This window comes from Garra rufa, chromosome 21 (assembly GCF_049309525.1).
Source record: "Garra rufa chromosome 21, GarRuf1.0, whole genome shotgun sequence".
Lineage (NCBI taxonomy): Eukaryota > Metazoa > Chordata > Actinopteri > Cypriniformes > Cyprinidae > Garra > Garra rufa.
Window position 1 is genome coordinate 16,758,869 of NC_133381.1, and position 144,179 is coordinate 16,903,047.

Sequence of the window (144,179 nt, forward strand, 5' to 3'; positions counted from 1 at the left end):
AGAGTTTTGTATACATAAATTGTTTGTAATTCCATGATTATTACATTTCTTGATCACATAAATTTTTGTCAGTCAGAATGAATCGAATCTGATTTCATTTTCAGAAAACTGTTACTTTAACCCTAAATTTTGTAGATTTTTCTTTTATGCCAAAAATCATATTAAGTAAAGATCATGTTCCGTGAAAATATTTTGCAAATTTCCTAACGTAAATATATCAAAACTGAATTTTTGATTAGTAATATACATTGCTACGCACTTCATTTGGACAACTTTAAAGGTGATTTTCTCCATATTAAAATGTTTTTTTGCCCTCTCAGATTCCAGATTTTCAAATGGTTGTCTTGGCCAAATATTGTCCTATCCTAACAAACCATACACCAATGCAACGAAAAACTTTGTATTTTTTATTTACTTTTTAATTACTATTTTAGTAAATATTCAATCTCATCCACTGACCAATTCATGACACACCTAAATAAACATATGCATGTTCATATCACGTTTTTTCTTTTCTTTTTATGATTCTGACAGTTTAATGGTTTATTATGGATTGTTCTGTGTCTTTATATAAATCAGAATGCATGAAACAGTTGCAGAACCACTGCATTTTAATCACGATTACAAGTTTTTGATATAAATTAGATTATTTCAGAATTAAAAGAAAAACCGAATAGTCTGTCTTTAGCTTTGTGAAATTATGCTACATAAAATATATCTGCACAAAACAGAAACAGCAGATGGGCTGAATGAGATGCAAATTTACTCTCTGACAGCAGGTGGCGCTTATGGAACAGAAGCAATAGAACGTTTTCTTGGTCACTGCTGGTTACAGAATCAAAACCTTAATTTTTGATTAGTAATATGCATTGCTAAGAACTTAATTTGGACAACTTTAAATGTGATTTTCTCAATATTTTCTCCAATATTTTCCTATCCTAACAAACCATACATCAATCTCATCCACTGACAAGTAAATAAGACACCTAAATAAACATATGCATGTTCATGTCATGTTTTTTTATAGGATTCTGATGGTTTCATGGTTTATCATGGTTTGTCCCTGACAGTTCCTCTGAATCAGATTGCATGAAAGAGTTGCAGAACCACTGCATTTTAATCACGATCCAAACAAACATGCTACATTATAGTATAAGCGTTTATTAGATTGTATAATTTCAAAATTTGAAGCAAAAACAGAATAGTGTAACCTTAGCTATGTGAAATTATGCTAAATAACACTTATCTGCATGAGACAGAAACAGCAGATGGGCTGAATGTGACGCAAAATTCACTCTCGGACAGCAGGTGGCGCTTATGGAACAGCAGCGATACAGCATTTCCGTGGTTACTGTTGTAAACAAAGCAAACTTTGTTTTTAAAGGTCCACTTAAGTACTTTGAAACATGCAGCGTTATTCTATGTGTTGTCAAAATTTTAACTAAAACAAGAAGACTCTGTAAAACCACATTTGACACAGTATCAAAGCCAAAATCTCATCCATATCGCTATAAAATATAGCATTCTGTGTAGAATTTAAATGGATCTGATATGTTTTGTGGTCTGATTTGCGCATATGATCCGCTCTGTGGTTTTGTGTCTCTGGACCAGAGCAGGCTGTGTTCATGCTGTGGCGATTCATGTGAATCACAGTGCGAAACCAGTGTAAACATATTTACCCTGTCTTAATCATTCCCTATTCCCTATAAAGTTCACTACGTGCCATTCACTTTACAGAAAATACTATTTCTGTGGACAAGTGACTGATTTCAGCTTCAGCATTTATAGAGTAGGGGGAGGGATGCTTCGGATTCTAAAGAGCATTTGATTGGACATGAAAAGTTGATGAGAAGCTAAAGTGCAGTGTGATGTCATCAAAATCGTTGATTCATATTGGTTGAAGTTAGAGACTGTAAGTTTTTAACGCTTATATATTCTAAATGCAAATTTTGTCACTGTTTTGAAAGATAACCTTAAGGCATATTCATACTATGCCTCATACTATCCATATTCATATTTAACATATTCATACTAAAAAACTTTCATTTTGATTTCATGGGGACTATGACTTTTCATGAGGTTTTTTAGTCCAAATAAGAATTGTTGCCTATTGTTGCCTTTTGTATTTTCTAATCTAATTTTCAACTGGTATAGGGCGTCTTGAAATGTAAAGGCCCAGGCAAGTCCATGTGCCAAAGCTACTGACGTGTATCTGCTCCGCTTTTCGAAATCCTCTGATTGGTTTATTGGATCAGTTAGTTCGAAAAGCCTGTCAGCATGTATGACACTTCAGGGAAAAACTGGGAGAGCCGTGATGGGATTTAGCGCTCCCCGGGAACATCGGGGTCACGAGTCCACTCCACGCTCGTACAAGGTTCTTTCACAGCGTGCGTTTACGCTCTGATCACCATATGCAAGCGCAAATAAAAGAGGAAGTGAGGGATGCACAAAGAGCACAAAACACCCACAGGATGCTGTGTTTCCTCCCGCCGTAGGCCGGGGTTTAAGGGCTAGTCATGTGATTCGGGGAACGTGTTGGTGGTCTCACTCAACCCCCCCCCTTCCCTCTTTCACACTCTCCCCCATCGTCTCCACCCGTTCCCTCACCCCCAGCCACAATGCAGCTCGACCTTCAGCCTAATTGGGCTGTGAGGGAGGAGAGATGGAGTGGGCCGGGGAGGGAGAGAGGAGGCCAAGACCGTTGTTTTTTTTTAGGAAGATTCCCAAGAAGATTCTCAGAAGGGCAGAGACTGCTCAAACACTCTGAGTAGCAAAGTGACAAAGGCGTTTAGTTGGAAGCCTCCAATCAGTGCATATATATAAGCACGCACACATACATGGGATGGTTCAAAACTTAAAGCTAAAACTGGCATATGATCAAATACAAAATGTGACCCTGGACCACTAAACCAGTCATAAGTGTCAATTTTTCAAAATTAAGATTTATAGATCATCTGAAATCTGAATAAATAAGCTGTCCATTGGTGCATGGTTTGTTAGGACAGGATAATATGGAATCTGGAGTGCAAAAAAAATCTAAATATTGAGAAAATCGCCTTTAAAGTTGTTCAAATGAAGTTCTTAGCAATGCAGATTACCAATTAAATATTACGTTTTGATATATTTATGGCAGGAAATTTACAAAATATCTTCATGAACATGATCTTTAATTAATATCCTAATGCTTTTTGGCATAAAAGTAAAAAAATCAATAATTTTGACCCATACAATGTATTTTTGGCAATTGCTACAAATATACCTGTGCTACCTGAGACTGTTTTTTGTGGCCAAGGGTCACAAATGTAGGCAACATTTTAAAGTTGCAATAAGAGTTTGATTTTTTCATGCATTTTTTAAGTAATTTTTTGAAAGCTGTATTACCAGCACATCAAATTAATTGAGGAAAAAAACTATTTAAACTATTTAAAACTAATTAATTACAGGATTTATCAAAATTTGAAGTCTATTTTGAATAAAAAATTAACAGAATTTAAAATTCAGAATTTTGTGAACCCCAGAAAGTGAACCTATTAAGTATAATGCTTAAAATAAAATGTTATTTTAGTTTTTTGAAATGACAGGAATTGGTAACCCATCAGGGGCCCTTGAGGGAGTGATGCAGATAGGAAAGGAACTCAGTGTTGCAAAACTCTGTCTGCACCATGAAGTTCTGCTTTCATTTGGCTAGTCATTGCCATTCTTCAACCTTCAGAATTTGCTCTACATACATTTATAAAAACATTTCACACACAAAAAACTTTTCACTCTGCCCGCCTTGATTCTCCCAACTTTTGTCTCTTTCTCTTTTATAAAATGCAACTGTACAGTGCAACAAAATCATAATGTTCATCCAATTACAAGGACAGAATATTGTTCCTCCTTTTCTGTAAAAAAGCTAAACCGTTCTATATTAAATTCACATCTTATATCATTCACTGTATCTCACTGATCAACCATATAGATCATTTAAAAACTGCCTTGTAAAGCTATAGAAAAGGAATAATATATACCACATAAACCAAACAGTTCAAATAAATCTTTGAACTGATGAACAAACCAAGACAATGAGTAACTCTAGGAGACATTTCTGTCTAAATGAAACCCTGGTACTCCATGGAGGTTGAATACCTCAAGAGTAGGAGTATTTGTCATTCCATGATGTTCAGAGACAATCATTCATGCAAGGCTGTGTGTCTCTCAAACATCAGCACAGCAGACAAGGTCAGCCAGCACTGTGACAGAACTGGCAGTGTTAAGTGACCTTGGACGATTTACACAGACGCTGAGAACGTCAGATGAAGAAACCATTATTTCGGATTTACACACAGAATGAAAGACTGAAGAGATTTGTTTTGTTTTGATTTTTTTAGTTATATATAATATATATCCACACTCATACCACGGTTCACAAACTTCAAGATATTTAACAACAACACCACCAGAGCTTTGATTGGCTGTTCAATCCGAAACCCCGCCCCCCAATACATTCATTCTTTCATTATTTGCAGATATACTAATGATCTATTTATTACAGACGTGAATAATTTACAATAAAATAACAATTTTAGTTATTCAATCTTCTTGCTTTTATACTACAGTAATCATACCCTGTTCGTCCCTCAGAGATCCGCCTCGTCTCAGCTCTGATCATAGAAAGGGCTTCAAATTCTTCTGGAAAACTTTGCCGTGTTGGTAGAGGGGTTGCCACACATTAAGTCCGATAATGCGAGGGTCTTGTCGATGCTCCAGAGATTAATCCCAGGCAATGACATCTCAAGTTTCTCGAAAGATTTGCAGTTAAACACGCACCTAAACATGGAAACCAGGACTACAACTTCAGTACCAGCACACGCACGCACACACACACACACACACACACACACACACACACACACGCACACACACACACACACACACACACAGGAGAAAAACTGCATATTTAAGACATACAAACTCACAAATTGAGACTGCCTTCAAAACTCGGTTTGGGGAGCACCCTCACAGAAACCATTTAGAGAACAATGAACACAGGACTATTGGACTATTAACGGTGTGACAGCGTATTCCTTCCATTTAGTCAGAACATGTTTAACCAAACGAATACAAAATGGTATAGACATCTGATCTTATAGCTTCATATGGCAAATTCATGACCTCTGTAAGCAAATTGTGTATATAAAGCCACAGTATGACTGTACCTTTGGAAATGAATCCCGATATAATATATATATTTCATTTTTGAGACTTGGCAAACGCCACTATGTAAAAATCACACATTTAGATCGCTCTTCAAACTGAAAACATGAAAGATGTTGCTGTGAGTTCAGTTTTTATCAGGGGCTTATGTTCTGTACTGTTTTTTTTTTCTATTTTGTTTTTACCCAGCAGCTTTCAGATTAGTGTTTAATCTGAATACAACTGTCCAGCTTCAAAAAAGGAGTACGGGACAAAAAAGTGCCCCGAAAATATTGCCTCAGCAAACATTTTCATCTCTCTTCCCCTTTATAATCTCTTGCTACATTCCTTCCTCAAGCTTTCGTTTGTGTCAAATTGGAGAATCTTGTTTAGTGATTTAGTGCAAAATGCTCCGAAAATCCTCGTTTTTGAAGTATGAGTCCGCCTTTTTACAATTCTGAGAGGCATCAAGTGTGCAGGTTGACGAAACGCAAGATTGAAAACACAACAGCACTGATGAGACAAAAGGGGGTGAAAGTGATTAAAAAGAGCTCAAACTAATCTCAAAACAACAACAACAACAATAAAAATAATCAAAGGACAACCCCTAGTAATCATTCCAAAACTTTCTTGTCTAACGCTTCTTTGCCATTGGTCCGCGAGTAGGGCTCAAAGGCGGACGAGCTCAGGTAGCGGGCGGAAAGTTCCTGCAAGTTCCCCGCCAGGGATCCGGCCATCCCGAGCGGGGTGGAGGAGATGCGTGAGGCGACTGACCCAAGCAGAGAGGGCATAGGGAAGCTAAACAGCCCGTGGGCAGACGGAGATCCCTGCAGCCCCGCGACTGTCCCCGAACTGGTCACCGTTGGCAGTGGCGGGCTCCCCCCGGCTGTGCCTGAACTGGCCGCGCTGCTGCTACTGCTGCTGGAGGAGCCTCCATTAGCCGTGATGCCCAGGGACGGCCCACGCAGGGCTGAGCCAAGCGATGAGCTCCCACAGTGGGGTAGCAACCCTGGCAGGCCTGGGGGAGTGAGGAGCCGGCCCTGCTCCAGTAAACGTAGGACGCTGCAGGTTGCTGCTGTTTCAGAAACCACAGAGCGCAGCTCTGAATCCTTCCCCTGATCCTTTTTCTGCTTAGTGCGACGATTCTGGAACCACACCTTCACCTGCAAAAGAAACAATATTAGAAATGAGCTTAAAATAGAACACAAATCAATGTAATATGTGACCCTAAACCAAAAACCCAGTCATAAAGGGTACATTTTTGGAAACTGAAATTTATACATCATCTGAATGATTAAATAAGCTTTCCATTGAGGTATGATTTGTTAGGATAGGACAATTTTTGGCTGAGATGCAACTATTTGAAAATCTGGAATCTGAGGTTGCACAAAAAAAAAACCCCTCAAAATATTGAGAAATCGCTTTTAAAGTTGTGCAAATGCATATTACTAATCAAAAATTACGTGATGATATGTTTATGGTAGGAATTTTACAAAATATCTTCATGGAACATGATCTTCACTTAATATACTAATGTTTTTGTCATAAAAGAAAAATTTATAATTTTGACCTATACAATGTATTTTTGGCTATAATATGGAAAATACCATAAGCATACATAATGCTGCTATGTTAATGCTACTTTAAATTGGGTTAAATGTAAAATATAATTAAATAAAAATAAAGATCTTTTTTTCGATACCTTGAATTACAGCAGTTTATTTATAAAAACCATATAAGTTAAAAAATAATTAGATTATGTATGTATAAGTTTAATCCAATTAAATAAGCAGTATTTAATTGTATTTTGGAGAAGTAAAAACATAAAAAATGGCTAAAGTGGGTGAGCTAAAATTAAAATGAATTTTCATTTTAAGGGTAACTGTAAATACAAACCTATTTAATGAACAAAAACATGAGCCTATTCTTTTGAAAAACACCACAACACAAGCTCCTTTTGCAAGGATTGCTGGATCAATACTGTTTTGAACCACATAATTGTACTGTATCCATTTAATTTAGTATTACAAAGAAAGAGGAATAGCGATTTCCAGATAATACGTGTTTAGATCAAGTTCCAACGGCAGAACAAAATCATAATATATATTTATTTTCTATAGAGAAAAGGAAGCCCGCTGTATATTTGCTGCACTTCAAATGATCGATAATAGCTTCAGAGGAATAAGAACAATGAAGTATGACTAACATCTCAGAATTGTGTCACGCAGTTTAACTGTCACATTTAAACAAAAACACCACTAAAATAACCAGCTTAAATGTATCACAATAAAAATCGTAATCCTGCTTAAATGTTTCGTGACATAAGTGCATACCTTAACAGTTTCATCAGTTGTAATGGAATGCAAAATATTGAGTTCGAATATTAAACCTGCTAAAATGCACATTTGTTGTTTGCATTTGTTTAATCTCACAATGTTTTGCAAATACCATGAACCGGAGGGTCACGAAAGACATTAAATTATCAGCAATTCCACCACGCAAAAACAAACAGTAATATTTTCCCTCTCGTTCTCGATGCATTCTTGACTCTACCTTCGAGAATAACGAAATACATTGCTGGTGCACGTTCACAAATGGATGATGTTCCTTGCTTGAACATTTCGTATTTCAGAACACAATGTTAATTTCGTGAAGCCGTCATTAAGGAGCACTTCACCCTCCTCATCAGGCGTCCAAGAAGAGACACGGGAAGCTTTAATGTAATCAAGGCATGGATTTGAACTGTTCTGCAGCACGGGGCATTAGAGAGGGCATTAGTGAAGCTAACTCTATTGTGCTCCCTGTGCTAGCAGCACCGATCTGCCTCAGGGCTTTAAATGTCTTAATTTCACCCCACAGGAGAGCAGAAGAATTTTAAAGTCGTTAGTGGGGTGATGATGTGATAGAATGTGACATAGTTCAAATGGCCAATAGAATTAGAAACGTTGAGACAGCATTGTCGGCTTGCAGGTGTTCAGGGTGTTTAATTAGGGGAGCCCCGATCAATATATGACTAAAAAATTAAGTGTATTAAAATGACAAAAAACAGCTATTTATTTAGTCCTTTAAAGGCAGTACTTGCTCATCCAAGCATGTGGTGGATGTAAGCAATGAACGTTCACTAATGATTAAGCAAAAAAAAACATGGGTTCCAAAATTAGCCTTACTATTGCAGTCAGTTTCCCCGCACTGCAGATTATCCAGGGAGACACGTAGAGAGAGAGAGAGATAAACGAGGCATAGAGAGAGAGAGTGCATGTACAGTTCAGTCATGTAATCTCAGGCTCGTGACCTCTTGCTGACCCCTGCGCAAAGCATGTGTGGCAAATGCATCGCTGGACTTATTTTTGTAAAGCAGGCCAAACCATCAAACTATTGCACTGATGGGCAGAAAAAGGGAATTATGTGGGAAAATGTCAGGAAGAGGTGATCGGATCACAGATTTTTTTTTTTTAAGTCTGAAGGAATGCCATGGGATGATCAAAATGCAGATTAAATAAAAATTATAATTCTATAGTCAGAACTAGCTCTGGTAGTTTTTGCAACAATACATTTTAATTACGTTAAATAATAATTATGATTATGCGTCACAAGGATAAATATGTTTGAGAGAAATTTATGTGCTATGTGTTTGTAATTATTGTGATTTTAGTATTATTTATAATGATTGTTTTGTGTATCTGGAATCGCATTAATGTGTATCAATATGTGCATCTAAGTGTGTACCTGAGTTTCAGACAGGTTAAGTTGTCGGGCAAGTTCGGTTCGTTCTCGTCCCACAACATACTGGCACCGCTGAAACTCCATCTCCAGTCTGTAAAGCTGTTCCGCTGTGAACGAGGTTCTAGTACGCTTTGGTCGGTCTAGATCCAAACCCTTGGGGAGAATAATCTCTCGGATCGAACCTTTGGCATCTAAATAGGATAAGAAAAATGTTTTTAGCAAATTGTCATACCTGCTATAAGAATAGCATTAAAATATCAGTACATTCAATTAAAGGAAATCAGTATATAATAAAAACCTTTCGAGAAATTAACAAAGAAACCATTTATTTATTTACATATTTTTTGTGGCTAAATAACTAACAAACACATGACATTTTTAATCAAGAAAAGTCTTTGTCTTCAACAAGCTGTTAAAAATGTCACGGTTTTGCACATGAATGGCAAACAAATGCACACTCTTATTATTTTAGTAATTAAAAAAAAAAGATTATGACAGTTATTTTAAATACTAACAATTCATCATGTAGGCAGTAGTGTTTGCTAAAATAAAAAAAGTTAAATCAAAACTCAAAGCATTTCAAATTAGTATTTAAAAACTTGCATAAAATGCAAATACGCAAAAAAGTCTGTCAAATCATATTGCAAATCAATTTTACTTTTTGTTTTGCGTATTAGTTATAAATATTTCAAATGGGTCTTCAGTCTCTGAATACTAAAATGTTTAATAATCAAGTGTTTAATAAAGTAAATGCATAAAAGCAGGGAGATAAATGCATGATTAAAAGCAAAAGAAATAAAATATTTAAAAAATATGCTAAACATGTAAGCTCATGAGTTAGGATTTAAAAATCAAAGTCATTATTTTTGAAAGTCATATTATTTGTGTCTTTGGTAAGTTCAAAACCATGCTCCAGTATTCTTAGCAAAAATGTAAGCAATAAATACATTCTTTAAAAATTTAGTTAAGTTTTGTGACAACTTTAAAATAATTTAACAAACACACACTCACACACTCACTCACACACACACACACACACACACACACACACTGGTCTCCATAATTATTCAAATCTAGATACTGAATAATTGTATTGGCTGCTGAATTGTGACTGAAGAAATTACACAATAATTTCATCAGGTTAATTTCCTCATATTTCAGCGGGCTTCCGAGACTGACCTAGATTTAGCTTCACAACCTAAATAAATTAATGGAGCTGATTGCTCTCCAGAATTTCACAATCAGATGACACGAGCAGGAGGGGCTTCACAACTATTAGTAATTTAACACAACTATAGACTAACAGCTTTTAGCTAAATTATCGCAAAAATGTTATAACAGCTTCTCTGAAAAATAAATGTGAAAAATTATGAATTTACAGACAAATTTCTGTACATGCTTCACAATTTCAATTACTGCTTAAGGGGAAAAAGAAACATCTCCATTTAAATACTTTAGTAAAAGGACAGAGTTTGTTTTAAATGCGTATATAAAAAAGCACATCATCAATAAATGATAACCAACATTATCAGCTATGCAAGTCAAAAATTAAAATTGTCAATGTTATGTATAAAAAGAATTACATTTCTTAAATCTCACAGTCACAGAAACTGTACTGTAAATAAATAAAACTTTCAATCTAACAAGTACTAAATAGTTCAGTGCTAAAGTATTTTCCAGATTTGATAATTATAAAAGTAATAATTATTCTATTTGTTTTAGCGTTTATGTCTATAATAGTAATAAATATTTGAAATTATTCTAAATAGTATTTGCAAATATTTAAGATAATAAAGCAATGAGACACACCAAAAGAGCTGATCAAATAACAATCATAATTTCTTTCTTCAATACAGTACAAATTTTGTCCTTTAAATCAATTTGCATCATGTACACTTTGTGCATGCTTAAATCTATACACTCTCACTCACAAAGAAAAAAACAAAACAAAAAAGAAAACAAACCAAGCACAACAAGCAAATTTTAAAAGTTCCCGTTAAGTCGATTTCCTGTTTTTTTGTAGAGTACAAAATATACAGAAACCCCACAGGAGTTTTTTTTAAACTTACCCCGAACTAGAATCCTCCGGCAGTAATCAGGATCTCCTGAGCTCGTCCGGCTCTTTTCGCAGTTTTCCACCGCTCCGGATGGAGAGAAGGACTCCTGCTGGTCCTTCAGGAACGTTTTTGAAATGTTCCCCTGGGAATCCTTTCCCTCTTTCCCCTCTTTTAGTCCATTCTTCAGCAACATTCCGGACTCCGAGTCTTGGCTGTAGCGGACTTCCATAGTCTCTTATCCTCTACGAAGATTTCTCCTTCTTTTCTCCTTGTTGGGAAGAAACAACTATTCGGGTACGGACACACACACTGCTTATTCTGGGTAATATAGGTTTGGTCTTTCTGTAAAACAGCAGCTTGGAGTCGAAGTCAGATAGCTAATGTGCCACCAGCACTTGCCCGGTCCACTGATCTGCCCTATTATCTCTGTGCAGACTCACTTGCCCAATGATCATAGACTTCTCACCCAAATTCAACAGCAATTTAACAGCTCCTCTCCTTGTAACATTCACATCAGGCTGATCTCCGGGTAATCAGAGCTGTGGACAGACGCATGCTCGCCGCTTCAATTGATTACGGTAATTTCGCTGCCTCCACATTTGCGTAACCTCATGAATACTCTAAACTGTTTGGGAAATACACATTGTCCTGATAGAGGGGTCCACTCGCTCCGACCCCCCTCTCCGCCCTCGTTCGCACAGGATCAAGGGAGATGATTTGCCTCGAATCGCCACCACGCGCAATCAGGGAGCCAAAGGACCGCCAGAAAAGTTCCACTTCATTCCTTGATGCCCCGGCACTGGCCGTTCCTCCGCTCTCGGGCTGTGGGTGTTCGCTCGGGCTAACTTTACGAGCAGGCTGGCGAATCTCCCCCCGGATGGCGGCCCGATACCACACGCTGCACCTTCGGAGCTAATACAAGCCAAGAGCGAAAAGAGAGAGAGGGAAAGATCGGTAGAGAGCAAAGAGAGAGAGAGAGAGAAAAAGAATGAGGGAGGCGGAGAGACCTGGAATACGAAAAAAATGGAATCCACTTCGCTCGGAATCTGTAGTGGTAATGAACACAGATTGACAAAAGAAAGAGATGAACACAAGGGAACTCTATCAAGCGGGGGACAGTGTGCAAGAACCACCCCGAGTTACCCAGCAGACCCAAAGCGAATGCTGCGATCACTCAGCCACCTTACCCTACAAGAAACCTGTTAAAGCACCGCTAAAAAACTCAACCTGCCCGAGATCCCAACGCTAACACCCAAAGCGACCCCCCCTCCTCCTCCCCTCTCCCACTCCTTCCACACCACTACACACCCACCCACTCAGTCTCGCCTATTTTCATTGTCAACGCAACAATATCTGGGGGAACAGCAGTGGTCTGTAATCCAATAAGACCATTGATTAGGCTACAATGATTCAATTCAAGCCAATGGTTGCGAGCAGGGAACAGGCTCGGACCCTTCTTGTCACCTTGCAGGGCCAGAGGCCCTCTTCATGCTGAACTCCCCCCCTCCCGAAGCCATTCAGTCCTTTATGGGAAACGGAGAGCAAAAGGAGTGAAAGATGGCAATTATCTAATTGGACTATTAACAAACAATTCTGTGAGTGTGTCTGGTAGGGAGCAGAAGAGGATGGGGAGGGGGGTGCTGGACTAACTTCATTTAGCGAGTGTGTGGGGCAGCCTGTTGGAGAGAGGGAAAGGTTGTTTAAAGAAAAGATGAGAGGGAGGGATTGTTTAAAGAAAAGGTAAGAGGAGGCTACGAAAGGGGGACGCAGGGGCAGCGGGGCGATTCTGCGCCGAGCTTGGGAAAAAGAGTTTGGTGGGACGCGCACCAGCTGTGGTCTGAGACGCTCCAGGTCAACAAAAGATGAAGATGTCCTGCATGGAGACTGTGGGACACTAAAGTGTCTTGGTACAGAGGCATCTTCAAATATCTGTTGGTTTTCAAGGCTGTTGGTCCTGTAGAATACCTGTTGAAAAGAACAACATATGTCAGGTTTGGGATGAGGGTTTCCTACCTCGTCTTAAGACACCAATATGCTCTCTTAAGTTACTGTCATCTCTTAAGGCACTAACATGTACCACTAATTAATGAATACTGTATCATCCTTTTAAGTTAAAAATATCAAATCTTAAGGTACTAATATGCTCTCTTAAGTTACTAATATCAACTCTTGAGGTAGTAATGAATGTATTTTCTCTTACATTATAAATATTGACCCTTAAGATACAAATGTGAACTCTTTAGTTCTAAAAATCAAACATTAAGGTACTAGATATCTAAGTTTATAAATATCTTTAGATATCTTTCGTTTATAAATTTCAACTCTTAAGATAATAATATATACTTTCAAATTAGTCATTTAAACCCTTAAGATACTAATCTTAACCCTTAAGATACTAAAACAAACCCTTAAGGTACTGAAATATACCCTTAAGTTACTAATAACAACTCTTAGGATAGCAATGCATGTATTTACTCTAAAATTATGAACATTGGCCCTTACGATACACATATGAACTCTTTAGTTCTGAAAGTCATCTGTTAAGGTACTACAGTTGCAATCACAATTATTCAACCCCCCCAGAGACTGCAGTACTTTCCAAATGATTTTGGCTCTTTCTGAAGATCCAGGACTAAATTGCATCTAAATCAGTTTTCTGGCATATTAAAAGTGATAATGTCAATATATAATGTAATGTTTTTGAGTTATAGGATTTTTTAATAACACAGCTATGTCAGAATTATTCAACCCCTATTCAACATTGCTGTTTTAAGACTCTTGTCTTAAGTCTTTACAAACTTATTAAAAATGGAATTAGCTTAGGGCAGGGGTTTTCAAACCTGTCCTGGAGCCTCCCCTGCCCTGCACATTTTGCTTGTCTCTCTCATCTAATACACCTGATTCAAATCATCAGCTCATTAGTAGAGACTGCAAGACCTGAATTGGGTGTGCCTAATAAGGGAGACATACAAAATGTGCAGGGCAGGGGAGGCTCCAGGACAGGTTTGAAAACCCCTGGCTTAGGGTGTTACACATAGTATACTCTTAGCCCATACATGTGCTGATAGGGAGTAGCAAATATGGTAAAGTCAACAAAGCTCACACAAAATCAATAGAGAAGAAATAGTTTGTTAAATATAAAATAGTATATTAGAAAGTCTAAAACTACATGAATATTTATAAGACATTACAAGTCCCTAGAGACACAGCTGGCAGCCGTATTCCTTAGATTAAAGTGTGTTGAACCAGAAAACCTTTGAGGCTGTTGAACAAAAAAGCACAATATCATAAAATGTTTGATCAGATCAACTGAGAAAATCTTGCAATGTACAGCCAAAGACTTGCAAGATGACCCGACAAAAGGAGGAAAAATATTTCAATGCTGTGAATAAGATAAACACTAGAAAAGTGTAGTCTTCATGTTGAGGAATCTTGCCGAATACCACTCTTGACCAAGAAGAACAAAAAGGCTGCCTTGAACATGCCAAAATTCATTTGGATAGACCTGTGAGGTTATGGAAGAATGTTTTATGGAGTGATGTGTCCAAACTGGAACTTTTTGGATATATGGATCAGAGGTACATCTGGTGCAAAAAAGACAAAGCTTATAAGCAGAAGAACACCATCTCCATCATCAAACATGGAGGTGGACCAGTCCTGTTATGGGGTTGTTTTACTGTAGAAGGAAGTGGAAAACATGACCATACAAAGGATATCATGGATTTATTAGAGTATCAGACCATTTTGGGAAACATTGTGATGCATTTTGTGCAAAGTCTGAAGCTAATAATCAATGGACTTTCCTGCAGGACAATCATCCCAAAGTATAAGCTTAAATCTACTTAAGCTTGGTTCAGGGATCAGTCATAGAATGTTTTTAAGTGGCCTGTTCAGTTTCCAGATGTAATTCTCATTGAAAATACATGGTTGAATTTGAAGCAAGCAGTGGCAAAGTAAAAACCAAAGATTATCAGTGATCTGAAAGCTTTTTCAGGGGAGGAATAGCCCAAGATTTGCAGCAGAAAGGTGACAGAATCATCTAAGCACTTCCAGGCAGTGTTTATTGGTGGTTTTAAAAGAATAAAAGATTCTACACCAAATTTACTTTCAGGGGTTGAATAATTTTGAACATAAATGTTTAGAGCCAATTCGATTTTTTTTCTTTATTCATCAACTTACGTTCTCAGAATTACTCAAATGTGTATTAATAAACTTTCTTTAATAGTTTACTTATGCCTTTGTTGAATTGTTTTCACAAAATGTTGTTCTCTGCAGCAAAATGTCTTGCAGGTCAAGGGGGTTGAATAATTTTGATTGCAACTGTAGGTACTAGATATCCAACCTTAGTTTTTAAATGTAAACCCTTAAGATAAGAATAATTACTTTCAAGTTAGTCATTTCAATCTTTAAGTTACTACTCTAAACCCTTAAGGTACTAATATGTTCTCTTAAATTACTATTTTCAACTCTTAAGTTAGTAATACATGTATTTACTCTAATTATGAATATTGACACTTAAGATACAAATATAAACTCCTTGGTTCTTAAAATCAACCGTTAAGGTAGAAGGTACTAGATATATACCCTTAATTTATAAATATCAACCATGAAGATTACAATACATACCTTTGAGTTACTAATTTCCATCTTTAAAATACTAATTTAAACCCTTTAGTTACTAATATCAACCCTTAAGGTACTGATATTGGTACTGATGTTCTCCTAAATTACTAATATCAACTTTTAAGGTAATAATACATGCATTTACTCTTAAATTATGAATATCGACCCTTAAGATACAAATAATAGCTCTGAAACACCACAGTTAAGGTACTAGGTATTAGATATGTACCGTTCATTTATAAATTTCCACCCCCCAAGATAATAATACATATACCTTCAAATTACTAATTTTAATCCCTAAAATACTAATCTAAAACCTTAAGTTACTAATATCAACCCTTAAGGTACTAATATGTTCTCTTACGTTACCAATATCAACTCTGAAGTTAGTAACACTTGCATTTACTCTTAAATTAAGAATATTGACCCTTAAGATACAAATATAAACCCTTTCATTCTGAAAATCAATTGTTAAGGTACTAGGGTACTACATCTGTACACTTTATAAATATCAACCCTAGTAATACATACTTTCAAGTTAATAATTGCAATCATTAAGCTACTAATCTAAACCCTTAAGTTACTAATATCGACCATTAAAGTACTAGTAGTACTATGCTTGATAGTGCAGTCATTTCAACTAGTCTTAACCACTTGGTCAACCAGTTTCCAACATGAATAAACTGCCTATGCGGGTACAATAACTAGATGGGCAACAAACCAGCCAGCTTAGACTATTCTAGGTTAACTAGACATCCAGATACTACAAATGTAGGAAAAGGTTTCTACTTGATTTTGTTTTGGCGAGTGCAGTGGTGGGTGGGAGAATAGAACTAGACTTGAACCTGGGAACCTGGGTGGCATTTGTTCTGAGCACATACATAGTCCTCTAAACCTGACGTGTCAGGAAATGTTTGACCCTGCAGTCTTGCAAATTACAATTACATACAAATATTGCAAATATTTGAATACAAATACAAATTCCACTGTATTTTCATTATAACAATGTGAGCGGTATGAGGGACACATTATCTGAAATCAAACATTGACTCTGTCTAAAACCTCACTAGACAACAATTTAGTGTTGTGTGTTGAAAATTAATGTCCTGACCTTCAGTTTAGTCCCTTCTGTCGTTAACAAAAGCAGTCATGACATTGTAAAATGCTAATATTTTTGATATGGCATTTTTTTGGCCTTTCATCAAATTTTTTGAACATGTCTGTGTGAAGGTTATTCAGATATCCCCCTAATGAACTAGCTGTGAAGATCCCAGAACAATATGAGTGCTGTTTCCTCTTCCTCTGTGTTTGTCTCTATTGTGTCACTGCTGGTAAAGCCTCCCATCAGATGGTAAGTAAAGCCCACAGTGTCAGAATGGCAAAACTCACCCACCTCATTTATTTAGAGACAACAAAACACTTCAGCGTCAAAAGAGAAGAGGGACAAAGCCGAGATGGGCGGAAACACACATACACAGAGACAAAAAGACAGATGGTGAGACATATCAGACAAGACATGACATGACAATACCTGAAGATGGGGAAGGCACATTTTGTTCAGCTCCTTTGAGTCTGGGTGATGCAGCATGTGGGTTACACAGCTATTAGAACTTCAAGATTTTACAAACCTCCTGTGGATTTTGGGAAAAACAAAACAAGGGTGCATAAGAATGATGGCAAAGGTCAAGACTATTGATCACTACTTTCATTTTAAATATAGAATACCTACTTCATAGAATGTCTATGTTATGAATGTATGAAACTATTCAGACTCCTATAATTCAATATTCATTCAATTTCAGAATTACTTAATGTCATAATTGAGACAAAAACAACAGATGAACAGTGACATAAATAAATAAACCTGTATATATTTATAAATAAATATAAAAAACAATAAACAAGGCATTTTAAATACATTACAAAGAAAAGACCTCGTTCAAAAGTTTACATACACTTGATTCTTAATACTGTGTTGTTACCTGAATGATCCACAGCGTTTTCTTTTTTGTTTTTTGTTTTTGTTTAGTGATAGTCCCTGATTGTCCTGAACAGTTAAACTGCCCGCTGTTCTTCTGTAAAATCCTTCAGGTCCCACAAATTCTTAGTTTTTTAGCATTTTTGTGTATTTGAACCCTTTCCAATAATGTCTATGATTTTGAAATTCATCTTTTCACACTGAGAACAACTGAGGGACTCATATGCAACTATTACAGAAGGTTCAAACACTCACTGATGCTTCAGAAGGAACACTATTCATTAAGAGCCAGGGGGTGAAAACTTTTGAACAGAATGAAGATGTGTACATTTGTTCTTATTTTGCCTAAGTATCATATTTTTTCATTTAGTACTGCCCTTCAGATACTTACATGTTTCATAGAAGACAAAATAATAATACATTTACCCTGATCTTCAAATTCAAAAAGTTTTCACCCCCCTGGATCTTACAGTTTTTTTCTGATGGCCTAAGCACATTTTTGTAACTATTGGCTATTTTTGCAAAACTCTACACACAAATAAGAAAACCCTTCACCAAATCAGCAAAACATTGTAGTTTTCTTTCAAAAGCTAATAAACCTTGCTTAACTCTTCAAACCTTTGTAAAAATGGTATTTTTTTGTATCGTATTTTCGTAACACAAGCCATCACATTAATAAGCACACAATGCACCAACTACACACTGATGGTATGAATAAAACACACATTTTGCTTTTGCTTTCTCTGTGCACAAGGTAGGCTATGTCAGTTTGAAGTCATACTTTTGTCATAGTTCTGAAAAAATAGAGGGATCCAAACTTCAAGTACTGGTGTTTATTTACACACATCAAAACAAACACAAGTGATTTTTCCAACAAAACAAAATACTGTAAATAATAGCCATAAATGTGTATAGTTTTGCTAGGAGTGTGTTGATCATTTGGAAATTGAGAGTAAAGCAGTGAGTTGTATTTACAGTTCCGCAAAAAGAGTGCAGTGGATTGTACCTACAGTTTTGCAAAGTGTGTGTTACAAAATTGAAAACTGAGTGCAAAGCAGTGTTTGTGCTTTTAGTTTTGCAAACTCAGTGAGTGGTTTTGCTGTAAGTATTAATAGTTTTAGAAATTGTGCTATAAGAATCATAGTTAGGGTTTAAGCCATCAGAAAAAACTGTAATGCATCGTGTTTGCTTCTGAAGCATCAGTGAGCGTAAAATCATACAGTCATTGTTGGAAAAGGGTTCAAATACACAAAAATGCTGAAAAACCAAAGAATTTGTGAGACCTGAAGCACTTTTCTGAAGAACAGCGGGCAGTTTCACTGTTCAGGACAAACAAGAGACTCAAGAATCAACTGTATGTAAAAACTTTTGAACAAGGCCATTTTTATAAATTCAACTGTTATTTTCTCTTGTGGACACATTTAAATGTCCTTTATGTGAGTTCAGGTCAGTACTAAATAAAAAATAACATGCATTTTGTATGATCCCTCTTATTTTGGTAAAATAATTAACATTTAACAGATTCTACAAGCCGGTGTATGTAAACTTTTGACTTCAACTGTACTATACATAAAAAGTGGCATATACTAGTGTTATCAAATTATTTGTGTTTTAAACATTCACTTTAAGCAAACATTACAAATTAGACTGGACAGCTAAATATCAATATTGATCAATAAAAAACAAAATAAAATTCTAAAATAGACTGATATGCTTCCCTAACTACAAATTGTTCATTGGTTTGTTAAACTAAATCACAAAACTGACTGTTCAGTTTCTAATATAAAAATACAAGCACAAAAGTCTAGGTGGTACTCATTCCTAATACAGTAAATGTATTCCCTTGTTTCAACAAAAAAACCTTTTATTATATTACTGTAACAGAGTAAAACCTACATCACACACACAGATCCCACTCGCCACCCCCAACTAACACCATTGCATTCTTACTCCGCTAATACACCCATTACCAGACAAAGTGTGTTTTGGCTGCAAAAGAGGCCGAGGGGGAGAGACTTGAGTCCTATCTTGCTCTTAATAGCTCATTAGTAGAGCTAAGCAGGCTCTCTTCTGTATCGCTAGCACCTTTATTCTATTAATGTTCCTCGTACCTCTTTCTGCCATCTACGACGTGTCAAATGTACATGGAGTACAAGTAGAGCCAAAACCTGGGAACAGATTCAAAACATACCATGCTACTACCAGAGAGGGGTTGCTCTGAAATGATATTTCTGAAAGGTTTATACTCACACACAAAGGTGGATTGTTCCTTGTGTTTAGGGGGGGAGGGGGGGGGGGTAAAACAGGCAGCTGCTTCTGTCTAGTAAAAGTAAGAAAGTTCAGGAGTTTGAACCTTCACGTGATACGTAAAAGCAGACATGGCCTGTACTTAAACGCAATACCAAGAGGCACAACGTAATATCCAATGAATCCATGCGCCTTTTTTTTTTACAAAAAGGTAGAATGTATAGAAACATCTATCAACAGATGAAGTCAAAAGAGGGATAATACAAATGCATGTTACTTTTTTAAGTTAAACTGCCAGCTGTTCTTCAGAAAAATCCTTCAGGTCCCACAAATACTTCGGTTTTTCAGCATTTTTGTGTACTTGAACCCTTTCCAACAATGACTGTATGATTTTGAGATCCATATTTTCACACTGAGGACAACTGAGGGACTCAAATGCAACTATTACAGAAGGTTCAAACGCTCACTGCAAACTTTCTGAATTTGAAGATTATTTATTTTGTCTTCTGGGAAACATGTAAGTATCTTCTGTAGTTTCTGAAGGGCAGTACTAAATGAAAAAAATATGAGATTTATGCAAAATAAGAAAAATGTACACATCTTCATTCTGTTCAAAAGTTTTCACCCCTGGCTCTTAATGCATTTTTTTTCTTATGACGCAACAGTGAGCATTTGAACCTTCTGTAATTGTTGCATATGAATCTCTCAGTTGTCCTCAGTGTGAAAAACCAAAGAATTTGTGTGACCTGAAGGACATTTCTTAAGAACAGCAGGCAGTTTAACTGTTTAGGACAAACAAGGGACTCATACACAACTATCACTAAACAAAAACAAAAACAAAACAAAAAGCTATGGATCATTCAGGTAACAAAACAGTACTAGGAATCAAGCATATGCAAACTTTTGAACGGGGTCATTTTTATAAATTGAACTATTATTTTCTCTTGTGGACTATATGTAAATGTCTTTTATTTGAAATATCTCATTCAGGTCAGTACTAAATCAAAAATATGCATTTTGTATGATCCCTCTTATTTTGGTAAAACAAATAATTAAAAATATGGGTAAAAACCTGTGAAAAATCATATTAACACAGTACATTGGACCAGTTTTCACAGACTTTATCTACAAAGTATATACAAAATTGAAGTGGAATTTACTAGAAAATGTTATATATAAAACAATATTCATATAAATTACATTATGCAGTATAATATTTTCCTTATCAGGATACTACATACATTTCAAAAAATAATGTTTCATAAAATATGCTATAGCTGATTGTGTATGTGTATTATAAAGTGTGTATTTGTTGACAATGAACTAAAAATGATTTTAAGTCTGGTACTTTCAGGCAGGTCATATATTCATTGTTTTCCATTCAATGGCTCAAAATCGCAGGAGGTTAGTATATTCGCAAGGATTGAACACAGACCTGGCTGTTTTCAAACGGAAGTGATTTTTAGATAATTGTTTTGTAGGGCACGTTGTTAATGTTTCCTCTCTTTCTCTTCCATCCTGTTACCTAAAGCCTCTCATTCAGATTTAACAAATCAATACCAGCCTCTGCTCTCCTGTTCAAAACAGTACTAGGAACCATCTTCAAATCATAATAGACCATTTAATACCAGCGGGGAAAAAAACACAGCTTCATCAAAGTGTGTCAGCCTGACCTGGAGTCTGTGTGAGTGTGTGTATAAGAACACAGACTGCGGTTTCTCATCAGGGCACATTTTGTGAGGGTCTAATGTGGGGTTTCAGAGCCATTACAGGTGGAGCAGGAGGGGTGTTTGTAGCCATGGCGCTCATCTTTGAGATGAAATCTCAGACAATCACTCCAATTTCAATTAAGTGAGCTGGGCTGCGAAGAGATGAGGAATTTGTCTTTTTAGTTTTCTTTTATGTGCAACAAAAGCCTGAACAAAAGCAAACATGGTCTTGTAAAATTAAAAAGTACAGTCATTTAAAGTTTTTAAAGAATTCAAAAGGCATACGAAAGCATTGTCATTAATGAAAAAAATCATTTGAAAGGAAATCATCTAAACAAAGAAACTGTAAACATTTTCTTGAACATTCAATCATTTTCTTTTCTCTTCACACAAAGAAAATAAACTAAGATATTTGCACTGATAAATGCATGTTATTTATAATAAAAATAACAGATTTAAAAGACACATCCTGACTAATGAAGAAATATTATGTTCCCAGTGGGACAATCTGCAGATATAAAATGTCATGCAGCATTTATGCTATTTAGAATGAAGATCTCCCTTCCTCCTCCACTGTCCCACTTTAGCTTGGTTTCAGGATTTCATCCACAAAGCTCTACTTATAGGAGCATCCTAAAGAGCTCAATCTGTTACAGCACCGCTATGGGCGGCATTTTGGGAGGAGAGGATCTGTATGTGAATGAATGGGACTATGTTAGAGTGATAGAATCAGTCTGGTTAGGACACCTTTACTGCACATACACTAAAATAAAGGTGTTTCCTAAAACTTCTTTTAGCGAAGAACGTGAGGAAAAACTGGGAACACATACCGTCAGTAGTACACAATTCAACAGGTGGTTACTGGATAAGTTTAAGAAGGCTATCTATAATCGAAAGTCGCCAAGGAAGAAAAAAACGTAGGATAAATTGGTTTACAAAAATGCGCAAACTGAAAACAGACCTTCTTGCCCCTGTGTTTCAGTGTTTGTGGCGATGTTTCCTCAGTCCCTTACAGTTTAGCTACTGACGCCATCTTCTGGTGGCATAACGACATCGCATGATAGTACCACGCTATTTGTAAATTCCTGTATAGCGAATACTTTTACAGTTGTGAATGCAAAAAAATTTTGAACATTTTCACGATTTTGGCCCAGCAAATTCGACAATTCGACAGCAATTCGACAGCTGGCAACGAGAACAACGCTTTGACAACAAATGGCGCGAAAGGGGGTAAATTGTCACAATGGTCTATTATAGACATTTTAAAGCTAAATTTAATCTGCAAAACAGTTATAAAACACAAAAGAAATCATGAAACTGCATAAATGTTAAAGGTAACATCAATAAATTGTCAGGGCCAAATTTCCAAAAGTAATAATATATTAAAATAATCATGACCAACCTGTGTGTTCAACTAGTGTGTTCTCACTAGTTAAAATGCTCATAAACCGCCAAATCATGCTTATAGTCAAAAGTTTAGTGAATCTGCAAAATGTTAATTATTTTACTAAAATAAGAGAGATCATACAAAACGCATGCTGTTTATTTATTTATTTATTTCATTTAGTACTGACCTGAGTAAGATATTTTACATAAAATACGTTTACATATAGTCCAAAAGAGAAAATAATTGAATTTATAAAAATGACCGCATTCAAAAGTTGATTCTTAATACTGTGTTGTTACCTGAATGACCACAGCTGTTTTTTTTGTTTTTTGTTTAGTGATAGGTGTTTATGAGTCCCTTGTTTGTCCTGAACAGTTAAACTGCCTGCTGTTCTTCCGAAAAATCTTTTTCAGCATTTTTGTGTATTAAACTCTTTCCAACATTGACTGTATGATTTTGAGATCCATCTTTTCGCACTGAAGACAACTGAGGGACTATTACAGAAGGTTCAAACCCTCAATGATGCCTTAGAAGGAAACACAATGTAATAAGAGCCAGGGGTGTAAACTTTTGAACAAATGTGTATATTTTTCTTATTTTGCCTTAATGCATGATGTTTCCTTCTTTAAAGCATCAGTGAGCATTTGAACCTTATGTAATAGCTGCATATGAGTCCCTCAGTTGTCCTCAGTGTGAAAAGATTAATCTCAAAATCATACAGTCATTGTTGGAAAGGGTCCAAATACACAAAAATCCTGAAAAACCAAGGGATTTGTGGGATATAAAGGATTTTTCTGAAGAACAGCAGGCAGTTCAGGACAAGTATCACTAAGAAAAACAGCTGTGGATCGTTCACGTAACAACAGTATTGAACAGGGTAATTTAAACTATTAAACTATTATTTTCTCTTGTGGAATGTGTAAATGTCTTTTACGTGAAATATCTTATTCAGTCAGTACTAAATAAAATAACATGCAATTTGTATGATCCCTTTTATTTTGGTAAAATAATGAACATTTTGCAGATTCTGCAAGGTGTATGTAAACTTTTGACTTCAACTGTAGATTTAAGTATAGTGATGTGTGAAGTTTAGAACATAGAAAATACCATTAAACTAATATAAACAATGGAAGTATGTCCTCACTAATGTAGTCAAACAGGTCTCTGTGTTTGTCAGTGGAAGTTGTTTGTGGCTTTTGTACAGAAAAACTCTGTTAACATTTTGGTGGATATTGATGAGTAGTTTGAAATCTATGCTTAAACTTCTGTTTTTTACAGTGTTTGCTAAATGTATTTGTACAAAGACAGCAAAATAACAAAAACATATATTTGACACGGCATTAGAAAAAAGAGACGTGTTGTTGCAAATAATCTTATTGACTCACAATGTGACTCATAATGTGACAAATACAATTCTCAAAGAACAAATATTCCTTTTAATATGGAGTCAAAGTCAGCATGTATATTAATTATAAAAGAATCATAAAAATGTCACACAACACATGATAATGCTTGACTTTTAATCTCAACTACTCAGAAACAAACAAATTCCACAGTGTTAGAGATTTGATACTTAATTCTCAAATTTGACTATGCTTATTGTTGTCTTTGAAGTTTGAAGACAACATAGTGATGACATCAAGTATTTATGAAGGGCGAGTATGTGGTCATATGTTCAAAATGCAGGTGGAGACAAACTGTACTATAAGTGTTCTTAAAGAAAGACAGGAATTACTTATTGCACAACTGGCAGAGTCAGTATTGGTTGACTGAAACAGCACTTCTTTTGTAAAGTACAATGAATGATATCAAGGTGTACTTGCCCCACCCAAGGTGATGTACTTGTTTTTAGACACCTTGGGCAACACCAGCACGTGCACAAAAAACAGTGCCAGTATTGCCAGTATAACATGTTGACACTGTTATATAATTTGTAGGTAAGTTATAGTCTTTTTACGGTATTAGAAAAAGAAAAGCTATTGTTCTTCCTATCAAATGCTAAAAAGAACAAAATAATAAGTGTAATGGTTTTCATTCATCATTCTCATTTTATTTTCTGCATGTTACAGAAACACTTAAAAATGGGATGTGAACTTTAACAAGTCTGAAAATGTTTTTGCTGAATAGGCTGACAGGAATGACTTCTCTCTCTGGGATATACGCTTAAAAAGGAGGAACAGCACTCAGACAGACTGAAAATATTCTTCTGAAGCAACCTTGCAGTCATTGACCTGGGTGAGTATCCACTTAAAATCCATTGAAAAAAAAAAGTCAGCAATTGCATGTACCAGACTGAAATAATGCAACCTAATATACTGTAAGCAGAATATCAGACATCATTAGAAAATTAAAGAAGAGAGGTGACAAAACTTTGCAATGTGAACATTTACATAAGTTTAGAAATAAAACTGGGTGAAAGAGATTTACAATGTTTTGTAGAAACAAAAAACACTTGTCATTGAAGAAGAATGTTCATGTTGAATTCACCTTCAAAGTGAATGTATGCTCTGGTGTTACTTACATGGATTTAGTTCACTCTCATTTTGTCTTGTTCTAGCATGTCTTAATTAATATTTATGTGTTCTTATGAACACCTGGCATTACCATATGGATGACTTGTGACTTTCTAAGAAGCAATATGTAACTTTGCACTAGTTCTTGGAATGTATACTGAATTAGCAGGAAAACTAGCTTTTCAAGCTGTGCTTGCACCACCTTCGGTATTCACATGCGTTCTCATTTAAGTTTCACAGGCAGCTGGGTCTAGATCTCTCCGCAACATTCAACAATGCTCAAGGTTAGCTAGTATTTCCTTTTTAGATTTCTTTAATTGTAAAGTGTAATTGAGATTTTTTAATTAGTAAGAAACAGTATAGTTCTACAGCTGTAATGTTTGACTTTGTTTTAACGGTCTCTGTCAGTAAACGGTGTATATCTTGTGATCATAGATCATTTGTTGTACATACGCTTTTGAAATCAAATGATTACAAAATTATTATTTCGCAACCACTTCATTTTCTGTTTCTGTTTGTTTGCTTTTAACAGAGAGAAGTCAAACCATACTTGAATCTGTCAGTCAAAGTTTTACATGCGAACCTCCATAAGAGCTATGACTACTGTAAGACAATTTAACTTCTTAACAGCAGCCAAATGTATTAGTTTACCAATTTTAATTTTCTTTTTAGCAGAAGTGTAAAGCTTAAAGCAGACATGTCTAAACCGGTTTATAGTTTTGATAAGAAAAAGTGTGTTGTTGTTTGAACTTGCCCTCCTAGTTACACATGCCATGTATAGTTCTCTAATCTAGATATTAGTACAATCCTTTACCACTTTGGCAGATTTTTAAAGGTGTTTCAAGGCGGTCAAAAGCCTTTAGCACAACAGTTTGATTCCTAACACAATAGTAACCTCTCTTTATGAGTATACAGTTAAAGTCAAAAGTTTATATATTTATTAAAAGGGCTATGTTTAAAAGTTTACACACACTTGATTCTTAATACAGTGTTACCTGAATGATCCACAGCTTTTTTTTTTTTTTTGTATAGTGATAGTTGTTTGAGTTCTCAGTTTGTGCTGAACAGTTAAACTACCCCTGTTCTTCAGAAAAATCCCAGTCATTGTTGGAAAGGGTTCAAATACACAAAAATTGAACTAAAGTTCTGAAGAACAGTGGACAGTTTAACTGATCTGGAAAAAAACCAGCTGTGAACCATTTAGATAACAACACAGTATTAAGAATCAAGTGTATGTAAACGGGGCAATTTTTATAATTTCAACTATTATTTTCTTTTGTGGACTATATGTAAATATATTTTATGTGAAATATCTTATTCAGGTCAGTACTAAATAAAAAATAGCATGCATTTTGTATGATCCTTCTTATTTCGGTAAAATAATTAACATTTTGCAGATTCTGCAAGGTGTATGTAGATTTTGACTTCAACTGTAAATGCATAAAAATAGATCAACGTTTAACTCTCTTCTTTTTAGGGTCTTCGTCTGACTGCTATGTCATCCTGAATTTACCCACGGCATCTGCCTGTACAAATCGCACTAAGACTATCTCAAATTGTGAGAAACCTGTATGGAATGAAACTTTCACCTTCAGGGTGCACAGCAATATCAAGGTAAACCACTAAATTAATTGTCTGATCATAGAATGTTTTCTCACGCAATAACCTATTTTTAACTTCAGTTATTTATCTCTCCACTAAAATGTGTTGTTATTATATCAAGTTATGTCATTAGATACCTCAGTAGAACTAAAAAATAGTACACTACACTTTTGCTCATTTCTTCTGTTTCTTTCTCCTAAACAGAACATTCTGGAGATTATGATCTACGATGAGGATCCATTAATGAGGGACGACCAATGTGCCACTATCCTTTTTGACATCAATAACCTCACACATGGGAAAAAAGAGACCAAATGCTTTAAAATAAATGATGAGGTCAGTGCCAGAGAGAGATCTCATATCTAAACGGTTAAAAAGATGTTAATAAAATGGACACTTTGATGACAGAGCACTTGAGATTTGATTTGTGACTATAGTACTTTCATTCTCAGACCGAAGATGAATTGTGGGTTGAGTTTGAGCTCACTAAAAGGTGAGTGAGACTGCCTTTAGCAGTTGTGGTGAATATCTGCAAAACATATGTACAAGTTAGAACCTGTTGTACATGATCCTACACATCATAAATTTAATTTAAGTGTCTGTTTTGTGTTTGTCTATGTGTTGCAGCTCTGAGACACCAAGGCCTTGTTTCTCTAATGGAGTTTTGGTGGTATGAACCTTTCTTAAAGCTTTCTTAACTGCATCACTGGTTATGGTCAGAAAGTTTAAAAGAATATTTTTTTTTACCTACAGTATAAGAATGTGTTTTCTAAAAAGCTTCAGCTTTAATATAGGTTACATACACTCTTACAACTGTAACTAAACCCTCAAAAATACTAGATAACCTTTATCAGATGAGCTTAATGCTTTCTCTTAAACAGGCAGGTCCTTTTTGTGAGCTGAATGTGGACATAGACAAGCTTCTGAATAAGTCTGACGGTAAATTAAGACAACGTCATCTAAATTTCCCATGCAAATGCTTAGATATTAAAGGTATAGCTCTCCCAAAAATGAAAATTCAGTCATTAATTACTCACCCTCAAGTTGTTCCAAACCCGTAAGACTCTGTTCATCTTCGGAACACAAATTAAGAGATTTGATGACATCCGAGAGCTCTCAGAACCTCCTTAGACAATAACAACTTTATTCAAAAATTCTTCTCCTCCAAAAATATCTTAATTTGTCTTCTGAAGAGGAACGAAGGTCTTATGGGTTTGGAACAACTTGTGGGTGAGTAATTAATGAAAGAATTTTCCTATCCCTTTATATGGCTACTGGAAACTCAACGTTATTCTGAAATAAATGTAATGGAAAATAAAACGGTAAATTGCTTTATTCTATAAATTAATTTTGAAAACACACCACAGAAAATGATATAATCCCAGATTCATTTTTTTTTTTTTACATATTTTCTTTGTGTTCCAGCTATGCAGAACATGGTGTTAAAACTGAAAGGGGCGTACAAAGAGGATTTTGTGATCTCAAACTCTAAGGAAAGCCCCAGCTTCCTGAAAACCTTACGTTACTACATCAACCGAGACCTGGAAACTGAACTCAATCTGACCTCCGAGAATGTTGTCAGCCCATCAAATGTAGGTCATCGATGCCAACTGTCATTACTGACCTACCATGTTTACTGAAAATTGCTGTAAAAACTACCACATAAATTATTGTACTACTTATTCATTTTTTTTATGGTGGCGTTTTAGTACCATGGTCAAAAATAAACAAATCTAAAATTATGAGATTAAAGTTGTAATATTTTGAGAATAAAGTCAAAATATTTTGAAAATAAAGTTGAAATTGCGAGAATAAAGTTTAAACATTCCAAAAATAAAGTTGAAATGTTTCGAGAATAAAGTAAAATATTTTGAGAATAAAGTAAAATAGAGGGAGCCCTTGCCCAGTACTTCCTGTTTGGCAGTCATATAAAGAGGGCCATGCCAAACAGGCCTTTGCGAAGTATTGTTTTGCTCATGTGGACTCTACCAAGCATTATCCCTATTTTCATTGCCTTATTTCTTCCTTTGCCATTGGCACTGTCTTAGTCATTGCCATAGGTTTACCTTGTTTCATTGTCTTGTTTCATTTGTTACTTTGGACTGCCTTTCGGATTTTGACCCTTGCCTGTGTTTTTGGATTACGTTTTGTCTTGCTCTTGGACATTACTGTTTGCTGGTATTCGACCATGCCTGTTTTTGACCACAATCTGTTTGCAATTGGATCTATCAATGCTGTTGTCGAGTCCCCGTTACAGAATACTTCGCCATACCACAGATCCAGTAGCTTTGTGTACACAAATCACCATGAACAAAACAGATCGTCTTTTCGCCTCCGTCAAGGTAATCACTCCATTGACCAGTATGTGACTGACTTCTGCGAACTGTATTATCAGGTGGACTTTAAGGACTCTTTCCTAAAAGAGATTTTTGCTTTGGTTTAAACAAAGACATATCACATTGTATGCCCCACAATACCCCACATTGGTCACTAGAACATTTTATTAACTTTGCACTCTCTTTATGTGGCTCTGCTTTTACTGCCAGGATTGTAGATGAGGGGTCACACAATACCGCAGTACCCACACCACCAGAACATTTTCACGTCCCATTCGTCACGTCTGTAATTGTTCATGCCATGTCTACCAAGCCAAAGCTTTCTCGCATCACGTCTGCAAAGCCACAGCCTGCTCCCGTCACATCTGCCAAGCCACAGCCTGCTCACTTCACGTCTGCCAAGCCACAGCCTGCTCCCGTCACGTCTGCCAAGCCACAGCCTGCTCCCGTCACGTCTGCCAAGCTACAGCCTGCTCCCGTCACGTCTGCCATGCCACAGCCTGCTCACGTCACATCTGCCAAGCCAAAGCCTGCTCCCATCACGTCTGCCAAGCCACAAACTGCTCCCGTCACATCTGCCAAGCTACAGCCTGCTCCCGTCACGTCTGCCAAGCCACAGCCTGCTCCCGTCACGTCTGCCAAGCTACAGCCTGCTCCCGTCATGTCTGCCATGCCACAGCCTGTTCACGTCACATCTTCCAAGCCAAAGCCTGCTCCCATCACGTCTGCCAAGCCACAGCCTGCTCCCATCACGTCTGCCAAGCTACAGCCTGCTCCCGTCACGTCTGCCAAGCTACAGCCTGCTCACGTCACATCTGCCAAGCCAAAGCCTGCTCCCATCACGTCTGCCAAGCCACAGCCTGCTCCCGTCACGTCTGCCAAGCCAAAGCCTGCTCCCATCACGTCTGCCAAACTACAGCCTGCTCACGTCACGTCTGCCAAGCCACAGCCTGCTCACGTCACGTCTGCCAAGCCACAGCCTGTTCACGTCAAGTCTGCCAAGCCACAGCCTGCTCACGTCACATCTGCCAAGCCACAGCCTGCTCCTATCACGTCTGCCAAGCCACAGCCTGCTCCCGTCACGTCTGCCAAACTACAGCCTGCTCACGTCACGTCTGCCAAGCCACAGCCTGCTCACGTCAAGTCTGCCAAGCCACAGCACTGCTCACGTCACGTCTGCCAAGCCACAGCCTGCTCACGTCACATCTGCCAAGCCAAAGCCTGCTCCCGTCATGTCTGCCAAGCCACAGCCTGCTCCCGTCACGTCTGCCAAGCTACAGCCTACTCACGTCACATCTGCCAAGCCACAGCACTGCTCACGTCACGTCTGCCAAGCCACAGCACTGCTCACGTCACATCTGCCAAGCCACAGCACTGCTCACGTCACATCTGCCAAGCCACAGCACTGCTCACGTCACGTCTGCCAAGCCACAGCCTGCTCATGTCACGTCTGCCAAGCCACAGCCTGCTCCAGTCACTTCTGTCAAGCCACAGCCAGCTCACGTCATGTCTGCCAAGCCACAGCCTGCTCATGTCACGTCTGCCAAGCCACAGCCTGCTCCAGTCACTTCTGCCAAGCCACAGCCTTCTCACGTCACGTCTGCCAAGCCACAGCCTGCTCATGTCACGTCTGCCAAGCCACAGCCTGCTCCAGTCACTTCTGCCAAGCCACAGCAGTGCTCACGTCACGTCTGCCAAGCCACAGCCTGCTCATGTCACGTCTGCCAAGCCACAGCCTGCTCCAGTCACTTCTGCCAAGCCACAGCCTGCTCACGTCATGTCTGCCAAGCCACAGCCTGCTCACGTCACGTCTGCCAAGCCAAAGCCTGCCAAGCCACAGCCTGCTCCCGTCACATCTGCCAAGCCACAGCCTGCTCACATTGTGACTGCCACTCCACAGCCTGCTTACTCTATGCCTGCTGCTCCAAGGGCCGTTCACGTCATGTCTGCTGCTCCAAGGCCCGCTTCAGAGCCTGTTCACGCAATGCCTGCCACTCCAGGGCCTGCTCACGCCATGCGTGCTGCTCCAGAGCCAGCTCACAAGATGGCCACCACACCAGCGTCCCCAGCCAAGATGGCCACCACGCCAGAGCCTCGCCAAGCCACAGTCCCTATGCCAGAGCCTAATCCTCCAGGGCCACACCATGTCTAGTCTAATCCTCCAGAGCCTCGTCATGTCTTGATTGCCAGTGTGATGGACCCTCCTCTGATCTCAGTGCAGGCTGCAGGCATCCCAATGACACCTTTGGTCCCAAGCCTCACAGCCTCCACACCCTCAAGCCTGGTTGACATCCCACTGTCTACTGTGCTGCCTGTTATGGCGGTGGCCATTTTGGGGGTGCGGGCTGCACAATGCATCCGGGAGGCCTCATCTGTCCACAAGTCTGCTCCGGAGGCCTCTCCTGTCCACGAGTCTGCTCCGGAGGCTTATCTGGACCATGAACTTGTGCCTATGCCTCTTGTGGAGGCGGCGTCTCCTGCAGAACCCCCTGAGGTGGCAGCTCCCGCTGCAGATCCTCAAAAGGGGAAGATGCCAAAACATGAACTCACTGCCTGCTCTACCACTGTCAATGTTCCTGCTCTCCCTGCACCACCATGGCTTCCTGCTCTGTCGTGGGGATTCCTGCTCTCCTCTGCTCTGCTGTGGTGGTCGTCTGCTTTATATTCTGAGAGCTAGAATATACTCTCAGAATATTATAACTTTATTCTCGTAATTGGTACGAATTAATTCTTGTAATTTATTCTCAAAATATTTTGACTTTATTCTCGAAACGCTTCAACTTTATTCTTGTAATTTTGACTTTATTCATGAAATATTTCAACATTATTCTCATAATTTTGATTTTATTGTCGAAATATTTAGACTTTATTATCGAAATATTACAAATATTTTTTGTTAAAACAAATATGAATTTATTCTCTCCAGGTTGGGACAGTAGTAGTGGATGGTGTAGTTTCAGAGCCTGGAAACAATGAATTGACTTCTGTACCTTTAAAACCACTACCAGCCAAACAACAGATGACTGTGTCTTTGCCTCTTGGAGAGGTGAGTAGTTTAAAAGAAAATCTATTAAATAGAAAGTTTATTGATTAATTAATTGATTACAGGGAACATTGGATACAAAATTTGCTTTTACATGTTTGACTATAAATGTGTCTTAGCACTGTGTGGATACAACCACCCTACAGTGGTAAAAAAGACCACCCTTTTTTACACCCCCCAAAACCTTACCAGTCTCAATTATCAAGCCGTTTTGAGCAGTATGCACTGCAAAAATGGCTTATCTTACTTAGTATTTTTGTTGTTTCTAGTCAAAATATCTACAAATTCTTAAATTAAGATGCATTTACTAGATAAGCAAAATGACATAAGATATTTAGTCTTGTTTTTAGCAAAATGCACTTAATTTAGTTTTTTATTTTTCCTGTTTCAGTTGAAATTGCGTCACCACATAGAATAATGCTGTGTGGTTCAAGGCAATTCAGTGGGCCTTTAAAACAAGAGTATTATACTTACCTCACTGGCAGATAATTTTACTTATTTTAAGGAAAATGCACTTAATATAGTTCTTGGAAACAAGACTAAAACTAATAAGCCATTTTGCTTATCTAGTAAATGCATCCTAATTTAAGATTCTTTAGATATTTTGACAAGACAAGTATACTAAATAAGATAACCCACAATGATGGACTGTCCCGTATTAGCATTTCAGTCCTCAGCAGTTGGCTGAAATAAGCAAAATAGGTGTTTTGTCGTTGGATGTAAAAGTGAACATAATTTTTTTATTTTCTCCTGACACGAGAGCCACCAATGACACAGTGGATTAGCTTTGTTTTTGATGGTAATGCACCACTGAATACACAAAAAACGGAAGAGAGGGGTGGGGTGAGCAGTAGCTCATTATCATTTAAAGAGCCATGCACCAAAACTGTTGCTGTGAACAGAGCTGCTTTTGAAAGAGTAAAAAGGGTATTGTTTTACACTACCATTAAGGAATTTTAACCAAAGTATGTTACATTTCATGAAGACCCTAAAGAATAATACCAACTTGTGGAAAATGGCCATGCGATATCCCTTTAAAGATAATACAGGAATTTGACTATATTAAACAATACTGTATTTATAGTCATACTTTGTGTGGTTTATGTAAAAGGACCATTCTTTTTTCTCCGCAGAAAAAAGTTGATCTGCATTTGAAAACTGATGATCGGTAACAAATCATAAATTAATTCACATCTATGCTCAGTAGTAGTTTAATAGTAAATTACATGTGAATGTATAAACAAAACAAAACATTGTAAGTTAATCTCTGAATAATTTGGTGTGTGTGTGTGTGTGTGTGTGTGTGTGTGTGTGTGTGTGTGTGTGTGTGTGTGTTCTGAAGCTCTGACGAAGATCTGGATATGCGTTTGGATTTTGATATCCCAGAGGAAGAAAAGACTTTTCTGGTGAAGAGAAAAAAAGTTGTGTCACAGGCTCTACAGAAAGCTCTGAATCTCAGCTCTGCACCTGATCCCAACAAGGTACTTTAGACACAAGCACAAATAACCCAGATATTCAACAAGGAAGGAACCAACAAGGTTTTTTTACAATATAGACCAAAATTTGAATCTGTGATTGATGTGACTCCTCAGGTCCCAGTGATGGCTGTGGTGTGTTCTGGTGGTGGGAGCAGAGCATTAACAGCCACATATGGTAGCCTTAAAGGTCTGCAGAAGATTCAGCTTCTTGATGCAGTCAGCTACATCACAGGGGTTTCAGGTGCCACATGGTGAGAATGACGAGTCTTAATGTATTTTTAAACATTAGTTTGTTTCTAGACAGACTGATAAAACCACACATGCCATTTCTCATGTAAGTCAGCCGATATGGTTAGACTCCTTGGCTTACTTTTATATGGCAATAGAATTGCTTATATTTTTGTTTGATATTTGTATTTCAGGGCTCTAGGCTCCATTTATGAAGATCCTAACTGGTCAAAAGGGGAAATTGATAAGTCTATGGATTCTGTAAAGATGGAGCTCAATAAAAAGGTGTTCAGTATGTTTTCCTCAGAGCAGCTACAGAAATACAAACAGAGGATAGAAGAAAGAGAGAAAGAAGGACACCTCGTGTCTCTCATTGACATGTGGGGTCTGGCTTTAGAGCATCTTTTCCACGGGAAGGTAAATAAAAAAAAGCACAAATTGCATTTGACGATGTGAAAATTTGGTACATGATATAACTTTTCTTTTATAGAAACGCATGGGTACACTATCTGAAATGCAGAGGACAGTGTCTGAAGGCCAGAACCCTCTACCTATATTCACAGCTGTCAACATGAAGCCTGGCAAAACAGATAGTATGACAGATGCAGGTATGTACTAATTAAAATGTAATGGCCATTCAGTTTATAGTTTCAGACTAAGACACAGTATTAATTATGTCAAACAAATAATGCTTAAGTACGCTTTCTGTTAAGAACATCATTGGGTTAGGATCCAAATATTGCTCGCTATACTAGTCACACACATTATTTGAGTCAAGGTGACATGATGGTGTCAAGGTGACACCATTAGGTGTAACAGTATATTCTGTTTTGTTTTAAGAGTTATAGTATGTTCGTGGAATAATATGCCCTTATACAGTTAAAGTCAAAAGTTTACATACACCTTGCAGAATCTGCTAAATTTTAATTTACCTTAATTTACTTTTTCTGAATGATCCACAGCTGTGTTTTCTTTCTTTTTCTTTTTTTTTTTGTTTAGTGATAGTTGTTAATAATCCCTGGTTTGTCCTGAACAGTTAAACTGCCCGCTATTCTTCAGAAAAATCCTTCAGGTCCCACAAATTCTTTGGTTTTTCTGCATTTTTGTGTTTTTGAACCCTTTCCAACAATGCCAGTATGATTTTAAGATTCCTTCTAAAGCATCAGTGAGTGTTTGAACCTTCTGTAATAGTTGCATATGAGTCCCTCAGTTGTCCTCAGTGTGAAAAGATGAATCTCAAAATCATACAGTAATTGCTGGGAAAGGTTCAAATACACAAAAATGCTGAAAACCCAAAGAATTTGTAGGACCTGAAGGATTTTTATTGTCAAAAGTCTGTTTGTGTTGAAGTTCACACCACTCAACAAAATGGGTTCATTTGGAACAATCTGCAAAATCATTAAACAAGACTTGATGCAGACCTGAGTCATGCATTTTAGAGAAGCTTGAGGTATGATGAAAAAATTTAGTTCTGTAAATAAATATAAATTACCACACCTTTGTGTAATAAACTTGTGAAAGTTGAGTCATAAATGCCCGATGCAATATTTAATATGAAAATAAACGTAATTTGGCTGTGTCAGATGTGTAATCAAAAGTAACTGTAACTGTTGCGTCTACTGTAGTTTATTTAATGAACATTTGAGTAAAGATCCTTTTCACTGCGTTTATTTTGTACAAACTTCTTTAAGTGCTGGGGTGATATGCAATGACTATTGGGTAAGTTTCCCTACAGCTTCATGTGAAGTGCTGTATCAATAGACTATTCAGCGACTGCTTCTGAAGATACTGTATAAACAAAATGCAAATGATTGTCTTATCTAAAAAGTTACAGAAGAATAGGTTCACTATGGTTAAAAAAGGAGTTTATAAAAAACCACTAGCTTGTAGCTTGATAATAAAAGTGCAATAATCGCATGTTTTTTCTGTTTTCTATTTAGAATGGTGTGAATTCACCCCATATGAGGTTGGATTTCCCAAATACGGTGCCTTTATATCTGCACAGAACTTTGGGAGTGAATATTACCTCGGTCACATGGTCAAGAAACTCCCTGAAACAGGGTTGTCTTTTCTTGTGGGTGAGTTTGAGTGTATGTGTTTGAGTTCATACACATTATAAAGACATGGAATAGAAGAAAAACTGAAGGCAATTAAGTAAGAAAGGAAGTTATGAAAGTTGTGGCCAGTAGGGAGAGCCTACATTTGCATCTGAACCTGATCCTGTGCTGTACTGTATATAAATTATGTAAAGTGTAACTAACTAGACACCATTAATGAGTCCAAACTCTGTGCGTATTTTTGAAGGAATGTGGAGCAGCATTTTTTCTATAAATCTGACGGAAATCTGGAGTATTGCCACAGGAGTCACCCCTTCCTGGACGCCTTGGGTCGGAGGAGAAGTGAGAAACACAGGTGAGAATTTGTGATGAAATTTAAACACTATGTGTTTACTCAACAGTTTCATATGATTAGATTTTAATTATAATAACACTAGCACATTTAAAAGTTTAGGTCAGTAAGATTTTGTTAAAGAAATTACAACTTTTATTCTGCAAGGATGCATTAAATTAAAACTTACAGTGAAGAAAAGGAATCTTCTCCTTTGTGTTTCCACAAAAATAAAACCTCTTTTCAGTGTTGATAATTCAGAAAATTCTAGAAATGTTTCTTGAGCAGCAAATCAGCATTAGAATGATTGTGAATGACTGAAGTAATAACTGCTGAAAATTCACAGGAACAGGAAGTTACATTTAAAAATATTTAAAAAAATTAAAACTATTTTCAAATATAATGTTAAAGATGAAATTCTAAACTTATTTCACAACATTAGTGTTTTTACTGTATTTCTGATACATTAATGCATTAGCTTATCATCAGACTTACCCCAAACATTTGAACAAGTTACCTTTGTGTCTTTCATCATTATACTCTGAAATGATGCAGTTGTCTTCTTGTCTCCTTCTGTAAAGAGACTGATAGTAAACCAACAGCACTTGGCACGTATCTGATCAGCCCTGTGACTGACTTTGCTAAAATGCTGTGTGGTTTTATGACCAGCCGCCCCATTGTCAGTCAGGTGTACAACTTCCTGAGAGGCTTCAATCTGCACAACAGCTACAATGAGAACAAAAGCTTCATTGCATGGAAAGGTATAGAGCTCTCATTATACCACTGACCATTAAATATTTACCATTTCAAGTGCTTATTCTATTTATTCTTCAGATGGACTATGTCTTATAATGTCTTATATTGGTTTTATTTCATGTCTGTAGACATAATTTGGTGATGTCTGTCATTGCATTAAATGTATATACAGTTGAAGCCAAAGGTATATATACACCTTGCAGAATCTGCAGAATGTGAATTATTTTACCAAACTAAGAGAGTTCATATAAAATACATGATAGTTTTTATTTATTACTGACCTGAATAATATAGTTTGCATAAAAGACGTTTACATACAGTCTACTTTGAAGAGCATGGAAAATTTCACTTATTTTGTCTTCTGGGAAACATGTAAGTATCTTCTGTAGTCTCTGAAGGGCAGTACTAAATGAAAGAAACATGATATTAAGGGAAAATAATAATAATGTATACCTCTTCTTCTGTTCAAAAGTTTACACCCCTGGATCTTAACACATCGATTTTCCTTCCGGAATGATTGAACCTTCTATAGTTGCATAACATAGTCCCTCAGTTGTCCATAGTGTGAATAGATGAATCCCAAAATCATACAGTCATTATTGGAAAAGATTCAGATACACAAAAATTCTGAAAAACCAAAGAAGGATTTTTTCTGAAGAACAGCAGGCAGTTTAACTATTCAGGACAAACAAAGGACTTATAAATAACTAAGCAAAAAACACAGGTGTGGATTATTCAGGGAACAACAAGGAATTAAGAAACAAGTGCATGTAAACTTTTGAACCGGGTAATTTTTGTAAATTTAACTATTATTTTCTCTTGTGGACAATATGTAAACATCTTTTATGTGAAATATCTTTATCAGGTCAGTACTAAATAAAAAATAACATGGATTTTGTACAATGTAAAATAATTAACATTCGGTGTATGTAAACTTTTGACTTAAACTGTATCAGGGCTTTACACAACTAAATACCTAATTGGGTTTCCAGTCCAATAATATGCATGCTCTGTCTACAGACACACACCCAGATGCCTTTCCTAACACAATGACTCCAGCTGATCCTGTGCTGAGCTTAGTAGATGCTGGATTTGCTGTAAACGCAGGATTCCCTCCTTTACTTCGCTCTCACAGACATGTGGATGTTATTCTGTCCCTAAACTACTCCTGGGAACCAGATCATCTTAAGGTGAGGGAGACCTGAAAGATTATGAAATGACTGAAATAAGAACAAATATCAGGAACTGTTTTTGTCTAACAGATCATAAAGCAAACTCAGGAGTACTGTGCTGATCGCAAGATTCCATTTCCCAAGATCGATTTCAAAAAGGTGGAGTCAGAGCCGCTGAAGGAAGTTTACGTGTTTGAGGATAAAGACAATCCGAAAGCTCCCATAGTGCTTCACTTTCCCATGGTCAATGTCTCATTCAAACAGTTCAAAGCTCCTGGTAGGCACCGCTGTTTTTTAATGTTTTTTTAAAGAAGTCCTTTTTGTTCACAAAGGCTTCATTTAAATACAATAAAAAATACAATAAATACAATAAAAACTGTAATACTAAGAAATATTATAAAAATTTAAAGTACCTGTTTATATATATATATATATATAGTAGGGATGCTCATATTGACCGTTTAACCGTTAACCGCCAGTAAGAATTTTAACCGATTATTACTATCAGTTAAACGGTTTAAATTTTTTTTTTTTTTTTTTTTTTTTACGTTTGCTCCATGGTGAAAGAAAAAATGTATTACTCACGGGCGCGTGTCCGTGCAGTACGGCTGTTCAGACATATTTTGCTGAGTAAGCACCTGCTTTACCTTTTCTTAGTTTATGTTACTGATGTAGTAGCCTATATGCAACACGTTGGCAATGGCAATATTGGGTTATCAAAGAGTGAATCCATAAATAAATGTAACGTTATTTAATTTCTAAATTAATTATAGTCTAAAGAGTGCGCGCTCCCCTTACTATCACTGGAAAGTTGTCACTCATACATTACTGTAGTTCATCGCAATCTCACAAAGTTAATAAAAAGTAATAAAATAACCTTTACACTGTACAATTAATCTCTTATTTTCATCATGTCTACACTTTCTTGTTTTAATGAGAGAGTTCGCAGAGGTGTAGAAGCAGAACAGAAACCGGCACTTTGAGTGGTGAGTGGATCGTAACATAGCCGCCTCTGATTGGCCACAGCGATAATGTAATCAACAGAAATGTCTGTGATTGGCTATTGAACGCTGTGAAAACACGTTTCTCCACATATGACCAGTGGATGAAAAGACCCGAACCGCAAATTGAAAGGATCTTTGTGAAGTGTTTTTGTCGCGGATCTAAGAGTTAACAGACAACGTCCCAGTCTATCCGTGTAGCATGTCCACATGTTAAAAACTAGGTACACTGAGGTATAGGCTGGCCTGCTATATGTTTTTATGTCCAACGAGAAGAATAAGACCGGTACCTTTCTTCAAAGCGCATAGAAGGATTCAGTGTGTTTTAGTTTTGTCATATTAATTAGGTAGTTATTTAATTTATACACATTTAGTATAGGCCTATTTATTTTATTCTTTTTTTTTTTTTCATTCTGATTTTCTCTGTTCTCAGAAGCGCTGCTGATGCGTGATAATTTGAGTAACGTTATATGTGAATGCAGTTTTTGTTGTTGCTCTGTATGCTGCTGTTTGCACATTAAAATAAAACATTTGCTTGTATTTTTTATGTATATCATCACAGATACTCGTGCATTCTATTTTTATTTTAAACGAATTTATTATTCTAATTTTATCAGTTAACGGTTAATGTTCGGATAACGAGCAGCGGTTGTCGGTCAGGAGAATTAACCGAAATGAGCATCCCTAATATATATATATATATACAGTCAAGCTGACATTATTCATACAACTGGCAAATTCTGACTTAAAGTTACTTTTATTCAACCAGCAAGTTTTTTTTGACCGGAAATGACACAGGCTTCTCCCAAAAGATAATAAGACGATGCACAAAAGGTATCATTGTGGAAAAAAATATTTCTCAGCATTTATAAACACTAACAAAAAGTGGCATGTACAAAATTATTCATACCCTTTGCAAACTGTCACAGTCTATGGGAAAATCCAAAGTTCTATACCATTCCAAATAGACCAAGCTGTTCTAAAGCATCCTAATTACCCTGATTCATTGGGAACAGCTGTTTTAATCAACTCAAAAGGTGAAAAACAGAAGCTCTCTGCTGTTGGTTTGTGGACAGTCATTGTGGACAGTCATGGCTAAGACAAAGGAGCTCACTGAGGACCTGCGGCTGCGCATTGTGGCTGCTCACAAGTCAGGAAAGGGCTATAAGACCAGATCTAAATGTTTTGTAGTTCCAGTGGCTACAGTGCAAAGTATTACTAATAAATACAAGACGTTCCGTGAAAAATCTAGTCGGAAGCCAAAAGTGACACCTGTGCTGGCCAGGAGGATAGTGAGAGAGGTAAAAAAGAATCCAAGGATCAACACCAAGGCCAACCTGATGAATCTTGGCTCTGCTGGTGGCAACATTTCAAGGCAGACAGTCCAACGGACACTGCACACCGCTGGGTTCCACAGACGCAGACCAAGGAGGACACCACTTCTCCAGATAAGGCACACAAAAGCCCACTTGGCCTTTGCAAATGCTCATCTGGACAAAGAAGACTTCTGTTCTTCTGTTTTAGGGTCAGATAAAACAAAAATTTAACTGTTTGGCCACAATGATGTAGGCTTCATTTGGCATAAAAAAGGAGAAGCCTTCAACCCTAAGAACACCATCCCCACTGTCAAACATGGTGGTGGGAACCTAATGTTTTGGGGTGTTTTTTTAGCCGGTGGACCAGGGAACCTAATCACAGTAAATGGCACCATGAAAAAAGGAGCAATATATCAAACTTCTCAACAACAACATCAGGCAGTCTGCAGAGAAACTTGGCCTTGGGCACCAGTTGACATTTCAGCACGACAACGACCCAAAACACACAGCAAAAGTGGTAAAGAAATGGTTAGTAGACAAAAACACTAACGTTTTGCAGTGGCCCAGCCAGAGTCCTGACTTAAATCTAATAGAGAATCTGTGGAGGAAGCTAAAGATCGGGGTGATGTCAGGGAAATCCTCCAATCTGAAAGAGTTGGAGCTCATTGCTAAAGATGAATGGGCAAAAATACCAGTGGAGACATGCAAAACGCTGGTCAGCAATTATAGGAAAGGAAAGGAGGTGAAGTGAGGCGAATTTGTGCTCTGCATTTAACCCATCTAAGTGCACACACACAGTAGTGTGAACACACAGAGCAGTGGGCAGCCATTGCTGCAGCGCCCAGGGAGCACCTCAGTCGTGGTATTGAGGGTGAAGAGGGTGCTGGTTATTCACTCTACCCCACCTACTCGAACCCGCAACCTTTGGGTTACAAGTCCGACTCTCTAACCATTAGGCTACGGCTGCCCCAAAAATATAGGAAGCGTTGATTGCTATAATAGCCAATAGAGGCTTTTCTATTGATTACTGAGAAGAGTATGAATAATTTTGGACATGCCACTTTTTGTTCAAATGTAAATAAAAGATGAGCAATATTTTTTTTCCACAATGATGCCTTTTGTACATCATCTCATTATCTTTTGGGAGAAGCCTGTGTCATGTCCGCTCAAAAAATACTTGCTGGTTAAATATTTGCCAGGGGTATGAATAAAATCGGGCTTGACTGTATATAATGTATTATTCCTGTGATGACAAAGCTGAATTTTCAGCAACCATTACACCAGTCTTCAGTGTCACATGATCCTTTAGAAATCATTTTAATTTGCTGATTTGGTGCTTAAATTACATTCATTATTTGTACTAATGTTAAAAGCAGTTGTGCTGCTTAGTACTAAGCCAAAACTAACCAAAATCACTTTTAATGGTTTACTTGCAGTATATTGTAATTAGATATTTCCTTTTTTTATTTTCAACGCTAATGTAAAATAATGTGTATGTGTGTGGTGTAGGAGTGAAGAGAGAGGGCGAGAAGGAGCAGAAGGAGGGAGCGGTTGATGTTGAAATGAACAGTAGCACCTCTCCATATCTAACTCACAAACTGACTTACACACCAGAAGACTTCCAGAGGCTCATCAACCTCACTTCCTACAACATTCAAAACAACAAAAACGTCATTTTGAATGCGCTTAACAGAACATTAAGCCGAAAAAAAGAAAGGCAGACAGGTGATGATAGCCATGCCAAAAAGGATAAGGCGACAGTACCAAAGAGCAGTTCAGCGTCTAAACCAAAACCAGGATCACAAAAAACAAGAAAGACTGAAAGACGGTGATCTGGAGCACCATTACTGTGAATAAAACCTCAGAAGAGGAAATCTATGTTCTGCATCTTTAATTAAAAACTGAAATTTTGAAAGTGAAATCATATTATGAAATTGATTTTCAAAAATGAAAATTCTGTCATTAATTACTCACCCTCATGTCGTTTCAAACCTGTAAGACCTTTGTTCATCTTCAGAGCACAAATAAAGAGATTTTTGATGAAATCTGAGAGCTTTTTGACCATGCATTGACAACAATGCAACTGACACGTTCAAGGCCCAGAAACATAGTAAGGACATTGTTAATATACCTTAATTTTATAAAGCTCAGAGAATTCATGTCAGTTGCATTGCTGTCTATGCAGGGTTAGAAAGCTCTCGGATTTCATCAAAAATATCTTAATTTGTGTTACAATGATGAACGAAAGTCTTACGGGTTTGGAACTGGTTTTGAGTAATTAATGACAAAATATACATTTTTGGGTAAATATCCTTTTAAGTAAAAAAAAAATGTTTACGGTGATATTCAATATTAACATAATGTTATTTATTTTTAAATGTGGACAATGAAATCTTTGTTTCAGTTCATTTAACTAGTCATTTCTGTCATTTCAAATCACTTTTCTTCATTAGCAATTAAATTCAAAGTGTTCAAAAAAGTGCAATAAACTTCATCACTTTGTTGTAACTTTGATACTGTCACACGTGCAGAGACGAGGAACCAGGGAAAACAAACGAGGGAACCAGGAGATGCAAACGAAACACTGTTTATTAGAAACAAACAAAAAGCCAGGAGTAGACAAACACTTTTTTTTTTCTTCAAATATAGACTTAAGCAATGAACATTCTGTCAGAACCACTAGTAAATTACGTAATATTGTTTAGATTTCAAATTCTTTTTTTCTTCAGAATGGAGATCTCCAATTTATAAAAGAAAATTGCTTTAGTTTACATGGTTATTACTGCATATAATTCATTAAAATAGAAGTTTAATTTCATAAAATACAAGTTCATATCAAAATGCACCTATATTTTTTGCATTTTTTTTTTGTTGTTGAATAAAATACTATTTTCCCCTGTACAGTCATGGCCAAAAGTTTTGAGAATTACATAAATATTGGAAATTGGAAAAGTTGCTGCTTAAGTTTTTATAATAGCAATTTGCATATACTCCAGAATGTTATGAAGAGTGATCAGATGAATTGCATAGTCCTTCTTTGCCATGAAAATTAACTCAATCCAGAAAAAAAAAAAACTTTCCTCTGCATTGTTAAGAAGGCTTCAGGGCGTCCAAGAAAGTTCAGCAAGCGCCAGGATCGTCTCCTAAAGAGGATTCAGCTGCAGGATCGGAGTGCCACCAGTGCAGAGCTTGCTCAGGAATGTCAGCAGGCAGGTGTGAGCGCATCTGCACGCACAGTAAGGCCAAGACTTTTGGAAGATGGCCTGGTGTCAAGAAGGGCAGCAAAGAAGACACTTCTCTCCAAAAAAAAAAACCTGCAGGGACAGATTGATCTTCTGCAAAAAGTATGGTGAATGGACTGCTGAGGACTGGGGCAAAGTCATATTCTCTGATGAAGCCTCTTTCCAATTGTTTGGGGCATCTGGAAAAAGGCTTGTCCGGAGAAGAAAAGGTGAGCGCTACCATCAGTCCTGTGTCATGCCAACAGTAAAGCATCCTGAGACCATTCATGTGTGGGGTTGCTTCTCATCCAAGGGAGTGGCCTCACTCACAATTTTGCCCAAAAACACAGCCATGAATAAAGAATGGTACCAAAACACCCCCCAACAGCAACTTCTTCCAACAATCCAACAACAGTTTGGTCAAGAACAATGCATTTTCCAGCATGATGGAGCACCGTGCCATAAGGCAAAAATGATAACTAAGTGGCTCGGGGACCAAAACGTTGACATTCTTGGTCCATGGCCTGGAAACTCCCCAGATCTTAAAACTTGTGGTCAGTCCTCAAGAGGCGGGTGGAAAAACAAAAACCCACTAATTCTGACAAACTCCAAGAAGTGATTATGACTGAATGGGTTGCTATCAGTCAGGATTTGGCCCAGAAGTTGATTGAGAGCATGCCCAGTTGAATTGCAGAGGTCCTGAAAAAGAAGGGCCAACACTACAAATACTGACTCTTTGCATAAATGGCATGTAATTGTCGATAAAAGCCTTTGAAACGTATGAAGTGCTTGTAATTATATTTCAGTACATCACAGAAACAACTGAAACAAAGATTTAAAAGCAGTTTAGCAGCAAACTTTGTGAAAACTAATTTGTGTCATTCTCAAAACTTTTGGCCACGACTGTATATTTCATCATTGAGGATTTCTAAAAATCTCGTCTCGTCTCGTTCTCGTGAACCCAATCACGTGTCTCGTCTCGTGAGATAAGTGTCTCGTCAAACCCCTACTCATTTGACAACACAATTAAACCTTATTTATTAATTAAAAGACATTTTATTTAACTTTTTTGACAGACATCACTACTGTAGATATTCTCTGTCCAAAGACATGCCAGCCAGTCTGATGTCAGCAATCCAAAGTGTACAAAATTATTCATTTCTAATTGGCTAATTAAGCACAGAAGTCTTTTTTCCTATGTACATGAACAGTCATGACCAGGGTGCGATTTGTGAAAAAAACAGGGGGGGGGGGGTGCTTTTGAAAACTTTTTTCCGATCTCCATAGGCACACTGTAAAAAATTACTGTGAATTTAAATAATTTAATAAAATTATTAGTTTAATAAAACCTGTGAAATGGTTAACGGTAAGTTCCCCTTCTATATATGGTGAAAAACTGTGTTGAACATTGCATGTAATTTTACAGTAGTGTACCGTTTTTTGAAGTGAAAACAAATATAAATTGACATTCCCTGAATTCCCTGAGTTTTTTTTTTATTTAATGTTTTTTGTTGAAATAACTTTTTCTTCTTAGATTTTTCTTGGCAGTTTTGTACATTAGGGTTGTATGTTACATCTAATGTTGTTAAATCAATGTTTTTTGCATTATTTCAGTTTTATGTGTGTTAGGGTTAGGGTTAGGTTAGGGTTAGGGTGTTAACATGATGGCGTTAAGTGTTTGTGTAAATGACACTGTGCACCTTCTATATATGTTTTATTTAAAACCTCCTTGTGGTGGGCTTTGGTTCATCATGTGATGTTGTCATCACCACCTGCTTTTGGTGGTTATCAGTGTATTAAAAAAGGTTAAAAACAGATTTCAGTACTTCAAAAGGTTGGTACATCACCATTATATCAGTTAAAAATTCAAAAATTACGGTATTTACCTGTATACTTAAGTGAAAACCGTAAAAAGTAAAACATTGCTACTGTATTTTTTACAGTAAAACTCTGGTAACCACAGCTGGCAGGTTTTTACCGTAAATTTTACGGCTTTTTTTTTTACAGTGCAGAGGTTGACCAAACTGTTAGTGTAATCTGTTAACAACGCGCATTATATACCCGTCTTTTTAGGCAAGAACCAGATAATGAGTGTCATGAAATGTTTTTAAAATGACAGAAGCTGTATGTGATCACAATTTAATAAAAACATAGTAAGTTAGGCCTATTAATAGTAATTATTTAATTTCAAACAACGAATACATTTTATAGAGAAGGTGAGCTTTCAACGGAGCTTTTTTGAAACTCTGAATCAGTAAACCACTGCGTCGCAAAAAGATTCACTGTTTCGAAGCGCTCCAATCGGATCACAAATCATTTGATTCAGATCGTTCAACTTCAAAGCGCCTATGGCGAATCATTTAATTCAGATGACTTTAAAGCACGTATCGCGTTTCATATGATTTAGATCGGGACGTAGGAGCGGCTTCACGGGATATTTCATCCCCACCGTGGATAAAAATCAGCAGAGGCAGAGATGCATAGACCAGAGGGAGGAAATTCCCCCATCCCCCCGGCAAATCGCACCCTGGTCATGACAATATTTAAATATCAGGTAGTAACAACATATTATGAGTGGTGTTCCAAACTTAAATATGTGGCAGTTTCTTCTGACCAGAATGACTCATTTACTCGGGAAGTGTTTTTTTTTTTTGCTGTGATTCCCTATTGTTATGTTGTTGTCATCGGGGTGTGTGCCATATGACATCGCTAAATAGTTTTACTATAACACTGTAGGATAGAGTCTCAAGGCTATAGTCTCCCCTGGATTAGAAGCAGGCCTTGCAAGGGCATGAATAAATGGAAACTGTACAAACAAGACACACTAATGAACACATCAATGACCAATAAATAAAAGTGTTGCATTAGATTGAGAAAAAGAGCATTTTTATGAGGTTAAAAGATAAGGCAATGATTTTAGGATAAGCAGATTGTTGGATAATTAGTCTTTGTATGGAAGGATTTCACACACATAAATAAAATGAGCAAACAAACAAACAATGCAACGTTAATGTGTATAATGGCTTAAATTTTCTCCGATTAGACTTTGAACGAGAAGGAGTGTGATGATTACAGTGCATTTGAATGAATGAGGGTTAGACTGGTATTCCTGGCCATGGAGGGGATTTCATTAACACAAAACTTCCTTATAACATAACAGAAATCTTAGGTTTTTAAAAGCATTATGAGCCTTTAGTATACGCGTCAGCTTTGTTTTAATAATCAAAGACAGTCCATCACTAAACAAAGTTTGTAATAATGCCAAAAAGCCATTGATAACTTATCTTTTTTCAGCATACTAACAATGACGTATTCTAGAGGTGGACAATGAAAGCAAACAGAGGGAGGAGAAATGAGTCTTGCTATACATAAGAGTTTTATCAGGGTGCGAAGAACTGCAAACAAACAAGTTTCTCAGGTTATCTGTATCATATCTCAGTTTAAATAGCAAGATGCTCATTTCATTTTATGGTTAAGAGACTTCACTGAAGGCCTGCTGAGGAGTAAACAACAATGCTGAAGGTATATTTGCTTACAAATATTTGACTCTAATTAATTTAGCAATTCATTTGGACACTAATTGTAATTTTATGTTTATACCAAATTATTTGGATGAGAATTTTAAAACTGAAAACATTTCAAGTTAAAAACTCTTTATTTTTATGTTTATATATATCAATACAAATACTGCATTTAAATGAAAAATTAAGTGCAATTTGAATTTAATATGAGATATTCTTTTAAATATTTGTTTGTGAAATTTACCCGCAATTTCAGTAAAAATTGTTTCTACACCAGTTTTCATTTCGGTAATAGTATACTGTATATAGTCAGTCTTTAAGGGGAGACACTGCAGAAAGAAAACACCCAAAAGACACCGTTAAGTGTTTCTTTTATATCACTTTATCTATTTGTGTCAACAGATTTCAATTACAATCCATATTTTTAAATGCTGTTTTCTCAAAATTATTTTTTCTCCTACACTGAGCCATAAATCTCTACTTCAGTAGCACTTACACACACCAAACTTTTCATTTTTATTCCTGTCTATATCCTGAAGGTTTTTACAGAGGACTTCATACACAATTCGCTTGATTTTATACATTCACTCCCCCAAAAATGTTAAAAAATACGTTTTTTGTCTGTTCAAAGTTTTTTTTTCTGAATTATGGAGTAACAAAATGAGATGCCTTCTGTAAAAACATTTAACTGTAATATGTCAAAAAACATACAACAAGAATTTCGAAACTGATTTGATCCAGTGTTTAGATTTCTGTACTAAAATTGTATGCAAATAAGTGCATTTTTCATTAAATAATGCCTCATTTGCATATTTAAACCTAACATTTTAGAAAACTTAGTTAACTTAGTTATCAATGTAATAAATCATTTGGGTAAGTAAGGTAATAACTACTAGTTAATTTTTTTACCCTATTCACCTGCAGTGTTTTGCCTTAAATGAGTGAAATGTATTTTCATATTCCATATAATCTTACATAAGTATATATAAATCGTACATAAGTATAAATGTTGCTGTCACAAATTTAAATGAAAATGCTGCTACATCTGTGTCACGTATCTGGTCTATCCTGTTATCATGAACTCTTGCACCACACTTCATGGACTTCATTCCCCACAAGCCACTGCACTAATCACTGCATTCACCTGCTCTCACTTTACTGATTACCGCTCACAGCTGCACCTCATCACACTGACTGCATTTAAGCTTCTCACACACACAGCCACTCTGCGAAGTCTTATTGTTCCGTATGGTCTTTATTTCCGAGCGTTTCTTTCCGTGTTTGTTTTCCCGTGTGTTTGATTCCTGGACTCCCTCCCGTGTTTGATTTTTGCTGCCAGCCCCGACCTTTCTGCCTGTTTTTTGACGACGATTTCTGCCTGCCCCTTTGTGTTTGTTTTGTTGAATAAATGCTGCGAATGGATCCGCACGTCTCTGACCCTCCTTGTGACAGAAGACTTCGCCAGGTGGCTGTGTGTGTGAGTGGCTTAAATGCAGACAGTGTGATGAGGTGCAGCTGTGAGCAGTAATCAGTAAAGTGAGAGCAGGTGAATGCAGTGATTAGTGCAGTGGCTTGTGGGGAATGAAGTCCATGAAGTGTGGTGCAAGAGTTCATGATGACATGATAGACCAGATACGTGACAATCTGTCTAAACCAGTTTAATTTCATGTGTTTCACAGCAAGTGTTAATGCCGTACTGGAACCTCAGTGTCACAGTGCTACGGGGAAAATTCAATCAGTCGTATGACCTTTGTGAGTCCATCAGCCCTCAAAAACATTGTGACTTGTGGTGAAATATTGTTAAAAATGCCTCAAAACAAGTGTTCTGGACATGTTTTTGCGTCTTTGCTGACTTTGATATACTACATACTACTTAGTCCACCCAGCAAGTGCGCTCAGACTTTGCTCTCTCTTCAGTGACTCAATGTGACTGCTTCGTCGTCTTAAAGTTACCCACGGCCTCTGCCTGCTGCCATCGCACCAAGACTGTACGAAACAGTGATGCACCAAACTGGAATGAAACGTTTCGTTTCAGAGTGCACAGCGGTGTCAAGGTGAGCAATTTTGGACACTTAATTTTAACTTAATTTTAGTTTTTGGAAACTAAAATAACGTGCTTGCATTAATTACTAAGGGTTTTCTTACCCTTTCAATCTCAGCTGCCAGCATGAAATGCTTCTCCACCCTCATTGTTCTTATATAACAAGTGATGAATGACATGCTGGTGACTTCACTAATAGTCAAATGCTGGAACAACAGCAAAGTAATTCTTTACAAATAATTAGAATAAGCACTTAAACTAACTCTCATAATAACTGGCTAAAAATCTTAATAATTGAATCCACAAAATAGTCCCTAATGGACAAAAATTGTTCCATTGCCCTGGGAAATAAGAAATAATTTAGCACAGACTGATAGCCAGTGATTTTTTTTCTTGTTGTTGCATATTATCAAAATTGCTTCCATGTATATCATAAGCCAGGGTTCTAGTCCATTCATGATTTCATTTGGTTGTTTAGCTTTTCTAAAGTAATTATCACTATATGATCTTGAGTAAATGTGCAAAGTGAGAATTTTGATCTCATATTTGAGTCCTCTAATGTAAAGTGAAAGAAAGCTTTTGAGCTAAAATAAACTCACCACTTTGTTCTTGTCTCCTTAGAACATTCTGGAATTCCACATATTTGATGCTGACAAGTTAACAAGCGATGATTTCTGCTCCACCATCCTATTCGACATCAATAACCTCACACCTGGACAAAAGCAAACAAAATGCTTCATTACGGAAGATAAGGTGGATGAAAATATTTTATTAAGTTATTTTATTTTTAGAAATTCTTTGAAGTGGAAGCCTTGGGTATCCATTACTTTAAATCAGTGTATGACAGTGAAGCATAACAAATTATGATTGAGTATAATACTTTTCGTCTGACGTTGTTGTACTTTTCTTCTAGAAAAAGAGTGAGCTGTGGGTGGAGTTTGAGATGACCGTGAGGTGTGTGAGAATGTTAACAATAGAAAACAATAATAGTGGTGTTATTAACCATGTAATGCGCATCGTTAGTGATTGTCCTCTTCCTCCTTATAAAAAAAATCATCCCTATTACATCAATCTGAATGAATCTGTCATTTTAACTGTTTGTTTTATTTTTCAAGCTCTGATGAGCCTGAACTATATTTCTCTAATGGAGTGCTGATGGTAAGAGTTTTGATAAATTAAAAAAAAAAAGAGGTTAGAAATTATCATGATATTCATGTAATGTTATAATCAGTAACCTCAGATACAGCTAAACCACTTACACGTATTAAAATAATTAATAGATGTATATTGTATTCAGTAAACACCTGGAAAATGTGCTTTTTCATTTTATAAATCTCAACATTTTATCACTTTATATTTTACACATACTGTACCAGTGGTGTGCAGTGATGCTCTGAATTGAAGAGGCAAAGTCCTCAATGTTTTTTTTTTTTTTAATCAAATGTAAATTTATATCCCGCTCACATCTTCTTGGTTACATAAACATTACTTAGACTATATTACATTATACCACATTACATTAACAATATAATCAATATTCTATTTATTAAAGCCAAGTATGAATCTCATTAAGTTAGTGTTTTTAAGCATTTTACATTTATTACAAAACAATAACTCAAGGCAGGAACAGTTTAAACATTAGGTTTTATCTGTGAACTCATGTTCAGCTATTCTTTTTAATAGTTAACTGGTCACTAGTCATCAAAGCTCGATATGTAAACGTTGCTCACAGACATTAGGATTTACATTAATTTCACCAAGATGAAACACACAAGTTTTATTTTGATTTAAGAAAGTGGCTGTAACTAAGTGTGTGAGTTGTTTACTTACTTTTTTTAATTAGTCTTCCCATTATATTGTTAATTCAGAGTAGCGCGCGAAACAACAACGTCAGCTCCTACGGATGCGGTGTTTATGCAAGTGGTACATGGTGGAAAAATAGAGTTTAGGTCACAATATAACGTTGCAATCAAATTAATAATAATATAAAAATAATAAATGCGTTCAGGCAATTTGACATGACTTGCCTGGAACGCTACAAAGTCGTAAATTGTGGTTTGAAGTCGTGATTGACAGAATCAAAATCCTGCCTGGTACTCAGCATAATTTGCAAACGTCAAACAGCACGCCACTAACACAAGAGGCGGGATTTATTGCATGAACCAATCACAACCGAACATAACCAGTCATATCCAATCATATCGCGATTGAGGCGTTGCCTCCTCTAACGTGACTTTCCCAAAACTCAGTGGACTCAGGGGAGTCAAGAGAGACGCGCAACACCGGAATCCAGCTGTAACTTTCTGGTGTCTCTGCTGGATAATGTTTCTTTAGAAAAACGAGTGATTCATACGCCTTTAATTTTATGTGCTGTAATATCAGCATTGTTTTATTTTCCATCCAATATTTTGAGGAGACACTGCCTCCCCTTACGGTGTTTTGGAAATCTTTGTTGATCTATGCAAAACATTAAAGGGACTGAACATTAAAATCTCTTATTTTTAGGCAGGTCCATTTTGTGCACTGGATGTGAAGGTGGAAAAACGTCTAAAGTCTAAAGGTAAATAGAAGAACACTGGATTATTTTTGGGTTTAGACTTGACCTCAAACAGATATTTCAATACATATGAGGCTTCATAATAACCACTGAAAGTTTGAGAAAATACTTGTTTATAAAAAATATCTTTTTAGTGCTAATTATAATTAACAGTAAATAAAAAAAAAAAGTTTTAGATTTGATATAAATATGACCTTGTTCATTTTTATGAACAATGCAGAAATGATGTGATATGTTTCTGTGTTCACCTCAGTGGAGAAGGACATGACGTTAAAACTGCAAGGTGCATATAAGGAAGACTGTTTGATCCCAGGCTCTAGCGAAAACCCCAGCTGTACTCAGACTTTTCGCTTCTACATTAATCGAGACGTGGAGACTGAGTTTAGTCTCATCCCACCAAAAGTGAGTCATTTATTAAACTGATGATTTCTTACCATATGATGCTTGTTTATTTATTTGCATGTTTGTTGTTTGTCCAGGCTGTGGCAGAAGTGGGTGGGACAAATCCAAATACTGCAGACATTCTGTCATCTGTCCCTATGAAACCATTACCAGCCAAACAGGAGATTAAACTCTCCATGCCTGTTGGACAGGTGGGTACTGATAAAATCAAATTGAAATGGTATACATACTGTACATTTGTTTGAAAATAAAAAGAAAAGCTACTAACTGCAATAATTCACTATTTCAGGATGAACTAGATCTGCAACTAAACACAGAGAGCCGGTAAACTTGTCTCTAATTAGCTCAAGAACATTTACAAGAAACTACTTGGCATGTAATCTATCAACCAAACCTGAATAATTTTAATTGTGTAATTGATCACAGTTAAATGTGACAAAGCACTGTGAACCACCATTTCCTTAACTGGTTTTAATCTGATTCCATTCATCTCTCAGAATAATCGTGTGTGTGTGTGTGTGTGTGTGTTTTCTGAAGCTCTGATGAAAAGTTGGATGTGCGTCTGGGTTTCGATATTCCAATGGAAGAAAAGGATTTTCTGGCCAAGAGACGAAAAGTCGTTTCACAAGCTCTTCAGAAAGCTTTGAATCTCAGCTCTGCACCTGAGCCCAGCAAGGCAAGAAAACAAACACAAACTTGAGTACAAACACATTCAACTGAAACACATTTCCTGGCAGGGTGACCTAACATGCAATTTTACTATTGCTCCTATTGTAATTTTAACTTTAATTTAATTTAATTAATAAATGTAATTATTTATAATTCAATAAATAAATTCTTGCATCGCATAAAGATGTTTTTTTTTTCTGTAAATGTGCAAGAATTCTGATACAGAATAACAAAAGTTCAATAAACGGCAAAACTATTTGCACTACAACCCTTACAACATTAAAATAAGGATAAGAAATACCAGTTTGCAAGCAGCATAACAACTAAAACTATGCTAAAACACTGGAAGCAGATAACACCTGAAGTTTTGCAAATTTAATTTACAAATTGCTTGCACCAACTTTTGCATTGAAAATAAGGTGGATATGGCATATTTATAAGATAGATGTGACTGCTTAGGTCCCATCAATGGCTGTGGTATGTTCTGTGGGTGGGACCAGAGCGATGATTGGCACATTTGGAGGCCTAAGAGCTCTGCAGAAACTCCAGCTTCTTGATGCAGTCAGCTACATCACAGGGGTTTCTGGCTCCACCTGGTGAGTGTAAGGAGCACATCAGGCCTGTACAACTCTCTTTGATTTGTGATTCTCTTTGTATAATGTCATTAAACATCAAACGTTCTTTCATTGTCTCATAGGACTATGGCTTCTCTTTATGGTGATGCTAACTGGTCAAACAATGACATAAACGGGGTTATGGAGTCTGTAAAGAAGGAAATCTCTAAAAGTATGTTCAGTATATTTTCCCTGGAGCAGCTCCAGCACTATAAAGCGAAAATGAAAGAGAAAGAGAAAGAGGGACACCTGGTATCTCTCATTGACATGTGGGGTATGGCTATAGAGTACCTCATCCAGGGAAAGGTACTGAATACCCATTGTGTCACAGAAATAAAAAACATTTTAGCATAAAATCTCCATCAGAAACTTCAAAAAGTCTTTTCTTCCTCAGAAAGAAATGGGTACACTATCTGAACAGCAGATGGCACTATCAAATGGGCAGAACCCTCTACCCATCTACACAGCACTCAACATGAAAAATGGCAAGACAGGATGTACCATAGAAACTGGTAAGTATTGACTTTGACTAATATGATTAATAAGTGCTTACTGTAGATACATTAACCATGCTTGTCTTTGTTCTCTTCTCCTTTAGAATGGTGTGAATTCACTCCATATGAGGTTGGATTTATCAAATATGGTGCCTTCATACCTGCACAAAACTTTGGGAGTGAATATTACCTTGGTCACATGGTCAAGAAACTCCCTGAATCTGGAATTCACTCTCTGTTGGGTAGATATATTCAAATACTTCAAAGGTTAAAGAATGCATTTTAAGTTAAAAATAATGATTGGTGGTTGTATTCAAAATGTGTTGTTTTTGCAGGAATGTGGAGCAGTATTTTCTCTGTAAGTCTGACTCAGCTTTGGAGGGTTGTCACTGGAGTGATCCCATCCTGGGCCAGCAAGATTGGGGAAGAAGTGAACCAAACAGGTAAGAGAAAGTCATGACAATAAGTAAGAGTTACCTGTGTAGCTTATCAAAAGTCTGGTTGCCTTTTAACTTGATCACAAGTACCCTTGTAAAAAAGAAGTGTGGTAAACTGTTTTGTATATGCACTTGTGTTTTTCATATAGTAAATATATTATCAGCTGCAATTACAATTTTGTGACAGCAACTATTCTGTTTAATGTTCGCATTGTTTTATCTATATGCAATCTATGAAAAAAAAAAATAGAGACAGACGACAACCCATCAACATTGGACACACTTCAGGTCAGCCCTATGATTAATTTGGCAAAAAAGCTGAGCAACTTTCTGACCAGCCGCCCCATTATCAGCCAAGTGTTCAACTTTCTTAGAGGCTTCCAACTGCACAGGAACTACAGTGAGAGCTGTGACTTCACCACATGTAAAGGTCAGAAAATCATTTATGCTTTTAAGTTCAGCCCAATTAGTAGTATTCCCCCTTTGATTCAGCTTAATTTTAAAGTGGACATTCTGCAGACACACATCCAGATGCCTTTCCAAACTCCCTGACACCAGCAGACACCACACTTGGTCTAGTGGACTCTGCGTTTGTCCTCAGTTCAGGATTTCCTCCTGTATTACATTCTAACAGACGTGCGGACGTCATTCTGTCTCTGAACTACACTTGGGACTCGAACATCTTCAAGGTGAGGGAGACCAAAAAGATATGGGGTATTATGAAGAGAATGGGATGAAATGTGATTCTGTTGTTTCTGTGTGTCTGTAGGTCATTAAGCAAACTCAGGAGTACTGCGCTAAACGCAAGATACCATTTCCAAAGATCGATTACAAAAAGTTGGAGTCTGAGCCGATTAGGGAAGTTTATGTGTTTGAAGATATAGAGAATCCAGAGGCTCCCATTGTGATTCACTTTCCCTTGGTCAATATCTCATTCAAGCAGTTCAAGTCACCTGGTGAGTACCGCCATCTGTAACGTACAATACATAAGGTTGCATAAATGATGGTAAACGATTTTCATTTTGTTTCAACTATTCCTCAGATAGAGATTTTCCTTTTGCATTGAGATACACAGTCAAGCGCAAAATGTATTTATATCAACTAATTGTGTCTGTTTGTGTGGTAGGAGTAAAGAGAGAGGGTAAGGAGGAGATCATGGAAGGAGATTTTGATATTGATTTCAGTATGTTCAGTCCATTTGCCACTCACAACTTTACATACACACCTGAGGATTTCCAGAAGCTGGCCGACCTCACCACCTACAACATTCTGAACAACAAAGACGTCATTTTAAACACGCTGAACAAAGCGCTGAAGAGAAACATGGAGAGAATTCCTGCTACAGAGGAATCATAGTTCTGAAGTTAAAGCTGAGAGCAGGATTTATTCAATTTTTTTCAAGAGTTCTGAAGGATTTCAGTAAATAATGGCACATTTCGTTTTTGTTTTTTTCTAATACATATATCAACTTTTGGAGCTTGAAACTAATTGGTCACCTAGTTAACTACATTGTATGGTAAGGAGCAGAACATCTTTTGTGCTCAATGGAAAAAAATAAGGCCTAGAACAACATGATTTTGAGTAAATGATGTAAATGACATAATTTTCTTTCACTGGTGAACTAATATATCTCAACATTTGTTGAGCAGTTATTTAACTACAAATTTTATGTTTGGAGTTAAACAGATGTTAAATATGTACACTACTGTTTAAAGGTTTGGAATCAGTATATTTGGAGTTTGGAGTAATATATGTTTCTACTTTAATATATTTAATATATATTTGTGATGATATACTAATCAATATTAGCTTCACATTATTTATTTTTAAAAAAGGACAATAATTATTAAAACAGCATCTTTGTTTCAGTTCATTTAACTTGTCACAATCATTTCTGTCGTTTCAACTCACTCTTCTTCATCACCAATTAATTTCAAAGTGTTCAAAAGTGTGCAATAACCTTCATCAGTTGGTTGATGTAACTTTGCAGGTTGTAATTGACTATTTCCATACTTATACATATATTTAAGGCAGTAATTTTCAACAAAAACTGTTTGAATTATTGAGACCACTATTTGGCAACACAATTAAGCTATATTTATTAATTAAAAACCATTTTATTTTATTGACAGACATCCCTAGATATTTGCTCTATAGAATGCCGTTGGGTTGTGTGACATATCTATACCTTGCACATTACTAAATAGTTTCACTAAGAGACGTAAAGAGTGCCACAAGTGCTTCAGAAAGCTTTGAATCTGCACCTGAGCCCAGCAAGGCAAGAAAACAAACACATACAACACATTCAACAACAGACACACACTTTCTGGCAGAGTGACCTGACAATTTTACTTCTGCTCAGGTCCCATTGGTGGCTGTGGTGTGTTTTGTGGGTGGGACCAGATCGATGGTTGGCACATTCTGAGGCCTAAGACCTCTGCAGAAACACCAGCTTTCCTTCCTCAGAAAAAATGGGTACACTGTGTGTACCCATTTTTTCAGCCTTTTTACGGCAGCAAACTTCCTTGACTATTACACCGGAATGGGAGTGTAGTTCCTAATCTTATCAGCCTAGAAAATTGAAGCTTTGCATTTCCACCAGTCTTAGTACACGATATAACTACAGAAGAGTCAAGTTTTAAATAGGACAAATATCGAAACTTGTTGGTCATTTTTGAACGTGATGCTATTGGTCTAATAGGATTCAATGATCTATGCTAAGCTATGCTAAAAGTGATATCGCCAGAACAGGAGAACGGCTGAATGGATTTCAAAACGGTAAAACTCAACTTATTAACTAGGGGGGAGTTGGAGAATGAGCCTATTTCCAAAAAAAGTGGAGTGTTCTTTTAATGGTTAAAGACAGTGACACTGTATAAAAAGGCCAAATCCGAGAAATGTAGTGGGTCTGGCTTCCAGTCTCATCTGCTTCCAGCAAATTTAGCAGTACAAAACAGCTCGTTTTGCTGATTGATATTGGAAACAGGTGTTTCTTACCATGTCATTTTAATGTATTGTCTTTTTTATAAACACACAGGGTGGAAAGCACAAACAATTTTTTTTTCGGTTTATTGCAGTGTTATTTTTCTCATTATTTCCCTAACGTGCCTAATGAAGCGAACATCTCGTACATTCACAGAAACAAAGTTTACTTCTGCATTGAAAAATAATGTGGATAAGTTGGTGGTGTTGCCACAGATGCAAATTTATACTGATCCACATCTCGCTTTAACCAAAAGTATCCACTTACGCTTGGAGACACGTGATGGCATGACAACAAAACAGCATAGCAGAGCCGGGGAGCAGCAGCAACGTTTGCATACGAGATATGAAAACAGCGGCATATATACACGTCTACTCTTTGTTAAATGTATTAAGCAATGCACCAAGTGTAGAGGAGAAAAAAATTACTTAAAGTATCGATCTCAGCAGGCTAGTATCGATCCGATTCCAATACCAACGTTAGTATCGATACTATCGATATTAGGATTGATCCGCCCACCCCTACTGACCAGCAGATGGCACTATCAAAAGGCCAGAACCCTCTACCTATCTACACAGCTTTCAACATGAAAATTGGCATGTACCACAGAGACTGGTAAGTACTGACTTTAATCAATATGGTTAATAAATTAATTTTTGCTCCTCAATCAATTCTTTATATTGATTGAGGACTACTAAAAGTCCTTACTGTAGACATGTTTTTCATTTATGTCTTTGCTCTCTTCTCCTTTAGAATGGTGTGAATTTACCCCATGAGGTTGGATTTACCAAATATTTTTTTTTAAATCTACACTTGCAGATAATATAGCATTAATGAAATAAAATGCAACTTAACTGCACTCTTAAAAATAAAGGTGCTTCAAAAGGTTTTTCAACCGATGCTATTTGGAACCATTTTTTGAATCCACAAAGAACCATTTAGTCAAAGGTTCTTTAAAGAACCAATTCTTTCTTAACTTTTTACTATCTGAGGAACCTTCTTTGCCACAAAGAACCTTTTGCGAAACAGAAAGTTTCTTCAGATGTTAAAGGTTCTTTATGGAACCATTTAGACAAAAAGGTTCTTCTATGGCATCGTGAAGCACCTTTATTTTTAAGAGTGTGCTTGTCACTGGAGCAGTAACTTATTACATATAAACCTGAGAATTACCAGAAAATAGCCAACCTCACCACAAACACGTAACAAAGACGTAATTTTAAACATGCTGAACAAAGCGCTGAAGAGAAACATGGAGAGAATTCCTACTACAAAGTACTGATTGGTTAATTATGCACAGAACTCTTTCCCCTATTTACAGAAACACTCATGACAACAATATTTAAAAAATATCAATAGTAGACACATATTATGACTCTATGAGAGAGAATGTTTATGCTTCCTTTTTTTGCTGTGATTCCCTATTGTTTCCATTGCCGTTGGGGTGTGTGCCATATCTATGCACTGCATGTCTATTACATCACTAAATAGTTTTACTATCCACCTTTTTTTCCCTCGTAAGTGTAGGTGTAGCCATTTGTAAATTTTATGGGTTTGGCTTTCAATCTCATCTGCATCCAGCTAGTTTTAGCTATACAAAACAGCTTGTTTTGCTGCTTGATATTGCAAATTGTTGTGTCTAATAATGTTTTTTTAATAGATAATCTTTAATTATGAACACACTGGTTTGTAGCGCAAACAGTTTTACCATTTACCGCATGTTGTTATTCTTCTCGTTATTTCCCTATAGCGGATAATGAACCGGAAGCCTCATCCATGGGCTTAGTTCTGCATTGAAGAAAAAGGTGAAAAACACTGTAGGATCCTAGAGTTTTCCCTGAATTGAAAAGCAGGCTTTGCAAGGGCATGGATGAATGGTAACTTCATACAAACAACCACACAAATGAAAACACAAATGACCATTTAATGAAAGTGTTACAATAGATTCAGATAAAGTTTAATGATAGGCCTTTGTCTCTTAATCCAAAAAAGATTTTTGGATACACTCAAAAAAAAAAAAAAAAAAAAAATAGCTTGTGCACCAAATTAAATTAAGGTAAACTATTCCATGCAATTAGTTCAGGTTTGTTGTTGAACCAACTTTAAATAATTTATTTAACTGAACTTGTTTTAGTCTTGTTGTATCACGACATGTATAAGAACTCTAAAATGTAATTTTGTTCTCATTAAAAACACTTAAAGGGGTCATCGGATGCCCATGAGTGAAGCTGCATCAGGAAGGATTCACACGAAGATGGATGCATACAGTATGTAGATCAGGATTGACGCTTTCCATTTAAAAACGAAAGTAACGTTAAACCTCTGCGTCTTCAGTGGTTCAGATGTCGGGAGTAAACGACTACTGCTATGTTCATTATTACATCCAACAACAAAACCTCAATCGCTCAATTAGAGTCTTCCTCACACAATGGCAATTGTATTGGGACTGTTTCAGCTCGGTGAGGGCGGGGCTAAGGTAAGACGCTAATGTCAATCAAATGTGTTTCATCACAATGACAAGAAGCTAAGAATGAACTAATTTTAAAAAGGGGATATTACTTTTAAAGATTAAAAAAATACCACTGGGTGGATTTTTATCATTGTAGGGTGGTTGTGTACACAAACTGCCAACACACATTAATATTCACACAACATGTAAAAGTTAGTTTTGCACTCAATGACCCCTTTAAAATGACCATTTTTGTCAATGTGTTTCCCTCCTAATGTGACCCCATACAAAGTATGCTGGGAACTACACATCTACTTTTCAGTTAGTAGTGTCAACAAAAATTAATTATGTAGTCCTAACACCAAATGATTAGGCTCAATGATTTTTTTTGACAAATTTAAGTTCACTGAACATAATGGAAATAAGTTAGGTAAGAATCAATAAAAAAAATCACAGATGATTGGATCATCAGTCTGTTACCAAGAAAATAGTTTTCCACATTGTATAGAAGGTATCGTACATGTGAGCAAACAAAAGACAAACAGTGCTATGTTAATGTTTATGGTGCTGCAATTTTCTCAAATTAGGCCTTGAATAGAAGGAGTGTGATGATTACAGTGTATTTGATAGCGGGTTGGACTAGTATTCATGGCCATGCATGGGAGGGTTTTCATAACCACAAAACTTCTTTATTATATAACTGAAATCCTAGGTTTTTATTATAAAATTATAAGGCATTATAAGCCTCCAGTATGTGTCACCTTCATTTTCCTAATTGAAGACACACAGTCCACATAAAAACAAGGTACTGTTGGCATGTAGCCTTTGATAATTTATTATTTTAAATCTATTTTTAGCATTTTTAGTTTTTGTCAGTACAACATACTAACAATGACATATTCCATAGATGACGATGACTACAAACAGGAGGAGAATTTTTGATTCCACCCTTTAAACACAAAACACCATCATATATTTTATCTCAGTGTAAAGGGCTGCGGGCAAACTATTTTCTCAGGATATCTGTTTCATATCTGTTTAATTAGCAAGATCTTCATTTCAGTTTTTTGGTTGTGAGCCTGCTGAGGAGAAAACAACAATGCTGAAGGTATATTAGCTTACAAATATTTGACACTGATGTATTTGGCAATTTATTTGAACACTTTTGTAAAAATGTTTTGTGGATGAAAATTTGCTAATTGTTTTTAGAACTTAAAAGTAGAACATTTAAACCATCCTGACAAGCCTGATTTGTCTGTTCTGCTATGAAAATGTAAAAATGTTATTTTTATGTAAATGTAAATGTAAAAGCAAAAAACAAAAATTTGAAATTTAAAAGAAAGAATTACTTGCAAAAATGTTCACATGATAAAAATTTAATTGTATGGATTATTTAATTATGTTTTACAAGAAAATGCTCTTTCAGTTTTTCTAATTCAAACTTCATGTTTAAATTAATGTGTTATGTCATGTTTTCTGTGTTTATTTGTGAAATGCACAGCCTGAAGAGTTCACTTCAAATGACTGAAATGGATTCTTATATTGCATATAATCTCACATAAAGTTCATACACTGTAAAAAGTTTTCACCAGATTCAACTTAAAAACTTAAGTTCAGCAGCTGCCTTAAAATTTTAAGTTAAATCAGCTTAAAACTACAAGTCATTTTAACTTATTACACTTAAAATGAGTTGATTTAACTTGTGAGTTAAAATAACTTAAGTTGATTCAACTTAAAAATTTAAGGCAGCTGCTAAACTTATGTTTTTAAGTTGAAACTTTTTACAGTGTATGTTTGTGTTACAAATTTGTTACAAAATACTGCTACATACATTAAACCAGTTTAATTTTATTTGTGTTTTACAGAAAGAGTTAATGTTTTACTGGAACCTTAGTGTCACAGTGCTGCGGGGAAAATTCAATCAGTCATATGACTATTGTGAGTCAATCAGCCCTCAAAAACATTGCCCTTGTGGTTAAAAATGCTTTAAAACAGGTGTTCTGGTTGTATTATGTGTCGATTTACTGCATACTGCTTACTCCACCCAGCAAGTGCTTAGTGCGCTCAGACTTTTCTCCCTTTTTAGTGTCTCCAAGTGACTGCTATGTCGTTTTAAAGTTACCCACGGCCTCTGCCTGCTGCCATCGCACCAAGACTGTGCCAAACAGTGATGCACCAAACTGGAATGAAACATTTCGTTTCAGAGTGCACAGTGGTGTCAAGGTGAGCAATTCTGGACACGTGAAAGAAAACTATTTTAGTGGAAAATAATGTGCTTGTATTTATTACTGAGGGTTTCCCTAACCAAAACATTTAGTTGTAACTGGGGCTTGCCCTTTTAGTTTTAGCTGCCAGCATGAAATGATTCTCCACCCTCATTGTTCTTGAATAGCAAGTGATGAATGACATGCTGGTGACGTCTCTAACAGTCAAATGCTGGTTTAACAGTAATTCCATACAAATAATTAGAATAATCACTTAAACTAACTCTTATAAAAACTGGCTAAAAATCATAATAATTTAACCCCCAAAATATTCCCCAGTGGTCAAAAATTGTTCCATTGCCCTGGGAAATAAGAAATAATTCAGCACAAGCTGACTGTCTGTTTTTTGTTGTTCTTGTTGTTGTTGCATATTACAAGAACTGCTTTTCTAAAGTAATTATCACTAAACGAACTTAAGTAAAATTGCTTAGTTGTGATATATGTTATATGAGCAGAATTTTGACCTTATATTTGAGTCCTAGTGTATAGCGAGAGAAAGCTTTTGAGCTAAAATAAACTCACCAATTTGTTCTTGTCTCTTTAGAACATTCTGGAATTCCACATATTTGATGCTGACATGATCATGAACGATGATTTCTGCTCCATCATCCTATTTGACATCAATAACCTCACACCTGGAAAAAAGCAAACAAAATGCTTCATTATAGACGTTAAGGTTTGCATAGTCTTTGGAAGTCAAGTGGAAGTCTTTGGTGTCCACTACTTTAAATCAGTGTATGACAGTGAAGCAATACAAATGTTGATTGAGTTTAGTCCTATTCATCTGACTATGATGTACTTTTCTTCTAGAAAAAGAGTGAGCTGTGGGTGGAGTTTGAGATGACCGTGAGGTGTGTGAGAATGTTAACAATAGAAAACAATAATAGTGGTGTTATTAACCATGTGGTGCATATTTTTTACTGTCCTCTTCCTCCTTCCTCATCAGTCTGAATTAAACTGCCATTTTAACTGTTCCTTTTCTTTTTCAAGCTCTGATAAGCCTGAACCGTATTTCTCAAATGGAGTGCTGATGGTAAGAGTTCTGTTACATTAAAAACACGATAGAAATTATCTTGATATTCATGTTAAATTTCAATATAACCTTAGATACAGCTAAACCCACTTACCCTAAAATAATTAATAGACAGACGTACATATTGCATGCAGTAAAAACCTGTATACTTCTTCCATTTGATAATTCTCACAACATTTATATCACTGTATAATTTACACTTATACTGTACCAGTGGTGTGCAGTGGTGCCACATTTTCTTGGTTAAACATTACTTACACTGTATTGCATTACACTAGTCTATTTATTAAAGCCAAGTATGAATCTTATTAAGTTAGTGTTTTTAAGCATTTTACATTTATTCCAAAATGATAACTCAAGGCAGGAACAGTTTAAACAATCTATTTTTTTGTGAACTTGTGTTCAGCTATTATTTTAATAGTTAACTGATCATCAGTCATCAAACCTCGATAAACATTGCTCACAGACATTAGGATGTACTTTAAATTTCACCCAAGTTGATTACTCACAATTACTCATAAGTTTTATTTTTACTTAACAAAGTGGTTATATTTAAGTGGTTATCCCCTGATGAGGTAGCAGAGCTGCATCGCACAACAGATCTCGCTCTCCGTACCACCAAGTATGTCCCTACCCACATGGGTGGGACTATGGTGTTTGCGAAGAGACATCTGTGGGTGAACCTAGCTGAGGTCGGGAGGAAAGAGAAGAACTTTCTCCTCGACGCACTGGTTTCGCCTTCAAGGCTTTTCGGTGCCTCTGTTGTGACGGTGGTGAAGACATGCTCAGCCCCCTTCAGATCCTTCAATTGAGCCTGAACAATACAGGGGTCCTGCTCCATCTCGTTCTGAGGAACAGAGACGAGTTCAGAAGGCTAGTGTTGCAGCCCGTGCCCCTCCCCCACCTGCAGGTTAGGAGTCTGTCCCCTACTATCGTCCACTGTTATAGAATGGTCTTAGTTCCATGACTACATCAACCCCGGGTCAACCCCTTCTTCTGTCTCTTTAGACAGCATGGAGCTAGTAGTAAAACCCCCTGGGAAAACACTCTCCTTAAATCTGATCACTTCGATAAGTGTCCCACGCTACGCCTGGGCATCTTTTCTAAAATTCACAAGAATGGTAAGTGCACATGCATCTGGGGCATTTTTCTGAAATCCACATGTGTGGTAAGTTCCCACCAAGCTCTGGGTTCTTTTTTTAAGTACTTTACAGCATGGGTCATGTGTTTTCACCTCGTTCCCATTTTTGGAGTTGGCTTAAAAACCCAATCACCTGGGTTCAACTCTCCTAGATATCACAGCTGATATCTACCGACTATCCGCTATTTAGGGCGAGTCACTTCTAGTGGCCCCTTTCTGAACGGTCCCAGGACAGGTCCGCTGCCCTCATATGAGAGTCAGTTCCCAAGGGAACGAGACCCTATGTTTGCGGTAGCTCCTTGTTCTAGGTTTCTCTGTTACTTAGCCGTTTCCCCCGAAGGAATCTCCTGAGTCCAAGCATTGAGCTGTGCCCTGGGTCCAGCCTTCTACCCATCCAGGTAAGAGGGTAAGAGTTCAGGCCTTTGGCCGTGGGGGATAACGTTTCTGACAGCCGTCACCACATCCTAACAAGGGCAGTTCTTCTCAGAATTGGTGCTTAGTGCTCGCTGTCATAGCATGCACTCCCCTTAGCATGGCAGCATAGGTATAACCGTTCCCCAAAAGAGCCCTCTAGAGGACGCAGTGAGGGTTCCCTCAAAAGGGAATGTCTCAGGTTGCAAATGTAACCATGGTTCCCTGAGATAGGGAATGAGACGCTGCATCCTCTAGTCTCTTCGCCATGCTTTGGACAATAAGCTTCAGCCGATGAAGTGAATGTTGTGTTGCACTGGAGCCTCTTTGTACTGTGGTTGCCCGATAGTGACGCAGCGGCAGTGACAGTTGCACCACGGTGACACAAGTCATGCTGCGGTTCCCCAAAAAAGCGCCCTCTAGAGGATGCAGTGTCTCGTTCCCTATCTCAGGGAACAATGGTTACATACATAACCTGACACGATTCCTGCTGTAATGTCACCGAGTGATTCATACGATTTTTAATGCTGTATTTTGTAATATTGGCATTGTTTCTCATCCAATATTTTGAGGAGACATGCTTCCCTTGTTTCCCTTGAGGAAACACCCCTTTGTACTGTACAGTGTAGTAGGAACAAGTTTAGGTTTCCACAAAACAAAACTAACTGTGCTTTGGAAATCTTTCTTGATCTATGTAAAACATTAGGCCGGTCCATTTTGTGCACTGGATGTGAAGGTGGAAAAACGTCTCAAGTCTGAAGGTAAATAGAAGAACACTGTATTATTTCTGGGTTTAGATATATTTTTAAGTTCATCTCTGCTTTTAACTAACCAAAATCAGATATGTTAGTAAATATGAGGCTTTATAATAACCACTGAAAGTTTGAGAAAATTGTACTTGTAAAAATTATATTTCAGTGATAATTAAAATGAATGGTAAATATAAAATAAAAACATTTTCGATTTTTTTTTATAAATATGACCATGTTCCTTTTTTAAAGGTGCTGCATTAAGAACAATGTAAAAACAACGTGACTTGTTTCTCTGTGTTTATCTCAGCAGAGAAGGACATGATGTTAAAATTGCGAGGTGCACATAAAGAAAACTATTTGATCCCATGCTCTGATAAAAAACCCAGCTCTACTAAGACTTTTCGCTTCTACATTAATCGAGACATGGAGACTGAGTTTAGTCTGATCCCACCAAAAGTGAGTCATTGATTAAAATTATGATTTCTTACCAAATCAATTAGCATGCATATCACTAGCAGAGAGTGTATGTTGCTTGTTTATTTGCATGTTTGTTGTTTGTCCAGGCTGTGGCAGAAGTGGATGGGACAAATCCAAATACTGCAGACATTTTGTCATCTGTCCCCATGAAACCATTACCAGCCAAACAGCAGATTAAACTCTCCATGCCTGTTGGACAGGTGGGTACTTATATACATACTGTATGTTTGCTCCAAAATAAAAAGAAAAGCTAACTAACTGCAATAATACACTATTACAGGGTGAAGTTGATCTGCAACTTAACACAAAGGGCTGGTAAAAATTTTAAATATCTCTAATTAGCTCAAGAACAACTTGAAACTCTTTGGCATGTAATCCATCAACCGAACCTGTTTGATTTTAATTGTGGAATTGATTGTAGTCCAGACAAAGCAACATTTCCTGAACTAGTTTTAGTTTGATTCCACTCATCTCTCAGAATAATCGTGTGTGTATGTGTTTCTGAAGCTCTAAAGAAAAGTTGGATGTGCGTCTGGGTTTCGATATTCCAATCGAAGAAAAGGATTTTCTGGCCAAGAGACGAAAAGTCGTGTCACAAAGTCTTCAAAAAGCTTTGAATCTCAGCTCTGCACCTGAGCCCAGCAAGGCAAGAAAACAAACACAAACATGACTACAAACACATTCAAAAGATACACTTCCTGTCAGAGTGACCTCACATGCAATTTTTACTATTATTTTAATCATAATTTTAATTTAATTAATAAATGTAATTATTTATATTTCAATTAGGCCTATTTAATTTATGCATCACAGTAATATGCTATTTTCTGTCAATGTGCAAGAATACCGATACAGAATAACAAAAGTGCAATAAACTGCAAAGCTATTTGCGCTACAACCCTTTGTGTTTCAAATTATGAAAATACATTAAAATAAGCGTAAGAAATATCAGTTTGCAAGCAGCATAATAGGCTGTTTTGTTAGTTACGCTAAAAATGCTGGAAGCAGATAACACCCAAAGTTCTGCACCAACTTTTGCATTGAAAATAAGGTGGATTTGACATATTTATAAGATAGATGTGACTGCTCAGGTCCCATCAATGGCTGTGGTATGTTCTGTGGGTGGGACCAGAGCGATGATTGGCACATTCGGAGGTCTAAGAGCTCTGCAGAAACTTCAGCTTCTTGATGCAGTCAGCTACATCACAGGGGCTTCTGGCTCCACCTGGTGGGTATCAGGCCAGTACAATTCTATTTGATTTGTAATTCTCTATGTATAATGTTATTAAACATCAAACGTTCTTTCATTGTCTCATAGGACTATGGCTTCTCTTTATGGTGATGCTAACTGGTCAAAAAATGATATAAATGGGGTTATGGAGTCTTTAAAGAAGGAAATCTCTAAAAGTGTGCTCAGTATTTTTTCCCTAGAGCAGCTCCAGCACTACAAAGCGAAAATGAGAGAGACAGAGAAAGAAGGACATCTGGTATCTCTCATTGACATGTGGGGTATGGCTTTAGAGTACCGCATCAAGGGAAAGGTACTGAAAACGCTGGATGCCAACGAAACAAAAATCAAATATGTTTCTCTATCCGAAACTTCAAAAATTCTTTCCTTCCACAGAAAAAAATGGGCACACTATCTGACCAGCAGATGGCACTATCAAATGGACAGAACCCTCTACCCATCTACACAGCTCTCAACATGAAAAATGGCAAGACAGGATGTACCATAGAAACTGGTAAGTACTGACTTTAAATATATGGTTAATATGTTAATTAGTATGCTCCTCAATCAATTCTTTTTTATTGAAAGCAACTAAAAGTGCTTAATGTAGATATGATTTCCATGTTTGTCTTTTTTCTCCTCTCCTTTAGAATTGTGTGAGTTCACCCCATATGAGGTTGGATTTACTAAATATGGTGCCTTTATACCTGCACAGAACTTTGGGAGTGAATATTACCTTGGTCACATGGTCAAGAAAATCCCTGAACCTGGAATATACTCTCTGTTGGGTAAATATATTTAAATACTTCAAAAGGTTAATAAATGAATTTTAAGTTAAAGATAGTGAATGGTGGTTGTATTCAAAATGTTGGTCAAAATGTGTTGTGTTTGCAGGAATATGGAGCAGTGCTTTCTCTCTGAATCCGACTCAGCTTTGGAATTATGCCACAGGAGAGATCCCATCCTGGGCCAGCAAGATTGGGGAAGAAGTGAACCAAACAGGTAAGAGAAAGTCATGACAATGAGTAAGAGTGCCTGTGTAGCTTATCAAAAGCCTGGTTGCCTTGATCACAAGTACCCTTGTAAAAAAAAAGAAGTATGTTGTGTTTTTTTCTTTTTGTAGGAGACTGAGTAAATATATTATCAGCTGTAATTACAATTTTGTGAAAGCATATATTATGTTTTATGTTTGTATTTGTTTTATCTATATGCAAACTATGAAAAAAATGTATCCTTCCTGCAGAGACAGATGACAACCCATCAACATCAGACACACTTCAGGTCAGCCCTATGGCTAATTTGGCAAAAAAGTTGAGCAATTTTTTGACCAGCCGCCCCATTATCAGCCAAGTGTTCAACTTCCTTAGAGGCTTCCAACTGCACAGGAACTACAGTGAGAGCTGTGACTTCACCACATGTAAAGGTCAGAACATCATTTATGCTTTTAAGTTCAGCCCAATAAGTACCATTCCCCTTTTGATTCAGCTTAAATATAAAGTGTACATTCTGCAGACACACATCCAGACTCCTTCCCAAACTCCCTGACACCAGCAGACACCACACTTGGTCTAGTGGACTCTGGTTTTGTCTTTGGTTCAGGATTTTCTCCTGTATTACGTTCTAACAGACGTGCGGACGTCATTCTGTCTTTGAACTACGCTTGGGACACAGACCACTTCAAGGTGAGGGAGACCACAAAGATATGGGGTATTATGAGGAGAATGGGATGAAATGTGATTCTGTTGTTTCTGTGTGTCTGTAGGCCATTAAGCAAACTCAGGAGTACTGCGCTAAACGCAAGATACCATTTCCAAAGATCGATTACAAAAAGTTGGAGTCTGAGCCGATTAAGGAAGTTTATGTGTTTGAAGATAAAGAGAATCCAGAGGCTCCCATTGTGATTCACTTTCCTTTGATCAACGTCTCATTCAAGCAGTTCAAGTCTCCTGGTGAGTACTGCAATCTGTGACCTGTAAATTGGTGTTATTAAAGGTATAGTTCACCCATTAATGAAAATTTTATCATATTACATAAGGGTGCATAACTGATGGCAAACAATTTTCATTTTGTTTCAACTATTCCTCAAATAGAGATTTTCCTTTTGCATTGAGATACACAGTCAAGCGCAAAATGTATTTATATCAACTAAAAGCAATTGTCTGTATGTGTGGTAGGAGTGAAGAGAGAGGGTAAGGAGGAGATCATGGAAGGAGATTTTGATATTGATTTCACCAGTACGTTCTCTCCATTTGCCACTCACAACTTTACATACACACCTGAGGACTTCCAGAAGCTGGCCGACCTCTCCACCTACAACATCCTGAACAACAAAGACGTCATTTTAAACACGCTGAACAAAGTGCTGAAGAGAAACATGGAGAGAATTCCTGCTACAGAGGCATCATAATTCTGAATTGATGTTGAGACGGGAAGTTAAAGCTGACAGCAGAATTATTTAGTTAATTATAGGATAATTCACCCAACAATGCCATCAGTTATCACACTCATAATGTTCCAAAACTGTGTCATTTCCTTTTTTCCTTTTCCCAATAATCCATTCTCAATAAAAGTGAAGAGTGACCTGTAACTGCCAAGCTCAAAAAATGAGAGACAGCATCATAAAAAGTAACCCAAATGTCGCAATACTTGCACTTTTCCAAGTGTTCCGAAGTCAAAAAACATGTTTTGTTCAGAAACTTTGTCTCAAGGACAGCCCAGCATTTAAGTTTATAAAAGTATTTACTAAAATCACAAATTTCATTGTGTATATTCTACTGTGGTCAAATAATACTTGACAGGTGTATCAAGATAATGGCACATTTTGTTCTTTTTCTCACACATACATCAACTTTTGGTCATTTTTGGAGCTTGAAACTAATTGGTCACCTGGTTAACTACGTTTTATGATAAGGAGCAGAATATCTTTTGTGTTCCACAGGGAAAAAAAGGCCTGGAAATGTGAATGATTATTTCATTGGTGAACTATTATTATTTCAGAACATTTGTTGAGTAGTTATTTATGTTGCAGTTACAGATGTAAAATATGTACAATACTGTTCAAAGGTTCGGAGTCAGTATATTTGGAGTTTGGAGTAATATATTTTTCCACTTTAATATAAAAATATATAACTATTTTTATCAATCATATTGTTTAAGAAAATGTTTTGCAATGATATACTAATCAATATTTATTTTAAAAAAATGGACAATAACTATTTTATGAAAACAGCATCTTTGTTTCAGTTCATTTAACTTGTCACAATTATTTCTGTCATTTCAACTCACTTTTCTTCATCAGTAAATGAATTCAAAGTGTTCAAAAGTGTACAATAACCTTCATTGGTAAAAATTTCTTGTGGTTTCTCATTAAAATCCATAAAAGTAAATGGTGTAAATTACATTGCTAATGTCATAGAATAGCATAGCTTAATATAGCGGTGCACATTGTAATGCACTGTTACAACTTTCCCCATCTGCGTGACTGGGATTTAAAGGGGTCATCGGATGCAAAACTAACTTTTAAGTGTTGATTGAACATTAATGTGTGTTGGCAGTTTGTGTACACAACCATCCTACAATAATAAAAATCCACCCAGTGGTATTTTTTTAATCTTTAAAAGAAATATCCCCTTTTTAAAGTCAGGTCATTCTTAGCTTCTTGTCAGTGTGACAGCACACCGACAGAGGACGCTCCCACGATAGTTGATTGACATGAGCGCCTTACCTTAGACCCGCCCTCACCGAGCTGAAACAGTCAGACTCCGATCGCCATTGTGTGACTCAGGTGCAGACAAGATTGCTTCAATTGAGCGATTGAAGTGTTCTGTTGTTGGATGTAATAATGAACACAGCAGTCGTCATTTACTCCCGACATCTGAGCCGCTGAAGACAGGTTACTTTCGTTTTTAAAAGGAAAGCACCGATCGTGATCGACATAATATGCCTCTATGTTTGTGCGAATCGTTCCTGATGTTTTTTTATGCATCTTTGTGAATGGCCTTTCTTAATAATGTGCTTGTTGGCAAGTTTCGCTGCTTAATGTGGCTAAACGCTGCTGAACGTTGCTAAATGCGTCTAAAGTAAACATTACGTCTCATAATAACCACAGCAAAGAGGGGCAGGTTGAGCAGAGCTCATTTGCATTTAAAGGGGCCATGCCATGAATTGAGTTGAGTTTTTGCAGAGCTGATTTTGACAAAATAAAAGGGTGTTTTTTTACACTACTATTGAGAATTTTTAACCAAAGTATATTATAGACTTTTCATTAAGACCCTAAAAAATCATATGAGCTAGCAAACTGACATAATCAACGTAGAATCGATGTTTCCCGTGGCGTCAAAACGACATTGATCTCCAATATCGATCCGGCATCGTTTTGCTTATCAGGGTAATGTTGAATCAACGTCTGCTTGCCATTTAGTGTATTCTGCTGGTTTGCAATGCATTAATAAACTGATAAATAACAGATTAGAGATTAAAATAATAGCAGATTTGTCTTGTTTTAAATGAATACTAAAAACTGAGATGAAAAATTTACTTCAGCCATAAATTTACTTTTACTAATAAAATAAATATTCAGCGATATCTTCAAAAGACTTGAATTCTGGCGCACCTTTTTTCTCGGTATAGTGTTGCTAGTAAATACCACAAATTTTGTTATGCTAGCATGTGTGGAAATATTTAAACTACGTATTTTACAATTAACCCCACGTTAGTTTGTGCCCCATGCTCCCCTATACCGGTGATCGTTCGAATAAAAATGGTTAAAATCGACGACTTTTGGGGGGATGGAGTGGGTCAAACTGAATCTGAGGTGGCACAAATCAGATTGGAGGGGTATCCCTCAGTTGAAATTACATTCGATTTAGCTTTTGCATTTAAAATCTTATTCCAGGGGTGAAGGGGTCAGTTCTTCAGATCATCGCAGGGGCTTGATCCCTCGATGCTGGGCCTGGTTTTACTGTTTACTGCACTTTCTTATTATTGAAGTCTAGCACATTTAGAAAACTTACAAATCAGCTTACTTCTGTTTTGAAAAATAAGAGGTGGATAACACTGATCCTAGAGTTTCCCCTGGATTAAAAAGCTGTCTTTGCAAGACTTGATGAAAAAAACGGCTAAAACCAGCCTAGGCTGGTTGGCTGGTTTTAGCTGGTCCACCAGCCTGGTTATAGCTGGTCAGCAGGCTGGTTTTAGAGGGGCTTTTGGCCTCTTTTTCAGCCTGGCAAGGCTGGGAGACCAGCTAAAACCAACTACTTCCAGCTTAAACCAGCTAAAAAGAGCTGTTTTTTTTTTTCAGGGAGGGCATGAATAAATGGTAACTTTACAAACAAATGAAAACATCAACAACTAATAAATTAAAGTGTTACAATAGATTGAGAAAAAGAGCTTTCTAATGAAATGTAATGATTGGCTCTTGTCTCTTAAAACAAAAATTGTCTAATGATAAGCAGAATATTTGACAATCAGTCTGTTACCAAGAAAATGTTTTTTTTAAATTACTTTTTCTGCATTGTATTGAAGGTTTAAACGAGTATACGCAAACAACAAACAATGCAACATTAATGTTTATAATCGCTAATTTTCTCAAATTAGACCTTGAATGAGAAGGAGTGTGATGATTACACTGTATCTGAATAAAAAGGGTTAGACTGGTATTTATGGGAATGGGAGGATTTTTATAAACACAAAACTTCCTTATAATGTAACTGAAATCTTAGGTTTTTTAAAAGCATTATGAGCTTCCAGGATGTGTCACCTTCATTTTCATAACCAAAGACAGTCCACACCAAACAAGGTACAGTACGTACTGTTGGCATGTAGCCAATGATAACTTATCTTTTTAAATTAAGTTTTAGCAGGTGTAAGTTGTCAGTTCAACATACTAACAACGACATATTCTAGAGATGGAAAATGACTGCAAACAGAGGGAGGAGAATTTTTGATCCCACCCTTAATACTTTAAACACAAGACGCCATCAAATATTTTATCAGAGTGTGAAGGGCTGTGGACAAATGATTTTCTCAGGTTATTTGTATCCTTTCTCAGTTTAATTAGTGAAATCTTCATTTCGTTTTTTTGGTTGTGAGACTTCATAGGCCTGCTGAGGATAAAACAACAATGCTGAAGGTACTTTAACTTACAAATATTTGACTCTGATGAATTTGGTAATTCATTTGGACACTTTTGTAAAATATATATTTTTTTATGTTTATTTAAATATGTGTGGATGAGAATTTGTGCATTAAAACCGAAAAACGTAAAAAATAAAAAGTTAGATTTAAACCTGACATGACTGATTTGCTTGTTTTGCTATAATAATTAGTTTTTTTTTTTTTTTGTAAATTTAAAAACAGCAAAACAAAAAACAACATTTAAACTGAAATGTATAGTTTACTGGAACTATTTCATTTTTTCTACTTCAAACTTCATGTTTCATTTAATGTGTTATTTTTTAAATATTTATTTGTGAAATGTACAGCCTGACCACTGTGTTTGTACTTTTCTATGTACTTACCAGTATGTTCTTGTTTCCTCAGAACATTCTGGAATTCCATTTATTTGATGCTGACAAGTTAACAAGCGATGATTGCTGCTCTACCATCCTATTCGACATTAATAACCTCACACCTGGACAAAAGCAAACAAAATGCTTCATTACAGAAGATAAGGTAGACAGATGATAAAAAATATAATTTTATTGTATTTTTTGCAAAATCTTTGAAGTGGAAGTGTACATTACTTTAAATAGTGAATGACAGAGAAGCATAACAAATGTTAATTGAGTTTAGTTCTATTTATCCGACTATGTTGTACTTTTCTTCTAGAAAAAGAGTGAGCTGTGTGCGGAGTTTGACATGACCTCACCGTGAGGTGCGTGAGAATGTAAAGATCAAAAACAATAATAATGGTGTTATTAACCATGTAATGCACATTTGTTAGTAATTGTCCTCTTCCTCCTTATGAAAAAAAATCACTATTACATCAGTCTGAAATAGTCTGTCATTTTATTTGTTACTTTTCTTTTTCAAGCTCTGATAAGCCTAAACCGTATATCTCTAAGGGAGTGGTGATGGTAAGAGTTTTGATACATTAAAAAAAAAACACATTAGAAATGATAATGATATTCAAGAACAATGCAAAAATGATGTGATATGTTTCTCTGTGTTTACCTCAGCGGAGAAGGACATGATGTTAAAACTGCAAGGCGCATATAAGGAAGACTATTTGATCCCGGGCTCTGAGGAAAACCCCAGCTGCACTCAGACAAGGCACTACTACATTAATTGAGGCGTGGAGACTGAGTTTAGTCTGATCCAAATGTGTGTCATTGATTAACTGATGATTTCTTACAAATTCAGTTTATCAATGCATATCACTTACAGAGTGTATGATGCTTCTTTATTTGTTTGCATGTTTGTTGTTTGTCCAGGCTGTGACAGAAGCGGACAGGCCAAACTCAAATACTGCAGTCGGCTCCTGTGAAACCATTACCAGCCAAACAGCAGATTAAACTCTCCATGTTGGACAGGTGGATACTGGTCAAATCAAATTTAAATGGTATTTGTTCCAAATTAAAAATAAAAGATATTTATTGCAGTAATACATTATTTCAGGGTGAAGTGGATCGGCAAGCACAGAGTACAATGTTAGTTCTAGTTCAAGAACTTTTTAAAGAAAATACTTGGCATGCAATCCATAAACCAAACCTGTTTGATTTGAATTGCACAATTAATTGTAGTTAAATAAGATAAAGCACCACTAACATTTTCTCAACTGGTTTTACTCTAATTCTGTTCATCTCTCAAAATTGTGTGTGTGTGTGTGTGTGTGTGTGTGTGTGTGTGTGTGTGTGTGTGTGTGTGTGTGTGTGTGTGTTTTCTGAAGCTCTGATGAAAAGTTGTGTGTCTGGGTTTCGATATTCCAATGGAAGAAAATTGTTTCTGGCTAAGAGACGTAAAGTTGTGTCACAAGCTCTGAATATCAGCTTTACACCTGAGCCCAGCAAGGTAAGAAAACAAATACAAACAGAGTGACTTGACATGCAATTTATTTTTCTGTTGTTCCCATCACATTTTAAATTTATATAATAATTTAAATTTTAATTAAATTTATCAAAAAGAAGCTATTTTCTGTGAAATTGCTAAGAATTGTGCAAAAGAATAACAAAAGTGCAATAAACTGCAAAACTATTTGCGCTATAGTGTTTTTAATTATGACAGTATTTCCTAGTTCCAAAGAAGGATGATTCTCTAAATTCCATCCTGGATTTGAGAGTGTTGAACAAACATCGGAGAAAATACAATTTCTAAATGTTAACATAAAAGAATGACTGGTTTACATGGGTCAATCTGAAAGATGTTGTCTTCCACATGAGCATTTATCCTTTGTTTCGCCTACCAAGGCGTGTGCTACGAGTTCACAGTTCTTCCATTTGGCCTTTTTCTCAGCCCGAGGGCTTTTTGTCTGTGTGTAGAGGTGGCCTTGACCCCACTGAGAATAGCGGGTCTCAAGATTCAGACTTATTTATACATATATAGATGACTGATTGAGTTAAAAATAAGGTGGATATAGCATACAGTGTTGCAAAGTCTGCGGTTGTACATTCATACTGTTGCCACGGGTTGTTTTTCATGTCCGTGGGTTGAAGTGACCCTAATTACAAAATATTTAGCCACTGGAATGCTAATTTTACCAAAGGAACCCCACCAAAAAACGTGGGACCCCCCTCGAAATGCTACTTTTGGGCTAGTTTTGAGTTGCGATTTTGTTGCGACAACCTGGCAACCCTGATGGCATATCTATAAGATTAATATGACTGCTCAGGTCCTATTGGTGGCTGTGGTATGTTCTGTGGGCGGGACCAGAGTGATGTTTGGCACATTCTAGTCTCAGCCTCAGACGTCACGCCCATGGAACGTTGGCTAAACGTCTGATGCATATGGTACACTTAACTGGAAACACTTCAGGAATGTCGAAGTCGTCATCTGATTAGTTGAATTTGACCGGAATTCCGGGAGACGCGAGTGTCGCGTTTATTTTCGGTCCGCCGGGAAAGAAAGCGCAGACTGATTTACTCTGCGTTTTGCTAAAAGGTGCTTATGCAGACGCCATTGTTGTTAAACACATTTGCGACGTTCGCGAACAAATTACTGACTTACTGTACTGCTTGTTCTCCCTCTTCTTCGTTATCTTTCAATGCTGGTTATTTCAATGACTGACTTGTTGCACGCCAGTCTGTTGTTGTGGGGGCATTCCCACGCACCGAAACATGACGCTGAAACGAAACGAACTGTGATTGGTTGTTTGACATGTCAATCAAACGGTCTTATGGGCAGGCCTTGGCCAATGAAAGCTGCCATGAATTCCAGACCTTCAGCCGTCAGTCTAAAGGGCTGGCTACGTGAGACTAGGCTTCTTGATGCAGTCAGCTACATTACAGGGGTTTCTGGCTCCACCTGGTTTGTATAAAAGAACACTACAGGCCTGTACAACTCTAGAGCAGTGATTCTCATTCATTTTTTTTTTAATCCCAGATTTTACATTAGATCTAATGTCAATAAACATCAAATTTTCTTTCACTGCCTCATAGGACTATAGCTTCTCTTTATGGTGATGCTAACTGGTCAAACAGTGACATAAATGGGGTTATGGAGTCTGTAAAGAAGGAAATCTCTAAAAGTTTGTTCAGTATATTTTCCTGGAGCAGCTACGCCACTACAAAGCTTGTATGGAAGAAAGAGACAAAGCAGGACTTCCTGTATCTCTCATTGACATATGGGATACATCATCCAAGGAAAGGTACTGAATAATTTTAGCATAAATAAATTCAAATGAGATTCTCCATTAGAAACGTCCAAATTCCTTTCCTTCCTCAGAAAAAACTGGCTACACTATCTGACCAGCAGATGACACTATCAAAGGGCCAGAACCTCTAACCATCTACACAGCTCACAACATGAAAAATGGCAAGACAGGATGTACCACAGAGACTGGTAAATACTGACTTCTTTAATTAATATGGTTAATAAGTTCATTATATTTACTCCTTAATCCATTCTTTGTATTGAGAACAACTGGAAGTGCTTACTGTAGATATTTTTCCATGTTTGTCTTTGTTCTTTTCTCCTTTAGAATGGTGTGAGTTCACCCCATATTAAGCTTGATTTGCCAAATATGGTGAGAGTTCATATGTAACCCCACACACCTAGGTCCTACCACACCCGCTCCAAGCGGGTCTCGGGCACAGGAGGTGGACGCACTAACAAGGAGGCTAAAGGCTGCAGCCTCTAGCATCAGTTGCTAGTGCGTCTCTTGAGATCGGGGAGTGAGGTTTACCTGCACAGCACCTACTAGCTGGCCTCCGTTACACTCACCCCCCTAAACCTCACTTCCGTCCGGGTCACGGCACCAATGTAACCCCACACATCTAGGTCCTATACCGCACCCACTCCGAGCGGGTCTCGGGCATGGGAGGCGGATGCACTAACAAGGAGGCTACAATACCTGCACAGAACTTTGGGAGTAAATATTACCTTGGTCAAATGGTCAACAAACTCCCTGAGTCTGGAATATACTCTCTGTTTTGTAAATAGATGTAAATATATTTAAATGTAAAATAAAGGTTAATGAAGGAATTTTAAGTCAAAGATTAATGAAAGTTTGGTGGTTGTATTGAAAATATTATTCCAAATGTATTGTGTTTGCAGGAATACGGAGCAGTATTTTCTCTCTGAGTCTGACTCAGTTTTGGAATGTTTTCACTGAAGTAATCCAATCCTGGGCCAGCAAACTTGGGGAGGAAGTGAATCAAACTGGTAAGAGAAAGACATGACAATGAGTACCTGAGCAAATAATAAAGCAGGTATTCATTAAAGGTATAGTGCACACAAAAATGTCATCATTCATCACACACATAAAGTTCCAACACGGTGTGATTAGTTAATTACATTGTATGGTAATGTGCCAAAAAATAAGGCCTGGAATAACATGAATGTGAGTAAATTATGTAAATTACAGAACTATTATCGTTTTACAACTTTTGTTGAGTAGTTATTTAACTAGAGATGTTATATTTGGAGTTTTGCGATGATATACTAATCAATATTAGCTTCACCTTATTTATTTTTAAAAGTGAACAATAAATATTTTAATAAAACAACATCTTTGTTTCAGTTCATTTACCTTGTCACAATCATTTCTGTCATTTCAACTTACTTTTCATTATTAGTAATTAAATTCAAAGTGTTTAAAAGTGTGTAAGCACAGATCTTTTATTCCAAATACATGACAGTCTCTTAATTTATTTGGAGAAAGAATGTTTATAGTTTATGTTTTCATGCTGTGATTCACTATTGCTTCTCTATGGAGTATCGTTTGGGTGTGTTCCATATCTATCCACAGCACATCTATGACATCACTAAATAGTTTCACTATGACAACGCAAGATAAAGTCTCCCCTGGATTAAAGACAGGCATGCAAGGACATGAATAATTGGCCATGTACAAACAAACCACATTAATAAAAATATCAATGAGAAATAAGTGACAACAGATAGAACCTTGAATGAAAAGGGGTGTGATGATCACATGTACTTTGAATGAAAGAGGGTTAGACTGGTATTTATGAGCATGGGAGGGTTTTCATAAATACATACGCTAACTTCCTTAAAATATATATAACTGAAATCATAGGTTTATTTAAAGCATTATGCGCCTCCTCCAGGATGTGTCAACTTTTTTTGCTTAATCATTGGCAATCCACAACAAACTTTTTTTTCTTCAAATTTAAGAAAGCTGTGTTTATCTTAGCATATTAACAGGAATTCTAAAGATGAAAGATGACTGCAAACAGAGGGTGGAGAATTGTGGATCCCACCTTCAATAATTTAAACACAAGACGCCATCAAATATTTCATCAGGGTGCGAAGGGCTGCGGAAAAAACAAGTTTCTCAGGTTAATTGTGTCATATCATTTAATCTTTTGGGCTTGAGACTTCACTGTAGGTCTGCTGAGGAGACAACAACAATGCTGAAGGTACCCAAGTTCACAAATATTTGACTTTGATGTATTAACCTACTTGTTTTGTAGCATTACTATTTTCGCCTAAAACCACAAATAGCAGCTTTGTAAACCAGTCTGAGCTTGTATATTGATCTGTTATGACAGTAATTCCCAATCAGGGGAATAATGAATCTTTCTTTCGTTATTGTTAATGTTGTTGTAGTTAATGTGTAAACTCATTCAACTGTGTTCAGTTACATTTAAAACTCTTTGACAACACTTGTTTTGTATATATAATTAAAAAAATGTAAATGTTAAAAGCAACATTTAAATAAATAATCATGTGCAAAAATGTATAACTTGGGTTAATAATACAAAACAGTACACTGAAATATATACTACATATTATACTATTATATTATTTATTTTACGATTTTTTAATTTTTTCCTAAAATGCATAATATGGATAATATCACTTATTTAATCGTCTATAAGTATATATGTTGCTGTTACAAATTCTCATAAAAAATACTGTTACATCTGTCTAAACCAGTTTAATTTCATGTGTGTTTCACAGCAAGAGTTAATGCCATACTGGAACCTCAGTGTTACAGTGTTGCGAGGAAAATTCAATAAGTCGCATGACCTTTGTGAGTCCATAACCCTTGTGACTTATGTTGAAATACTGATAAAATTATTTTAAACAGCTGTTCTGGTTGTATTATGCGTTATGTGCCTTTGTTGACTTAAATTTACTAAACACTACATACTCTGTCTAACTAGTGCTTAGTGTGCTCACACTTTTCTCTCTCTCCAGTTTCAAAAAGTGACTGCTACGTGGTCTTAAAGTTACCCACGGCCTGTGCCTGCTGCCATCGCACCAAGACTGTAAAAAATAATAATGCACCAAAATGGAATGAAACATTTCATTTCAGACTGCACAGCGGTGTCAAGGTGAGCAATTTTGGATATTTGAAAGAAAATTCTTTTACTGAAAAAGAATGTGCTTGCATTTATTACTAAGGGTTTTCCTAACCAAAACATTTAGTTGTAACTGGGCATTGCCCTTACAATCCCAGCTGCCAGCATGTAGTGATTCTCCACCCTCATTGTTCTTGAATAGCAAGTGATGAATGACATGCTGGTGACGTCACTAACAGTCAAATGCTGGTATAACGGCAAAGTAATTCCATACAAGAAATTAGAATAATAACTTAATCATAATAATTTTACAATCTAATCCTAAAATATGCCCCAGTGGCAATAAATTGTTCTATTGCTCTGGAAAATAAAGTTAAGAAATATTTCAGCACAAACCCTTTTTACATATGTCTCAGGTATCCCCCAGTGAAGTTTCAGCTTAAAGTACTCCACAGATAATTTATTATATCATTTTGAAAATGCCTATTTTGAGTGGACGCATGGATCTTTAAGGGCTGTGACTTTATAGCTCGTAACTCAGCTACTCTGCCAAAAAACATCTGTTTGGTTTTCTGTTTTTAAACTTCTGATATACTCCGGTTCCAGTGCGCCACAAGATGGCTGCACTGTTGAGAGCCCCGAGCATTTTACAGCTTTTTGTGTTTTTTTTTTAATAGTTTTTGTAAATCGCTTGGCAAATGTCTGTCCTTCAATTATCAATTATGATCGAACAAACACTTTTGGGCATCAGATTGTTGCTCAAATTGGACTTTATGAATAACTTTTACATGGTTTCGAATGGCAGTAACTTTCACATGGATTTGAATGGAAGCAACCCTTTCGCTGAGTATCTACCTCCTTCTCTACACCCGTGCCACAATAAGCAAAAAAAGCGCAAGAGAGTCAAACGTACCGGGATTCTGTGCAGAACGTGGAAAAGGGCTAAACCCTTTTAAACAAACCCTTTAACCCTCCCTTTCAAGTATTCTTCTGTCAAATGTTCAGTCGTTGGTCAACAAAATGGACAAACTAAATGCTTGGATAAAGTTTCATCGTGAAATCAGAAACTGTTGTGGTCTTGCTTTTTTTGAGACATGGCTAGACGAGACTATTCCGGACAGCTGTGTTTCGCCTCCCGGATTTACCATCCATCAGCAGGATAGAACAACAGACTCTGGTAAAAGTAAAGGCGGAGATGTGTGCCTTATGGTGAACTCTCTGAGGGGAACAAATGTTTCAGTGGTTGCTAAGCACTGCTGTCCTGATGCCGAACCAATTGCTGTTAAAATATGTCCATTCTTTCATCCATGTGAATTTAGTTCAGTGACCTACATATCTCCACAGGCGGAATAAGAGTAAAGCACAGCCACCCCCAACCCCCACCCACCCCCCACCCCCGCACCCTTAAGAGAAGCATCAAGTTCCTTGCACTTCTGATGACCTGTCCTGGTCCCTGCATGTCACATCATTAGTAAAATCTGCCTGTCAGTGACTCTATGTTCTACGGAGGCTCAAGAAGTTTGGCCTCCCCTCCAAAGTCCTCACAAACTTCTTCAGAATCACCATTGAAAGCATCGTGTTGGTTGTCTGGAAGCTGCTCCATCAGTGATCGCAAGGCTCTCCAGTAAGTCGTGAGAGCAGCTGATATCATTATTGGCACCAAACTACCCATCTTAGAGGACATCTTTAACATCTTTAACATGGAACAAGTATTTGATCCTCTATCAATGAGCAAGATTTCTGGCTCCAAGGTGTCTTTTATACAGGTAATGAGCTCCTAAAATTAGGAGCACTCTCTTGAAGGGAGAGCTCCTAATCTCAGCTTGTTACTGTATAGAAGACACCTGTCCAGAGAAGCAATCAATTAATCAGATTCCAAACTCTCCACCATGGCCAAGACCAAAGAGCTGTCCAAGGATGTCAGGGACAAGACTGTAGACCTACACAAGGCTGGAATGGGCTACAAGACCATGGCCAAGCAGCTTGGTGAGAAGGTGACAACAATTGGTGTGATTATTCGCAAATGGAAGAAATGCAAAATAACTGTAAATCTTCCTCGGTCTGGGGCTCCATGCAAGATCTCACCTAATGGAGTTTCAGTGATCAAACAGTGAGGAATCATCCCAGAATTACTTGGGAGGATCTTGTCAATGATCTCAAGGCAGCTGGGACCATAGTCACAAAGAAAACAATTGGTAAGACACTACGCCCTGAAGGACTGAAATCCTGCAGCACCCCCAAGGTCACCCTGCTCAAGAAAACACATGTACAGGCCCGTCTGAAGTTTGCCAATGAACATCTGAGTGATTCAGAGTTGTGGTTAAATGAGACCAAAATCGAGCTCTTTGGCATCAACTCAACTCGCCTTGTTTGAAGGAGGAGGAATGCTGCATATGACCATAGGAACACTATCCTCACTGTCAAACATGGAGGTGGAAACATTATGCATTGGGGGTGTTTTTCTGGAATTCATGGCAGCGTTCATTGGCCAAGGCCCGCCCATAAGACCGTTTGATCGACATGTCAAACAACCAATCACAGTTCGTTTCGTTCAGCGTCACGATTCGGTGCGTGGAAATGCCCCCACAACAACAGACTGGCGTGCAACAAGTCAGTCATTGAAATAACCAGCATTGAAAGATAACAAATAAGAGGGAGCACAAGCAGTAAGTCAGTAATTTGTTCCCGAACGTCGCAAATGTGTATAACAACAATGGCGTCTGCATAAGCACCTTTTAGCAAAACGCCGAGTAAATCAGTCTGCGCTTTGTTTCCCGGCGGACCGAAAATAAACGCGACACTCGCGTCTCCCGGAAATCCGGTCAAATTCAACTAATCAGATGACGACTTCGACATTCCTGAAGTGTTTCCAGTTAAGTGTACCATATGCATCAGACGTTTAGCCAACGTTCTGTGGGCGTGACGTCTGAGGCTGAGACTAACAAAGGAGTGGCTCAAGAAGAAGAACATTAAGGTCCTAGAGAGGCATAGCCAGTCTCCAGACCTTAATCCTATAGAAAATCTGTAGATCTGAAGGTTCGAGTTGCCAAACGTCAGCCTCAAACCTTAGTGACTTAGAGAGGATCTGCAAAGATATTCAAACCTGGTGGCAACCACAAGAAACATCTGACCTCTCACTGTGCAAATCAAACTACCATTAAAAGTATAGACTGATTATTTCTTTGTCAGGCGGCAAACGTACAAAACACTGTACATAAATAAACATGAAATTGAAATTGAAAGTTCTCTTTCATGTCTTATTGCCTTAAACCATCAAATACACACAAGCTTATGGTAAAATCACACGTGAGTTACAAAAACACATTAGGTTATGTCTGTGAAGGTAAACAACTGGGAAAGAAATCGCATGATTATATTAGATCTGTGTACAGTATTAGGTGACAGCAGCATAATATACAGTAACTATGACTGTCTACACTGTTAATATGACCCAATCAATAAAAGCAGAAAATCACTCACTGCTCTGGACTGAATAAGTTCTATAGCTGTAATAAGAAGACATTTCTTACTTGAATGCTGCTTTTAAATGCTTTAGTCTAGCATGAAGATAAACAAGGCTGATTGTGTGCGACTCACTCAGGGTGGGGTCTCTATTAATACAGCAGTGTCTGTCAACAAGTTTTACAAATCTGCAAACAGCTTGTTCTGACACACTGATTATGATTTATGTGGATTAAGTGGATTTTATCATTATAGGGTGGTTGTATACACACACTGCCAACACACATTTATGTTGGTTGTTTTGTGATACATATGGTATGATTTGTTTGGAAATATTTGAGTCTGTGTAAAGCGAGAGTAAGCTTTTGAGTTAAAATAAACTCATCACTATATTGTTGTCTCCTCAGAACATTTTGGAATTCCACATATTTGATGCTGACAAGGCAACAAAAGATGACTACTTCTCCACCATCCTATTCGACATCAATAACCTATCACCCGGACAAAAGCTAACAAAAAGCTTCATTACAGACGATGAGGTAGATATACGATGAAACTATTGTTTTATTTTATTTTTTGCAAAGTCTTTAAAGTGTCCACTACTTTAAATCAGTGTACGACAGTGAAGCATAACAAGTTTAGTCCTATTCATCTGACTATGATGTACTTTTTTTCCAGAAAAAGAGTGAGCTGTGGGTGGACTTTGAGATGACCGTAAGGTGAGTGAAAATGTTAACAATCAAAAACAATAATGGTGGTGTTATTAACCACCTAGTGCACATTTGTTAGTGATTGTCCCCTTCCTCCTTATGAAAACATCATTACTATTACATCAGTGTAATTTTATCTTTTTCATTTTCTTTTTAAAGCTCTGACAAACCTGAACCGTACTTATCTAATGGAGTGCTGATGGTAAGTGTTTTGATACATTAAAAAACAGGTTAGAAATGATCATGATATTCATATATTATATTCCAGCATAACCTCAGATTATACTAATTTTTAGGCAGGTCCATTTTGTGCACTGGATGTGAAGGTGGAAAAACGTCTCAAGGCTAAGGGTAAATAGAAGAACACTTGATTATTTCTGGGTTTAGACTTATTTTGAATTCTATGTGTACATCTCTACTTTTAATTGACCTCAATCAGATATTTCAATATATATGAGGCTTCATAATAACGACTGAAAGCTTGAGTAAATTGTATTTGTAAAAAATGTATAGTTCTATTCCCTAATTACAATTATCAGTAAATATTCTAAAATAAAAGCAAAAAAGTTTTAACTGTTATATAAATATGACCTTGTTCATTCTTAAGGTGCTGCATTAAGAACGGGGAAAAAACTGATGTGTTTCCCAATGTTTAAATCAACGGAGAAGGACATGATGTTAAAATTGCGAGGCGCATATAAAGAAGACTGTTTGATCCCGGGCTCTGAGGAAAACCCCAGCTGTACTTTTCGCTACTACATTAATCGAGACGTAGAGACCGAGTTTAGTCTCATCCCACCAAAAGTGTGTCATTGTTAAACTGATGATTTCTTACCAAATCAATTGATCAAGCATGCACATCACTAACAGAGAGAGTATAATGCTTGTTTTTTGTTTGCATGTTTGTTGTTTGTCCAGGCTGTGACAGAGGTTCAGGGGACAAATCCGAAGACTGCAAAGATTCTGTCATCTGTCCCTATAAAACCATTACCAGCCAAACAGGAGATTAAACTCTCCATGCCTGTTAAACAGGTGGGTACCGGTAAAATCTCATTTAAATGCTATACATATAATTTTTTTTTTCCAAAATAAAAAGAAAAGCACTTAACTATCTTGAATAATATGCTATTTTTTACTATTTCAGGGTGGAGTGGATCTGCATCTAAGTACAGAGGGCCGGTAAACAATTTGAATGGTTTAACTAATCTCTCTAAATAGTTCAAGAACTTTTTAAAGAAACTACTTTAGCATGTAATCCTTCAACAAACCTGAATGATTTATTGCTTAAAATGAGACAAAGCACTGTATACCACTTAGATTTCCACAACTGGTTTCAGTGTGATTTAATTCATCTCTTAGAATAATTGTGTGTGTGTTTTCTGAAGCGCTGATGAAAAGTTGGATGTGCGCCTGGGTTTTAATATTCCAATGGAAGAAAAGGATTTTCTGGCCAAGAGACGAAAAGTTGTGTCACAAGGTCTTCAGAAAGCTTTGAATCTCAGCTCTGCACCTGATCCTAGCAAGGTAAGAAAACAAACACAAACACATTAAATAGCCACAATTTCTGGCAGAGTGACCTGACATGGACTTTTACTGCTGCTCAGGTCCCATTGGTGGCTGTGGTGTGCTCTGGGGGCGGAAGCAGGGCGATGATTTGCACATTTGGAGGCCTAAGAGCTTTGCAGAAACTCCAGGTTCTTGATGCAGTCAGCTACTTCACAGGGGTTTCTGGCTCCACCTGGTGAGTATAAAGAAGCACTACAGGCCTGTACAACTCTAAAGCAGTGATTCTCTTTGGGTTTTGCTTCAAACCCTAGATTTTACATTGAACATTTATTTTGTTGACATTAGGACTATGGCTTCTCTTTATGGTGATGCCAACTGGTCAAACAATGACCTAAATGGGGTTATGGAGTCTGTAAAGAAGGAAATCTCTAAAAGTGTGTTTAGCGTATTTTCCCCGGAGCGCTACAAAGAGAGGATGGAAGAGAGAGAGAGAGACGGACACCTGGTATCTCTTATTGACATGTGGGGTCTGGCTATAGAATACCTCATACAAGGGAAGGTACTGAACACCCTTGATTTATTTTAAGCACAAATAAATTCTAATAAAATTCTTCATCAGAAACTTCAAAAATTCCTTCCCTCCTCAGAAAAAAATGGGCACACTATCTGACCAGCAAATGGCACTTACACAGGGCCAGAACCCTCTGCCCATCTACACAGCTCTCAACATGAAAAATGGCAAAAGGGCATGTACCATAGAGGCTGGTTAGTTAATTATGTTTGTCCTCAACAGATCAATTCTTCAAAGTGAGAGCAACTAAAAGTTCTTACTGTAGAAATGTTAAATAGTTTTGTCTTTCTTTCATTCTCGTTTAGAATGGTGTGAGTTCACCCCCTATGAGGTTGGATTTACCAAATATGGTGCGTTCATACCTGCACAGAACTTTGGGAGTGAATATTACCTTGGTCGCATGGTCAAGAAAATCCCTGAATCTGGAATATACTCTTTATTGGGTAAATATATTTCAATACTCCAAAGGTTAACAATTTTAAGTTGTTTGGTTGTATTCAAAATGTTAATTAAAATGTGTTGTGTTTGCAGGAATATGGAGCAGTGTTTTCTCTCTGAGTCCGACTCAGCTTTGGAATGTTGTCACAGGAGAGATCCCATCCTGGGCCAGCAAACTTGGGGATGACGTGAACCAAACAGGTAAGAGAAAGTCATACCCGAGTACCTGAACAAATATTACCCATGTAACTTATCAAACGTCTGGTTGCCTTTCAACTTTATCACAAGAAAATCTTGTTTTAATATTCTTTTGTCATGGTTAGTTCACCCAGAAATGAGAATTAGCCCATTATTTACTCACCCTCAAGGCATTCTAGGTGTATATGACTTCCTTTTTTCAGACAAATCATGGCAATGTGTGGATGTTTCTCTTCAACAGTCCAAAACAAGTCCAATAAAGTGAATCCATAATAAAAAGTGCATCACATGGCTCCTTGGGGGGGCACATAAGCCAGTGAGAAGTGACGAACACAAATGCATCGTGGAGAAACAAAAACAAAACATTGGTAAAGTCAGAAAACTTTGGTTCCTTTGCTCCTGTAAACAAACGTTGGTTTTCACTAGACTCACTGGCACATGCTCAACCAGTTGGCGCAAGCTAGATTAAAGTGATTATTATGTTTTAAATATAGATATTTTTCTTACAAAAATGCATCGATTCGCTACTGGAGGCCTTTATTCAAGCCTCTGAGCTGTGCGAGGCACTTTTAATTATGGATGAATGCATTTTATTGGACTTGTTTTGGACTGTTGAATAGAAACATCCACCCATCGCATGATAGAGCTGTAGAGAGTCAAGATCATTTTTAATATAACTCTGATTGTATTCGTCTAAAAGAATAAAGTCATATGCACCTATGATGCTAGGAGGGTGAGTAAATAATGAGTTAATTTTCATTTTTGGGTGAACTGTTCCTTTAAAGTACACTTTTTTGATGTGTTGGCTCACAAGCATGTCAAGTACTTATTATAATTAGAATTAGAATTTTAACTGTAGAGTGTTATTCAATATTACATTTAAGTTATTACATTTGATTTTAAATGTATTCAGTTGTAAACTCTTCATTAAGTGTCTACATATATATTTAAATACATAACAAATTTCAATAGAAATTACATTTTAGAAATTACAAGTTATTTTAGTTTATCAGAAATTCATTTAGCAGTATACATTAAGCATATTCAAAGACAACAGAAGAAATGAAAATTATGAAATTACATATAAAGCTGTAACTGAATTCTACTTAAGTAGGCAAAAAAGTTCATTACAACTATCAGCATTTAATATAAATGTAAACTATAATAAATCTGCAATTACAAATTTGTGATGGCAATTATGCAAGCAATAAACCATGTCTCCTCCCTTATCTGTAGAGACAGATAACAAACCATCAACGTCAAAAAAACCTATACAGGTCAGCCCTATGACTGATTTTGAAAAAATGCTGAGCAACTTTCTGACCAGCCGGCCCATTATCAGCCAGGTTTTCAACTTCATTAGAGGTTTCCACCTGCACAGGAACTACAGTGAGAACTGTGAATTCACCACGTGTAAAGGTCAGAACATCATTTATGCTGTTTAGTTCAGCCTAATTAGTACTATTCCATTTTTTTAATCAGTTTAAACAAACTGGCAAAGGCTTAATTATGAAGTGGACTTTCTGCAGACACACATCCAGATGCCTTCCCAAACTCCCTGACACCAGCAGACGACAGACTTGACCTGGTGGACAGTGCTTTTGTCATCAAGTCAGGATTTCCTCCTGTGTTACGTCCTGACAGGCATGCGGACGTCATACTGTCTCTGAACTATGCTTGGGAACCAGACCACTTCAAGGTAAGGGAAACAAGAAAGATTTGGCAGATTTCAAAGAGAAACTTCTTGATGTAAATGTGATTCTGTTGTTTCTGTGTCTATAGGTCATTAAGCAAACTGAGGAGTACTGCGCTCAGCGCAACATCGCATTTCCAAAGGTCGATTACAAAAAGTTGGAATCTGAGCCGATTAAAGAAGTTTATGTGTTTGAAGATAAAGAGAATCCAGAGGCTCCCATTGTGATTCACTTTCCTTTGATCAATGTCTCATTCAAGCAGTTCAAGTCTCCTGGTGAGTAGCCTACTGCAATCTGTGACCTGTAAGTTGGTGTTATTAAAGGTTTTGGGTCATAGTTCACCCAAAAAAGAAAATTCTGGCATCATTTACCAATCAAAAGTACATATTTTGAAAAATATTTCAACTATTTTGTCCATGCGATGACAGTCAATGGGATCCAAAACAATGGACCCCACTGATTTTCACTGTAATGACAAAAACACTGAGGCATTTTCATCTCAGTTATGCAGGAGAAAGCAAGTCATACAGGGTTTGAATTACATAAGGGTGCATAAATGATGGCTAATGATTTTACATTTTGTTTCAACTATTTCTTTAAGAATCTTTGATAGAGATTTTCCGATTGCAGAATGTATTTATATTAATTAAAAGCAATTTTGTCTCTTTGTGTGGTAGGAGTGAAGAGAGAGGGTAAGGAGGAAATTAAGGAAGCAGATTTTGATATTGACTTCACCAGTACGTTCTGTCCATTCTCCACTTTCAAACTTACATATGAATCTGAGGACTTCCAGAAGCTGGCCGACCTCTCCACCTACAACATCCTGAACAACAAAGACGTCATTTTAAACACGCTGAACAACGTGCTGAAGAGAAACACAGAGAGAATTCCTGCAACAAAGGCATCATAATTCTGACTTGATGTTGAGATGGGAAGTTCAAACTGTTCACCCAAAAACATCATAATTCATCACACTTATAATGTATCAAAACGGTGTGATTTCCTTTTTTCTGTAGATCAGAGAGTGTTAATGCAGTAATCTATTCTTAATAAAAGTAAAGGGTGACTACGAACTGTCAAACTCAAAAACGACAGACAGCATCATAGAAAGTAGTCCAAATGATGCCACATTTGGCATTTTCCAAGTGTTCTGAAGTGATAAGACAAACTTGTTCAGAAGCTTTGTCTCAAGGACAGCCCAACATTTAAGTCTATAGAAGTCATTCTCTTCTGCGATAGCTCTTAGATCTCATTTGTGTAATTTCAATGTGTATATTCTAATTTGGATCACTGTAGTCAGATTTGAGACACAAGAACCAATGCCATGTGGCATCTTTGGCCATGGCGTCATTGCAATCTTGATGCAGCTTATTTGAATAAACACAAAGGTAAATAATATTTGACAGGTGTGACAGAGAAGGTTTTCAGTAAACAATTCACATTTTGTTCTTTTTCTCACAATTTTCTCTTTTGGGGCTTGAAACTAATTGGTCACATTGTTAACTACATTGAATGATAAGGAGCAGAACATCTTTTGTGTGAGTAAATGATGTATTTAAGTAAATGATATACTGTAAATGATACTGGTGAACTATTATTTGTTGAGCAGTTTTTTAACTAGAGATTTTATTTTTGGAGTTAAACAGATGTTAAATATGTACACAGTTTGGAGTCAGTATATTTGGAGTTTGGAGTAATATATTTTTCTACTTGTATGTATTTAATATTTAACAATATTTTTGTCACTCATATTGTTAAAGAAAAAAAAGTCATTGTTAAAAAATGTCTGTGATGATATTCTAATCAATATTAGTGTTACATTATTTATTTTTAAAAGTGGACAATAACTATTTTATAAAAACAGCATCTTTGTTTCAGTTTATTTAACTTGTCACAATCATTTCTATCAGTAATTAAATTCAAAGTGTTCAAAACTTAATTGTTGTAACTATGTTGGTTGTACTGTAATGTAATGCTGGCACTATGTTTTTATTTAAAAATGTAAGGCAGCAATTTTTAACAACAAAAATTCTATGTTAAAGAATAAGTTCATTGCCAGTATAAATATTTCCTAATACTTTTATAATAAATAATTCCTATTCCTATTTTTATGTCTTTCTTCAGTCGATAATGAAGGTTTTTGAGGAAAACATTCCAGAATTTTTCTCCATATAGCAAACTTCAATGGGAACTAACGGGTTGAAGGTCCAAACTACAGTTTCAATGCAGCTTCAAAGGGCTCTACACGATCCCAGCCGAGGAAGAAGGGTCTTGTCTAGCAAAGCAATAAAAAATTCTATATTTTTCATTCACAAATGCTCATCTTGCACTAGCTCTGTGTGTGTTCATGCATTATGTAATCATGTTGGAAAGGTCACATATGTTTACTTTGGTTCAAAAAGGTAGGGAAGGGCGAAAAACTCCATTTCACTTTCTCCTCCGACTTCAAAATCATCCATCATGTTTTACCTTTTTTGTAAAGGCCATTTGACTTTCTTTGCACGTTCGCTTTGTAAACACTAGGTCTGTACTTCTGTATACGTCATGCATGCTTGACTACGTAATCTGTAAGTCGAGCTAGTGCAAGATGAGCATTTGTGGTTAAAAAAAAATAAAAAATTATATTTTTTTGCTTTGTTTTATTTTGATTGTTTCGTTAGATAAGACACTTGGATCTTGGATGACATGGGGGTAAGTAAATTATCAGAAAACTTTTATTCTGGAAGTGAACTAATATTTAATTACCACTAATTTGGCAACTAAATTAAACCTGATTTTGCAGACATCACCAACATAAAAAATAATTTCAGATTAGTTAATTAAACACAGAAGCATTTTTTATTTTATTATTTGGAGATTAAATGTTTAGGCCCCCTTTTATTTTGCTGTCATTCCCTATTGTTGCCCTATAGCAGGGGTATGCAACATCGGTCCTGGAGTGCTGATGTCCTACAGAGTTTCTTTGTTAAGTTGACATTCATTCATCCCCTTGCAAACCCGCTTTTTAATCTGCTTTTAGACTCTAGGATCCTACAGTGTTATACTAAAACTATTTAGTGATGTCCTAGACATGTAGATACGGCACACACCCCAACGACACTCTATAGGGCAGGGTTAAGCAACGTCGGTCCCTAGCTATATCCCTAAAAAATAAACTCACCTGCCTGTAGCCTTAGTAATCCTGAAGACCTTGATAAGCTTGTTCAGGTGTGTTTGATTAGGGTTAGAGCTAAACTCTGCAGGACATCTGCACTCCAGGACTGACATGCCCTATAGAGCGCCGTTGGGGTGTGTGCCGTATCTACACGTCTATGACATAACTAACTAGTTTCACTACAACACTGGGGATCCTGTCTAAAGGCAAATTAATAGCAGGCTTTGCAAGGGGATGAATGAATGTCAACTTTACAAACAAACAATGACGAACAAATGTTTTTATTCAACCTTAATGTTTATTATGTGCAATTAGGCCTTGAATTAGCAGGGGTGTGGTGATTACAGTGCATTTGAATAAAATAGGGTTGGACTGGTGTTCCTGAACATGGGAGGGTTTTCATGAACACAAAACTTCCTCCAGGATGTGTCATCTTTATTTTCACAATACAGGTGCTGGTCATATAATTAGAATAACTTCAAAAAGTTTATTTATTTCCATTCAAGAAGTGAAACTTGTATAATGTATACATTCATTCCACACAGACTGATATATTTCAAGTGTTTATTTCTTTTAATTTTGATGATTATAACTGACAACTAATGAAAACCCCAATTCAACATCTCAGAAAATTAGAATATTGTGAAAAGGTTCAGTATTGAAGACACCTGGTGCCACACTCTAATCAGCTAATTAACTCAAAACACCTGCAAAGGCCTTTAAATGGTCTCTCAGTCTAGTTCTGTAGGCTACACAATCATGGGGAAGACTGCTGATTTGACAGTTGTCCAAAAGACGACCATTGACACCTTGCACAAGGAGGGCAAGACACAAAAGGTCATTGCAAAAGAGGCTGGCTGTTCACAGAGCTCTGTGTCCAAGCACATTAATAGGGAGGCGAAGGGAAGGAAAAGATGTGGTAGAAAAAAGTGTACAAGCAATAGGGATAACCGCACCCTGGAGAGAATTGTGAAACAAAACCCATTCAAAAATGTGGGGGAGATTCACAAAAAGTGGACTGTCAGTGCTTCAAGAACCACTACGCACAGACGAATGCAAGACATGGGTTTCAGCCGTGGCATTCCTTGTGTCAAGCCACTCTTGAACAACAGACAGCGTCAGAAGCGTCTCGACTGGGCTAAAGACAAAAAGGACTGGACTGCTGCTGAGTGGTCCAAAGTTATGTTCTCTGATGAAAGTAAATTTTGCATTTCCTTTGGAAATCAGGGCTCCCAGAGTCTGGAGAAAGAGAGGAGTGTCACGTTCGTGTGATGCTGAGAGATGAGGTCAGGGTCCAAATGCAGGTAAGTGAAGTTTTAATTAAATAAACACAAATAAACAGAACAAAAGGCCAACACGGCACAACACAACTTGAAACAATACAAAATAAACAGAACTGAAAACACGGTCAACGATCCAGGTACCAGGAGCCAGAAACACAGAGACAGACATACGAAGACAATGCAGACAGGAAGAATAGTGGGCAATGAGAGTTCTTATAGTCCATATGATTGTGAATAGGTGTGAGCTTGATGAGTGTTAATGACAACAAGACAGGTGTAAACGATCAGGGAAGTGGAGTGCAAGGGAAAGGGAAACAGCGACCTCAGGTGGCTGAGGGAAACCCCACAGCCCAGATCATGACAGTACCCCCCCTCAAGGGAACGGCTTCCAGACGTTTCCAAAACAAACCATCTGGAGGGAGGAGGAACGGAGGAAGGTGAATCAGGGGGAGGGATGGCGGGCCAGGCCCGTGCAGTGGAGTAACGTGAGTTGACACAGCCGCCAGAGGAACGTGAGCTGGCATCGCCGCCAGAGGACCATCAGCGGGCACCGCCGTCAGAGGAACGTGAGCTGGCACCGCCGTCAGAGGAACGTGAGCTGGCATCGCCGCCAGAGGAACGTGAGCTGGCATCGCCGCCAGAGGAACGTGAGCTGGCATTGCCGCCAGAGGAATGTCAGCGGGCACCGCCGCCAGAGGAACATCAGCGGGCACCGCCGCCAGAGGAACGTGAGCTGGCATCGCCGCCAGAGGAACGTGAGCTGGCATCGCCGCTAGAGGACCATCAGCGGGCACCGCCGTCAGAGGAACGTGAGCTGGCATCGCCGCTAGAGGAACATCAGCGGGCACCGCCGCCAGAGGAACCTCAGCGGGCATCACCGCCAGAAGAACGTCAGCGGGCACCGCCGCCAGAGAAACGTCCGCGGGCACCACAGCCAGGACAACGTCAGTGGGCACCGCGGTCACCGCTGCTACAGGAACGTCCGCGGGCACCGCCGCCAGGGGAACCTCAGCGGGCATCATCGCCAGAGGAACATCAGCGGGCACCGCCGCCAGAGGGACATCAGCGGGCACCGCCGCCACAGGAACATCAGCGGGCACCGCCGACAGAGGAACGTCCGCGGGCATCACCGCCGTCAGAGGAACGTCCGCGGTCACCGCCGCCAGAGAAACGTTAGCGGGCACCGCCGCCAGAGGAACGTCAGCGGGCATCACCGCCGCCAGAGAAACGTCAGCGGTCACCGCCGCTACAGGAACGTCAGCGGTCACCGCCACCGTCAGAGGAACGTCAGCGGGCACCGCTGCCAGGAGAATGTCAGTGGGCGCCGCCGCCAGAGAAACGTCAGCGGGCACCGCCGCCGTCAGAGGAACGTCCGCGGTCACCGCCGCCATCAGAGGAACGTGAGCGCGCCCCTGCGCGGCTGCCTTCCCCCGAAGGTATGCCTCCATCGCCGCCGCATGGCGGACGCGCTCCCGTGCTGCCGCCGCCAAGTGAGCGTCCATCGACGCCAGATGAGCGTAAACGGTCGCCATCCATTGGGGCGCAGCGTGAGCGGACGCCGCCACATCGGGCACGGAGTGAGCGGTCTCCGCCGGTTCGGGAACAGAGATAGCGGTCACCGCCGCTTCGGGAACAGAGATAGCGGTCACCGCCGCTTCGGGAACAGAGATAGCGGTCACCGCCGCTTCGGGAACAGAGTGAACGATCACCGCCGCTTCGGGAACAGATCATGACAAGGAGAGGCACAGAATCCACGTTGCTTGAGGTCCAGTGTAAAGTTTCCACAGTCAGTGATGGTTTGGGGTGCTATGTCATCTGCTAGTGTCCACTATGTTTTCTGAGGTCCAAGATCAACGCAGCTGTATAACAGGAGTTTTTAGGGCACTTCATGCTTCCTGCTGCTGACCTACTTTATGGAGTTGCAGATTTCATTTTCCAACAGGACTCGGCACCTGCACACAGTGCCAAAGTTACCAGTACCTGGTTTAAGGACCATGGTATCCCTGTTCTTAATTGGCCAGCAAACTCGCCTGACCTTAACCCCATAGAAAATCTATGGGGTATTGTGAAGAGGAAGATGCGATATGCCATACCCAATAATGCAGAAGAGCTGAAGGCCACTATTAGAGCAACCTGGGCTCTCATAACACCTGAGCAGTGCCACAGACTGATCGACTCCATGCCACGCTGCATTGCTGCAGTAATTCAGGCAAAAGGAGCCCCAAATAAATAGTGCTGTACATGCTCATACTTTTCATGTTCATACTTTTCAGTTGGCCAAGATTTCTAAAAATCCTTTCTTTGTATTGGTCTTAAGTAATATTCTAATTTTCTGAGATACTGAATTTGGGGTTTTCATTAGTTGTCAGTTATAATCATCAAAATTAAAAGAAATAAACACTTGAAATATATCAGTCTGTGTGGAATGAATGTATACATTATACAAGTTTCACTTCTTGAATGGAATTAGTGAAATAAATCAACTTTTTAAAGATATTCTAATTATATGACCAGCACCTGTAAAAGACAGTCCACACAAAACAAGGTAGCTTATGTACTGTTGGCATAGAGTCTTTAATAACTTATTGATGTGATGTTCAAATCATTTTACAGACTCTGACCTTTGAGTCTCGTTCAGCAAAATGAACGAATCTTTTTTTCGAGTCATTTGGTTCATTTTAGCAAAATATAATTAAAATGCTACGTGTTACTTCCCTAACACATCTACTGCTTACACAAAAGTTGATCACACTAAAAAAAATAGACAAAACTATAATGCTCTAAGAAACAGAAAAGATTAATGAAATTTTTACTTGGGTCTTTTGTCTATGATTAACTCACCTCACCTCTATCTGTCCGGGTTCGAGTTGTTCGTTCACCACGTGACAGCCCCATAAGCTTAACCTATGCTGTCTGAGCCGGAAAGAGAATTGATTAGTTCAGCTCTCAAGTCTTCGAGTTTGAGTCGTAGGTTCATCACGTTACAGCCTGTGAACTCATGCTGCATTCACGCCATATCGTAATTACCGTAATTTTTAGATGACAACATGTGACGTTCTGCACTGAGCATATCGGAATTCCCGTAATTACGAGATTCCAACTTGTAAAAAGCATTCACGTCCTCGTAGAACTTGTAATTACAACTTGTGAACTGGGAGTCTTCTGAGAGCTACGACTTTAACCACATGAACGCAGCACAAGTCGTAGCCTTTAGAAGACTCCCAGTTCACAAGTTCTACTAGGACGTGAATGCTTTTTACAAGTTGTACGACTTGTTCTTCCCGAGTCACATTAAAGATTTGTTCAAAATGAGCGAATCGTTTAAGAACGACCCATCACTAATAACTTATCTTTTCTCTTTTTCGGTCCACTTTCATACGACCTCTGGTGTGGTTCGAATGAAATATAAACTTGGACAACAAACACAGACCAAATACTTCTAAACGAACCGAAAACAGGAAGCAATGACAAGACGTGACATGATTTCACGAAGGAAATTGCAATACATGTCATTCAATCTGACGGTCCCAACCAATCAGGTTGTGAACGTGTATCACTATGCCTTTAGTTTTGGTATCTTTAGGTTCGATGTCAAAAAAAGCCAGTGTGAACGCTAATCGGACCAGGACCAAATGTATCATTTTCCTTTTTGGTCCAGACCAAATGAACCAAACTGTCACAAGGAGGGTCAGAGACGTTCGGATCCATTTGCAGCATTTTATTGTCAAGATCGTAGTCGGGGCAAACAGGGTCAACACCAGCAAACAACAACAGCGAAGATAATCCAGAGAGTAAACCAGTAACCAAGCGTGAGTCAAAAACCAAATGGGCAGTCCAAAGTAACAACAGAAACAAACAGAGAAAACAAGGCAAAACAGGAAACAAAACCAGGAAAAAACTAGGAAACTCTGAAAACACGGAGACTAGGAAACTGGGAAAACGCTTAGAAATGCAGCCGGGGCAATACAAGACTTCGCGCCGGAAGTGTGTGTGTCTGTGGCTTAAATGCATGTGAGTAAATGTGGAACAGATGTGTGCAGCAATCAGTGCAGTGGGTAACGAGGAGCAGGTGTATGCAGTGATTGGTGCAGTGGCTTGTGGGGAATGAAGTCCAGAATGTGTTGTGCAAGAGTTCATGATGACAGGATCAACCACATACGTGACACAAACAACCCCAACTACAAGTGTAAACACACCTTAAACACAAGACACCATCAATTATTTTATCAGGGTGCTAAGAGCTGCGAACAAACAAGTTTCTCAGGTTACCTGTGTCATATTTCAGTTTAATCTTCATTTCATCATATGCCTTTGAGATTTCACTGAAGGCCGGCTGAGGAGACAACAACAATGCTGAAGGTACCCAAGTTCACAGATATTTGACTTTGATGAATTAACCTACTTGTTTTGTAGCATTGCTATTTTAGCTTAAAAACATAAATAGCAGCTTTGTGAGCAAGTCAAAGAGTGTGATCAAAGATCCATTATGACAGTGATTCCCAGCCAAGGGAATCTCTCTCTCTCTTTTTTTGTAGTTAATGTGTTCCTTTTTAGAGAGAAGAGTTGGGATAAATTTAAAACTGTCTAACACTTGCTTGTTTTGCAAGTGCAAAAGTGTTTACATGACTAAAAACTTGTTAATGTTAATGTAAACTTGTACAATGTTTATGATGTTGTTAATGAATTCAAATTTATGATTTAAAAACAAAACACTGAAATGTATTAAATATACTATTATATTTATTTATTTTAAGATTTCTAATATTTTTTCCTAAATTACATAGTATATATGTTAAGTATAGCCTAAAGAGTTCACTTTAAATGAGTGAAGTGAATTCACATATTCCATCATCTGTAAGTATATGTTGCTGTTACAATTTCTGACAAAAATACTGCTACATCTGTCTAAATCAGTAAATTTGCACGCGTGTTTTACAGAAAGAGTTCATGCCGTACTGGAACCTCAGTGTCACAGTGCTACGGGGAAAATTCAATCAGTTGCATGACCTTTGTGAGTCTATTAGCTCCAAAACATTGTGACTTGGGAACAAATGTGTGCATTTGTATTATGTGTATCGGCTTGCTTTGTTGACTTTGATTTACTGCATACTACTTACTCCACCCAGTGCGCTAAGACTTTTCTTTCTCTCCAGTGTCTCAATGTGACTGCTATGTCATCCTAAAGTTACCCACGGCCTGTGCCTGCTGCCATCGCACCAAGACAGTAAAAAATACTAATGCACCAATATGGAATGAAGCATTTCATTTCAGAGTGCACAGCGGTGTCAAGGTGAGCAAATCTGTTTCAGATACTTGCAAGAAAACTCTTTTGACACTTCTGAGTTTTTTTTTTTTTTTTAACTGAAAAGTCTTGTTGCAACTAAGCCTTGCCCATCCCATCTCAACTGCCAGCATGTAGTGATTATCCACCATCATTATTCCTAAATAGCAAATGATGAATGTAATGCTGGTGATGTCACTAAAAGTCAAATGCTGGTATAACAGCAAAGTAATTCTACGAAAAAATTAAAAATAGATCCCAAAATATTTCCACAGGACAAACTGTCAGAACTGGTTCCACATACATTATAGACCACAATTCTCATCCATTAACGATTTTTAATGTATTTAGTCAAAAGTTTACACTTGCAGAATTTGCATAATGTTAATTATTTTACCAAAATAAGAGGGATCATACAAAATGCATGTTCATTTTTATTTTGTACTGACCTGAATAAGATATTTCATATAAAAGATGTTTTTCATAGTCCACAAGAGAAAGTAATAGTTGAATTTATAAAAAATGACCCCGTTCAAAAGTTTACATACATAATACTGTGTTGTTACCTGAATCATCCACAGCTGTGTTTTTTTTTTTTGTTTGTCTGTTTGTCCTGAACAGTTAAACTGCTTTTCTTCAGTAAAATCCTTCTGGTCCAAAAAATTTGTTGGTTTTCTAACATCTTTTGTGTATTTGAACCCTTTCCAACAATGACTGTATGATTTTGAGGTCATCTTTTAACATTGAGGACAACTAAGGGACTCATGCAACTGTTACAGAAGGTTCAAAAGCTCACTGATGCTACAGAAAGAAACACAATGCATTAAAAGCCAGGGGTGTAACATTTGGAACAGGGTCATTTTTAGGGCCCGAGCACTACAGTGCGAGGACCCTATTGGAATTGCTCCGTTTATTATTATTAGGGCCCGAGCCCAAAAGGGCGAAGGCCCTATTGTTCTTCTAAGGATTCTTATTTTTTTTTTTTTTTTTTTTTCAACCGTTGGGGCACTTTTGGGGGCCTTAACATACTCAAAAACTCTTGAAAATTTGCACACACGTTGGAATCTGCCGTCGTCCGGACGCCACAGAGGCTGGGACCCGGGCGTGGTTCAGGGCATCTACAGCGCCCCCTGGAACACAGTTTGAAAACTTGATGTACTGCGCACACATACTTGCACGTACTCATATGAAACTCGGTACACATATAGAACTCATCGAGCTGAACAACTTTTGTACTCTATGTCATGGGCTCCACGCAACAGGAAGTGAGATATTTAGGGCTGTTTAAAAAGCGCATGCTCTGGAATTTAACGTACTCCTCCCAGGAATTCCATGGGATTGTCACCAAACTCGGTCAGCATGATCTCAAGACATTGGGGACGCTAAATTGCGAGGAGATTTTTGATATCTCGAACGGTTTGGCCGTGGCAAGGCGACAAAGTTATGGCGAGAAATGAGAAACAGGAAGTGTCTAATAACTGTTGCACACATTGCCTGATTCTGATGAAACTTCACCAGTTTGTTCCTTGTATGATGCCGATTCCATAAATGTGACTATTATGAGTCAAAGTTATAGCGCCACCAACTGGCAGCAGGAAACGTGTAATTTTCAAAATGCTTTGAAATCAGCCTCTTAACTTTACTCGATTTTCTTTAAACTTCATCAAAATCATGTCAAAACACGGCCGATAACAATATGTAAAGGGGTCGATGATAAATCAAATGCTGTTGCCATGGCAACGTGTCAAACTTTAAAATTACATTCCTGTCTTTTCGAGGCAGATAACATGCTTAGAATTTCATGAAACTCAACACACACATCAATATTTATGATAGTTAAACACTGGCAAAAGGTCATAAATGGGCGTGGAGCAGGCACTCTATAGCGCCATCTTTTGACAAAAGTTGGGGGGTTAGTTTTTCCTACAGTCACCAAACTCTGTACATATATTGTTCTCATCAATCTGGACAACTTTCTAAATCAAACTCATTAGCTAAGACCAACAGAAAGCCGGCTATTTTGATTTGAAGGTGGATTTTTTGAAAAATCAGGTAGTAAACAAATTCACACTACTCCTAAGAACAACCAGCTGTTCACACCAAACTTTTTTAACATGAAGAGAAGATTCTGAAGATGTTAAATTGCGAGCGGATTTAGGATATCTCGAACGGTGTTGACGTGGTGATTTTTTAAAGATATAGTAAAAAACATAACCCTAATTTTTTATATCTTTAAAGTGCAGCATCCAAACTCTTTAAAACTTTTTTCACACAGAGATCTAATCATTCTGAGCAAGTGCTGGAAATATAAATTTTATACAAGCTTCAATGAATTAAAGAAAATTAAAAAAATAACTCAGAAACCTGCTGTCACTCTGGTGAATGTCTCTACAGTATGTGTGTGCGTTCAGTCAGGCACAGAGAAGCTCATTATTGCAGGGGGGAGGGGTGAGAGGCAGAGAGGGTGACAGAGTAGAGAGCCATCCTACAGACCATCTTTGAACAAAAAATGCACATATGTATTTTAATTACATAAATATGTCTGATCTTTGAGAGTCTGATATTTTGAGAAAATATAAAAGGTCACTTTGTCTTTCATTGTTCGTATTTTGCAGTTGTTGTTTTTTATTTATTTTTTACTTAACTGTACCATGAACTTGTCCTATTCAGTCACATAGCAAAAGATTTAAAAAAATACAACTTTTTAGCATGATCAATTTATCTTCATTGATAGACAATATTTACATAGTGTTATTTATTGAATATAAAATAATAATAATAAAAAAATATGACAAACTTTGACAACAAAACAAACGTTATTGTTATCTCTTCAAAACATCTGAAAACCATAATTTTAAGATCAGTTATAAATATATATATATTACCCCGTTAAAATACTCAACTTGATTTTTAAAGATATTTTGAAAGAATGAAGAGTTTATAGAGCACTTTATTGTGTATTGCTGTACACCCACATGAACTGTGTTCATGTTCATGTTAATTCACAGTACATAAACTTTATATGAATACTTTTTTTAGCTTAATATTAATTAACATTAATAAATGCTATTTATTTATTGGTCATGTTAACTAATATAGTTAATTTTAACAAATGAAACTGGATGGCAACATTTTATATTTTGTGTGTATGTGTCTGTGTGTTGATTTTAAAGTGTAACCCTTTCAATTCTGTAAACTTAAAATCCAAACTAGCAGAGGATTACTGTGAATGCATGTGCCAACTGGGCACCATCTTCCTTATTGATTATTAGTTATGTAGCACTTAAGAGTGATGTCTTATAACAGGAGTCACCAGCAAAGCAATATCCACACAAAAATTGTACAGATAGGTAACAATGACATTTAAGCAGAAGTGGTGGATGTAAAGGAAGCAATAATAACATTTTGCTATCATCATGAATCATGTTCTTATCATCATTTGTAGCATACTGGTTCACAGTTGGCATTTATCTGAAGTCCTTGCATTGATTGCATTTAGTTAAATCAACATTATATTTGTTCAGTCTGATCTTGAGGCCTTAGAGATGTTAAATTGTGAAGATCTTGAGTTTTCATTAAAGGGCATGTCCGTGGTGGCCTGACAAAGTTTGATGTTTCTGCATAGACATAGAAGTGGTTATAACTTAGCCTGAAAATGTCTGATCTGCCACAAAATTCACAGGTTTGGTAAGAGTCCTGGCCTGAAGACACCTAAAGACCAATATTCAGATATTATCATAGCGCCACCTGTTGGCAGCAGGATATCTCATATATTTCACTAACTCAAACATACCAAGGTCAATCTGCACCAAACTTCATATGTTTGATAATAGTGCTGGCCTGAACACATCTACATGCCAATAATCAGTTATAGGCATAGCGCCACCAGCTGGCAGCGGCAAGTTTGGCACATTTAAGTGACTTTGACATATTTCTCCTACATTTACTGTATTAAAAGCATACTGCCCACCGTTTGCTGTTTTCCTGAAGCCACCGGTCGGCGGTGAGCCCGGGTGCGAGGGCCCGTTCATCGCTGCTCGCAGCTTTAATTCTTCTTCTTCTCCAAAATGAAAAGTCTTTTTGAGGGCCTAAACATGCCCGAAAACTCACGAAACTTTGCACACGCATCAGACCTGGCGAAAATTTACATCTGATATGGTTTTCAAAAGTGGGTGTGGCAAAATGGCTCGATAGCGCCACCTATAAAATTTCAACGGAGTGCGCCTCGAGCTGCGTTTCACGTACATGTACGAAACTCGGTACACACATGTAACACACCAATACCTACAAAAAAGTCTCCTGGTGCAACATCCGAAACCCAACAGGAAGTCCGTTATATTTAATTTCCTGTACGATTTTTGTGCAGTTTTTGCCATTTTCAGGCCTCGTACTTTAACGAACTCCTCCTACAGTTTTTATACGATCATCTTCAAATTTGCTGAGTGTCATCATAAGGCCTTTGCGATGTTAAATTGCGAAGCTTTAGAGTTTTCGTCGAAGGGCGTGTCCGTGGCGGCCTGACAAACTTTGATGTTTCGCCATGAAAAAGGAAGTTGCTATAACTCAGGCATACGATGTCCGATCTGCCTCAAACTTCAAATGTTTGATGACAGTCCGGACCTGAACACACGTTAGTGCCCATATTTAGTTATAGTCATAGCGCCACCTGCTGACAACAGGAAATGACATGTTTAACACTGTTACGGACTCCTAGAAACATATTGAAAAGCGTTAACTAGTCTTAAATAGGCTAGCAACATGCTACAAACATGCTAAAACATGCTAGCAACACTTAGCTAAGAGCTAAAGCATGCTATTAATACAAATACAAAAGGAAATTGCTGTAACTCATGTATATAATGTTGAATCTGACCCAAACTTAATATTCAACATGCTACAAAAATAATAAAGCATGCTAGCAACACTTAGCTAATATGCTAAAGCATGCTAATAATACAATGAAACAGGAAGTTACTCTAACTCAGGCATACAATGTCTAATCAGCCCCAAACTTAACATGTTTGATAAGAATCCTGGCCTAAACATACGCCCATGCCCGTATTCAGTTATAGTCATAGCGCCACCAGCTGGTAACAGGAAGCCACATGTTTAATACTGTTGTGGATGCCTAGCAACATTTAAAAAAAATTCAACAACTGTTAAACAGGGTAGCAACATGCTAGAAACATGCTATAACATGTTAGCAACATTTAGCTAAGTGCTAAAGCATACTCTTAATGCAATGAAACAGGAAGTTACTGTAACTCAGGCATGCAATGTCCAATCAGCCCCAAACTTCACATGTTTGATAACAGTCCTGGCCTGAAGATATCTACATGCCAATATTCAGTTATAGTTATAGCGCCACCTACTGTCAACAGGAAGTGACATGTTTAACACTGTGACACACTATTAGCAACACACTAAAAAAGCCATTGAGTGCTAAACTAGTTTAAAACGTACTCAAACATGCTAGCAACACTTACTTAGTGCTAAAGCATGTTGTTAAAGACATAAGACAGGAAGTTACTGTAACTCAGACATGCAATGTCCAATCAGCCCCAAACTTCACGTTTGATAAGACTCCTGGCCTGAAGATATATACATGCCCATATTAAGTTATAGTCACAGCGCCACCTGCTGACAACAGGAAGTGACGTTTAATGGTGTTACGGACTCCTAGCAACATATTAAAAAGCGTCAGCAAGTTTTAAATAGGCTAGCATCATGCTAGAATCATGTTAAAACATGCTAGCAACACTTAGCTGAGAGCTAAAGCATGATATTAATACAAAGAAAAATCAGTGTAACTCATGCATACAATGTCCAATCTGACCCAAGCTTAATATGTTTGATAAGAGTCCTGGTCTGAACACAAGCCCATGCCCATATTCAGTTATAGTGATAGTGCCACCTGCTGGCAACAGGAAGTCACATGTTTAATACTGTTGTGGATGCCAAGCAACATTTTAAAAATATCAACAAGTGTTAAATAGGGTAGCAACATGCTAGAAACATGTTAGCAACATTTAGCTAAGTGCTAAAGCATACTCTTAATGCAATGAAACAGGAAGTTACTGTAACTCAGGCATGCAATGTCCAATCAGCCCCAAACTTAATATGTTTGATAAGAGTCTTGGACTGAATACATTTACATGCCAATATTCAGTTATAGTCATAGCGCCACCAGCTGGCAACAGCAAATTACTTGTTTTACACTAACTTAAGCATGCAATGTACAATTTGCACCAAACTTGACATGTTTGCCAATAGTCCTGGCCTGAAGACATCTAAAAGCCAATATTTTGTAATAGCGTCACCTGTTGGCAGCAGGATATGTCATGACTTACACTCAAGCATGCCATGTTCAAGCTTCACCAAACTTCATATGTTTGATAAAAGCGCTGGCCTGAACACATCTGCATGCCAATATTCAGTTATAGGCATAGCGCCACCAGCTGGCAGAAGGAAGATTGGCACATATCAATGACTTTGACATATTCCTCCTACATTTACTGTGTTAATAGCATAGTGCCCACCATTCGCCACCGATCGGCGGTGAGCCCGAGTGCGAGGGCCCTACCATCGCTGCTTGCAGCTTTAATTATTTATTATTTTCTCTTGTGGACTTTATGTAAATGTCTTTATGTGAAATATCTTATTATGGTCAGTACTAAATAAAATACAACATGTATTTTCTATGATCCCTCTTATTTTGGTAAAATAATTAACATTTTGCAGATTCTGCAAGGTATGTAATCTTTTGACTTCAACTGTTTGAACTTGAGTAAAAGCACTAATTGAGTTTGATTGACAGGTAATCTAACCAATCATAATGTAGAATCTGCAATTTGTGTCAGACAAACAAACCAGACAGGGGAGTAGATTATCACTGGTGGACTTAAACTTGAAAAAAATAGTGTATTAATGTCTAGAGCAAGAGCGAGACAAAGCTTTTGAGCTAAAATAAACTCAGCACTATGTTCTTAATCTATAGAACATTCTGGAATTCCACATATTTGATGCTGACAAGATAACGGAAGATGACTACTTCTCCACCATCCTATTTGACATCAATAACCTCACACCTGGACAAAAGCAAACAAAATGCTTCACTTCAGATGATCAGGTAGATAAAAATATAGTTTTATTTCAATTGATTTTTTTCCTATATAGTCTTTTATGTGGACTTTGTTGTCCATTACTTTAAATCAGTGTATGAAAGTAAATCATAACAGATTTTGTGGTCTAAGTCCTTTGCATGTTTGACTATGAGTTACTTTTCTTTATGAAAAAGAGTGAGCTGTGGGTGGACTTTGAGGTGACCGTGAGGTGAGTGAGAATGTTAATGATCAAAAACAGTAATAGTGGTGTTATTAACCACATTTGTTAGTAATTGTCCTCTTCCTCGTAACGAAAAAGTCATCAGTATTACATCAATCTGTCAGTTTATCTGTTCCTTTTTATTTCAAGCTCTGACAAGCCTGAACCATACTTCTCTAATGGAGTGCTGATGGTAAGAATTGTGATACATAAAAAAAACAAGAAATGATTGTGATATTAAACATTATTTCAGTATAATCTTAAATATAGCTAAACCCACTTCTACTTACTTAATTTTTTTTTTCATTTAGTAAAACTCAACATCATGTGACATTTTTATGACTGTATATTTTACACATACTGTTTAATATATACATATAACATAACAAAACTGAAATATTTCTTACACACACACACACACACACACACACACACACACACACACACACACACACACAAAAAAAAAAAAAAAAAACACTAAATTTTCCCCTTACTTTTTAGGCAGGTCCTTTCTGTGCACTGGATGTAAAGGTGGAAAAACGTCTAAAGACTAATGGTAAATAGAAGAACATTTCTGGTTTTAGACTTATGATTATATCAATAAATCTCTACTTTTAACTAACCTCAATGAGACATTTAAATACATATGAGGCTTTATAATAACAACTGAAAGCATGAGAAAATTGTAATACTATGGTATTTTTAGTGACTTTCCATTCTATAAATATAATAAAATATGGCGTAGGCAGTTTGTACACTGCAAACCGCCCTTTTTACTAACATCACAAACACCGCTCTTTACAGGTCTGTTAAAGTAATGGCATGTCTCAACAGGACTATTTTTAATGAAATACATATTAGGAATGCTTAAACTTGAAGTTTAACTTACCTGTCAAAAAGAAACTGTATTGTTTGAAACCTGAAAAAACAAAGACCTCTTGGTGCATCTTGGCAAGTCTTTGAATGTTGGTTTGCACTTCTGTAATGGAATTTCAACACCTGTTACATACCCTCTGGCTCAGCCTGTTACGGTTGCCACGTCCCCAACTCTCATTATTGGCTGGGCAATGGTGTGCAAATACATAGGCAGGCAGGTTAATTTGGATCGAATGCAATGATTGGATGAACATTGTATGGTCGTGAACCTTCGATAGAAATCCACTTTAACCAGGATGTGAAGAGGCCTACAGACCTTTTTCCTGAGTAAACGATGAGCGCCACCATTACGAATTCTAACGTCAGATTGAATGCTCTTCTGTTGTGGTCTCCATAGGAACCCATTCAAATAGCATCCATCTGTGTTCAATGTGGCTAATGTTGGCAGCTTCGTGTCATTTACACATTCATTAAACTAAGGAGTGAGGCACTGACAAATGACGGTCATTGCAACATTTCAAAGTGATGGCGATACAAAGCCATGTGCTTTTTTAAAAACATCTTAATAGGTTTAACATTAGATTAACAGCTCGGAATATACGCTACTGTGACTAGAAACACTGGAGACCGGAAATGCAGAGTCTGGCATGACTTCCGCATTCAGGAAAAACGTCTATAGCAAATATGTTTCTGGAAAAACCCTGCCTACTCTACCTTAAACATTGAATATTCAACAATAAAATGAATATTGTCGAATAAAAACTATATACATGTTTAAGGTACTGCATTAAGAACAAAAAAAGATGATGTGAAATACTTTTTCTCTTTGTTTAACTCAGCGGAGAAGGACATGATGTTAAAACTGCGAGGCGCATATAAGGAAGACTGTTTGATCCCGTGCTCTAAGGAAAACCCCAGTTGCATGCAGACTTTTCGCTACTACATTAATCGAGACGTGGAGACTGAGTTTAGTCTGATCCCTCCTAAGGTGTGTCATTGATTAAACTGATGATTTCTTACCAAATCTATGTATCATGCATGCATTTTACTAACATTGAGTGTATGATGCTTGTGTTTTTGTTTGCATGTTTGTTGTTTGTCCAGGCTGTGACTGAAGTGGATGGGACAAACCCAAAGACTGCAGACATTCTGTCATCTGTCCCTATGAAACCATTTCCAGCCAAACAGCAGATTAAACTCTCCATGCCTGTTGGACAGGTGGGTACTAATAAAGTCAATTGGAAAACATGTTTTTTTCCAATATGAAAAGAAAACTAATTTACTGCAACTCTTTTAGGGTAAAGTGGATCTGCAACTAAAGACAGAGGACCGGTAAACAATTTGCATGGCTTATCTCTAATTATTTCAACAACAGTTTAATGAAACTTCTTAGCATGTAAACCAGGGGTGGGGAACCTTGATCCTCGAGGGCCGGTGTCCCTGCAGACTTTAGCTTCGACCCTAATCAAACACACCTGAACAAGCTAATTAAGGTCATTGGGATACAGGTTGGTATGTTTTTTTTTCAGGGTTGGAGCTAAACTCTACAGGGACACCGGCCCTCGGGGATCAAGGTTCCCACCCCTTGTGTAAACCCTCAACCAAACCTGTTTTAATTGTGTAATTGATTACAGTTGAATGAAGCCACCAACATTTTCTCAACTGGTTTCAGTTTGATTCCATTAATCTCTAAGAATAATCATGTGTGTGTGTGCGCGTGTGTGTGTGTGTTTTCTAAAGCGCTGATGAAAAGTTGGATGTGCGACTAGGTTTTGATATTCCAATGGAAGAAAAGAATTTTCTGGCTAAGAGATGTAAAGTTGTGTCACAAGCTCTTCAGAAAGCTTTGAATCTCGGCTCTGCACCTGAGCCCAGCAAGGCAAGGAAACAAACACAAACTTGAGAATAAACACATTCAACAGACACACACTTAATGGCAGAGTACTGTAGCTTGACATGCAATTTTATTCCTGGTCAGGTCCCATTGGTGGCTGTGGTATGTTCTGTGGGCGGGACCAGAGCGATGGTTGGCACATTCGGAGTCCTAAGAGCTTTGCAAAAACTTCAGCTTCTTGATGCAGCCAGCTACATTACAGCGGCTTCTGGCTCCACATGGTGAGTATAAAGGAGCTCTACAAGCCTCTACAACTCTAAAGCAGTGATTCCCTTTGAGTTTTTCTTCAAAACCCAGATTTTACTTTGGTTATCATTTCATTCAAAATCAAACTTTCTTTTTATTGTCTCATAGGACTATGGCTTCTCTTTATGGTGATGCTAACTGGTCAAACAATGACATAAATGGGGTTATGGAGTCTGTAAAGAAGGAAATCTCTAAAAGTGTGTTCAGTATATTTTCCCCGGAGCAGCTACGCCACTACAAAGCGAAGATGGAAGAGAGAGAGAAAGAAGGACACCCTGTATCTCTCATTGACATGTGGGGTCTGGCTATAGAGTATCTCATCCAAGGAAATGTACGGAAAACCCTTGATGTCACAGAAACAAAATACATCTTTGTATTGTAAATGCAAATATATTTCTGCCTTTAGAAGACATTCATAAATTCTTTTCTTACTCAGAAAAAAATGGGTACACTATCTGACCAGCAGATGGCACTATCAAATGGACAGAACCCTCTTCCTATCTACACAGCTCTCAGCATGAAAAATAGTAAGACAGGATGTACCACAGAGACTGGTAAGAATTCACTTTGGCTAGTTTAATTTCCCTGATACTTCCTCTCTTACAAGATAAGGGTCCATTACAGTGAGTTAAGTTAATTCTGTTCATTCTTCAACAGATCAGTTCTGTTCCTCACCATAGATTTTCAATGTTTGTTCTCTTCTCCTTTAGAATGGTGTGAATTCACCCCATATGAGGTTGGATTTATCAAGTATGGTGCCTTCATACCTGCACAGAACTTTGGGAGTGAATATTACCTTGGTCGCATGGTCAGGAAACTCCCTGAATGTGGAATATATTCTCTGTTGGGTAAATATATGCAAATACTCCTAAGTATTTATTCCTTCCCTTTAAAAAAAATAGAATAAATAAAAAAAGTGGGGGGGGCAGCCGTGGCCTAATGGTTAGAGAGTCGGACTTGTAACCCAAAGGTTGCAGGTTCGAGTCTCAGGTCCGGCAGGGATTGTAGGTGGGGGGAGTGAATGTACAGCGCTCTCTCCACCCTCAATACCACGACTGAGGTGAGTCCCTTGAGCAAGGCACCGATCCCCCAACTGCTCCCCGGGCGCCGCAGCCATGGCTGCCCACTGCTCCGGGTGTGTGTTCACGGTGTGTGTTCACTACTGTGTGTGTGCACTTGGATGGGTTAAATGCAGAGCACAAATTCCTAGTATGGGTCACCATACTTGGCCTCACTTCACCTCCTTTCCTTTCCTTCCTTAATTAATGGCAAACAATTTTAAGCTAGAAATAATGATTGTTGTATTCAAAATGTGTTGTGTATGCAGGGATATGGAGCAGTGTTTTCTCTCTAAATCTGACTCTGCTTTGGAGTCGCATCACAGGAGTGAACCCATCCTGGGCCAGCAAGAGTGGGGATAAAGAGAAAGAGAAAAGTAATACTAGTGAGTAAAAGTACCCTGTGTAGCTTCTGAAATGCTTGGTTGCCTTTCAGCTTTATTAAAGAGCATAATTTTCTCATTAAAACCCACACTCTAAGAAAAAAATATGCAAAAATTGTACCTTTAGGGGTTCATTGGCCTGTCACTGGGTACATAATCCTCCCTTATCTGTAGACACAGATAATAAACCATCAACGTCGGACACACTTCAGGTCAGCCCTAAAACTGACTTGGCAATAAAACTGAACAACTTTCTGACCAGCCGCCCTATTATCAGCCAAGTGTTCAACTTCCTTAGAGGTTTCCACCTGCATGGGAAATACTGTGAGAACTGTGACTTCACCACATGGAAAGGTCAGAACATCAATTAAGCTGTCGAGTTCAGCCTAATTAGTACCATCTCCCAAACTGGCCAAGACTTAATTATAAAATGGACTTTTTTTGCAGACACACATCCAGACGTCTTACCAAACTCCCTGACACCAGCAGATGCCAAACTTGACCTAGTGGACTCTGGTTTTGTCCTCAAGTCAGGATTTCCTGCTGTGTTACGTCCTGACAGACATGCGGACGTCATTCTGTCACTAAACTATGCTTGGCACCCAGACCACTTCAAGGTAAGGGAGACCACAAAGATATGGCATATTATAAGGAGAATGGGATGAAATGTGATTCTGTAGTTTCTGTGTGTCTATAGGTCATTAAGCAAACTGAGGAGTACTGCGCTGATCGCAAGATCCCATTTCCAAAGGTCGACTACAAAAAGTTGGAGTCTGAGCCGATTAAGGAAGTTTATGTGTTTGAAGATAAAGAGAATCCAGAGGTTCCCATTGTGATTCACTTTCCCTTGGTCAATGTCTCATTCAAGCAGTTCAAGTCTCCTGGTGAGTACCGCCATCTGTAACTTTTACCATTACCATAATTTTAGCAGTTATTAAGGGAATAGTTCACTCAAAAATTAACATCCTTTTCATCATTTAGATATTTTGAAAAATGTTTCTACTGTCTTTGTCCATGGAATGATTGTCAATGGAATCCCAAACATAACTGGACCCCAAAAAAGGAGTCTAAAAAGTCCTGTCCGAGTTTATTCATAATTGCACTTGAGTCAACTAAAAGGAGTTGTGTTTATCTCTTTGTGTGGTAGGAGTAAAGAGAGAAGGAAAGGCAGAGATGAAGGAAGGAGATTTTGATATTGACTTCACCAGTATGTCCAGTACCTTCTCCACTCTCAACCTTACATATGAACCTGAGAACTTCCAGAAGCTGGCCGACCTCACCACCTACAACATCCTGAACAACAAAGATGTCATTTTTAACACGCTGAAAAAAGTGCTGAAGAGAAACGTAGAGAATTCCTGCTACAAAGGCATCAAAATTGTGATTTGATGTTGAGATGGGAAGTTAAAACTGACAGCAGAAGTGACTGGAGAGTGATTTAAAGAGATAAAAGGATTAAAGAGATAGTTCACCCAAAAATGCCATTATTCATCACCCTCATATTGTTCCAAAACTGTGATGTTCCTTGATCAGAAGGTGTTATAATAATCTATTTTTAACAATGAAAGCATGTCCAGATGTTCTGAAGTCATATATGTCTTGAGGGACAGCCCAACATTTAAATTCATAAGAGTAATCACCAAAATTCTTGATGCACCTTACATGAATTCACACATAAGTAAATACTATTTAAGAGCTGTTGCAGCTTTTTTAAACAAATAATGGCACTAATATCACAACTTTTTATATTGAATTATCATTATATACATTTTACAACATTTTTTGAGCAGGTATTTAAGGTTGGTAAGATTTTTTAAATGTCTTTTGCTCTCATTATAAATGTCTTTACTATCAGTAAAATTCCCCCTGCAGTGAAAATCAAGTTTGTGATGTTGTTTATTTGTCTATGTGGTGTTGTTAATATGCTTTTAGACAAACCATGTGCCAAACCATTAATCAACACCATTGCTTAGTATTTGCTCCTTAAAGGCCTTTCCACACTGAGCGCGATGCGAAAGCGCGAGGCGAATCGCTGACAAATGGTGATTTCACACCAAGCGCAAAGTGAATGTTCGCCTTCTGGTAATTCATGCTAGCACGCTAGGTGGCATCGACCAACAATGTATTTATCCTCAGATATGTATCTTGTATATGGATTTAACATCATCCGCTGATCAATATCAAGCGGTAACCTCCCACTCTCTCTATTGAAACCAACACAGAAGTGACTTAAACTGCAATTCATTGACTGGCCGCTAGAGACTGGCTGCAAAAGGGAGTCAATCCCATAGACTCCCCATGTTAAAATGCCCAACTTTACAGCAGAAAAAATATGTTTACAGCCTGGTACAAAAAGTGGTTTTGGACTATATAACTAATTTTGCCCTTCATGTCAACTGTGAAGGGGGTGATTTTTTTTTTTAGAACTCATCTGTTTAAGTTATATTAAGCCTTAAAGTTCTGCATAATTAAGGGAGTGGCCATTTGAGTGAGAGGGGGATTGCTGCTGTCACCACTGTTGCGCTAGGCAGACGCAGAGCCGATGTGGTCTCAGCAACCAGCTCCACCCATGTCCAGCCTCTTTGCCCATTTTCGATTATCCGGGAGTTACGCACAATAGCGCGATTCCAAGATGGCGACGGCCGAATCCCGCCCACTATGAGCTTCAAAATTGCTCTTCAGAAACCTACGGGTGACGTCATGGACACTACGTCCATATTTTTTTTACAATCTATGCTCAATATTACTGCATTAACTTAAGATAAAGTTTGCTTCTACGCCAGAAACACAAACCATCCATAATGCTTACAAGAAAACATCTTAAAATATAAATAGAAGTAAAATTAGCATTCGCTAAATGCACAAATGTTCATGGTCTATGTGGAAGCATCAATAGGAATCTGTTGTTTTATTCCATTGCGTCATCGCATGCAATATTTGTTTCGCTTGATGAGCCTATTTCCAAAAAAAAAAAAGTGGAGTGTTTCTTTAAAACTAGTTTTCCAAAGGCTGTCCCAGAACGCGGTCTAAATGGTTCCATAAAGAATCTTTAACATCTGAAGAACCTTTTTTTGTTTCACAAAAGGTTCTTTGTGGCAAATAAGGTTCTTCAGATTATAAAAATGTAAGCAAGAAATGGTTCTTTAAAGAACCTTTGACTGAATTGTTCTTTGTGGAACCAAAAATGGTTCTTCTATGCTATGGCATCGCTTGAAGAACCTTTTGAAGCACCTTTATTTTCACGTCAGTGGATAGTCTTATCATTAGCATGAAAAATATACCAATAGGATTACTAGCACAAAACCAAAAATTAAACAGAGCAAAGCCGCTAGCCGCTAACCGCTAACTTGAATAATAACTTGCGGCAACAGTGTAAAAGTAGCTCGGAGTCAGACCCACCTCTCCCGCATTGGCGGCCGCACTTCAGAGGCATGCTCGCAGGCGCGAATTGGAATCACAAAATAGGCTGCATTCGAGTCTTCAAGGCATTTTGGGCACACAACATCGTCAAGTAAGTAACTTTAACGAATGTTATAGTATCCAGTGTAGTTGTCTGCTAGTAAAAACATAGTTTTATCAGTCATTATCTACGTTTGACCATTATATTGTGTTTACTACAGTTCAGTCAGTGGACCAGGATGCTCTGGCTGGTGCGACTGAGTGGAGGCGGGGCTAATTTGCATATTCATAGATCCCTGTATAGTAAATGAGGCAAGAGGGGTTGAGTTACATTAAAGCTGTTTTAAGGCATGAGAAACTTATTTTCACAAGGAAAAAAAAAAATTTAAATATGTAATTTTTAAGATCAAAGATTTTTGAGGGATACAATTTTTGACTACAGGGATACTTTAAGATCAATTTAATGCATCTTTACTGAATAAAAGTTTGAATTTCTTTGGAAAAAAATCCTACTGACCACAAACTTATAAACAGTGCTGATGTAACATTGGTTCATGCTACACTCGGTTACACTTTTGACCACTAGATGGACCTACTCACTTATGTCTCAGGCCTGGCTGTCTTCATCGGTTCACTTGAGACCAGCACTTTCTCCAAAGTACAAGACTGTTATGCTATGGCAGGTTTTTTGCCCCCCGGTTTTAAAACTCCTCTATTTTGTTTCTGACTGGAATTATGGGAGTCTCTCAGGACACTGCCGTTACCTGTCATGAGTTGCTCAATGGGAGTGACATTGATTCACAATACCTCGGGGCTAGTGTGTGTTTAAGTGTGACTGTGTTGCTAGATATAACTAAAAAGACATGTTTTATTAACCACCAAGGGGAAAAGCAGGTGCAAAGTGTCTGCAGTTTTGATTGATTTGCCCAGGGTGACACAAAATCTTGAAATTCCATAAATATATTTTTTGTTGGAAAAAAAATCAGTGAACTCTTGAACTGGCTTAGACATTATATTGACATGTATTTAAATAAATACATGTAATGTTAAATGTATTCATGAAGATTTTAGGTTAAATTGGATTTGAAAGATGAGACCAAATGCAACTGAAATTGTGCTCACATCAGGCAATGCACTTTCTTACACACCAGTAGTATAACTTAATTTTTCACATTGCCAAATCAAATATGGACACTGGCTAAAAGCTGTTGAGTCATATGGTTTCCTCTACCCATATTCTGACTTATGCTGAGAGATTCATTCTCTGACTGCTGACTCTGATTCATTTTCTGTTGCAGCAATGCTTTTTGGGAAAAGAGGCCAAAGAGAAAATAATTCTGACCTCATGTAAAGTCAGAATGACGATACAGGGTGTAAATATGACTGTTCATCATCAATGTTCATGTTGTAACTCATGATTTCACAACTAGAGCTGAGCTATTTTTAGATGAGAGTGTGAGAGAGAGAGGAGCTTTTTTTTTTTTTTCCTTCGGGCAACAAGACTTTCATTTTAAATCCACCACAGACGTCTGGGAAATATTGCAACTCAAATATTACAGGAGTGTTGTTATGTTTAATATTACACTTTCTAAGCTAACACTCTGAATGAGCTATGAGACTGTAAGCTTAGTAAAATGTATTTTTAATGCTAAAATTATAAAATTATAGAAAAAAATACAGAAGAAAGTTTGTTTCAACAAACAGCAGAGGACGAGAAAAAAAAAAACAGAAGCCATGAGATAAATTTTTTTCCTGTGGGAAAATTATGATCAAAGATGCTTTGATTGAACAGATCTTGAATATCTCGCACTGTACAAGTCCAAGTTCGTTTCATGTTCAGAATAAAAGGAAATAGCAAACTATTTTCCGGGACTTTGCAAATTGCAATGATAGAAAAACAAACAACTCTTCATTAGTTGATTGAAACATGCATTTATCCAAATCAGAACCATGTGAGCACTGAACAAATGTGAGTTTTGTAAGTAAATAAGTAAGTACCGATTTACTTAATCAGCATTTTGCCCAGAGAATATATATTGAACTATTTGTTTTTCTTACTCCACCAGCAATTTTTTTTGCCTTGCTTTAAACATACTGTTTAAATAGTGACTTTTTTTAAAAAAAATAAGAAATTAATATATTTATTCAGTAAGGATGCATTGGATTGATCAAAACACTGACATTAAAGAGATTTATAATGTCAAAAGCATAGGCCTACACATTGCAGAATCTGTAAAATGTTAATTATTTTACCAAAATAAAAGGGGTCATACAAAATGCATGTTATTTTTTATTTAATACTGACCTGAATAAGATATTTCACATAAAAAGACATTTACATATAGTCCACAAGAGAAAATAATACCTGAATTTATAAAAACGACCCTTTTCAAAAGTTTACATACGCTTTATTCTTAGTACTGTGTTGTTACCTGAATGATCCACAGCTGTGTGTGTGTGTGTGTGTGTGTGTGTTTTCCTTCAAATCCTAAAATGTTTTGTTTTTTCAGCATTTTTGTGAATTTGAACCCTTTCCAACAATGCCTGTATGATTTTGAGATCCATCTTTTCACACTAAGGACAACTGAGGGACTTACATGCAACTATTACAGAAGGTTCAAACGTTCACTGATGCCCACATCAGGTAATGCACTTTCTTACACACCAGCAGTATAACTTAATTTTTCACATTGCCAAATGAAATATGGACACTGGCTAAAAGCTGTTGAGTCATTTGTTTTCCTTTACCCATATTCTGACTTATGCTGAGAGATTCATTCTCTGACTGTTGACTCTGATTCATTTTCTGTTGCAGCAATGCTTTTTGGGAAAAGAGGCCAAAGAGAAAATAATTTTGACCTCATGTAAAGTCAGAATGACGATACAGGGTGTAAATATGACTGTTCGTCATCAATGGTCATGTTGTAACTAATGATTTCACAACTAGAGCTGATAAAGAAAAAAAACGATGCAATAAGATGCCAGGGGTGTAAACTTTTGAACAGAATAATACGTATTTTTCGTATTTTGTCTAAATATCATACGTTTTTCATATAGTACTGCCATTCAGAAGCATCAGTAGATACTTACATGTTTCACCAGAAGAAAAAAAAAAAACGGGTAAAATTTTCCCTGATCTTCAAATCCAAAAAGTTTTCACCCCCTGGCATCTTAATGCATTGTTTTTCTTTCTAAAGCATCTCAAATGGATCAGATAAATCCATTTGGATCCTTGGAAAGGGTTCAAATACACAAAAAAATGATTTATAATGTCACAAAAGATTTCTATTTCAAATAAATGTTGTTATTATTATTAAAATAGATATTTTACATTGTAATAATACTTCACAATATTACAGATTTACTCTATTTTTAATCAAAAATCAATTTGATTAAATTCACATTCAGTTCTCTGAATATATTATTAAAATATATAATATTATATACAATTTTACTCAAAGTAAATTAAATTACTGGAAAATAATTTACTAGAAAACAATGTGAACATACTGATTAAGATAATGACTTTGTTCATTGCTGTTGACTTGCATGACAGTAATGAATATCCGTTCATGACTTCATTCAGGTTGCTGGATCTATTATGGAAATGCATGCATGCATGCATAATATTTTAAACAGCAGGGTTACTGTGCTCTAATAGAAATAATCAAGCATTTAATGTAACATAGGACCAAAATAGCATTATTAACCCAAGACCCAGTTTTGTGGTTCCTTTTCAAGACAGTTCAGAATTTCACTGAGGGTCAATAAAGCTGATTTGAACACAAAAGATGACAAAAAGAGAGAGTCTGAACAGAGGAACGTGTTGTAAAGTAATGAAATTCTGTGTAGATTTCTGACCCATGAACGGGGGGTTATTTTCTGTTTCACAAGCTATCTCTCTATCTCTCTTCCACAACGGTGGCGTTTTTTTGTAGACAGGAAAGAGTGATTTTGGTTTGAGATGAGCATTTGGCCTCCTGGCCTTCTGGTTTGATAGAAAACTGCAGCCGAGGGGAAACAGTCATGATGACTGGAGTCTGTGGGGAAACGAATGCGATGTCTCATCTGAGGATGAAACCACATGAATGAAGAGAAAATGGAAACGAAAAGAGACTAATGAGGTGGTGGTGTGGGGTTGGACAAGAGAAATAAGGGTAGTGTGATGGTAAACAAGTGTTTTTAGAAAGGAGTATGGTGAAGGGAGATCTCAAGAGACGGGTCAAAAGAATATGTGTGGTGTCCTTATTCTCAACCTGAACCTCAGCACGAACTGACAGTCAAATTCATAAGGGTTATTGTTCTCTAGAACACAGACATTTCTGTGACCTTTCAACTTGTCAGCTCTCAATGCATCTGCAACTGTTCTTTCATATATTCTCCAAATATGGACATTTCATGCTTTGCAGAAATGTGGGATCTGACAACTTACAGATGGGATGCGTCCTGGAACAGACTGTGTGGAACAAAATGTGAGACTATAAATCCAAAACATAAACAGCAGCAATTAGTTGTGTTAAAGATGACAGGTTGTTTTATATTTTTACTAACTGATAATCCGCTATCTGGAAAAAAGCTTGTTTACCATCATTTCTGAAGCAAAATGTTTTGTGTGAACTCCTTGCTCTTCGCATACACAAATCTGATATATGTGAATACATGACATTCCATCTGTGCATACATTTCTCTATATAAAATATACTGCATTATGACGTAAAAACACATATACTATACGCATTTTTGGACATACAGTCAAGGCCTAAATTATTCATACCCCTGGCAAATTCTGACTTAAAGTTACTTTTATTCAACCAGCAAGTTTTTTTATTTATTAGAAATGACACAGACATCTTCCAGAAGATAATAAGACGATGTACAAGAGGCATCATTGTGGAAAAAATTATTACTCATTTTTATTTACATTTGAACAAAAAGTGGCATGTCCAAAATTATTCACACCCTTCTCAATAATCAATAGAAAAGCCTTATAATCAATAGAAAATGCTTCCTATAATTGCTGACCAGCTTTTTGCATGTCTACACTAGTATTTTTGCCCATTCATCTTTAGCGATGAGCTCCAACTCTTTCAGGTTGGAGGGTCTCCTTGCCATCACCCTGATCTTTAGCTCCCTCCACAGATTCTCAGCTGGATTTAAGTCAGGACTCTGGTTGGACCACTGTGAAACGTTAATGTTTTTGTCTGCTAACCATTTCTTCACCTCTTCTGCTGTGTGTGTTTGGGTTGTTGTCGTGCTTAAATGTCCACTGGTGCCCAAGGCCAAGTTTTTGTGCAGACTGCCTGATGTTGTTGTTCAGAATTTTGATGTATTGCTCCTTTTTCATGATGCTGTTTACTGTGATTAGGTTCCCTGGTCCACCGGCTGAAAAACACCCCCAAAACATTAGGTTCCCACTACCATGTTTGACAGAGGGGATGGTGTTCTTAGGGTTGAAGGCTTCTCATTTTTTACGCCAAATCAAGCCTACATCATTGTGGCCAAACAATTAAATTTTTGTTTCATCTGACCATAAAATAGAAGACCAAAAGTCTTCTTCTTTGTCCAAATGAGCATTTGCTAAGGCCAAGCGGGCTTTTGTGTGCCTTATCTGTAGAAGTGGTGTCCTCCTTGGTCTGCGTCCGTGGAACCCAGCGGTGTGCGTTGTCCGTTGGACTGTCTGCCTTGAGATGTTGCCACCAGCAGAGCCCAGATTCATTAGGATGGCCTTGGTGGTGATCCTTGAATTGTTTTTTACCTGGCCAGCACAGGTGTCACTTTTGGCTTCCGACCACTCTGAGATTTTTCAGTGCGGAACATCTTGTATTTTTTAAGAATACTTTGCACTGTAGCCACTTGAACTTCAAAACATTTAGATATGGTCTTATAGCTCTTTCCTGACTTGTGAGCAGCTCCAGGTCCTCAGTGAGCTGTTTTGTCTTAGCCATGACTGTCCACAAACCAACAGCAGAGAGCTTCTGTTTTTCACCTGTTGAGTTGATTAAAACAGCTCTTCCCAATGAATCAGGATAATTAGGATGCTTTAGAACTGCTTGGACTATTTGGAATGGTATAGAACTTTGGATTTTCCCATAGACTGTGACAGTTTGTAAAGGGTATGAATAATTTTGGACATGACACTTTTTGTTCAAATGTAAATAAAAGCTGAGAAATATTTTTTTCCACAATGATGCCTCTTGTACATCGTTTTATCATTTCCGGTCAAAAAAAAAAAAATTGCTGGTTGAATAAAAGTAACTTTAAGTCAGAATTTGCCAGGGGTATTAATAATTTCATGCTTGACTGTATATGTCATGTACGTATTGTAATAAAGAATCCCAATGGAGCCCTAAGAGTTAGATATGAGATGGGCCCCAGTGGAGTTTTAAAACTTAAATATGAGGAGTCCCCTGAACAAATCTCCCTAGGCAACTATAATGATTCAGGTACATTGAAAATTGATTTTGACGATTTGCTTATCCAAGGACTTCAAAAGGACCACGACAAACTAATCAAAAAGCAAAAGAAAAAGGATCGTCGCCACAGACGGACATCACGGTGCAACGAAGAGGGACTTCAGAAAAGAAATGATGGAACATCAAACAACACTCTTTAAGCTAAGGGAAATAATAAGGTTAATTAGAAAACAAGAAGAAATGGCAAGGAAAATTATGAGGCTGCTGAAGGAATTGTTTGCATTAAATAATTTTTGCTCTGAGCTAAACTCTTTAGTAACTGATTTGGAAACATTGAGATTGCAAACTTCTTCTATTGCCCAAGATAAATTTGGACTTGTTAAAGATGTTATCAAAGAGAGGAGATATAAGTTCTTCTTAGGAGGTGTCATGAGATGTAAGGATAAGAAGTGTACGTGCAGTTTATCGTGTTTTAAAAAGGTGAAGAGTTCATTGTACTTCCCAACAGGAGATGCATTTTGTAGCCAGTTTACAGAATGGAACTTCTAAGGTGGAATGATTCTGTTTTACCTGAATTTGTTATTTTATGTTTTAAAGTGTGTGACAATAGAAATGAAGAGTTAAAGAGAGCTAGTTCGGTTGGCTGTTAAAAGACTGATGCTAAAGCAGCATAGATATTTCCTGTGTCAATGTTGTCATAGTAACGAGCTAGTATAGGAAGCTAAAATGTGTGTGTGCTTATCTTTAGAGAGGACATGTCTGAAAACTTGTGAGTGCAAGGAGGGGGGCACATTGGTTTGGAGACTATAAATGGCTTTGGAAAAATGTAAATTTTTGCCATTCCTCGGGTGAAAACTACCTCGCTGTTATTTTATGTATTGCTTATGAGTTTTTGTTTTAATAAACCGAAACCATCTCAGATGGTGATTCGAATACTTATTTTAAATCAAGACTCTGAGTAATTATTTTAATAACCTATTATCTGAACCTGGAACCCTATAACATCATCATCGAGTTCAGAGTGGTCCGGATCTGACTGAGCAGACGAGGACACCGCCTGGAAGATTCCCAGATCAACCAAACACACAACATAAATTGCAGGTGAGGCTGATTTCTTTGAAATAAGCTTGCTGGGTTGTTCAAATGTATTGTGGTTGTTTTTGAGGGTTTTAAGCGGTATATAAACTCAACAGTATATATATATTTTTTTTTACTAAATATAAAACATAGATATGTATTTAAAAATGTGTTACAAAATCTTTTTCTAAATAATGATGTTTTATTAACAAGGTTCGGGAGGAGCACGATCAGATAATCAATCCATTCGGCACAGGTGCAACTCGTTTAACATCATTCAATTAGCACATCATCTATATATTGCCAGCCGTCTTACCTCCATCCAGAGACAGTTTCTTGGCATCCCTCCTCCACCCCTACTCCCCACTTCTAATCTGTTTCTATCCTAAACTAACAGGTGGAGTTCTCTGGGTCCGGCCTGTATTCCGGCCCGGAACCCTTCCCCAGGACAGCACGCCAAAATATGCTTATTACTCGCTCAAGCAGATTAGATGTAAGGGCGAACTCGTGAAATGATGTTTTATTAACAAGGTTCGGGAGGAGCACGATCAGATAATCAATCCATTCGGCACAGGTGCAACTCGTTTAACCAATCATTCAATTAGCGCATCATCTATATATTGCCAGCCGTCTTACCTCCATCCAGCGACAGTTTCTTGGCATTCGGTTTGGCGTTGGTCAAAATATCACAGTCAAAGACTAAACCTGTACCGGGGTTTTTTGGATCATCCGTTGCAATCTGCCGGCCTTAGATTCACTTCGCCTCGCTCGACACCACTAGTACCGCACGAGACCCGGCTTTCGAGCGTCGGGTCGCAGCGACAAGCCTCAGACAAGCCTGGGTCGCGCCCTACTTCTCACCACAGCAAACCCGACTCGCTTCCCGCTTTGGTTCAACTATTCACCGCTGCCTTTTCCGGCCGCAGCGCTGCATGTAGTCAGACCACCAGCTCTTGTAGCAGTCGCTAGCGAGAGACGGGCCGTGTTGTTAATAATTTTTAGGTAAGTCCAGTGGTTTAGTGGACGATATACGCGATATACCCTAGGTATACGGCGTATACCCACTATTTAAAACCCCTTTTGATGTGCATTATTCAGTAACGTTAGTGTCCTGCATTAGCCAAAATCATGACAGTCTACCACATCCAGTCATATGTGAATAAATGTAAATATTTGCTAAAGACAGTGATAATGCAGTCAGGACCGTGGCGCCGGCTTACTTTGAAATATATTTGATGATTGCGCCTAATACGCCCGCTCCCTAGTCATTTGAATCACTACGAAAACAACACCTTACAAAGAAAACTAATAAGATTTTTACGATCAAAAGTTTCTTAAACCAGCGAACCCCTGTAAACATTTTAGTCCAAGGATCCAGTAATGCGTTCAAATAGAAAGTTAAAAACGAAATTCATAAATGAAGCGTATGGCCACTTCTCCAGGCATTACTACACCACTGGGTAAGTCGCTAAAGGCAGGTCAGTTATTGCTAAAAGCCGATAAACAATGCGATGCATAATTTATGTTCATGTCATTTCGTAACCAGAACACAAATGAAATTACTAAACTTTTCTGTGTGTGATGTTTCAGTAGCATTGTAGCTGGGTTTTTAAATTACACATTGTACTCCGAGATAAATAAGATAAAGATTATAGAAAATACGTTCAACTGTGTTCTTAAATTAACAATTTTGAAGTGACAAACTAACAACTAAGGCGCATCATAAGGCAACAATTAATATTTTTGTTGAGTTCAACTAGCAACCTACCGGTATTTAGACTTTTTCACACACACAATCTCAGGGTAAAGTTTGTTCCGCTACAGGTCTGCTCCTGTCGTATGCCCTCGTTTAAAATAATGCTTCTTACCTTTTCTGTTTTTCAAGGTGTTGTTATAATCAACAAAGACACATTTTTACTTGTTTGTAATATATATGGTCATTCAGGCTGCTGACCGCTGACAAAATAATATGCTCAATAGCGCCAGCTGGTTTCTGTTTTCAAACTCTGGTCAATTTGAGCGTGTTTTCTCAATTTACTTCGTTAAATTATTACAGCATTTATATCCAAATGCACATTTTTCCAAAGAATAAATTATACTTCTCCTGTCGATGCATAAATTTAAGAAATAAGCTTAACAAATTTTATTATGATTTTGTCATGTTTATTCCTGGGCACATTATTCAACGTACATTCACACTGTCACGTTAATGAGTCATGATGAGTCATAATGCACAGCCAGCACAAATAGACAGAACGATAAATAAATAAATTATGTACTTGATTATAAGCACCCATGTTCAGAATGAATAGACATCTATGAGTATCTATGAATATCTATGATGACCCAAAGCCGACAAAGTTTTAGAAGAAATGTTTGCTCTTTGTAGAAGTAAAACATCAGTATGTATCATAGCACCACAAACCACTCCCCTTTCCTGTGACCCAAAGCTAAAACAGCGAAAACAAGCATAAGGCTGCCTCCGCCAGCTGTGGACTCTCCAGCATTTTCTTCCGCATATCTCAAGCTTCAGTGACCTACAGCTACAGCAGCCGAAACAAAAGCGAAGTTGCTTCCGCTTGCAACAAGCCTTAACATCTCAGTCTTTTCCTCCCGTTACTTCTAATCCTTTTCCTTTTCAGTGGCCTACAGCTCCCATAGCAGACGCTAGTGCGAGGCCGCCTTCACTTGCTGTGCAGGCTACACAGGCTCTTCAAGATGTCACAAACCGTACTCGCTTCCCGTTGAAGGAGGCATGAGGCTGTCTCTGTTTGCAATTTAGGCCCACACATCTCAGGCTTTTCCTCCTGTTACTAATAACCTCTTTCTTTTCAGTGGCATCCAGCTCCCATAGCAGACACTAGCCCTATTTAAGTATGAGGCTATCTCCCTGACAATTGCGGCCCATGCTCCTCTCCCTCACAGCTTTCTACTTCATTCAAAATAAGGTTGTCTTTCTCCAGGTCAAGTGCTCCCGGTGCAGCAGAGTCGCGGCCCCCTTCGGTTGCAGTAGGAGCCCTCCATCCGACGCGCCAACCCTCGCCTCGCAAGGGGGACTCTTCCTTCCGGCGCAGCAGAGCCGCAGCTCCCTTCGGAAGCAGCAGGGGTCCCTCCATCAATCGCTTTATTTTTACACATTCAGCATCGGAATGGGCTCCCCCTCCCGGTGCAGCAGGGCCGCGGCTCCCTTCGGTCACAGTGTGGGGCCTTACGTCTGTCACACGAGTTACGCTGCGTACTCGGCAGCGGACAGACTCTCCCTACCGATGCAGCAGAGTCGCGGCTCCCTTCGGTAGCGTGGGGGCCCTCCATCCGATGCACCTCGCAAGGGGGACTCTCCCTTCCGGTGCAGCAGAGCCGCAGCTCCCTTCGGAAGCAGTGAGGGTCCCTCCATCAATCGCCTTATTTAAAAAAATAAATAAAAAATAATAATAAATAAATAAATAAATAAAAATAAATAAATAAATAAAAAACCCGCCTCGCAAGGGGGACTCTCCCTTCCGGTGCAGCAGAGCCGCAGCGAGGGTCCCTCCATCAATCGCCTCATCTTATTGCCTATTTAGCATCGGACTGGGCTCCCCTTTCCGGTGTAGCAGGGCCGTGGCTCCCTTCGGTCGCGGCGTGAGCCCTCCGTCTGTCAGCCGAGTTACGCTGCGTACTCTACAGCGGACGGGCTCTCCCTGCCGGTGCAGCAGAGTCACGGATCCCTTCAGTCGCAGTGGGAGCCCTCCATCCGAGGCACCTCGCAAGGGAGACCCTCCCTTCCGGTGCAGCAGAGCCGCAGCTCCCTTCGGAAGCAGTGAGGGTCCCTCCACCAATCGCCTCATATTTGGCCCATTTCAGGGTCGGACACAGCCCAGATCATGACATTACCCCCCCTCTAGGGAACGGCTTCCAGACGTTTCCAACGAAAAAAAACAAAACAAACCATCTGGAGGGAGGAGGAACGGTGGAAGGTGAATCAGGGGGAGGGATGGCGGGCCAGGCCCGTGCAGCGGAGGAACGTGAGTTGGCTTCGCCGCCAGAGGAACGCAAGCCGGCCTAGCCGCCAGAGGAACGTGAGCTGGCATAGCACAGAGAGAACAGAGAGAGAACGGTCACCACCGCGTCCGGAACAGAGAGAGCGGTCACCGCCGCGTCCGGAACAGAGAGAGCGGTCACCGCCGCGTCCGGAACAGAGAGAGCGGTCACCGCTGCGTCAGGAACAGAGAGCGCGGTCACCGCCGCGTCCGCCGCGTCAGGAACAGAGAGAGCGGTCACCGCCATGTCCGGAACAGAGAGAGCGGTCACCGCCGCGTCCGGAACAGAGAGAGCGGTTACCGCCGCGTCAGGAACAGAGAGCGCGGTCACCGCCGCGTCCGGAACAGAGAGAGCGGTCACCGCCGCGTCAGGAACAGAGAGAGCGGTCACCGCCGCGTCCGGAACAGAAAGCGCGTTCACAGCCGCGTCAGGAACAGAGAGCGCGGTTGCCTCCGCGTCAGGAACAGAGAGAGCGGACGCCCTCCCTCGAAAAAACGCCTCTGCCCTTGCCATAAAGTAGGTGCGCGTCTGCGCCACCTCAACACTAAGGGCGTCCATCGCCGCCAAACAGGCGTAGATGGTCTTGAAGCGAGCGGCTGACACCGCCTCGAAAGACCTCTCACCCGCTGGACCCACTGTTGATGGCTGCATTCAGTCACGTTTGGGAAATGAGGAAATCTGGGTCCAAGTGCAGGAAGAGGGTTTTTAATTAAACAAACAAAATAAACATAAACCAAAAGGCCAACACGGCACAAACTGAACATAAACTGAAACACAAAATAACAAAATCAAGAACACGGTCAGGAATATCAGGAACACAATATAACACACGAGACAGAAGACAATGCAGCCATGAAACAGGAGTGTAAGGTGAGAGTTCTGAAAGACCAGATGATTGTGAACAGATGTGAGTGAAATCAGTGCTAATGACAAAGACAGGTGAATGCAATCAGGAAGTGCAGTGTAGGAACAGCGACCTCAGGAGGCTGAGGGGAGACCCACAGCCCAGATCATGACACATGCTAACAAACATAATAATTTGTGACCCTGGACCACAAAACCAGTCATAATTGTCCAAACAAAGTTCTTAGCAATGCATATTACTAATAAAAAAATAAGTTTTGATATATTAATGGTAAGAAATTTACAAAAAATATTTTCATGGAACATGATCTTTACTCAATATCCTAATGATTTTTGGCATAAAAGAAAAAATTAATCATTTTGACCTATACAATGTATTGTTGGCTATTGCTACAAATATACCCGTACGGCTTAAACCTGGTTTTGTGGTTCATGGTCACATTTCCACAAATGACAATGCAGTTATTGTCAGAAATAAAATAATAAAATATTTAAATTTGAACAAATTCTAATAAAAAATAACTGAATGCGGCATGTACAAATGTTGGACATTATCAGCTTCAATGATATCAATTTTAGCACACATCATAACCTCCAACATTTCTTTTACACAGCAAAGTTTTTATACTTGCTATTGCTGAGTGCTTTTATTTTAAAAAATCTTATTATGCCCATCCTTCATCTACTGCATACTTAAGATCTCCTTATAGATTTGCAATAATAGGGCCACTGTTACAATCTTTCATTGTGTGAGGAACTTCATTGAGGTATGTTTTGGATTTTTGTCTTGTTATTTCTAGCTTATCAGGACTTCCTGGATATGTTGATGGAGAATCCATTCGTTCTTTCCTCCCCTCATATCTACTATACAACTCCAAAGCAGAACCAGCCTTCCCCCATAGTTTCTGGAATTTGGTTTTCTTCACATTCTGTACTTTTCATAAATCCCTAAATCTTCCTGCATGTCCTTTGTACTGATGCAAGGATTATACAGTACAGTACTGTTCTTGATAAGTGTACAAGAAGTTCTACTTCTTCTGCCATCATTTATATGAACATTTCCATTTTAAAGTCCATTACTTTAATTACATTACAAACCATGAAAACTGCAGGCAGGAAGCATATAGATGGGCTTCCGCTGCTTTGTACGAGTCTGTTTTTCTCATCCTCTGCCAACCCCTTGGAGGAGCCAACGGTTGTTGAGCGTATCCAAAACACCGCGAGGGACTCAGACTTACAGTATTCATTAAGCTCTGGAATTGTCATCACCTGACTTAGATTAAGGCCTACCAAGTCAATTAAGTTCTGAGACCTTACAAAAAATATATAAATATAAAAATATAATATCAAATATATAAAGTTAGAATTTTAAGTTTGTCATTTGAAGAAGTTAACTTTTTCACCTAAAAACAAACATAAAATATTAAAATTATAAATCAAAAGAAATGCATGCAGTTTCTTTGCTCTTGCATGAATAGATGCATTTTTATTTTTCATTTTATTTTTATCTATTTTTCATTTTATTATTATTTATTATAAAATGACAGTTCATTGATCTCAGGAAGGAATATTTGACAAGTTTTCAGTTGAACCATTAACTACTGACAAAGTATAGTATGACTGTCAAGTCATATTCTTGCTTTATGTAGTGCTTATATAGTGTGTTTGCCTCTATACTGGTCCTTGAAACATTTATAACCCTTACCTTTTCTTTACATTATTTCTTTCATTGTGACAGCACACAGGAATGTTTTCTGGAATATCTATAAACTGTTCCATTCCAGCTGTGCAGACATTCTCAGCTCTTTGGCTTCACTACGCCCTGAATATAAAGAGAGGATGGCACAGGGTTATCTTTATGACCACATTTTTGCTCATTTTCTTCAGTATTTGTCAAAAAAAAAAAAAAAACTCATTTTCAAAAGGACAACTTTGAAAGAAAGTATAATAATTGCATTTTATTGTATGGCTCTCTACAATGTTTGACTCTAATTGGTCAGATGCAGCATTCAGTGATTAATATTTCCTAATCTTGACTGACATCCAAAGCAAAGTATATAGAAACTGGTCTCATTTTCTCTTTGAGTTAAGAACATTTTAATAATCTGAAGAACCTTTTTTCCACAATAAAGTACCCTTAATGCAATGGAAAGCTTCCATGGATGATAAAGGCTCTTCCCTGAACCAAAGGTGCCAATTAAGAACAATTGTTTTTAAAAGCGTGGCGTCGTCTTTCACCTCATTATCAACTGTGATGAAAATTACTTTTGTATAAATGTTATTTTAATATTATTGCAGTGTTCATTTTGTAGCTATAGGTCAATTGTTTTGTATATTGTCTTTTTTTCTAATGGAAGTGTATGATAATAAGCAGAACAGATTATACAATTACTTAAGTTAGTAACTTAGTAATTATTTGGTGTTGTTTTTTTTACATTTGCAATGACACCAGAGACAGAAGGGGGACAAATCATGATGATGCTCAAGATAAAAGTCAAAAGTTTACATAACCTTGCAAAATCTGCTAAATGTTAATTATTTTACCAAAATAGGAGGGATTATACAAAAACAAAATGCATGTTATTTTTTTATTTAGTACCGACCTGAATAAATTATTTCACATAAAAGAAGTTTACATATAGTCCACAAGAGAACGTTTAATTTATAAAAATGACCCCGTTTAAAAATTTACATCCCCTTGATTCTCAATACTGTGTTATTACCTGAATGATCCACAGCTGTTTTTTTAGTGATAGTTGTTCATAAGTTCCTTGTTTTGAGTTCCTTGTTCCGCTGTTCTTGAGAAAAATCCTTCAGGTCCCACAAATTCTTTGGTTTTTCAACATTTTTGTGTATTTGAACCCTTTTTTGAGAAAAAAAGATCCACCTTTTCAAATGAATTTACATCCAAATTTAACTTATTTTGTCTTCTGGGAAACATGTAGATATCTTCTCTAGCTTCTAGCACAATACTAAATGAAAAAATATATATTTAGGCCAAAAAAATAAATTACACATTTACACCCCCCCCCCCCCCCCCCGTCTCTTAATGCAAAATTTTTCTTTCTGGACCATCAGTGAGCGTTTGAACCTTCTGTAATAGTTGCTTATGAGTCCCTCAGTTGTCCTCAGTGTGAAAAGATGAATCTCAAAACTATACAGTCATTTTTGGAAAGGGTTCAATACACAAAAATGCTGAAAAACCAAAGAATTTATAGGACCTGAAGGATTTTTCTGAAGAACAGTGGGCAGTTTAACTGTTCAGGACAAAAACAAGTGTATGTAAACTTTTAAACAGGGTCATTTTATTTAATTTAACTAATATTTTCTCTTGTGGACTATATGGTAATGTCTTTTATGTGAAATACCTTATTCAGGTCAGTACTAAATAATAATAAAAAAATAAAAAAAATAAACATTTTGCAGATTCTGCAAGGTGTATGTAAACTTTTGAACTCAACTGTATAACTCTATACAACATTCTTTTGTAACTGTTTTAATAGACTGATGCTTAATTCTAAACCACTGAAGATAGCATATTTTGAGACTTGCAGAAAATCAGTTTCTAGAGAGAAGTGAAACTGAGTATTTTCACCACTCGACTGAGATGTCTATTTTGCACTTTTACCAAATGTAACATGCTGTAGTTTTCAAAACAAAGTCAATTTAGCGTGGATTCAAGAAGAGCTTTTCTAGCCCCCAGACAAATCTCCCAGCTGAGATCTGTAACAGCTCGACAACAGACTCAGCAGAAACAATGGATGAAGGATAAATAAAACACTTTTCACTGAAATCAACCTCTTTTCTCTAAACAGCAGTTGGGAAGGAAATAATACTGAAGATATATGTTGCAGGCTAAACCCACCTGAATATATATGTTGCAGGCTAAAACATGAAACATGCTAAAAAATGATTATGGTCATACATTTGCAAGAGTAAAAATATAGGTTGGTTTGATGAGATTTATGCAGTCATCTCTGCCGGTGTCTTGTTTTGACATTTCATCAAGCGGCCAGGTAACATTTGCGACGAGTGGGCTGCCTGCCTGATGACAAATTAGAGAGAAGACCTGAATGAAATATCAAAAAGTAATTTGATATTCCTCATCGACTTGATTAACATCATCAGCTTCATCAAGACATGCAGGATTTCTCCGAGTAGACTGGCGAGTTGATCAGCATTCAGATGAGATGTTTATAAACACAACTCACCCGTCCATGAAATTACACATGCCTCTGCCATGAATATGGATGAAGAGCATTGGGTTTATTCAAAGAACATTTTCAATCAATCCAAAAAAAAAAAAAAAAACGTATTTCTTAGCGACAAGCACTTTGGGAGTGATCCCATGATATATTTCAGACAAAAACAATTGCTTGCTCAATTTGTTGTGTTGCATTCCCAATTGTAAATCTCTCTTAGGGTCTCAAACATAACACAAATGATTTAGACATAATGTGGAATGAATTTTATAGATATCAAGCCTTGGACAACAACCCTCTTTTATCTTATCACACAATTACTAAGAGCAACATTTAAAAGCAGTTAAAACTGTCTTTTATTTAATCAGTATCATGATTTTGCTACACTCCCCTGACAAGTCAAGTCAAGATTATTTATACAGCGCTTTTTACAATACAAGTTGTGTCAAAGCAACCTTACAGTATTAAAATAATAAAATAAAATGTCAATAATAATGCAAGAGTTCCATATTGCAACAAAGTCAAATTGGGGAGGACTCATCTGGTTCCCATGGCCTTGTGCCGGTGGCCGTTTAGGGTAGGAGTTCTTTCTTGATGGGGCTCATCTAGTTGACACGGTATCCGCTGACATTCGGCTGTAGGTGTTGATCCACCATCTGCTCTAGGTTTGGACTGGATCCGGGGGACTGCAGTGACCATCTGATCTGGATACGGACTGGATCTGGTGGCTATGGTGACCTGGGAATAAGAAACAAACAGACTAATATTAATGTAGATGCAAGAGTTCCAAGTTGCCACAAAATCAGATTGGAGAGGACACAACCTTGTCAAACTGGCAGAATAATCCAGCTGGGTTTAAATTATTACATTTATGATAGAATTTTATTAACCATTTGAGAATGCTTGAATCTGTTCTTTTGTTTTGTGCTGAAACCCTGCAGTTTGTTACATTTTATCTTAATTCTTAGGGATTTTACTCAGCGTGTTTTTTCAGAAGAAAGGAAGACAAGGGGGGAATCCATGTGAAAACATCTCCACAGGCTCTTAAACAGATGTCCATCGAGTGCACAGTAAGTTTAAAGCTTACACTCTTACAAATAATGGTCCTTTTTCGCATCTATGCTTCTGTGAAGAACCTTTAGCATCTATGGAAACTTTCCACTGCACAAAAGGTGCTTTATAGTGGAAAAAGTGTAAAAAAAAAATCTACAGTTGAAGTCAAAAGTTTACATACACCTTGCAGAATCTGCAAAATGTTAATTATTTTACCAAAATAAGAGGGATCATACAAAATGCATCTTATTTTTTATTTAGTACTGACCTGAATAAGATATTTCACATAAAATACATTTACATATAGTCCACTAAAGAAAATAGTAGTTGAATTTATAAAACTGACTTCCTTCAAATGTTTACATATGCTTGATTTTTAATAGTGTGTTGTTACCTGAATGATCCACAGCTGTTTTTTGTTTAGTGATAGTGTTAGAGTCCCTTGTTTGTCCTGAACAGTTAAACTGCCTGCTGTTCTTCAAAATTCAATTCGTTTCAAAAGTTTTCACCCCCTGGCTCTTAATGCATCGTGTTTCCTTCTGAAACATCAGTGAGTGTTTGAACCTTCTCTAATAGTTGCATATGAGTCCCTCAGTTGGCCTCAGTGTGAAAAGACGGGTCTCAAAATGATACCCATTGTTGTTGGAAAGAGTTCAAATCATAAAAATGCTGAAAAACCAACAAATTGATGGGTCCTGAAGGATTTTTATAAAGAATAGCAAACAGTTTGACTGTTTCTGCAAGGTTTATGTAAACTTTTGACTTGCTCAGACCACCATTATCCAACATGTAATCAATTTCATCTGTTTCCACATCGAGACAAGACCCAGTTGTTCAATCTCTGATTCTGAGTTGAGAACAGACCATTGAACAAACACGAGGATGTGACAGCGTTAGTCAAATCCCATTCGTTACGGCGAATTAAATTTTGATTTCCCAGAGGGCAGCTCTCTTTGAAGAGGTGGGCTGCTGGCACTGATGGCGACACGGAGAGATAGACAGAGAGCGGGAGAGAGCGATTAGCTCAGAGACATGGCATCGGAATCTAGAGCACGCGGTTGTAACAAACACACCAAGTGTGGCAAGTTTCTGAAATATGAGAAAGTAAGCCAATACTGCAGAGTAACTTCTGAAATATATACAAATTAATTCTCTGTATTTACACTTCTGAGGTTTGTAAAAAGTAGAGCTTTTACAAAAAATATAGATAGTTGCATCACAGGGGTGATGGGCTGTCTTAGGATGTAAGTTTGAACTCGAAAAACTAATTTTCCAGTCTTTGTCACAGTTGTCTGGAAATTGCTGTGTTGTTGCTACACATTCACTCTATTGCAAAATATCAGGGGACTGACTGAAAAAGAATCCTGTCAGTGTCTATACACATTTTTGAAAATGATTGCTTCATACAAAATGTATCATGCTAAAGTAGTTCCTGAAGTAATAGTCAACAATAGGCCAATTTTAGAAAAAAAAATGACTTCATTTTTGAATAACTACTGCTATTAGGGGAATATTACTAAACATGCATATTTCCACACAGCATAGCACAATTCCAGTGAAATAAGAATTTCTGCAAGATAAGCAATGTGAGAACTTACTCATGCGTTGGCGAATTTGTGCATGAGTCAATAACATGATTCATAATCTCAGTAGGTTTCCACAGAAATAAAACTCAAACTATAGGGATGAGCCCAAAACTGAATACCGTATTCGGAAAGGACGAAAAGGATGTGTAGCCTATTACGAAACTTTCACTTTCGAGATTGACAGACTGCAACAGTTTGAGTTAAAAATCTTTGTTTGTGTTCTACTGAAGAAACAAAGTCACCTACATCTTGGATGCCCTGGGGGTAAGCAGATAAACATCATATTTTCATTTTTGGGTGAACTATCTCTTTAATATTTTACAGTCATTATCAAACATCTGGTCATTATCTGGTCATATAAATAAGAAAATAAAACCTGATAAAATTCTAAATGCCTTGATGAGGTTTATTTTGTGAGCTGAAACTTAATCTTTCAAATATGTAATTGGCTTAAAATTGCAAAATCCTTTTTACTTTATTTTTAAGCATTCATCCTATAAATACCACTATAAGCCATTGTATTATCCTTCAAATTGAGCTTTACATAACTGCCATCCCCCATATTTAGTTTGACAAATGAAAAGTTACTGAATGAGGAGGACAAACCTCAAGTCTCTTCTCAATAACTTCTGGACTTGATGAATGCTTACAGTACAGCTAAATATATTTTGTAGAGACTGACTCTTGGTTATTGTCTTACATTTGCGACCAGACAAACCGCCGAGCCTGCTGTCTGAGTGCTAGAAAACAGATTAATCAATTTTGAACCAATCGATAACAATTATGCGATGACTTCTGTTCAAACTGCTCATGCTTCTTTTCACTACAGATTTATTCTGGCAGCTCTGCTACTGCAGTGAATTCATCTTGTATAATCATTCAGTTTTTTCTGTTGGAAAAAGTATCTGCGGTCTGCCAAAGGTTTTAGGTTTTTGGTTTTACCATGTGCACAACCACACACACTATCACTCTCAAAGCTCATGGTCCTTTGTGAATCCATCAAAGGCATGATGAGCAAGGAGGATGTTTATTTGATGTGAATGCACACCATCTTGTAGACATATAAAAAATAACTAGTGGAGCGCAAAGCTGGCTTCCTTTGCTAAAAACGCTTTTCTGAATAAGCTATGACTAAACATGACAGTCAATTAGAGCAAACAAGATTAGACGTGATGAAAAGCCAACATTGCTAAAGGGTTTGTGTTAAAACAAATTAATCAGTCAATATGTGTGAGATAACTAGGCTATATCACCATTTCAAAGAAATTATACAATTTTAAATTTGCATATACTTCTGTCACGCTTTATATGTGATCCTGGACCACAAAACCAGTCTTAAAGGAGTAGTTCACTTTCAGAACAAAAATGTACAGATAATGTTCTCACCCCCTTGTCATCCAACACCAAAAGAAATGGTGTTTTTTGAGGGGAAAACATTTTATTTCTGTCCATATAATGGACTTCTATGGTGCCCCCGAGTTCGAACTTCCAAAATGCAGTTTAAATGCAGCTTCAAATGGCTCTAAATGATCCCAGCTGAGGAAGAAGGGTCTAATCTAGTGAAACAATCGGTTATTTTCTAAAAACATTTACAACTTATATACTTTTTAATCTCAAACGCTCGTCTTGCTGAGCTAGACAAAACGAGCATTTGAGGTTAAAAAGTATACAACTTGTACATTTTTTTTTTTTTTTAGAAAATAACCCATCGTTTTGCTATATAAGACCTTTCTTTCCTCAGCTGTGATCGTTTAGAGCCATTTGAAGCTGCATTTTGGAAGTTCAAACTCGGGGGCACCATAGAAGTCCATTATAGTCCATTATATGGAGAGAAATCCTGAAAGGTTTTACTCAAAAAACATAATTTCCTTATGACTGAAGAAAGAAAGACATGAACATCTTGGATGACAAGGGGGTGAGTACATTATCTGTAAAATTTTGTTCTGAAAGTGAACTACTCCTTTAAGTAGCACTGGTATTTTTGTAGCAATAGTCAAAAATAAATTATATGGGTCAAAATGATTGATTTTTCTTTTATGCCAAAAATCATTAGGATATTAAGTGAGGATAATGTTCTGTTAAGATATTTTGTAAACTTCCTATCGTAAATATTTCAAAACTTAATTTTTGATTAGTAATATGCATTGCTAAGAACTTCATTTGGACAACTTTGAAGGCAATTAATAGTTGTATCTCCAAATATATAGCCAAATATGTTCTATCCTAACACACCATGCATCAGAACGCTTATTTATTAAAAAAATAGACCCTTATGAATGGTTTTGTGGTCCAGGGTCACATATAAGGTGTCTATACGTAGGTTAGATAGCATTTTATATTATGTAGATTGTTTAGCGAAACTATCACGAAATTTCATTTCAACAGATTCATTGTTCTAAAACAACGTCGTATGACATTTCACAGAATTACAAAGGTTAGCTAAACCTTTATGTTTAATATTTTAGTCCAACAATTTTCTTTTCGTTTTTGTTTCATTATTAATCTCAAGTAGACTGAGTTCATAAATAGCTGGGATTGGTGGGAGCACAGCACATCAGTAGCAGCATGCGCCGTATCCCACCCCCTCCACTGACTGAACCCCTGCTGAACGAGAGAGAGAGAGAGAGAGAGCGAGAGAGAGAGAGAGCGAGAGAGAGAGAGAGAGAGAGAGAGAGAGAGCGGCATTGTGGTTGAATAGAGACAGAAAGGCTTTCATCAACATCAGTCGCTCAGAAAGTTCTCTATACCGCGGTCCTCCTTTACCGCCATGAAACGCAAACACAAGCGTTCACTGGAATATTAAAACTGGACAAGTTATCAAGGTAAGTTTTCTACGCGAGTGATATGGTATTTTTGACAAGAATGTTTACGCGTCCGAATCAGGCTAATAGATTTACTCAAATATTAGATGACAGAGAGTGGTTTTATATAGCGACTCACCGTCTCACACTTAATGTTAAAGCGTCAAAAAGATGATTTTTAAAACTAGTCCATTGAGAAGCGCTTCATAAATAGCGGCTCTCATCAGGATTTTCACACGCACAGTGTTTCATTCAGATCGATGGGATGCTGCTGTGACAGAAGATTCGCTGTGTGTGACCTCAGGCAAGTTCAACGGCATTATTAGCCTTACAAACATTTACCATGGTAATCACATTTACGCCAAAATACCATAGTTGCAGTTATTGTTACTGTAAAAGGATTAATCTGAGGAGACCGGGGTCGGTTGGTACGATACCCACTTTGTTAAATATCTCTGAAACATCAGTCGTTGTAAACAACATATAAATTCATTAGGCTTTTAACTTTTGTTAATTAATTACCATTTTGTGCATTTACATTCCCAATTGTGACCCTGCCTGGACCGCAAAACCAGTCATAAGAGTCAATTTTTTTAAATTGATGATTTCACATCTGAATAAAAGCTGAATAAATAAGCTTTCAATTGATGTATGATTAGTTAGGATAGGGCCATTTTTGGCTAAGATACAACTATTTGAAGAAAAAAATCTGAGAAAAAAATCTAAATATTGAGAAATCAGTTGTCCAATTGAAGTTCTTAGCGATGCATATCAAACATTAAGTTTATAATGTTTATAAACTTATAATGTTAAACATTAATGTATTATATATATTAATAGCCATACAATGTATTGTTGGCTATTGGTACAGATATACCCATGCTACTTAAGACTGGTTTTGTGGTCCAGGGTCACATTTCAGTTTGAGGGGTTGGTTAAGTGTTAAAATACTATAAAACCCTCAACACACATTTTCAAAATGTGATTATTTTGCTTAAAAAGCCTATTAAAATTCATTAGATATGACTCATCATAACTATTTTCACAGTCTTTGACAAAAAAAATTGATCAATTTTAGTATTCCATACGCCAAACTGCCAGGCTTTTAAGCCTTACATCAAAATGTAACTGATCTCCATAACTAACATGCATATATTTTAAACATCTGTCTCCAAATGATTTTTTATAACATTTATAGCTGGGGTTGATTTTTGTTTTAAAAAATGTCCCTCACCTCTACCTCTACAAGTTCTAATCGTTGAACATCTTATTTAAATCATTGAATGTGAATCGAGAGATTTAGTACACCAAATGCCCCAGAAATGAATTCTGATCAACCAAACACTTCTAAAAAAGTGTCATTTTGTTTAATAATTTAATTTCTTTTTTTGGTGATGATTGCTAACACCAGTTACCAGTTACTGTAGATGCAAGTATTTTTGTAAAGACTAGGGTTACCATGAAAATTTTTTGGAAGGGTTGACTATTGCTCTTGAACTATTTTAGGCACCTACAGTACAGCACATTAAACACACTTGTGTTTCTATAATTAATCACACAGCATTTAACGTGATTTACCCATGTACATACAGAGTATATGGAATATATCCATTTTCCAGAGCATTCCCACTTGGCGCCATGCAATAAGCTCTGCCCCTAACTATGATTTTAGGATTGGGGTTTAAGGTGAGGGAAGGAGACTTGTAAGAATGGTGTCCTGTAGGAACAGCAGTGGATGATGGTAGAAGAACACGAGGGGTATATATCCCCCATGGAATAAATTGACAGCTATGTAAGAGAAAAGAACAGATGGATCTAGTCTTACATTATTCAACGCTATCAGGTTGCATCTACGAAATCCATGGTGAAACCTGTTGAAATCAGGTTGTAGCTGGTTAGTTCTAACCAGCAATGAATTCAGAGTCATTTAAAGTGAAAGTTAGGATCATTTTGAGAATTCACTATACCGATTGATTGCTTTTTTAGTAGTAGATACGTTAGAAATTAAAGTGTTGCTCTATTACCTCAGGAAATTGCCATGGAGTGCTTTCATGTTTGTCATGGCTACTGCACTCTGGAGTGTCTACAAGGCTGTGATGTATTAGTAATTGTTGGCACAAGGAGTGTGCATTGGATGGCTGGAGAGTCTCTTCCTTAGAAAGACATTCACCAGGCTCAGATCTTAACAGCTGCAGAATATATAACTCTGCGCTGAGTCAACATGCTATCCATACCAACAACCAAACCCTTCATCGCTCTGACCCACTGTCTGCCTACACGCACACAGACAGACAGACAGTCTGACCCAATGCCTGCAAGCATACACATACACCCATAGTCAAACAAACATGCATACACACACTCAGACACACACGCAGACGCACATTTCCGTTTCGCATGGCATAAAAGATTTATAGTATGAAGGGTCAGGTTTGTGTTTCTTATGAAGTCAATCATATACTGCACTTGTGTCAAGAAAAAAAACAATTTGGCAGTTGCATTTTCTTACCTTCAGACTTTTCATTGGCATTGAAGTAGGTTGCAACAACATTTGCTACTTTGTTTTTCTGTGTATACACAAAGCAAATAGTTTTTCATACTATATGCTATATTACATCCATTCGCTTTGCATTATTTTCTATTGTAACTGTCATATCAAGACTCCCAATGTAATTTTCTTATTACATGTCAGATTTTGTCACGGGATGTCATTGGGATTTTCTTTTCTTTGTTTATTTTAAATGGTTCGCTTGGCCTGCGGTCATGCTCATCATCTTAACTTTATATATAAAGTAAATAAGCAATTTCTCCTGGAACGCCATAACAGTACATTTTGTATTATGGGGCTTTTCATTTTGAGTTCATATTGCTTTCAGCAACTCAGTAGTGGGAATCAGCAGGGTCTCACACTACAGGCCTTTATTAACATTTCTCTTCCTTCTTCCTCTGAGAGTCGCAAAACTTGGCCTGACAGGTAGACAGATGCCCTTTGGCTTCTGACATGGAGATGTGTTTGTGCTTGTGTGTTTGTGTTTATGTGAATGTGAATGTCTTCTTCATCCTTCCTATGTGTGTGTGTGGATTGTTTGTGGTCGGCCCCCTGGCAAAAAGGACCCCGTTTTTTTAGAAAATGAAAGCTGCCTCCCATAACCTTAGAGGAAAATAAAAGGGGATGAAAGTGGGAAAAAAGAAAATGAGAAAGAATTCAGTTATTTATGGCTCATGTCATCTGTTCACTGGCACGATTTATGCTTTATAAAGGCTCTCTATTTTCTCTTTTTGCAATTTCATACCCCAGCAAATCAGACATTACACAACTTTGAATTTTTAATATTGTGTGGTCTGTGCAAGATAGGAAGACAGATCTTTTAAAAACTTTGAAAGTAGTTTAAATCAAGTAGTAAGACTTTTATTCTGCAAGAGAGAGGATTGGTATATCAGGAGCTATAAGGTTTTGAGTCAAAAATCCAAACAGTTGATTTTAAACAGTTTAAAACGCTTTTAGATTGGAAAATATGTATGTATATTTAAATATCAGTGGTATGCGGTGGTGAGGACAAAGTCTTTTTTTTTAATCAAATGTAAATTCATGTCCCAGTCACATCTTGGCTAAATAAAATGTGGACTGTCTGCCTTGAGATGTTGCCACCAGCAGAGCCCAGATTCATCAGGATGGCCTTGGTGGTGATCCTTGGATTTTTTTTTTAACTCTTTCACTATCCTCCTGGATAGTGAAAGAGTTTCCCATAGACTGTCACAGTTTGCAAAGGTATGAATAATTTTGGACATGCCACTTTTTGTTCAAATGTAAAACTTGCTGATTGAATAAAAGTAACTTTAAGTTAGAATTTGCCAGGGGTATGAATAATTTCGGGCTTGACTGTATATATACCACAGTTCAAAAGTTTGAGGTCAGTATGATTTTTAAAAAATAAATTAATAGTTTCATAACTAAATATGAATTGACAAATTGATCTAAAGAGTATTTCAGTTTTACAAATTGTTCAATTGTTCTATTTATCAAAAATGTTCTATTTATCATGGTTTTTACAACAACAAAAAGGAGAAAGAAGTACAACTGTTTTCAATAATAATATAAATGTTTGTTTATTATTGTCAGCATATTAGAATGATTACTGAAGCATCATGTGACATTGAAGACTGCAGCAATGGCTGCTGAAATTCAGCTTTGCCATCACAGGAATAAATAGCATTTTAAAATAAATATAAAAATATATACATTGTTAAAAAACAACAACAAAAAAACACAATTTGTAAAAAAAGCTGTACTAAGTGACAACTTAGATATTTGAGTTGACTAAACAAGAAATTTTGTTTGCTAAACTTAAAAACTGGGTTTGTTACCCAGCTGCCTTAAAATGTACAATTGAATTAAATCAAATATTTAAGTAGTCCCTGAATACAATTTAACATTTCAGGTTGACTTAACCTTTTTTTTTTTGAGTTGACTGAACTTAAAATTTTAAGTCAGCTGGGTAACAAATTATTTTAAGTTAATAAAATATTAAAATATATAAACCGAACCGTCAAAATCTTCATCCTGTGGACATCATGCACTCCATATGACAAATTGTGTACTTCACCTTAAACTCTCAAACTCAAATAATTTATTGTTTTGCAAGCTGTCTTTGCCTTGCAGGACTCACAGCCACTGCAGAGTTGAATTGAACTCCACAGCAAAGTTGAAGATGCTTCCCTAAAATATTTCCTTCCAAACTTCACCAATTGTTAACATCAGCCAAGTCAGCGAGTCTCTTGGCCATCCGTGGGAATATAAACCGACATTGCCTCAAGCCATGTTGTGTATTTCAGACATGCTAACAGCATATCCTACAAGTATAGAAGAGCGTGAGTGCCATTGTAGAATCATTTGTATGCAGTATTAACTCGCATGAGTGCTTTCTGCTAGTCTTAATGGTGTCGGTCTGAGTGGTATTAATCTCTTGTGTTGTGTTAGCCAGTCTTAATGGTGTAAGCCTGTCTGAAACCGCCAAATAGGGAGATGTGTCTGCCTGCCTCACTGAGCTATAGTGAGCTTGTGTTAATGGTCTGCTGAGTTCAGTCATAAAATATTTCTGGTAACTCTTAAGTGACCTTGTGACATTTACTGTAATGGACGTGCTACTCACTCCATGCAATTCTCGCTTCCTGTTTATTGCCTAATTGCTTCATTTGGGTTTTAAACGAACTAAATGCTTCAGAACTGCTTCAAAACTTTGATAATATTGATTCTCGCCATAGAGAGGAAAAGGAAGCAAGTACAAGGGGGAGACAGAGTGACTTTCAGGATAACGGCCCATTCCAGCAGGATGATTCATCATTCAGGGCGCCTCTAGGGTTACGTTGCTTTACTTTTTGAAAATACAAACACACATTTACTCGTACGTACAGTCTGTTCCTGAAATAATGTTTTTAAGTTATAAGCTTACATAAGCCTACTTTGATTTATGTAAAAAAAAAAAAGAACTGTAAATAATGAACTTCAGCAAGCTGCTGTAATGTACTTCCTGGCTGCATTACCTACTGTATACATTGATTGAATCTGAGGGAAGTATATCATTTATGCATATTCCTGCCTAGTGTTTTGGCTCAGTGGCTTAAACACCCATCTTCATTTCATTCCAAGCAAAGAGAGATCTTGATTTTGCAGATTCAATGCTCTTGTCATCCTAAACATAGTATCAGCCACAGACGGCAAACCCACGGACCGCCCACAGTCCGCTCACTGACCGTCTGATGCATATTGGACACAAACTGGAATGTACTTTCACAATCTGGCAAGCTGCTATCTTATTGGCTGGTGTCGTGCAGCTCAGGGGACACAGGGTTTTTTTACTCAGTCCACCTGCGAGCAAAGTCATGTCTACAAGTTACAAGATTCAGCAAGTGGGTTTGAGGATAAAACAATCGCTTGCAAGTCAAGTCACATTTATATAGTACTTACAGATTGTGACAAATCAGCTTAATAGTAATAAACAGGAAAATAACAAACTACCTGTTGCAAAATCCGTTCAACTTTAGCTGTAAAACAGCTCTAGTGGTAATTTTAGTATATCATTAAAATACTATTATTATAGTTTTCCCCCACTTTTTTTAGTATTATTAGTATTTTGTACAAAGACTATACATTTATATATTTATTATACATTTATTAGGAATTTAGTTTTTTTTTTAAATACACCTATATCTTATAAACTAAATGAAAGTGAGAAGTTCTTTGTTTCATTTTATTTCGGTTAAGATTTATTTTATTTCAAGTAATTGTTTTATGGTTTTAGTTTTAGTTTTAGTTATTCAGTCTATGAAATCTTCAATAAGTGTATTCTATTTTATTTACATTCTGTTTTATTAATATTAATAAAACAAAAATAGTGAATTACATTTAAATAGTTAGGTTAATGAAATTAAATAGTTGTTATTAAATAGTAATTAAATACTTATTAATGTTTATTAATATTTATTAATATTAATGTTCTACTTAATAATATAACTGTTAATATTATTTATATAATTACATTTTATTTTAATATTCTAAATACAAATAAGACACCAAATGTTTTATTTTAATATTCTAAATACAAATAAGACAGTAAATGTTTTATTTCAATATTTTAAATACAAATAAAACAATAATTTTAAATATAAAATTTAATTATAAAATTAATCATTTTAAATGCTACAAGTTAATGTGTGTGCATTTTAAAAAGTAATAATCTTACAATTTTGTAATGAATTTATAATGTACAACATGAAAAACATATATTCATTTTAATATTTGCTAGATTTGTGTTTTTAAATTATTGGTGTTATTAAAGATTAGCTCTAAGTGAGTGTTTGAAAATCTGGAGTCTGATGGTGCAAACAAATCAAAATATTGAGAAAATCGCCTTTAAAATTGTCCAAATAAAGTTCTTAGCAATGCATATTACTAATCAAAAATTAAGTGAAACATGATCTATACTTAATATCCTAATGATTTTTGGCATAAAAGAAAAAAAAAACGGTAATTTTGACGACTGATTTTGTTATTTTTGTGATCACATACACACACACACTTTACACATTTTTATTTTCTATGTTACGGTAAAGCAAGCAAGTCAGTCAATCAGTCTCTTCCTGCCTTTATAGACTGTTCTTCGCTAGAATAGGCTGCAATGAGGACCAGACCTCTTTTTAATAAGCGAGTCTATGCAAGGTTATGCAAACCACAAACAGGGAGACATTGGCCTTCCTAATGCCCCTTCCCCCAATAAAGGGTATTTATAGCACCTGCTCTGGGTAGTGAATAGGTATTATCAACAGGCACAGAATTAGATCAGATTAAATCCTAATATGATTTTACTTGAGGCATCAGGCCCCCTGAGGTTCAGTTCTACTCTCAGTCTTTCATGTCTATTTGGAGCAGAAACATAAACATTGTGCAGCAGTATCAATAGAGAGACGACGGCCTCTGAGAGAGTTCACCCCCCCCCACCCCCCCTTCTGGTCATCTGTGCCAGGAGCTTTGGTCTGCTGCCCTCTTTAATGATGCATGGAACATTAGCCAGCCACTATCCCAAGATAGGACGAGGCCGATGGCATTCTCTGGTCAGAGAGGCTGCATTGTTTGGGTTCAGAATAACATGGTCTACTGAGAAACGGGGGAACAAAGTGTGCTGTCTGTCGAGTTTGTTTTCTAAAATTGCCACCACAATCGTAATTTGCGATTCCTGTAAATTACATTTTAATGTCTTTCATATTCAAGCACATTTCTGCCATGCAAAGCGATCGGTAGGCAGATGATGTTAGAAGTGATTTACATACATTCAGGTTGTTCTAACTTAGTTTGACATTTTTAATCACGTTACACTTGACGTTTTTTCCTACCTGATCTCATGACAAAAACCTACCTGTGTGAATTTTTTCGCAAGACACAAAATACGTACCAATAAGTATATATGACTGCAGTTACCAACAGAAATGAATACTAGAGGAAGTAAAACAACAAGCACTTGTAATTGTTTTCATACACAGTTATGATTACAGCTCCATATGTTTTGTTTTCACAACACAGTTGTGACAGTTTGCAGAGGGTATGGGTAATTTTGGACATGCCACTTTTTGTTCAAATGTAAATAAAAGCTGAGAAATATTTTTTTCCACAATGATGCCTCTTGTACATCGTCTTATTATCTTTTGGGAGAAGACTGTGTCATTTCGGGTTAAAAAAAAAACATTGCTTGTTGTCAGTTTACGGTTATTCACTGTAAATTTTGTATTTTCACTTTGGAAAACGTACATGCAATGTCCAATACAGTTTTTCACCATATATAGTAGG

General features: G+C 37.5%; 6 protein-coding genes across 6 annotated transcripts in view; 5 read left to right on the forward strand and 1 right to left on the reverse strand.

Annotated features, from left to right (window-relative positions):
• Positions 1-4,404: 4,404 nt before the first annotated feature.
• Positions 4,405-11,983, reverse strand: vax1 (ventral anterior homeobox 1). Its single transcript, XM_073827354.1, has 3 exons — positions 10,968-11,983; positions 8,902-9,089; positions 4,405-6,338 (listed from the first exon to the last, which is right to left on the reverse strand). Exons 1-3 carry the CDS (start codon positions 11,182-11,184, stop codon positions 5,790-5,792), a joined length of 954 nt encoding a protein of 317 aa, XP_073683455.1. The 5' UTR covers positions 11,185-11,983; the 3' UTR covers positions 4,405-5,789.
• A 13,060-nt stretch (positions 11,984-25,043) lies between these two features.
• pla2g4f.1 (phospholipase A2, group IVF, tandem duplicate 1) lies at positions 25,044-43,244 on the forward strand. The gene is made up of 21 exons (XM_073826926.1): positions 25,044-25,134; positions 25,645-25,696; positions 25,945-26,017; positions 26,890-27,026; positions 27,219-27,350; positions 27,467-27,507; positions 27,642-27,684; positions 27,896-27,953; positions 28,440-28,606; positions 32,277-32,396; positions 33,527-33,561; positions 33,736-33,874; positions 33,986-34,122; positions 34,294-34,516; positions 34,590-34,707; positions 36,040-36,177; positions 36,404-36,511; positions 37,069-37,248; positions 38,264-38,433; positions 38,506-38,692; positions 42,242-43,244. Exons 2-21 carry the CDS (start codon positions 25,688-25,690, stop codon positions 42,562-42,564), a joined length of 2,538 nt encoding a protein of 845 aa, XP_073683027.1. The 5' UTR covers positions 25,044-25,134; positions 25,645-25,687; the 3' UTR covers positions 42,565-43,244.
• Positions 43,245-47,421: 4,177 nt separating this feature from the next.
• Positions 47,422-70,172, forward strand: LOC141295339 (uncharacterized). Its single transcript, XM_073826556.1, is given in 41 exon segments — positions 47,422-47,475; positions 49,154-49,226; positions 49,392-49,528; positions 50,137-50,268; positions 50,429-50,469; positions 50,631-50,673; positions 52,021-52,075; positions 52,326-52,474; positions 52,552-52,665; positions 52,764-52,798; positions 53,012-53,150; positions 53,603-53,739; positions 53,841-54,063; positions 54,152-54,269; positions 54,356-54,493; positions 54,587-54,694; positions 54,939-55,118; positions 55,208-55,377; positions 55,458-55,644; positions 55,815-56,026; positions 58,425-58,448; positions 61,181-61,225; positions 61,983-62,055; positions 62,204-62,340; positions 62,926-63,057; positions 63,192-63,232; positions 63,372-63,414; positions 65,673-65,727; positions 66,026-66,174; positions 66,282-66,395; positions 66,476-66,510; positions 66,703-66,841; positions 67,287-67,423; positions 67,514-67,736; positions 67,820-67,937; positions 68,074-68,211; positions 68,318-68,425; positions 68,667-68,846; positions 68,936-69,105; positions 69,186-69,372; positions 69,598-70,172. Coding segments are annotated over 41 exon segments (4,926 nt in total). The 3' UTR covers positions 69,831-70,172.
• Positions 70,173-75,316: 5,144 nt separating this feature from the next.
• On the forward strand, positions 75,317-90,970 carry LOC141295341 (cytosolic phospholipase A2 delta-like). Its single transcript, XM_073826557.1, has 22 exons — positions 75,317-75,433; positions 77,134-77,225; positions 79,419-79,461; positions 80,006-80,078; positions 80,246-80,382; positions 84,219-84,350; positions 84,490-84,530; positions 84,681-84,723; positions 84,818-84,872; positions 85,183-85,325; positions 85,440-85,553; positions 85,666-85,700; positions 85,907-86,045; positions 86,126-86,262; positions 86,373-86,586; positions 86,675-86,792; positions 86,904-87,041; positions 87,130-87,237; positions 88,471-88,653; positions 88,764-88,933; positions 89,017-89,203; positions 89,606-90,970. The coding sequence occupies exons 1-22, from the start codon at positions 75,317-75,319 to the stop codon at positions 89,836-89,838; spliced, it is 2,652 nt and encodes an 883-aa protein (XP_073682658.1). The 3' UTR covers positions 89,839-90,970.
• Positions 90,971-97,609: 6,639 nt separating this feature from the next.
• LOC141296057 (cytosolic phospholipase A2 delta-like) lies at positions 97,610-112,303 on the forward strand. The gene is made up of 20 exons (XM_073827337.1): positions 97,610-97,724; positions 98,304-98,376; positions 98,519-98,655; positions 105,644-105,775; positions 105,944-105,978; positions 106,120-106,162; positions 106,471-106,525; positions 107,685-107,833; positions 107,950-108,063; positions 108,143-108,177; positions 108,586-108,724; positions 108,824-108,960; positions 109,094-109,316; positions 109,422-109,539; positions 109,696-109,833; positions 110,313-110,429; positions 110,601-110,780; positions 110,874-111,043; positions 111,124-111,310; positions 111,574-112,303. Exons 1-20 carry the CDS (start codon positions 97,716-97,718, stop codon positions 111,813-111,815), a joined length of 2,433 nt encoding a protein of 810 aa, XP_073683438.1. The 5' UTR covers positions 97,610-97,715; the 3' UTR covers positions 111,816-112,303.
• Positions 112,304-135,735: 23,432 nt separating this feature from the next.
• chst15 (carbohydrate (N-acetylgalactosamine 4-sulfate 6-O) sulfotransferase 15) overlaps positions 135,736-144,179 on the forward strand; it is a 39,447-nt gene continuing 31,003 nt past the window's right edge. The window contains exon 1 of the mRNA XM_073827294.1: positions 135,736-135,862. The gene's annotated coding sequence lies outside the window, so the exon portion shown is untranslated. The remainder of the gene's footprint in view (positions 135,863-144,179) is intronic.

Coding starts and splice junctions, on each gene's coding strand:
- LOC141296057 (XM_073827337.1), top strand. Junction 106,526..107,684: donor AAAACGTCTAAAGACTAATG/GTAAATAGAAGA, acceptor TGTTTAACTCAG/CGGAGAAGGACATGATGTTA. Junction 111,311..111,573: donor CAAGCAGTTCAAGTCTCCTG/GTGAGTACCGCC, acceptor TTTGTGTGGTAG/GAGTAAAGAGAGAAGGAAAG.
- LOC141295341 (XM_073826557.1), top strand. CDS start 75,317: ATGAAAAGTTGTGTGTCTGGGTTTCGATATTCCAATGGAAGAAAATTG. Junction 85,701..85,906: donor CATCTAAGTACAGAGGGCCG/GTAAACAATTTG, acceptor TGTTTTCTGAAG/CGCTGATGAAAAGTTGGATG. Junction 86,046..86,125: donor CTGCACCTGATCCTAGCAAG/GTAAGAAAACAA, acceptor ACTGCTGCTCAG/GTCCCATTGGTGGCTGTGGT.
- pla2g4f.1 (XM_073826926.1), top strand. Junction 34,708..36,039: donor AGATAGTATGACAGATGCAG/GTATGTACTAAT, acceptor TTTTCTATTTAG/AATGGTGTGAATTCACCCCA. Junction 38,693..42,241: donor CAAACAGTTCAAAGCTCCTG/GTAGGCACCGCT, acceptor TGTGTGGTGTAG/GAGTGAAGAGAGAGGGCGAG.
- vax1 (XM_073827354.1), bottom strand. CDS start 11,184: ATGGAAGTCCGCTACAGCCAAGACTCGGAGTCCGGAATGTTGCTGAAG. Junction 9,090..10,967: donor CCGGAGGATTCTAGTTCGGG/GTAAGTTTAAAA, acceptor TATCCTATTTAG/ATGCCAAAGGTTCGATCCGA. Junction 6,339..8,901: donor TTAACCTGTCTGAAACTCAG/GTACACACTTAG, acceptor TTTCTTTTGCAG/GTGAAGGTGTGGTTCCAGAA.